Source organism: Lepisma saccharinum, chromosome 26, assembly GCF_977018435.1.
Source record: "Lepisma saccharinum chromosome 26, izLepSacc3.1, whole genome shotgun sequence".
Taxonomy (NCBI): Eukaryota; Metazoa; Arthropoda; class Insecta; order Zygentoma; family Lepismatidae; genus Lepisma; species Lepisma saccharinum.
The window spans coordinates 45,165,626-45,309,804 of record NC_139254.1 but is presented as its reverse complement, the minus strand read 5'-3'; the positions used below and the strand labels follow the sequence as shown (position 1 = coordinate 45,309,804).

At 37.3% G+C, this 144,179-nt stretch overlaps 1 protein-coding gene and 1 long non-coding RNA gene across 3 annotated transcripts; one reads left to right on the top strand and one right to left on the bottom strand.

The window, feature by feature from the left end:
* Positions 1–7,625: 7,625 nt before the first annotated feature.
* On the bottom strand, positions 7,626–55,094 carry LOC145979312 (pseudouridine-5'-phosphatase-like). Its single transcript, XM_083112154.1, has 4 exons — positions 54,956–55,094; positions 52,120–52,338; positions 10,504–10,736; positions 7,626–7,910 (listed from the first exon to the last, which is right to left on the bottom strand). The coding sequence occupies exons 1-4, from the start codon at positions 55,071–55,073 to the stop codon at positions 7,734–7,736; spliced, it is 747 nt and encodes a 248-aa protein (XP_082968280.1). The 5' UTR covers positions 55,074–55,094; the 3' UTR covers positions 7,626–7,733.
* A 23,832-nt stretch (positions 55,095–78,926) lies between these two features.
* On the top strand, positions 78,927–143,087 carry LOC145979554 (uncharacterized). Of its 2 annotated transcripts, none has more exons than XR_014440789.1 (4): positions 78,927–79,186; positions 105,380–105,527; positions 127,668–127,878; positions 142,560–143,087. It is a non-coding gene; the product is annotated as an uncharacterized LOC145979554 (long non-coding RNA). The 2 variants fall into 2 exon arrangements; XR_014440788.1 differs by having other exon boundaries at positions 105,377–105,527.
* The last annotated feature ends 1,092 nt before the right edge of the window (positions 143,088–144,179 follow it).

Sequence of the window (144,179 nt, the reverse complement as noted above, 5' to 3'; positions counted from 1 at the left end):
CCATTTTCCTGCATGTGCACTCAATCAACGCCGCAACAACAAGAGATGACAACACATTGACGGGAAACTTTTGTCGCGTCTACCAACTATTGCCATCTAGTATTTCGCACTTCGTGATGCTGTCTGCTGCTGCCATCTGCTGTGAAATTCATGAAATAAGTACACTAACAGGTTATTCTGTGTATGTCGCATGAGCTGTACTGTTTCATTTGCAAAAATAAAAGATATATTTCATAAATATCTGTTAAAAACGAATACGTCCATATTGAAATATAGGCAGTTTTAATGTAAATATCAAATTTGTGAAATTCGAGTCTTGTGCAAAAACTGTACGTGATGGGGCAAAACAAACATCATTTTCGATGTTTCCACATCGAAGTCATTAAGAAAATGTCAACATTTCCCAAACAGCAAAATCACTGTAGAGCAGTGTAATTTTTACTTTCTCAATCCGAACAAATTCATAAACATTATCATCATTGAATGATTGGTTACGTTGTCCCTCCAGACGAAAGATGGAATGTATACAAGCCTGTGCCTCCTACGTTCATCGTGGCTTGCGAAATGAAATATCTAACCGGAAACTTCCGATGATTTTTTTCTTTAGCACATTCTTCGCTAAGGAGGTCAAATGACAAGTTCCGTAATTCGAGTAACTTGTTGATTTCATTACAAACGAAGAAGGAATGCATGGCACTTAAAATGCTGTAGTATTATTACATCAGATCATCTTTTATCTTGCTCGCGTCGATTAATCTCCTTACGTTCTTTTTCTCCTCGTCGTTTTCGTCCAGAATCGCGTCCATCTCTCCCGTTATCACAATCGCGACTTCTAGATTATCAATTCTTCTCCCTGTAATTTTATAAATGTAGTTTTTTTCATGATCATCTAGAGAACACAGGAAAAATTTCAGCAATATTGATTACTCAATGGATATCATCATCTTCGTCCAATACAATTCTTGAAAATTTTATATAGTACTTCCAGGAGAAGGTCGGTTAAAAAAACGCGAGCCCGAAGATTCCACTTTTATCTTGTTCTGTCTTGTTTAACCGATTTTGAATTTGAGATTTTTTATTTTTATTTTGCCTTTCACAACACGTTCGACTATTCGTGACAATACGTTTCAACCTTTCTGTATAAACGTTTCAACGTTCCGGTAAACGTTTCAACGTTCCGGTAAATGTTTCAACGTTCCAGTAAGTGCATCCATGGACAATACCGTACTGTGGCTGTTGCCCCCCCCCCCCCCATATGTAATGTTTTTTTCCCCTTGTTGGCTGAACGCGAAGATGATCGAGACTGCTTTCAAAATTGTTTTCAGCCTCGCATCACGATACAGCCGTATGCATGTAAAACTATTTCATCACACACAGGCAAAGGGGTAAAAGGTAATATTTCTCTCCTTCCCTCGCTTTTAGCCATCGTCCAGTGTCCTTCTAGATAGCAGGTGAATCGTAACTAGCAAAAGTATTGAAATCGAAATAAGAATTATCCGTTATGGTCTTCCTCCCTTCTTTGCATGCACGCTCGCTGACATTGAAATAAGCGAAAACACACCGCTATGCTTAAAAAAAGAAACATCCATTCATTGCCAGATTGTACAACTGTATAGGTCGAGGTTCATAATCCTCGTCCATCTCATGCCAAGGACTGCATATTTTGTGTACAGTTTATAGTGGCATCATATTCCTTCACCAGATATCAAACTTGAGTGACTTGCAAGACAGCACAAGTTATAACTCATTACTAGATCTGTTTTGTCCATATGACAATGCTTGCTGTCAGTGATGAAATTATTATGCTGTTTAACCTAACAGTATTCGAATCTCTGAGGGGCCGGGAACTGAGCTTTTGCATTCCACATTTACAAACAATAATACCTTTGCTAGAAAGCGCAGTGCAATAAATGTCCTTTTTTATCAATGTTTTAAGTTATGCAATAATTTTGACATTATATTCATGTCCATTTTCAAGACTAGATTTATATTCACAACCAACTCGCTCTTTCTTGCAATATATTATCTGATGCAACATTAAAAAACAGTTGTGAAAGGTTCTCGTATGTTCGCGAAAGAGGAAATACACGTCATAGCTTCCGTGAATTGAACGCAAGGTTACTGGGGCACGCAAAATACCGTAAGCCAAGAAAGAAGAATTATATATTCCAAATGCAGGCATCATTTTTCTTTTTTTCACAAATAGAATAATCAGGCTGAATTTACCGTCTAAAACCACTATGTTCTGGCACCAAGTATCAAAAACCTGTGGTTATTTTATTATATGTTAGGAGATTTTGATAGGAGGTGAGTGAAATAGTTGTTGCAAGTTACCTTTTAAACCCAATACATGTGTAGGAAAAAACTGCGTATAAGCTGTCTCGCTCTCTCTGTCTGTGTGTCTTATTTTCGTCAGGTGGTCGTGTCAATCACTAGTTGTATGTCACAGCTTAACCTGTGAAAAACCGTACTAGGTAATATTTTTACATGAGGTAAGTTAGCATACTCTGCTAGGGTGTTTTGTGTGTATATGTTTCAAGCTTCTAGCTGTAGAGCATTAGCTTTAGCCTATAGAAACAAATATTTGCAAAGTGTAAGTTTGGTAACACTGCTCGTCGAAAGCAGCTCAAACAGTGTTGCTGGCTGTAGTTTAATTTTTCCCGTCATAACATATAAAAACAATTGCAAGAGGTGAGTTGCTTATACCCTATCTGGAAGGCTTGGTATATGTGTCCATGGCTTATGTCGTAGCTTAATTTAGTTTGCAATACATCTTGTGTGTTGGCAACCGTCATCTTTTACAAGTGAAATAGCAGCCTTACTCTGTAAGGCATAGTGTGTGTGTGTGTGTGTGTGTGTGTGTGTGTGTGTGAGTGGGTGAGGTTAGTTTAGTTCACGATAGAACGACCTGTCACGACCAATCAAAGCTATGCACCACTTTCTGCTTTTAAGTCACATCTCCTTTACTCTGTAAGGCTATATGTGGGTGAGTGAGGTTAGTTTAGTTCACGATAGATCACACTTTGAATTTGCTCACTTTTGGACAGTAAAATTAATCAGAAATATTAACTGTACTTCAAAAAGTAAAATTGTGTGTATCGCATGTCGAACTAGAAATAAAGAAGTCAAACATTAAGCATGCATGCAGATGAATTAAGCTGTATGGTTAAAATTGGCCAACCTCTCCCTACCCCCCTTAATCGCATTACATACATGTATACATGTATGCATGTTTCCGTCCGTGGCATTACAAGAGAAGAGCCTGCTTGAAGGTTTTTTGGTTAGCATGCAATAGATCAAAGACAAAAAAAAAGGAAGGGGGGTAACAAGAGCATCAACACTGCACCACCACCACTATTGCCAGTTAGCATTTGTTATATCGTAGTCATTTATCACCAACTCTCCATCTTACTACATACTTATCATCTTAGAAGGATACAAAATATTACAGCATAGATCGTAGTCAGCGCTGTCAACTCCTATTTGTAGGTTAGCCTCGCCTGTGAAATATCATATGGCAAAATTAAAAAACAAAAAGTTTGTGAAGCGACTAGTCAGTGTTGCCAACTCCTATTTGTAGGTTAGCTTCGCCTGTAAAATATCACATGGTGAAATTTTCTTGGGTGGGTTGGCAACACTGCGAGCCCACTGAGCCCAAAAAGAGGGCGCAGAAGCGGTAAACTATACTACTTCTGTAAATATATGTTTCTATGCCCCCAAACTTCTGATATAGTCTTAACAACAGTTAATCTTTCCATGGGGAATTTTTCTTGGAAATTCGAGGGAGTACGTAATTTAGTACACTCGGCCTGCAATTAATACAACTTAAAACATAGTGTCAAATTTTCCTTTAAAATTTTTATCATCAGTTCACGTACTGTATAAATCATGCGTACCATTCCCCCCTATATATAACATATGGTAGTGGTGCCTAATTAAAGTATTTTATAGTACCGTAATTTCATTTACTGGTTGCAACAGGACAACGATGTGCGGCATCGTTATTTTACATTTTGATGTGACGTGGGTGGAATGTTGGCATACATTTCCCAGGTGTATCAAAATATATTTTGCAGTAGTATTTTATTTCGCGATTGCTAAGCTTAAGGAATGTTGCAAACATATCAGCTCTAGTTCTTACAAAGTACGTGGAACAATGTAATTAACAATAAGAAGGAAAATGGCACGAAATATTTAATTCTTTAGGTACATCGTAGCAACAATTCACAATACATACGTATTTCACTCTCCCCCAGATTTGTTCCAATTGCCCTTAATGTTCATACCCAATAATATTAATAACATACTAACATGACGTACTTACTCGAAATACGACTGAAACGAAGTGGGCTTGCAATTCTTCTTTCTTCAAAACCTTCCTCCGCAACAGCTGATAGTGTCCATCTTGAAAATCTGCAGCCGTGAACGAACTCGGTAGGTGCCTGGCTTGTGAGTGGGTTCCACTCGTTTTCTGTTAGCGCGTCCGTAACCGCATTCGTTAACGAAGAGTGGAGACTACACTAAATGGCATTCGTTAACCTTTCTTGACAAAAACGTCACGAAGTCGTTAGACCTTAACGTGTGGACAGTTCAAGACTAAGGCCCCTGGACCTCCAGTTCAAAGTGGGATCCGAATAATTATGTGCCCCCACTGGGTACGCGGCACTTTTTTAAAAAAAGCACGTAAGTTAACTGCAAGTTAAATCGAATGTCGATTGAACTTGCAGTTAACTTACGTACTATCTGGGAGAGTTTGATTTATTGTTGACAATAATAACTGCTGCATAACATAAAAAGTACATTGCAAAATCATGTAGCTCTGATTGATTGATTGATTGAGTTGGTGTTTTAAGTCCACTTTATGCACGTAAGGCTAATCGGGATTGGACCTACAATTTAAAGAGGGATCCGAACCACTATGTGACTCCATCGGGTATTGAATCCGGTACCCCTAGATTACAAGCGCAAAATCATGTAGGAATTTAAGCTAAGGGTACTTTTATTTTGATAACATTATGTAGGTATTAAATAAATACATACATACAATAAATGTGCTCTTTAACAGTAACACATATATACAGGGTGACTCATAAGTCTCCATACAAATGGTGGAAACTGTGACTAATGTTTATTTTCCTTTCCAGGCAGGTGAACCAATGAAAAAGAGATGCCACTAACGAAGGAAGAACGGATTGGCATCATTCTGTTGGCTGGGAGTGGTACCACCCGTCATGTAGCACGTACATTCAATGCAACCCACAGAACGCAGATAACCCATGACACTGTGGCACCTGCGTTACCCTCCTTTCATTTGTTGCTGTCCTTGGTCTTCCAGGCCTGCTTTCGTCGGCGACGGAACCTGTCCTTCTGAATTTCTTGCTAAGTTTGGCATGAGTTATTTGCGTTCTGTGGGTTGCACTGAATGTAAGTGCTACATGACGGGTGGTACCACTCCCAGCCAACAGAATGATGCCAATCCGTTCTTCCTTCATTAGTGGCATCTCTTTTTCATTGGTTCACCTGCCTGGAAAGGAAAAATAAACATTAGTCACCGTTTTCACCATTTGTATGGAGACTTATGATTCACCCTGTATATATATTTTTTTTTAAAAAAAAAGTCTATTATTTTTCATCAATAAAATTGTAAATGTATGTAACATGATTATGTGTTCTATATTGGAGGACGGTGCAAAGTATAGGGTGTCAAAAATCCACCTCGACCAGGTGAAAATTTTATTTTCAGCTGCCCATGGTCCAGCCTCGATTAGCCTATCTGTGCATAAAGTGGACCTAAAACAACAAATCAATCAATGAAACAAACACTACTGGAACTAAATCAGTGACACCACATGCGCAGATCCAGATTTTTTTCTGGAAGTGGAATGGGGGCACAGCATGTGCTGTAAGAATAAATATGTATGTGTGTGCACACAACATATTCAAGGAGATGGGGAAGACCCCTTGAGCCCACTCCCTAAATTCACCTTTGTGCACCTTCACTCTGACAATATCCATAATCGGTATAATCTGAGGAAGGAATTTGAATAATTTTCCAAAGGGATCCGGAAGAGGTGATTGCGATCCCAAGTGAATATAGAGAGCTGGTACCAATTTATTTGGAAAAAAATTGACCTATAGTGTGCAGGAGCGATAATGCTGCAACAAAATCTTGAAAAGGGTCGAAAGTCATCACTATTTTTTTAAGTATTATTGTTTTATTGTTGCGGCTACTCTCTAACTCTGTTTTTCTAGTGAAAATAGTTACTACTAAATCGATCTGCATGTAAAAATTCTGACCTGCCACAAATGTGCTTAGCTGCTTATAATTGATTTTGATTTAAGTCTTAAGTCAGGCGGAAATGTATACCCTCCCCCCCACCCTGGTCTGGATCTCTGATTTAGTGAGGGAGACTCATCCCCCTTCCCACCTGTATATATGCCTGCCTGACTTAGTAATTTGAATTATTTGGAATGAATAAATATACAGGGTGTCCTCTTCACAACTTTCCATATGTAATACGGACACCCTGTACTATGTCAGTTCATGGTACTTGTTGTGTAATAAATTGTATCTATCAAAGTTTTAATTAACATTGCAATTGTTTCAGGTGCCCTACTTATGTAGCAGACTGTGTTGTATGAAATGAAAACTGGGTCCGTGTTGGATCAAGATCAAAACGGTCACTCAAAGAGAATTTGTGAATACCTTGCACATTTTTAACAGGCTGGGCTCACATGCATGCAGAGAATTGAATTATGTTAACAGTGGGGGAGCTGTATGTATAATTAGTAAAGCTACATAGTATTAGTCGCCCCCAAAATCAACTTTGCCCCAGACACCCAGAATTTTCTGTGGCCTTGAAGAACAAAAATATTAAACATGAAACAATACTAATGAGATGAAAATCATGTAATGTAATCATTACAAGCCAGAAATCCAGAAATAAATGTTCTTGATTTTTCTTAAACTGGATGGAAAAATCACTCAAGAAGTTACAGGGTTTACAGAATATGATGCAAAGGATGTGAAATGGAGACAGGAAGATCTATAAAAGAAATAACATTTTACAATAGTTTGCCATTGTGTTGACAGAATTACCTAGAACTTCCCTTTTGTATGGCTGTAGAATCAATATTTGTATCCCTCTGTTCATCATTAAATTTAAGCGTAGAATTTTGTGCTGCCAGATTCAATGAAGCCAGAGACTATTTACATTTCATATCAGTGAAGGTATTGCTATTATATTAAAAATATTAATTAATGCAATAAGTGCAGTTTCTTTATAAATAGATTTGATTGGCTATTATAACATTAAAATAATATTGTATATGCTGCTTTTGAATGTAAAATATAGTCAGTTTTCTTACTGAAATTTTCATCTGTTATTCCGTACCAATATGTGTCTTAAACTACAAATACAGAAAGTAATATCTAGAAGTTACGTTAACTTGCAAATATGGAGCCATGCAAACTTCATATACACCTCATATCAGTGTAAAAATGTATTTTTTTCCGAATGGAAAAATTCCTTCAGCTGTCTACGACAATATGAGCTTGGCATGAAACTGACACATTTAGAGACTACTTTAGAATTATAATTAATAGATGAAAGAGAGAAGTTAGCTTACATCCAAAATATTTATTCTCATAATTTAAAGTAACTCTTGTTTTTTGACATGTTTCTAAAGTTCCACACCATGAACATTGCACAAATGATCTCAGCAACTGCAAACTATTTTTCAAATGCTGGCAGTCCAAACTGCTCAGGCTTAAAGTCATTTAAGGATTTCAGCACAACAGTGGCTTCATGCATGGATTCTGGAACATGAGGATCTGGAACCATCACCACCTGCATTCCAGCAGCCCTTGCTGCCTTTACACCATTAGGGGCATCTTCAAAAACAAGACACTGAGGAAAAATATAACTATCTTGAAACACATTGGTAAACATATTTTAAGTATTGATGGACATTTATTTGTAAGTTTCTTCATTTATCAATAAAGTTTTGAAATATTGGAATGGTAATATCCATAGATGTTGACTCTTAAGTAAATCATAACATCTTAAGTATTGATTGATTGGTTGAGTTGGTGTTTTAAGTCCACTTATGTACAGTAAGGCTAATCGGGACTGGACCTACAGTTAAAGTGTGATCCGAACCACTATGCACCTCCACCGGGAATCGAACCCTGGACCCCTTGATTACAAGGCGATGACGGTACCACTGCACCATCGGGAAGGGAGAATTCACAGTGAATGTAGGGGAAACAAAGCATATTACTATTTAATACTGGTGTCTGCATTGCCGGCCCATGTGGCAGAGTGGTTAGCACATCGTGCTATGATGCCAGGACTCCTAGGTTCGAATGCCGGCCTGGGCATGGATGTTTGCGAGTGTCCATTCATAAATGATGTCTGAATTATCTTGTGGTTTGGCAAAGCCACATACTACACATATAAATTTAGCGAAATTTCACCTAAATTAGATGCAAATAAAAAAATGTCATCACATCGACAAGGATGGTTCAAGATTGACTGATAATTTTATTTACAGGAAAAAATTAAATTCCCACAAGCTCTAAACTAGATCAGTTTTTCAAAGTATTGTTCCTGAGCGTTCAGACAATGCTGCCATCATTGTGGCGGTTTCTTGATTCCTTTGGCATAGAAGGAAGTTGGCTGCTGTTGTACCCACGTCAGGGTATCTTGCCTGTAGTGCTGCATTTGTGTAGAATTTCTTCCCTCCTAGTAGCCCAAACATGTGGTAATCCTTAAAAGCTAAGTCCAGACTGTAAGGGGTATGAGGCAAAACCTCCCATTTCAATTGTTGGTCAGAGTGATTAATGTCAATGGTCCAGTGCGGGCATTGTCATACAGAAGAATATCATGTTTGGACAATATTCCAGGTCTTTCGTTGCGAATGGCATTTTAGACAGCACCTTTGAGCAATGTGGAATAATACTGGACATTAATCATGACGTCTTGCTCCATAATGTATTCAGGGATAACTTGCTCAACATCCACGATATTTATTTGTGTCACTGCAGTTGGACAAATGTGTCCATTTGCATGGGTGTATTGAGGGCTAACTTTGAGGGGAGGGGTGCAAAATCGTACTTGGCGCTTAACTTGGGGGGGGGGGATCAAAAAGTGTTACATCTCAAAATAATAGCATCCAGGATCATTTGCAAAATGACAATATTGCTCTTTATTACTTGCTTCCCAAGTCCCAGTCAACAAAAGTACATTTAACTTGTAAATTTCATTTAACCTTAAAATTTGGGGGAGGGGAACAAGCCCCCCTTGCCTCTGCCAAGTTACGCCTAGTATGTCCACATGGTTCATTTGTCACTAACTCTGGCCTTTCGCCAATCATTTGTTCCCCATAATGTGCTTGTATCGTTTTCTAAAAATTAAAAAATGTACAAATGCTAATTCTTACAATACAATTGGTGAAATAATTATACTATGATATCTATATACACTATATAGCCAAAAGTCACTGGACACCCAAGTGAAGTGATAGTGTCATGGTCTTGTGGTGTTTTTCCTGGTTTGGACTCGGGCCAATAATTTTGGTCAATGGCAACATGAACAGTGGTGTTTATGATGACATTTTAGACAATAGCTTGCTGTTCACACTGTGGCAACAGTTTGGAATAGGCCATTTTCTCTATCAGCACGGCCCCTGTCTATAAAGCAGGGTTCATTGCATTTTGCTTTGAGGACCATCAGGTGGATGTGATTTGCTAGCCTGCTCAAAGTCTCTACTGGAACTCCATAGAACATCTTTGGGATGAACTGGAGCGTCGGTTGCATGCCAGACCCACTTGACCAAAAACCACCCACAAACTATTCACGAGGTTACAGGACGAATGAAAAAAAAACAACAGCAATATACCAGAACTTAGTGAAAAGCCTGCCCCGAAGAGTAAATGTTGTAATAATAGCAAAGGGAGATCCGACATCTTATTAGTTATCTGGCTGTTGCCTTTTGAATGAACAGCACTGGGTGTTGGGTGACTTTTGGCTATATAGTGTATTTTACAATACATGGCATTGATATTACAATCCTATTTTTACATAATGACTTCTTGAGCCTGAATTTATGCACACACACACAAACGCGCATGTGAGCGCGAACGAACACCATTAAATTGTTTGAAGGTTAGCTTTATTGTAGCACTTATAATGTGTTCTCTTAAATGCATTGTACAAAATATAGACTCAGTTACACGTAGATTATGTGTACTATTTATCTAATGTTAACCAGTAATCACAGGTTAAATGGGTAAAATGTTTGGTTACTTTCTCGAAAGATAATTGTGTCTTAGTCTGTGTAATCCTGAGTTTAACATGGATCAATCTACCTATCTATAGTAAGTATCAAAGCACTTTACAGTACAAAAGTGTATTTTAATTTGTGTTGTTCTAATATAATCAATAGTAAATACTATTTTTTTGTGAGTATTTCACAATTTAATTGATATTGCATGCTCACCTTTGTATTATCAGGCTTATCTGGAAAGCGTGAGGCACATATAAGGTATATACAAGGATCAGGTTTTCCTTTCTTCACTTCAGGATCAGAGCTGCCCATCACAACGTGATGGAACAAGGAAAACAACTCCTTGTACTTGGCTGTCTTCAATTCAAAGTTTCCCTTGCTACTACTTGTAGCTATGGCAATTGGAATTCCATTCTTGTGCAAATGACGAACTAGCCTCTCAGCTCCTATTTTGTTTTTAGAAAAACATATGAAAAGGAGAAACTGAAAATATATTTTCCATTTTATAGTGAAATCTTATGTTGTCTTCCTACACAAGTACTATTATAAAAAAAAACTTTTTCGAACAAAACCATTATTTCCCATTAAACTGAATACTTTCAATCTAAATACTTGCATATCGTATCATTCTAAAGAATGATGGGATCTGAACCAGTCATTGTGCAATTAATTGCTGGGTGTTGTAAGTTACTCATCATTCATCCTCTGATGAGAGCACTCGTCATTGGCATGACGAGTTAACGCTTGGCAATGCGAAAGGTACAAAATCACACTAAGGAACTAAACTGCAGAAAAGACAATGGTCACTCGTTGGGTTTTGTGAACTTTTGACCCTGAATCATGGCTGGGTGTTAGGATAATTACCTGTCTATCTGATGAATTAGGCTGAATAGAATAAACGAAGTCCTCTGTTGGCTTCTCAATTTATCGACCAGAGCGTCGTCTCACTTCTGACCCACTGCTCTCCTAACCACTTCTCCCTTCTCAACTCCAATCCAAAAGTCAGTCTCCTCTCAGCTTGTCTCACCTCTATATCACTAGGCCATCGAGCTCTTCCTCTATGCCGAATCGTGTTTTTTAATTGCCACTATGCAAACCGCCGACTCCATAGGCAGAAGAAACTACCTGTTTCCTGGATGGCTCAGGAAGTTTGCATAGCACAACACAGTGCATTGTTTACATGCCTCAAAGGCTGAGCCAACTGAGAAAAACAAGTGAATGCCCTGGTCAACGTGAAGCATTCAGAGAGACTTTATAAAATAAACATATAATCTTAGGGATTTATACGTTCTACCGCCGTGGAGAAAATTTTCCATGTTGAAAATTTAAAAGTCAAATCGCAAAGCTTGACATGACCCAGGTTCGCCAATTCCATGTATTTTCTTAGAAAAACCAAGATAAAAAATATAAAACCAACAAAACATAGTTTTCTCTTGTTTTCCTAACCCCGAAAAGAAAAACAAATATTCCCTTCCCTAAAACATTACAATCGATAATAACAAGTATTCACGTCGATATGATATAAAAAACAATATTATGTATCATTATATGACTAGTAATTACAAACGTTCATGTCATTAAATGATATAACTTGTGATGTAACACAATTGTGTGTACGTAAGTGTTTTGATGTAGAATTGCTCATTCCTACGGGTCATGAGCGCACGGTCGTTAGTCTGTTGTCCATCGTCAGACAAATGGCCGAAGTGTTTTCACAAGGGCCGCGTCCGAATCGGCAGCAGATGTCACCTAGAGCACCGTTCCATCCGGGGACTCAGCCAAACTCCGTTGTCCGAATTCGCGACAGACGTGGAGTCGGAGGGAAGAGCAGAGAGGCGCGACAGATGCACGCTTGAACTCGCTGTGACGCTGCGCTTGGCAGCCATATTCTAACTTTCACTTTGTACAGGCAACATATACTGATTAGAGGATGTAAAACTCAGTTATACTTTAACATTTTATCAATAATACTAAATGTAGAAAAATTGTAAATGATGAAATAGCGTGTTACATTTTTAATATGAGTAGTAAATAGGTGGAAATCATTGTCATGTTTGTTTGGCGTCTGCCTTCTGCTTCCGTGCGATGCGCCTGCGCGCCAGAGCGCGGTGGGTGAAGTTCGGACTGACACCTAGCGGGAAAAGTGACAACCGTACTACAAGGGGACATGTAGATTCGGACGACTTGGACGTCACTTCGACGGCACGCGAGAGCAACGGGAGAGAACGGGAGGGAGCGCTTGCCAATCCGGACACGGCCAAGGAAAACCATAGTTCTCAATGTTTCCGTGGAATTGAGCCCGATGTGGACCCTTCAAATACATTTTTAAAAGGAAACAAAGTTTATAAGTAAGTACACGAAAGCGTGGATTGTCACATATGTAAGTAAAATCGTAAATAAGCATGTAGAAAAGCCTGGGTACATACGTTGTGCTTAACTTATAGCCACTTCACTTATGACCAAACGAAAGGAAAATATTGGTATGCACTGTTTATATCAAATCTTCCTTTTTCTGCAAGCCAAATAAGCTTCTTCAAATATATGAACTTTCAATGTCTATCTTGCTTATTTCTATGTATGAGTATGAAATATTCGATGTACATAATTATTTACACTGAATAACTGTCGCAGGCAAAAAACCTAAATATAATGTTCGATTGCCTTGCCTATGTTATTATGTACACTGTAGTGTAGCCTTGTAAATACTGATGTATAACTGCACAAAAAGAAAAAAAATATCTTGCAAGTGTCCACCAACTGTCTGCTCTGATTGTAAACATCAGAAAAATGTCCGGTATACAAATGTGTTGTTTACTATGTTCCATGTTGGTGAAACAAAAAATAACTGCTTGGAATAAACATTGGCATACTAAAGCATACTTCCTGAAATGTTCGAAAGTGCTCTAGTTATGCTTTGTTATTGCTTGCATGTTCGGTTGGTTATCCATTGTGAAAATTTCTTCTTAAAAAAAATATACACTAGTTGTTGCTAGCGCTGGTTAATTAACAAAACTGGCGCTTGTCGCCTCCTTGTAGTATGGTGTGAACTATAATGCATGTTAAAATCTGGCTAGCAAGCATGGTACGGAACTGAACATGTGAAGAAGGGCTATGGAAAAGTATTCTTTCCCATAATGCATGGTAAATATCCACATAAATACACATGGTATGAGCTTGCATGTATATGTGTGGGAAAACACTGTAGCACAATTTGAACAACAACTCCGTAATTATTGTTGTAACCAAAAAACTGCTGCTTGTGGGATATACGTTCTCTTTGCTTCTTTTCTTCTTTGTATTGCTTGTCTTCTTGACTTAGTGTGGGGCAATGTAAAAGGTGTAATAAATTACCCGTAGAACTGGGAGGTGGGGGAAAATGTTGTCCCAACTGCAAACAGTGTGGAGGGAAATGTTATCTGGTTCCTTCACTAGGTGTCGTTGATAGTCTGTAATCCACTGAACTGGGAAATTCATGGTTGAATACAGTCTTCCCGGTAAAAATTTAGTCCTCTTGTAGTGGAAAATGTCTGCATGCCTCCTTCAAGTTGTTGGTGACGAGTCTCTACGTATGGTAGTTGCCTGCTTCTGCGGAGGTCCTTCATAAAAAAACTGCCCATGATTGGTGTAGGCATTGCTCGTTCACGTGGTTTCGTATAGACAGGTTAGGTTAAATAAGAGGAAAATTAGAATAATGGAAGGAAACTGCTTAGGATAGGTGTTTTTAATTCACGGTATGCACACAAGACCAAACTCATTCCATTGCCTTTTCTTAAAATTAAATTAAATTAAATTGCCTCATCAAGATAAAATAAAATTAAAATAAATTGATTAAATATCTGCCATAACTCTTTGAAAATAAATAAGGAAAATTTAAATAAAATATACAACCGTAATTAAAATATTAATGTCCATGATTAATGTGTTGCCTTAAATTATAAATTATTACTGTGCTGCTCTGAATGAACCTGTCTTGCAAGTTGACGGTGCTTATAAAAATAATACCCAAATGCTGTGGTTAGTAATAAATTCCAAATAATAAAAACTAATATAGACATGGGCAAAGGGTTTAAAACTAATTCCTGAAATGAAATGCCCTTACTAATAGATTGATTAAGTTGCTTTAAGGCAAGTTCAAGCGGAGTCCATTGGGGAATAGTGAAATCAGATACATTCTTGGGAATATTAAGTGGTAATTCAACTTCCTTCATTTTTATCTGTTCAAAAGCTAAAATTCTTGTATGTAAAATTTGTTGATCCACAATAATCTGAGATAAATCCTGATTGCCCCTCGTTAATCTGAATTGATCTGTGGGTGTTCAAATTATTATTCAAATTCTGAATGACAATAAATTGACCTGAGCCTGATATTAAAATACCATTACGTGTTCTGATAAACTGAAATAATTTATTGTCAGTAATAGATTTCACCTCAGAATTACAAAATTTAAAATTATTAAACAAAAGTAAGTGTTGCAAGCATGTTCTGAATTCTATTTAAATTTTAAAAAAAAATATTATGTGAACCCTTTAAATAAATATATAAAATTTGCGTTGCGCAAAGCAAGCTATTAGTGGCCTAGGAGGTTGCTTTGGCAAGCCTCTAATGGCCTCCTAATAAACGATAGGCCGGTACAATTTGCCGTGGTTCATTAATATGCAATGCAAAACAAAAAATTCAGTAAATGCTACTTCGGACTTTTCGTTGAAACTCAAGGCGGTAACAAATATAGCATCAGGGAATCAAAAGAGTGAAATTCAAATTTTAAACACAATAAGGATAATTAAAAACTTTCTCAATTCCACATTTTCTTTAAACAAAAGAAATTTAACCACTCAAAACTTCTCTAGTCCGCCGTATACTTCAAATCACTTGGTCTTATAAACAAACCCGCCGCGGAAAAGATATACTTAACTCATATAAGAATGGTGTGTCAATCCCTTAGGTTTGTCCAAACAAAATAGATCGAGAATAGTTATGCAATATATTAAAATATAAATAGTTATTACCTACTGTACTAAAATTAACACGAAGTTAATCAGTAAAAAGTAATGAATATATTGCTGTATCGTCGAATAAGGTGCAAATTGGGTAAGTGAACTAAATTTCCTAATAATAAATATTAATAATAATAATAAATTCTCAAATTATAACATTTGTGGTAAACCACACTGTTAAAATTTGGAAAGGCTAACGGTGCCGTGGCGGCTTTTGCTGCACATGCCTGAGCTAATCACCGAGGCTTAGCCCGGGCATGTTGCTGAAAACTTTTGATTAATCTATGTGCATAAAATGCTAAAATTGCCCTTTTATAAAAATTTCCCTGATTTCTATCGAAATTTCGTTTGACTTTATCCTGATTCTAATCAAATGCAAGTCGATTTCCCAAAAAATGGACTAATTATAAATATCTTTATAAAAACGGGAAAACTAAAAAAAATCGTCTTTTTGTTCCTTTTTTAAAATTATTGGTCGTGATTAATCTGAAGTGCATAAATGCGACGTTCTATGGCAAAATTTATCTATGTAAAACAAAATATCACTAACATTGTTGATATGAAATTCAATCGTGAAAATCAAATTCTGATGGTTATATCCTTAACTAAACTGGTCCCATGAAAATTTAATGAGCGAACGTCACTGGTTCGAAAAAAATATGCAGAGTCTAAAGTTTTCGTTGTAGTTTCCATGCTAATTCTTTCTGAGCTACTAGCGTGCTCTGGAAGGCGTCAACGCGGAGAAAAGAATTAGCTGATATCAGATATTCAAAGTTTTTGCAAAGTTGCATTTTGTGGTTGCTGGACTTAACTGAGCTTTCTCTACAGCGACAGCGAGAAAGCTTGCAGGTTCGCTGCCGTGTTCCGGCGACTTCGGGTTCCGTCGGGATAGCGGACGAAAGAATCTCATCGAACCACGATGTTTGGACGTTAACCTTGCAACGGACGGAGGAAGAAAAAGTAGCGCTATGATTCACTGACTCGCTGAGTTACGCGTGAATGTTGACAAAACTTTAAATTATTACGAACAAGGTTTAGTAAGAGCTGCGAGAATCTAAACGAAGTCAAAGATCTTTTGAAATGACGTCATAGGCGGGATGGAGAGAGAAAATTGTCGCGCAGTGTCAGCTTACTACAAAACTCGAACACTTCCGTGATCATACAATAACAAAACTTGGGAAGGTGTTAGCAAAATAAAAGACTAATAAACCTTGCATAAAGTACAATCAGACCTAAAAAATGGATTATAACTTAAAATTTAAAACGTAATGAATATAATAAAAATTCTAGGCAAACGTATAATCGTAAAAAATAGGATCGGTAAAAGATACAACAGGTTCGGAAACCTGAGAATTTGGCTTACTTTCTGCTTTTTGAGTGAAACTTGGAACTTTCTCGACTTTTGCTGTCGACTGATTTACAAATAAATCTTTAACTTTTACAATTGGCTGGACACAGGGTGAAATAATCAATTCACTCTCAATTTTGCGGCTGTTTTGAACAAAGCTTGGGCCCTTGCTTACAGCAAACTTCTGAACTCTATCTTTAACAGATACAATATTCTTAGGCAAATCTAAAACGTCGTCATTGGTGACTAATATATTTCGGGATAAGTCTTGAACTTCTTCTTGTATACTGGGCTGAATAATAACGGATTGGGGCAGTGGAGGCGGCATTGGCGGGTGTATTGTTTTCAATGGTACCACTTCAACCATTGATGCAACGTCATCGTAAAGCTGGTCCATGGATGGTAAATCATTATTAAGTTCACTTAACGCTAATTCGTTGGTACATTCATGGTCATAAGTAATAGATTTCTTGCGTTGACATTTACAGTAACAAATTATGAAAATTATAAAAATACTAATAATAAATGCTGCTAATAATAAACTTGTAATAATATGCTCAGGATGTCAAAGGACTTTTTTAACAGATAAATAAAATTTGAAGCTTTTACGTATGGAAGAAATGCGTTTAAAATAACTAAAATCGCAATGATTTTCATGTTGCTTAGGCAAGAAAACAACCAGTTCTTCAAAACTAACACGTACCTTAAGCCTGCCTAGTTTAAATTAGTAGGTATTTTAACTCAACTTAATTATTTCTGAATCTAGGCTCAATTTATCTGCTTAATTTATTTATTTGATATAATTTATTTATTCTCTAAATTTTTAGCACTGTTTAACTTATCTTATTTAATTTCAGGTGTTATCTCTATTTTTAAATACTTAAAATCGAACCGTACTGAGGTACAAGGTAATGGAAAATTGAGACTGATTTACTCCTGACTACCTGAAATAAAATAATTATTATTATTTATGCAATCTTTAAATGCATTAAAATACTAACATCACTAAAACTTGAAGAATCTTTAATTCCTCAACTCATTCTAAAATATGCTTAGCATATTATTGTGGCAAAGTTAGAAACTAAAACCGTTGTGGTTTAATCATTATCATTCTGCGATGGCAGAATGGATTTCCAGGATTTTGGTTGCAATCCAATATCCGAAGGAAAATACTTGTTATTGGGGCGCAAAAAATCTTGACGTCGACGTCTACATATTCATATAAAATAAATATTCTCATTACTGGCGCTTAAAATAAACTTTGCTAATATAATTATATACCTTCTTCTGAAGAGTAACTATAAAATTCTAGTGATGTACTCGCTGAGCTAGTATTTTTAAATACTGCAAAAATCTTTTGTGCCTAAGGAACATTATTAAATAATAAATCTGCTTTTAACCTTTAATATTATTAGTGCCATTTTATTACAAATTATTATTGTCACGCAAGTGAAATTAAAATTATTAAACCTGTTACTTATGTGAATTTTCATTTTTAGTGACCATTATTCCTGCGTGAGTCCGCGTTGTCCTCCTGATGACCTTCATCTTCATCTTGACCTGCCAAGTTCTCTTCGCCTTCACCGTCATCTGGCGCATAATATTTTTTGAGTCTCTGGACGGCAATAGAGTCCACTATTGTCTTTCCACGCTTGTTTTGCAATTCCACCAGGTATGTGTTAGGATTCTCTTCTCGGATAACTGTGGCTGGGCCTTTATAAATACCCGAAAAGCACCGTGCGGTTCCAATTTTCTGGGTGCTGTCAAAAATTAATACTTTATCACCTGGTTGAAATTTGATCTGTTTCCTCTTCCGATCATATTTATTTACTTCAACGTGTCGCTTCGCCAAGTTATCCGTAGCATTGGTTCTTGCTTTTTCCAATACTCGGAACCGTACATCATTCTCCACATTTTCACAACTTGGTGTGTGTAATGCAAGCTCCCAGGGCAAAGTAGGTTGAAATCCATGTACTAAAAAGAATGGGCTATACCGCAAATTCTGATTCCTTGTAGTGTTATAACTGAACTTACTTGGTTGTAAATATTGGACCCAATCAGTGTGTTTTAAATTAACATAGCACTTCATTATACTCTGTAGTACGCCGTGGTTACGTTCGGAAAGCCCTATAGAATTATGTAAACCTACTGGCGAAAACTTGTTGGTTATTCCCAATTTATTGCCAAGTTCCTGAAAAAGCTTAGATTTGAATACTGATCCACGATCGGTATAAATTTCATGTGGCGTCCCAAAGCGTAACACTATTTCCTCATACACAAATTCAGCTGCTGTACTGGCCGTACAATCCGCAACTGGTTTGGCTATTAAATACCGCATCCCAAAATCTGTTGCGGCACTAATGTATCGGTGACGAAGATTGGACAAAGGAGGATATGGACCTGAAATGTCTAGGCAAATCCGCTGGAATGGCTTCTGTGCGGGAAATGTACACAGTTCCCCTACTGGTGGACCTGGACGGCGTTTATTCTGCTGGCATGTAATACCTTCCCTAATTTTCCTTTGTATAAATAATTTCATATTTGGAAAATAAATTCGTGATAATGCAACATTGTAACACTTGGTAAATCCAAGATGAGAGCCTCCTATGGGTGAAGCGTGGAGTGTCTCAATCATAGAATCACGTAACTTCATTGGAATGCATAACAATTTCCTGGTAGTGGCTCCTAATTTCTCCTGTCTATATAATAAACCATCTTCCAACACATGATGATAAACCTGCCTCTGGATGGATAAAGGTAGTGTTCCATCGTCCCTGTCTGGGTCCTGCAAAATTTTAATAATTGGGCCAAAAAAGGAATCCTGTCTCTGATGTTCCGCGACATCTGTGGTTGCATCAAATAATGTAAGTGTCCTGGGTTCTGGAATGTCCTCTTCAATGTTGCCATCCTCTATATTTTCTCCACATTCTCTGCTGAGGGGATCGGCGATGTTCTCCGTAGTTTTGACATGTATAGGAGTGAATGAAAAATCCTCCAAAAGGTTACTCCATCGAAGAAGCTTTGAGCTTAAATTACGGGATGTCCTAATATACGTAATTGCTTTATTGTCCGTATATAAATCGAAATGGCGCCCCACAAGAAAAAATCTAAATGATTTGAGAGCATATAAAATTGCTGTTAGTTCTTGTTCAATGACACTCAATCTTTTTTCAGTGTCCGTCAACGTTCTACTACAGTGTGCACATTTCAAGTACTCTCTCTCTGCATTGGGCTGCGTCAATACGCCACTGACAGCATGAGATGAAGCATCGGTAAAAACCTTGGTGTTCTTCGCTGGATCGTAACGTAACAAAACAGGTGCAGTAATTAGTGCTTCTTTTAACCCTAGGACGCATACCCAAAAATATTTACTACTTTACATAGGTCGGGTCTGGTAGACCCCATCAAAATATATCAGTAAAACTAATTACAAATACATATTTTATCCACAACAAGATAAGGAAATCACATATTAATGTCGTTTTGAGATATCCACACGTATTTTATCACAACTTTTACAAAGTAACTAACTCTCTGGCATCACAAAACCTGAAGGTTTATCGCCGAAGCAACATAAAACCTCCACCTCTCTCTGTCTTGCGCACTCCTAATCCAGTTATTACTATCCACACCAAGTTCTAACAGATCTATTCAAACATTTACCTTTCATCCTTTTACAAACAAACAACAAGATTTGTGAAATATAATATTTCATCACATATTTCTTCCGTAATGAAATACTCCCATCGGTCCTTTGGCGTGGTAGTTATAGTTCCTGGTGCAGGTCCAGGGGCATTGTGAAGCACATTGTGTTGGCGAGTTTGTGCAATAGGTTTAGGAAGAGTAGACCACATTGTACCACCTCTTCTGGTCAAAATAGTTGAAGCAGCAGCTTCCGAATCCGAAGAAAATGTTTCAATCTCACCACTGTCTAATTCACTTTCAGCTAAACTCGATGTTTCGGAGCACATGTCCTGGGTGTTTTCGAAGCATCCTTCTGCATCACTCTCCTGAATACTTTCTTCAGAGGATAAAACTCCATCTTCAGCAAGCTACTCAGAGACAAATTCACTACAATTACCATTTTCTGGTTTCATAGAAGGCTCATTCTTCCTTTCTTTAGAACTCATTCTCACTGGTTGAAACAAATACCTTGAAAAAAGCTCCAAATCTCTAAATCACACTCATAGGATGCAACACTAACACAAACCTACCATGATTCAAGTATCCTATGCATCATAAATTATTTTTCAGCAAGAAAGGTGACAAGTTGTAAATAATATTGGTGATGCACAGCAAAAGTGCTACCGGAAGAAACATGACAAATAGTATGTATTTCTTCTTCTTACAATAATGCGGCCAAATAGGAGTATAGCTTTATAGACGAATATTATGAACTAGATGTGAAGCTGATTCATTAGCGCATCTATGAAGTAACTGTTAAAGCACGATGCTAGAGTTGAACGAGAGCAAAATGCATTGCTATACCAGAACTAGTGCCTAACATTACAAAAATTGTATTATTTCTTGTTGGGGTCTGACCGACCCCACGTATGGAAACATGGGATAATGATACAAAATAACAAAATTCACAAAAATTGTTATTGGTACGGGGCTATAATTTCATACGTTATAAGAACACATTCAGATGTACTGAACTGATGCGCATTTATTGTATCAGAAGGTGCCTTAATATACTACGTGGGGTCTAAGAGACCCCACATATGCGTTCTAGGGTTAATTTTTCAAATCCTGATTGTTGTTCTGGACCCCATGTAAATTTCTTGCCTTTACGGATTAAACCTTGTAATGGTGATGGAATGTCAGAAAAAATTTTGACGTACTTCCTCACATAGCTGCAAAGACCTAAAAACATTTTAACCTTTTTTGTGGTGGTAGGAATTTTATATTTCTTAATGGATGACAGTATTCTATCGCTGATACGATATCCATATCTGCCCACATTGTGGTCTAAGGCAATTGTCTCGTAGTATCCAAATGAACATTTAGGTACAGCCAATTTTAATCCCGCAGATCGTAAACATTGGAACATTTTTTTCTAAATTCACCAACATATCCTTAAATGTGTTAGCAAATATAAACATGTCATCAATATAAAAGGCAAAATTATTATCATTCATACCCGCTGTAGCGAGCTGGACACACCGGGTCATCGCCGCGGGAGATGTCACATGTCCCATAGGTGTAAAATTCATAGCAAATTGTCCCCTGGCTGGTATAGTAAAGGCAGTGTACTTCTTCGATTCTTCCGCTAAAGGAATCTGAAAGAATCCTTGTTTTAGGTAAGCACTACAGTAGTAGCTCTTACCGGCCATATTATGCAATATTTCTGAAATGTTTCCTATTGAAACTGCATCGAAAACAGACCTGGCATTAAGTAAACGAAAATCCTGCACCATGCGATAAGCTCCTGATTTCTTCTTAACAAGAAAAACTGGGGAATTGTAGGGTGATGTTGTAGGACTGATGACCCCTACTTCTAGCAAGTTGATTAATTTCCGAACGCAAGTGTACAGGTATAGGTTAGGCTGGGACGTGAAATTCAGAATCGTCTTTTAACTTTATACGATGCGTATAATTAGTGGCACAACCTATGTCCTGCTCAGACCAAGAAAACACATCTACATACCTCTCTAATAATTGTGTAAGTTGCAACTTCTGATCGGGTTCTAATGCTGGATTAATGTCGAATTTAGTAATGTCGTGCACTGTTTTTGTCATGGTGCCAGTTTCCTTGGTCACCATAACGTTAGGTCCTTCGTCATCCGCAATATGACGCGAAGCTGGTACTGGATTTTGCCATGCCTCTGCGGTACCTAAGCGTGCCCCTTTCCTAATTTTAATTTTGTAAGAATTTGGGTTAGTAATCCAAATTAAAAATGACTCCGGATTTACAATGGCTCGAGGCACCATTAAGCCTGTGTCCATTTGAAACTGTAAATCTAATTCTAAATAAGTTAAATTCTGATTACTAGAATTTATCAATTTGATAGGAATACACAAATGAGACCTAGGTTTAATTCTAATTTGTCTGGAAGTTACAAATTCTGGCACATATAAATCCCTGATCAGACTAGCAACTTTTATGGATAAGTCAAAGGTTTTTCTGTGTTCCGTCCTTAACTGGTTCCGCGGAGGAGTACCAAATCTCCTCAACGTGAGTCGATTTTGTTCAAAATCCAAATTTGCTTTATGAGCTCTTAAAAAATCATTACCCAAGATTGTCCGATGTTCAAAATTTGGAATCATCCGAAAAGGGTGGGTAAAATTGCGGCCGTTTATTGCAAATGTTAACAAGACAATCTCTTTAATTTCAATTTGTTCCTTTGCTACTCCCCTTATGGCCGTATGAATTTTAAAACGTTTGGCGGTTGAAGGAATACATCGATCACTAGTAACTGATACTTGGCTCCCGGAATCCACAAGAAACCTCTTACGTTGTCCCCCTATCACTCTGTTAATGTAAATTAATTCCTCATAGGGGAAAGTAGAGACTGAAATTTGCTTTACTACAAAATCTGCTCATACGTCTCTTCTATGGGCAGTTACCGCTCGTTTAAAGCCTCCTTGTTTTGAAAGCAAGTGGCTGCCGAGTGATTGGGGTAGTTACAAATAGAGCAGCGTGGTCTTCCCCGTTGCTCTTCCCTATCTTCCTGGCCTCGCCCTGCTGAAGATGAGGAACCCCGCGAGTTCTGTCCGCGGAAGTCTCCACGTCCTCGCCTTTCTTGGGTATTGCCATATCGCCTATTGCGATCTGAATTGTTATTATTATTAGGGCGTGCATTCCTATACCCCCTATTAAACTGTCGTCTATTATTATTACCCCGGTATGAATCTCTATAATTATTTCCTGTCTGATAATTATCTCTATAATAAGGTTTTCTAAATTGTCTCTGACTAGATGAGTCGGTGCCAGGGTGCTGTTTTTGATCCTCCATGCTATCCAGTCTAAAAGTAAGACTAGCTAATCTTGCTTCCAAACCAGTTTCCTGAGCCTGGATTTGAGCATTGTTACTTTGAGGAGTATTAGCTAATTTTAATTGTTCGACCTCCTTCTGCAAGGCATTGAATCTTGCGTCGATCTCTGAAGTAGGTCGCGATTGTGCAGACTCAGCAGTAGCCAGATTGTTATTCTGCAATAAAATCTGCTGCTGTTGAGAAAGTGTTGGTGCACTGTGCAAAGGAAGGAATAAGCTGTCCCTTTGATCTTCGCACCTCAGCTCTTTCAGCTTGCGCTGTCTCATCAAAAACTGAAGCTTTTCAAAGGATTTTAAATCCTTAAGCAACCCATGCACTGACTCGTATTCTTTATGATGGATATCTTTCATGTAATTAACCTGCAATCCTAATATAATCTGTTTGATCTGCTGTTGAACGTTCATTTTGGGGTCTGCTTTAAGTAAAATTAACTGCTTGTCCCGAACATAATTTGTAACTGGCTCAGTTTCCTTATGTAACCTGTATCGAATTTGTTCCTCGATCTGGAGTTGATCAAAGGACCCTGTAAATTCGTCTTTAATTTTCTGTCGTATATTCTCGTAAGAACTGTCTTGATTTTCTGGAACATCTTTCCAAGCCTGATACCATCGTAACGCTGGCCCGGCCAAAAGGGCTGGGAACAATTCCTGCTTTCTGGCGCTGTTCCAACCATTTAAAATGGCAAGGCTATCTACTTTATCTAAAAATTTCGAAACATCTTCCCCGGCTATCCCCTGAAATGGGATACCCTCTAAAATAGTTGGGGAACAAACTGAGACTGAGCCATAGTTGCAAATTGTGTTGGGCCTAAATCTCTAATATCCTGACCTTGTTGCTCTAATTGCTTTTCATATTCCTGTTTTTCTAATAATTGTCGCTGAAGGCGTCTAGTTAATATGGGGTTACGTTTAAATTTGGGGGTTGAACTTGCAGTTGGACCGCTGACATCTAAATTAAAACTTGTAGTCCCTCGTGCTATATCTAATAACTGGTCTAATGTTTCATCGAGTTCATCAGCAAGGTGAAAGCTCGACATCTATCATGGCATATATAAATTCTTCTCCCCCCATTAATGTTAAAAAGAACCTTTAAGCCATATGTATTTTCGAAATGAAATATGGCAAGGACATACTGAAAAAACTAAACAAGTGAGCAAAATTTTGGGGTGGGTTTAAATTTAAAACTGTTTAACAAACTCTTTTCATTTCTGAACAAAAAATGAAAAGGCCTCAAGCACTCCACCACGTATCATTCTAAAGAATGATGGGATCTGAACCAGTCATTGTGCAATTAATTGCTGGGTGTTGTAAGTTACTCATCATTCATCCTCTGATGAGAGCACTCGTCATTGGCATGACGAGTTAACGCTTGGCAATGCGAAAGGTACAAAATCACACTAAGGAACTAAACTGCAGAAAAGACAATGGTCACTCGTTGGGTTTTGAGAACCTTTGAACCTGAATCATGGCTGGGTGTTAGGATAATTACCTGTCTATCTGATGAATTAGGCTGAATAGAATATACGAAGTCCTCTGTTGGCTTCTCAATTTATCGACCAGAGCGTCGTCTCACTTCTGACCCACTGCTCTCCTAACCACTTCTCCCTTCTCAACTCCAATCCAAAAGTCAGTCTCCTCTCAACTTGTCTCACCTCCATATCACTAGGCCATCGAGCTCTTCCTCTATGCCGAATCGTGTTTTTTAATTGCCACTATGCAAACCGCCGACTCCATAGGCAGAAGAAACTACCTGTTTCCTGGATGGCTCAGGAGGTTTGCATAGCCCAACACAGTGCATTGTTTGCATGCCTCAAAGGCTGAGACAACTGAGAAAAACAAGTGAAAACCCTGGTCAACGTGAAGCATTCAGAGAGACTTTATAAAATAAACATATAATCTTAGGGATTGATACGATATCTATTCTTCTGACGAGCAACATGCAGTGGCGTATTCTCCCATGTTACCTGATTTATCATGGACAAACCAACTTTTTCATGCATGTAGAAATTGCAAGAAGATTTTGAGTTGTCCTATTCTACCACATATATAATGCATAAATGCATAATCCAAGGAGTTCAGAAAAAATATAATGGACGATGTTTTACAATGGTGGTAATTCAAAAAACTTATTTCAAAAGTATACCAAAACTAAGTATGTTCTATGTTGGGAATGACTTGTTTGTGAAGTGTAAGATTATCAAAATTGGTTTTGATTAGTAATACTCTTTATGTTTTAAAATACTAAACAGTTCATATAGAAAATTTCTAGTATGAACATGTCAATTTTTGCACTACCTGCAAAATTGGTTAGCTGTAGAAAACTTTAATTGACAAGTTGCAACCATGGACATTGCAACAAAATAGGCCTTCAACCCGTTGCCAAGGCACGCGAGGCACCATCTCGGTCCCCTCGAAAGACCAAGACCGGCGTCGCTGCCTACCATATCAAGCCCCACGTTGGGCGCCACTTGCAACAAAATAGGCCTTCAACCCGTTGCCAAGGCATGCGATGCTGCCTACAATTTCTCTTTAGTTTAAATGCCTCGACTAATTCTCAGTACCTTCGGGACATGAGATCCCGCATGCCAGAGTTCGGATAAGGGTCTGCTTCTAAACTTGAACTTACATATCTGTGATTGATTGATTGATTGATTTTGTCTTAAGTCCACTTCATGCACAGTAAGGCTAATCGGGACTGGACCTACAGTTTAAAGTGGGATCCGAACCACTATGTGCCTCCACCGGGTATCGAACCCGGGACCCCTTGATTACAAGGCAACGACGCTACCACTGAGCCGTCGGGGAGGCCACATATCTGTGAAATCTAAACTCTATTCTTATGCACGATAACCACTTTGATGCTTGACCATCATGACCGCAACCGCGTTCCACTGACCAGTGAGGTCGCGCATGCGAGTCACAAGGGAAGCAGCACCTTGAGACTGACACACTTGTGGGTCAATAGGGCCTCCACTCCACTGACCAGTGAGGGCGGGACACCCCGTCAAACCAGAAGCTTGCCAGTAAACCATACTTTTCATAGAAACCACACTTTACTGAATTTATTTGCATCTCAATTCCAAAAGTAACCATCACCGAAAATAACACCAAGAAGATTCTTAATTTTTACATTAATTGAAGATTTTACAGGTCTCCAGCATAGTTGGAGTTAAAATGCAAACAAAATTACTTAACAACTTCAGTTATCTGGTAAGAAGCTTGATACTAAATAACCATAAAGCCTAGAGCACTCTCTTTTCTGCTACATATCCTAATCCATCCAAGATTTAATACATCAGTAACCTGGTTTCAACAACTGGGTAATAATTTCACAAAAAAGGTCGAAGTTACAACTGGTATCCAAAATTTTACCAGAACAAAATATATTAATATGTTATTAGTCATAAACTCTATATTCCTGCTTCGATAATCTTTTTACTCTTACATTATCTTCTTTGGAATTCAAGAGGTGTACTACCAACATCAAGGTCTACCTCAAAACATTCATAATACAATAACAGGGGAACCATTCTCTACCCTTTATAAAAGCCACTTCGGTTACATACATTACAAATGTCCACGTGGAATTCTCTTAACATAACATAGGGGAACAAATGTCTACCTTTTATAAACGCCGCCGGCTACTCATATCATAAAAGCAGAACAATAGACCATCACTTAAGGAATTTGAAAAATATATATATTCGGCCTATAACTTAATTTAGCTATTCCAATAATTTCTACAACAACCAACCAATAAATGAAACCATTAACTTTATCCCAATGTCGCAAGTATTCAGACTCTGAACGGATATGTATCCTATATTCACAAAGATTTTAAAGTACACCTTCTGCTCTCGGATTAAAACAACTAAGAATAAAATTTATTAATAGAACCTCCTGACCAGGAGAATTCCGAATGATTTAGAGTATAAAAAAAATATATAGACGAGAAGATTGTATGACTTACATGAACCTAGTGATCCAGTCCCTGTAATAGAGTCCCGTAAAAATTTTAGTTATGATTTGTCTAATCAATGGAACCTAGTAGAATACATGTAGGAGAGTCAGAAAAACTTGGGTAGACATCACCATATTCTGGACCGGGTGTTTTAGACGCCATTTTCCAAAATGGCCGACAGCGACAATATTTTGCTTTTATTTCCGCTCCTGAAACCGTTAAAGTCATAATTTTGGTGTCTAAATATATGTTTTGAAGGGTGAGGAATCGTATAAAATGGTCCCTGAAGTTGTCTGGTTGTTATTTATTTCAGAAAATCTGTTGTTTTTTTCATCTATAAAGGATAATATGAACAAAAACTGACTACAATTATTTGGAAAGTTACATTTACACAACATAAAAGATTTGAAAAATATATATAATAAAATAAAGCACACATCAAAAAAATTATATTCCAATAAAACACACATGATAATTATGAAAACTCTGAACTTAAAAGGTTTTTACAAGTTTTAGCAAAAATCTGCATAATAATATGATAATTTCTTATTTTTCTCCTACACTCACTATCTTTTACATTCTTCGCCGCATTTGCAATACTCAGTGCATGGTAAATATTTCATACGACATTTCCATCTTCTAGTAGCACATGCTTTACAAGTACACTGTATTAGTAGCTCAGAAGGCATTCATGAAGGCAGATATCAGGCTTTAGTACGCCATTTGCATCTTTTCACCATCCATAATCGGTTGGTTGCAGGGTTCCATCAGGAAAGTATCTTCGTGAAAGTTTTAAGCATTTCTGCAGAACAAAAAAACATCTTCTCAAATGTTCATTTCTTATTGAGAAAGATGAGGGTGGTAGCTCAGATATGTGCTTCTGTTTGTGTAATGAATAACGAAGCTCATCAAATGTCTTATACTTTGAGGATGGATGTTAAACTTGAACAAGATATTCCTCTGCTTTATCAAGTGCTTCTTCAGACAGAGTATTTTCTTCTGCAAATCCAATTAGTAATGTTTCTGGTGATGCTTTCAGTGAAGATGGCTTTGTTCCTATCTTGCTTGTAACATCACTACCTGTAACGATGTGTGCCTTAATTAAAGTGATACAAAGCGTAGCTCCCAGTTTTCTCCCCAACGTGTGAGGCACATAACGCAATTTGTCACCCACTCCCACTTTAATCCACATTTCTTCCAATCCTTTCCTGAATAGTTGAAATAGATATCGAAGGACGAGAACAACTACATCAGTGTCATTAGATAATACTATGAGGTATGTTATGCCTGACTCTACAGCATGGAATATATGGAGTATCATTTTGGAATCTACTTCTTCTAGAAAGGTCTGAAGGTCAGAGCAAGTTCGAAGTTCCTTGTTCATAACTATGAAGGCATCTCTGGTATCATTGTCTCCTGTGATGGTTCCACTTATCACTGTAGTGAAGTCTGTAGTTTTTGCATGTTCAATAAAACCGGTAGCAGCGGACAATTGAAGCAGCTGTTTGTTTTTACTTGAAGACCAGAATCTGTCCATCTGTATAGGAATGAATGTGTCCTATTCGATTGTCATCATTTCAATTGGATCAGCAGGTCTCCGTCTTTCTATTTCACCTTCATTTAGTGACTGCTCGATGTAGCTGTCAAATACAAAATCCACTCTTTTAGTTCCGTGGTATCGAGTTGCATTAGTCCAGACTTTATCCAATATACTTTTATAAGTTCCCATACACTTAGTTCTGAGTTGGAGAACTTGTGACATAAAATCAACTACGACAGCAGTATTCATGACTTCACGTTCTTGAAAACAGTAATCAGTTGGATCTAGTTTCTTCCCCAATGTGAAACAGTAGATACTTTACAGGTTTAGTTGTGTAGCCATTATCATCTAATAACATACTAGTTGGCAGTAGATCATATTTCAAAATATCTGTAATTGTTTCTCCTCGTGCTTTAGCTATGTGTATACTTCTATCAGCTGCAGCAATATTATTCTTTTGGGAAGCAAGTGTTGTCTGTTGATTTCGAAGCAGGCCCTACGGTGAAACCATTGTTGGGAGTCTTACCTTCGTGATGACACCAGAAAGTTTTGTAGTTTTCTTAACGAAACGTTCACTTCTGAATAGTTCATAACTCTCCTCTCCATGCTCTCTCACTTTCATCAGGCGGATAGCATCCTCTCTAGGTAGACATTGCTTACTGATAAAATTATGAAGTTGGGTCTGGCTGGATGTTTCATATGGATCGCCTCTACTGTTCATAAATTTAAATACTGCATTCACAAACATTAACATCTTGGAACTCAAGTTTCCTGATAATTCATGACGAAGAGTTACCTCACTGTAACTGGTATCATCAGCACCAAGTATTTCTCGGAAACAGTTGCTTATTCCTAGTACCTCGTGATATACCAACTCCCATTCAGTGACACACATTTGTTGCATTGTTTATCCAATTATTCCTTTAGAACTCTTTCGAGATCGTTGGATAGTTTGCTCCAATTTCATGACTGGTGACACAGCACTATAAATGATCGATTGGTTTGACTCACTACAAAATGGCCTGTTTGAAATTTCTGATACACTTTAGGATGCTGTTCCTCTAACCATCGCATTTTTTCCAGATACCATGATGCATTCCTTAAATAGTTAATACTGTCAAATTCACAGAATATAGGTTGAAGGTTCTGAATAGCTTGAAGGTGGCTATTCCAATCGCCAGCTCTGTCAGACGCTATGAGAAATTTTAACAAGTTTACAAGGTAAAGGAATGTATCCTAGTATCGGCACATTTCGAACTTAGTGGCACAATCATTTAAAAATTTCTGAAAGTCATTGTACAAAACTGCTAAGGTTGCTAAAAGTTCATTAAACTCTTTTGGGCTTGTTATCACATTCTTAGTTGAAATACTTATTTTCATTTTCAATTTCTGGGCTTGTTGAATGGTAATAGCATATTTTTCTTTGGGGTTACATTTCCAAAACTCTGACCATTTCATCTTCAATGTAGCTTCTTCAAGAATCAGTAAGCCCTTGAGTGATCTGACATAATGACTTCCATTCATTACTGATTCTGTAGTTTTAACACCAAACACTTTGCACTCAATAAGTGCATCCTTTGCACCACTGCCACATAGATATTTTCCAATAATGTGCCGGATGACCTTTGCGCTTTGCGCAATGGAAGTTTCCGATCATTGGAATGATGTCAGGAAACTCAGAATAATATCAGCAATGATATGGAATACACAATCATCCGAAAATACTGGTAAGGCTGATTGTTTTAACTGTAAGCAAACATTCTGCAAACTTTTCAATGATAAGAAAACTGTAGCATGTTCTGTAACTGGCCTGGGGATGAATGGAACAAATCCCACATGCATGAGAGGTGGTGTAGCTGTTGATACCAAAGCACGACATCCATCCCATGTTGGAACAATTAGATCATCAGTTGTATCTTCAGGAATTAATTAAAGGGATTGCAAATTCAGTTTCAGCATGTATCTTTTCAGTGCTCTCATTACATAGCAAGTCTTCCTTAACTTTGAAACTTTCATGAAAACATGGTTTACTGTCTGGTCTCTTGTAATGTAGAACCCTTTGACATGGTAATTCCTTTCGTATGTAGTGACTTCGTTGAATAACATTACTCTGAGATATCCTTGATTTGACTGGCAGTTTTGTTGGATCTGGACAAACAAATCGAAAACAAAAGATTTTCTGAAATAAATAACAATCAGACAACTTCAGGAACCATTTTATTCGATTCCTCACCCTTCAAAATATATATTTAGACCAAAATTATAACTTTAACGGTTTCAGGAGCGGAAATAAAAGCAAAATATTGTCGCTGTCGGCCATTTTGGAAAATGGCGTCTAAAACACCCGGTCCAGAATATGGTGATGTCTACCCAAGTTTTTCTAGCTCTCCTTCATGTATTCTACTAGGTCTCATTAGTTAGACAAATCATAACTAAAATTTTTACGGGACTCTATTACAGGAACAGGAGTATAGTTTATTTATCATGATTTAATATCAGAGTCACGCTGACCAGTGCAAACCCCTAGCTAAATTTATGATAGTTATTTATTCTTGATTATGTAGGTTATATATTTATATAAGAATTAATTATATAACTTACAAGCGCGCAAAATCCCCTTTAGAGGCTGTGCTGACAAACACTAGTCTCCAAAGGTAGCTTCCGGAAAACATCGGACATTGAGTAAGGGAGAGCTGACCAGCCACTCCCCACACAATGCCCGTATTCTCCCAGCTCCAGACCCTGAAGCGCGAGGTGACTACCTTAAAAATCGGAAATGTAATAATTAGAGCCCGGAAGTTTGGCAAAATGCCTCTTTTTATCTACTGCATATATTGATAAATTTTTTCCGGATATACGTTTTTTATGTTGTTTCGAATGTTTTAGAAGACTTTTCATTTTGCCTATTTTGCCTATTTGGGACCCCACTGCCTATTTTTAATTATAATGCCTTTCTTGCCTTTTTCAATGAAATTTGACAATTTCCTTAAAAAATGTGTATATAAATTATTTTTCTCCCCAAAAACGTTATTGGCATTTATTTTTCTTTCGTTTATTATGTGAATAATTTTCGCCTTATTTAAGTAATATTGAACTCAGGTATGTTTCAACATTGCTGAAAGAGAAAAGTGTGAGAAAAAGTATTTCATGCTGATTTAGGATATTGCCTTTCGGTTAACATGTGTGCATGATTGACTGACAAGAAACAGCACTAATGCCCAAGGGCCTTTGCATGAATTCCAAAATCAAGTTCTCTATCTTTAGTTTAGTTCTGCACTTTGGAGGGAAAGGATCGTGCAGTTGTCATCATTGCTTATATTTAGCGTGTGTGGTTACTTGCGTGAATTTGGTGAAAGTACATTTTCGACAGACGGTACTATTCTTCTCCGCAAGATATGTGAAAAAAAATATGAACCATGAGAAAAAATACTTTACATCTCAGCATGTGTCAACAGCAAAACATAAATCTGCAGTTGCCAAAAAGGTTGGACAGAAGAAGATATCCCTAATTTCAACAGTGGGCACTTCATCCAACAGGCAATCTCAGTTTTCTCTTGAACTGTGCAAAGCTTTAATGGAAGCAGGAATACCTTTCTGGAAAGTGGAAAACAAGTCACTGAGGAAATTCCTGGAGAAATACACTAAAGAAACCGTGCCGTCGGAATCTATGCTGCGGAAAACATATTTAAGCGACTGCTACGAAGAAGCTCTGCAAAGAATTCGTGCTGAAGTTGGTGGAAAGAAGATCTGGATTTCAATAGATGAAACTACTGACGCTATGGGACGCTACATAGCCAACGTCATCATATGAACTATGGAACCAACATGCGGAGAATCCTCGTCATTTCTTCTCACGTCAGAACAACTAGAGAGAGCCAATGGTTCGTCAATAGCTCAGTTATTCTCAAATTCCCTACTTCTGCTCTGGCCAGATGGTGTACATCATGATGACGTGTTACTTTTTATCAGTGATGCAGTTCCCTATATGAAGAAGGCTGCCATAGAATTGAACATTCTCTTCCCGAACATGCTTCATATCACATGTGTAGCCCACGCAATGCACAGAATCGCCGAAGATGTTAGAGTGTTGCACCCAGAAGTGTACAGGTTGATTTCGAATACAAAGAAGATATTTCTGAAATCTCCCTCTCGAACCCGAAAATTTCAGGAAGTTGCGCCCAAGCTTACCTTACCTCCGCAACCAGTCTTGACGAGATGGCGAACCTGGATATCAGCAGCTATATACTATGCTAACAACCTTGAAAAAATCAGTGAGGTGCTCTTCCAGAAAATGAAGCGGCTTCAATTCGTGAAGTGAAAAAAACTCCTGTGCTATTCAGAACTGAACAATGAACTTTCGTTTATTTTTGCACATCATGGTGCATTGCCAGAGACAATTACAAAGCTAGAAAAAAGAGGTGAGACTCTTAAAGCATCCACGAAAATCTTTGAGGAATCTATGCAGCAGATGATGGAAGTGCCAGGAGAAAATGGGGTCAGCTGTTGCGGAAAAGTGCAAACGGGTAGTGAGTGCAAATGAGGACCTGAAACAATTGAAAACAAATTGTGATATTCTAAAAGGTGAAAATGTTGTTACCGAAATGAGTCCAGCTACATTAGCTTGTTTTATGTATGCTCCAATAACTTCTGTCGAAGTAGAAACATCATTTTCTATTATGAAAAACATTCTCTCTGACAGACGACTATCAATGAATGTTGAGAACTTAAAAAAACATCTTGTAGTGTAGCAATCAAGACGGAGAAAATTGAAATGCTCTTCCCAATGTAGATTTTAACATTTTGCCAGATATTATAGATAAAAGTAAGCGACTTCCAAATGTGCCTTTTTTTCGGTTTATTTTGCCTTTTTTTTCATTTTTAGTGCCTATTTTCCACATTATAAATGCCTTTTTGCCTGCCTATTTTAACGAAAATAAATGCCTGAACTTCTGGGCTCTAGTAATAATGAATCTCTTTGCCAGTGAAACTGCTGGTATTTATACTCGCCGGATTGCGCAATTCTATCCCTTGAACAAAAGATTTAGACATACTGAAAGTTATTTTTAGCCTAAACAATTACCCCGTTGAAAAAGAGCATAACGAGAAACACAATGAAAGCTAAACTTACTTACAAAACCGCGCAGCGCCGAACGAAAAAGAACCCATTGTTGATAAGAAAGAAAAAGAATGCAAGCTTCAACTTGCTTTTCGTTCTTTTTCGCTTGGCAGAAACTGCGTTACAATTTTAACAAGAAACAAAATATGTATATAAAAAGATTTGAACTCCTAAAGAATTTATACGAGGGCTGTCCAAAATAAAAATAAAAATCATGAAAATTTACCAAAATTTCTTGATCGCAACAACATCTGCAGGATTTTTTCCAAGGTGGATAAAGCAGGGTATTTTTCCAGGCTGAGGTAAACAAGGCTTATTTCAACCCATAATAATGTTCCATATTTCAACCCATAATAATAAACATTTCTTCTGGTTGAAGTGATCATAGTACCATGTTCTTGAAATGCTCTTACAATAATGGACATTTCCACTCATTTTTTTTACAACAATTTTAAAAACTACATCCTGGAAAAATGACCCCTGCAAGTTCTCGCGTTTCTCTGCGTCCAGTTTAAGGCAGGAACGAGACTTCCAAAGTTGCGAGGCTAGCGTTGCGCTGAAAACACGCCGCCGCCATGTTACTACGTCACTCTTTAGGAAGAGCTCGTTTGTCGTCTGCTTCGAGCGTGTTGCGGATGGGTAACCCACGGTGAGCGAACACGTGCAGCAGTTTTACAAATCTGTAAAAAGGTAAAGGTAAAGTGCTCCCCTGTGCTTAGCACCACGCCATGAAGGCGTATAGGGGGTGTGGGGGTAACGCCCCACACTTTCTTGATCCGGTCATGAGTGGGGGTGATGTGATCAGCATCATGCCCCTGACCGCCTTTACCCCCCAGGGTTTCCCCCAGGTACCCATGTTATTCGACGCTGGGTTGGCGCCGGGGCCGCTTCCACCGTTAGAAAAGTTCCCGGATTTGAACCGGCCGGGGATCGAACCCGGGACCTTGAGCATGGTAGTCAGACGCGTTACCGACTGAGCCACCGCGGCCTTTTACAAATCTGTACCGATTTAAATAATGGAAGAAGGAGCGATAGGAGAAAGGAAAGCTATGCTTTGTAATGATCATTCTTCTATGAAATATCCGTGCTGCTCACGTTCAAGATAAATGAAAGGGTTCAGCTGCGTGTGTGTTCTCAGGCCATGCGAAAAATATTGCTTATAAAATTGGTTGCTGACCAGACACTCAAAAATATTTTTTAAACTTATATTTATCTATATTTACCGTAACCTATGTAGTGCAAAATAAGAATTTTCACATTCTTCACTTTATTTATAAAGCCTATTTAACTTTCTTTTCCATAAAGCAATTTCAGTTTGTGTTCCATTTCTGTTGCGCAAATTATGATCAAATATTTTTGTGCAGATAAGAGAAAATACACTGAGAAGATTACATTAGTTGCACAGTACATATCTATACTTAGTTTATGTATAATTATTACAAGGAAATAATGTGTATAACCATGGGCGTCTTTAAGGGGGATCCAACGGGTCCAACCCCCTCTTTTTTTGGTTCACTAAAATTACCAGTTTCCTTGTTCTATCCGCTTGTTCATAAAAAATTCCTTCGGACTTATTTCATTCTCTTAAATTAGGGACGTATAGGACGGGATAAGGATGGGAAGGAAATTTCGTAATTCCACACACCAGATGGGACTGCAGACCAATATCTGAAATTTCTTGATAGTGTCGGAATTTCTGCGATAAGAAACTGCATTGAGACTCAAATCAGTTATTTTTTCCCCCTCGAATCATATTAAAGAAATTTGGTTCTTAAAAACGTAGTGACACAAGATGAACAGAAAACTATCAATACTAAGTAGCGTGACTACAAACACACAACTTTGAAGGGTCCAACATCCCCTCCCCCCATGCTCCCCAACAAGCTTCCGGTCAGCAGTGTCCTGGATTTTCACTTACGAAATAAAGCAATCCTAATCATACCAAAAGTTGATCCATCCCTTCCCCCCGTGAACTATATATACGCCCATGTGTATAATAATATCCCATACTGAAATAGTACGATATAATTATTTTGAATTTTGTACTGCGAAAAAAGCCGCCTCATCTCGTTACCCCGAAGGCATTAATTGGTTGGTTCACAACTTTACCACTAAGGATCCTATCGAAACGAGACATAGCAGCCTTGGTCTCGTTCTCATTGAGAGTTGTAAATGTCTGTCTCGTGTTTATTTGTAAATGTCTCATTGACAGTCTCGTCTCAATTTATAAACATCCGTCTCGGTTTGGGAGGGCAATTCTCGTTCTCGTCTCAAGTCTAGAAAAAAATATAGAATTAACAACGTATGCAAAGGCTTATCATTATAAATACAAAAAAAAAACCCTTTCTTAATATTTTTTTTTCTTTTTTTTTTCTCCTAGTTTCGACGGTACAGCCCTCGAAAACTAAATATTATCCTGCTTATATATGCAAGCCAAACTGCAGATTCAGAATTACCAGGAATGAACTGGCGTTGCAAATATTATACACAAAATTCATAATTTATCTGAGGAAGTCGCATGTTCCAGGTTTGACTCTCGACCTGGGTATGACTGTTTCCTTGTGAGTGACATTTCATTGAACTGGAAATTGTTTCATGGGAATATGTTTGCTCGAGACTTAGGGAACAGCTAGGGGGATGCTTCTATTGTTAATGTTAGTGTTGCTCACGAGACGAGGCATGTTCCGTCTCGTCTCATAAAAGGAGATGGGACAAGTGAATGTTTTCGAAATGAGATGGGGCAGAAGAAAAAGTTCGTCTCTTATCAAGGCAAGTTGGGTGATACTTAGATTGTGCAGTTGGTGGTAGTGTGTGTGGGGAAGGGGGTGTACTCCTGCACCCCGACTTCGAATACTGCGTGTAGTTTTTCATCTTTATTGTAGCGATTAGCCAAAACTGGGAAGAAATGTGATGTTAGAGATGATACATGCGTTCGCATCGTTGCGGTTAAACAAAGTGAACGGAAAAGCGACGTAAAAGTAGGCTAAATACAAAAATTTGCAATATATATATTTACTGAAGAAAACTGTCATTTACTGCAGGAAATTTAAAAACTCACCGTACCTTTTTATACCGTATCACCTCTTATATTGCAGAAATTGACGTGTAAACCAGTGTGTTCTAAAAGTATTATCTTAAAATTTGTGAAGAAAATATTATGACGAAAATAATTGTAATTCCAGAAAAGGCATTCCTATAACATTAAGTTCTTTCCAGTCAGAACTAACCTATGTATTCGCAATGAACAAGGCTGTTCACGTGTTCAGTCATTGACTGTTACAAGGTTTGCTTTGTCACCCTAATGGGAAAACCCTCTACCGAGTGGCTGAATTAGAGTAAACTACTATACTGCTAGGGCATAATTCATCTCCAAGAAATGGAGCACAGATGTTTGCACTGGAAGTTGTAAGATACTTGTTTTACACAGTAACAAGTGAATATGCTGTCGCTTCCGCGGTTCATGCTAAGTTAACGGGACGAGCAGAAGCCCCGCCTGCTTGCATTTCTAAGTGATGACGTCAGAGGACCTCCTGTCTGTGGAGAGGACGTTTTCAAATCCGTGACGTAGTAGGTGAATTTCAGCGGTGTTTGAAGGAGTGTTTCTCGAGAACCGAAACAAATATCACCGAGATATTTTGCACATCTCATGTTTGTGTCATTATCTGTAAAATGAATGGATTTAAAACGTTTTTCATGTCAAAGTGGAAATGTCCTTTGATATAATAACTGTGACAAAAATGAAATTATATGTGTGAAATATAAAAATTCAGATTGTCATTCATTTTCCAGGGAGGGGTCCATGGCCATCTGTTGTTCCCTTCTCATTAGGAAATGTAAGTAACAGAAACCAGTTGCGAACTTGTGAACAAAATAATATATACCGTCTACACTTTCACTCTTCACCTCAAAGAAATTAACAGGATTCCCACGTGAATTGAAATGTATTTTCCCAGAGTTTTCCAGAATCTTCAATTCTTTCCAGTCAATAGACAGTGCAATATTGTTTATTATTTTTACAATAGCCTCCATTTCCCCTCATAAACATAACTAGGCCTCGGATATTAAGTTTTAACCTATTTTTTTCCTTTGCAGGTAAATAAGAAATAACAAGTAACGTTTTATTAAAAAATGCAACAACTGATGAAGTTTTGTAGAGTCTAAAATAACTTATTTTGCTTCTTAGAACCTTTGTTAGGTTTATGCACCTAAACCAAGCATTTTTTTAGGTCTTTATAAAGTATTTTCAGGATTTTTGTACGACACAGAGGTATTCGCTTGGCTTAGTACCGAAAAAATTCAATGACTAACATGTTTGAAACATACTTTCTGTAGATTTCCCTCCCTCCAAGTCAATGCGGTTTTTTCGGATCTAAACACAGCAAAATGTCTGGTGCCACTGTTACCTGCATGGTCCAAAGTACATGCAAGCTTCTGATCTGCGTCAGTTCGGTGCTTTGTGACATTCATGGCATGCAAATTAACATCTCCCGGAATTCAAGGAATTCCCGGTGAATAGTCGCCCTGGTATTGTGCAGCAAATTATACATACGTAATTCATTCTTCATATCAAGAAGTAACTTTTGCTATCAGTACAAAGTAGTCTAATTTGTGGTACTACTAGGACGAGAAAGTATGTGCCCCCTTAGACAGATTTGGCTACACTTAAAACTATGCCAAGATGTGCATATGAGATTATTGCTCAAGTGCGCTGCTCTGTCTAATCCAAGACTTTTGTAAAAATGCCCTCGGGAATTTCCCGTGAAAGTATGACCCCCCTCAGATTGATTTGGCTACACTTACAAAAGCTGCATCTGTCAGATTGTTGTCCATAAGATTGTTAAAAATATGCTCCTCTTGGCACTGTATTTGCTACACTTAAAACTAAGCCAAGATGCTTATAAAACCCACACCCACACCCACCCGCACATATTTACTTCCGGTCTACTTCCGGTCCACTTCCGGCCCACTTGTGGCCTACTTCTGGTTTATTTCTATTGCATCATGTTGTGCAACAAATTATTATCCAATATTATGCAATAAATTATTAGGCATGTGTTTTTTCTGATTGGTTGGTTATGACATAATGTGATGATGTGCTATATTCTGATTGGCTTATTGTTTCAGATGTTTTCAATGCGGTCCGTGCTTAGGCTATATAAAGAGATTTTGCATTACATATCTGCTAGTATTGTGAGAGTGGCTGAAGAGTATGGATATGTTGTTGCAGTGCTCCTCATATTTTTTAAAAAACACAAAAATATAGCAGATTTCTATAAATTGAATTATAGGTTTGTTTGATTTAATATACAGAATTTTTTTTATAATTCATATCAAACATATTTCTAATATATTGAACAAAGGGTTTATATCTGTCCCAGTTTGTTATACATGACACATGGTATTAGGTCATTGCCTTTCTAGGACATGCCTGTGTACACATGTATTTGTGGTGGCTTAGTGCTTCTGTAGATTAATACTTATTCTACCTTTGTGCATGTAGGCTATCAGCTTTATACAACCTGTCATAGTTTTATTAAGTATAGAGTTTTGATTTGAACCCCAAGAAATTTTATATAATAAACCAACAACAAAAATACCAAAGCCAAAAATATTAAGACACTAAGTATACACACTAGGTATACAAAGCACACTGCTGAACCCAACTGATATTTTGTATTAAGCATAGAATTTTGATTTGAATCCCAAGAAATCTTATATAATAAACCAACAACAAAAATGCCATATCAAAAATATTGTAATCAATGCAATAAGAATATATCCAGCCCCAATTGGGCTAGGCACCAAAAGAATTGTGATCCAGACAAATGCAGAACTCCCACAAAAATATGTCCAAAATGCCATAGAAAATATAGCATGGAATACTTCACATATAAACATATGGCTACTTGTTCTGCACAGTCATCAACATTGCCCCCACAACCATCTTCATCTGGTCTAAAAAGGAAGCTTGAAACACCTGTTAATGCTAGAGCAGCAAAGCAGCCGCGCAATGCACCTATTCATAGCAGTTTTAATGGCCAACTTAGGGATCACTGTTTTGTATCAGAGCCAAGATGTGATATTAAGAATTTTTTGAACAGTATAAATCCTGATGTGCAGGCAATTCTAAATGCAGAAAATGGCTCTTATAAGCTGTCCCTCAAATTGTTTACACAATATAAGAAACCATATGGCACAAAATTTACACAGCCCCACATAACAGAAACTGTAGCTATATATTCAAATACAAATTTAGACAAAATAATAAACAGTTTGAGAGATCAATTGAATATTAAACATTCTGAATTTGCTGCAAAAGAATCAGGATGGAGTTTATATGGAACTCCACACAAGTTATATATTAATATTTCTGAATTCAGCCCACTACAAGGTTCTACATATCTGCCATTACCTGCCAATATCAGAAACAAAAAAGCCGTGGTTAACATAGAAAATAATGATGAGAAATGTTTTCTGTGGCGTATTTTAGCTGCTTTGTATCCAGTTTTAAGGAATCCTCAGAGAATAACTTATTATAAACAACATGAACATGATTTTGATGATGCTATGAAGGGCTTAGAATATCCAATGTCTGTTCAGAATATTGATAAATTTGAAAAAAAGGCCAGGGATATCAATGGTAAACAATTATCTATTAGTGTATTTATTTGTTCTACTGGCCGTGGCAATTGCTTGATAGAACCTCTCAGAATCAGTACACTTGATGATGATTCTGCTGTCCCGATTGATCTGCTCTTAATTGAAGAGGATGGCACACACCATTACACTCTGATACACAGTCTTGAAGCTTTAGTCAGAAAACAACAAGGCAAATGCAATACAATATTCAAGTTGTGTAGAAGATGTTTAACTGTATTTGATGGTAGAAAAATGGTGAATGGTGTTTGTGAAAAGAATGCAGAAATTGCTAAAAACAAGTTAATTGAACATTTAAAATACTGTGGCAATCATAAACCTGTTCATATGGTGATGCCTAATCCAAGTGAAAATGCCAAATTCAAAAACTTTGAAGCTTTGTTAGAACACCCAGCATATATAGTTTGTGATTTTGAATCAAACCTCAAACCCCTTGCATTTTGCAGTCCAGATCCTGATGAATCTTCAATTACATCATACCAGTTACATGAACCTTCTAGTTTTTGTTATATAATTAATGGTGTTGCTAGTAAACCACACTTATACATGGGACCAGATGCCATCAAAGAATTTGCACATAGAATAGAAAATGAGTGCCATAACATAGCATCTAATATCTTATTAAAATCAAAACCTATGTTGCCTTTAACAGAGGATCAGATTGAAGATTTCAACAATGCAGAAAAATGCCCGGTATGTGATTCTGAATTTTCAGATACAAATATCAAGGTGAAACACCATTCTCATACAGATGGTAAAAACAAAATGGCCCTGTGTAATAGCTGTAATATTAAGATCCAGAGACCAAAATTTGTCCCAATATTTTACCATGGCGCATCTAATTATGATTTTCATCATCTGATCAGGTACGAGGGGTTTGACAAGCAGAATTTAAATATTTTAGCAGAAAATGATGAGAAATATATTGCTATTAGCAAGATAATTAAAGTTAATGTTGTTCCCATTCACTTAAGATTTCTTGATTTCTACAGAATTCTGTCGGCTAGCCTGGCTACACTGGCCAATCAATTATCTGATGATCAATTTAAAATTACTTGTGATGTGTTTCCAAACCAGGACCTGAAATTAATTAGGCGGAAGGGTGTATACCCATATGACTATGTTACAGATTTTTCTAAATTTGATGAGTGTGCTTTGCCACCACAACAAGAGTTCTACAGTAAACTCAGGGCATCCGGAATCACTGATGATGATTATCACCATGCCCAGTTGATGTGGACCAACTTAAAATGCCAGACCTTTGGTGATTATCATAAGGCATATTTAAAACTTGATGTGACTCTCTTAGCTGATATACTTCAGGCATTTAGAAAATCTTCCATGGAAAATTATAAGCTGGATCCAATATATTTCTACAGTGCTCCAGGCCTAGCATGGTCTGCAATGTTTTTAAACACTAAAATGCAATTGGATCTGATCCAAGATCAGGACATGTATCTGTTTATGGAGCAATGTATAAGAGGAGGCATGGTGCAATGTTCTCAAGAGATATGCCAGAGCAAATAACAAGTATATTCCTAATTATGATCCAGCACTGCCATCAAATTATATACTGTATGTAGATGCCAACAGCCTGTATGGTTATGCTATGATGGATAAATTGCCATATGCAGGGCTTGAGATGGTTGAAGATTTCAATATTGAAGATCTTCAGGATTTTGATGACAGTAACTATGGCCTGTTCTTAGAAGTTGATCTGACAATTCCTGATGATTTACACAACACATTTTCTGATCTGCCCCCAATTCCTGAGGTTAAGTGTTCACCTGGCTCTAAACAGAAGAAATTGATGATGACTCTAGAGCCAAAACAGGATTATGTCATATATTACAAAAACCTCCAGTTCCTAATGAATCTTGGTGTTCAAGTGACCAAAGTTGGCAAAGTCTTAAGGTTCAGGCACTCACGATGGTTGAAGCCATATATTGATACAAACACAGAGCTTCGAACATCTGCAATGAGCCAATTTGATAAAACTTGGTTTAAATTGATGGTAAATTCAGTGTATGGCAAAACCATAGAAAATGTCAGAAAACATAGTGATGTTAAATTAATTACTGACCCCAGCCGGAGCAAAAAATTGGTGGCAAAGCCTAATTTCAATTATAGAAGAATTTATGATGGCAATATGGCACTCTTCAAAATGAAAAAACAAAGATTAAGTTTGATAAGCCTATTTATGTAGGGGCTGTGATATTGGAATTGGCCAAATTACACATGTTAAAGCTCTATTATGATGTGCTCAAGCCTTTTTATGATGATTGTGTAAAACTGATGTACATGGACACAGATAGCTTTATTCTTGATATTCAGACAGAAGATGTTTATCAAGATATGTCCCAGCCTGCATTGCTTGAATATTTTGATACTAGTGAACATACAAAGATTCAACCCCACAACAAAAAGGTGCCTGGCAAGTTAAAAGATGAGACACTTGGTGATGTTATTGTGGCATTTGCTGGGTTAAGAGCCAAGATGTACAGTTTTGAAACATGTAGTGGTGTTGTTGCAAAAAAAAAGCCAAGGGCATTGGTAGAGAAACTGTGGACAAAGTGCTCCAATTTAAAGATTATGAAGATTGCCTCAAATCACAGAGTTTAATTAGAACATCAGAATGCAGAATTCAGAGTGTGGATCACTTGTTGACCACAAATATTGTAAGAAAAGTGGCTCTGGACCCACATGATGATAAGAGATGTATTTTGTCATGTGGCATACATACTCTACCATGCGGGCATTGTGATTTGAAAAGTGGTAATCAATGCCCAATTACAGAGCATGATTTGAAATAAATAAACATGCCGATGAACTTATTTGGGTTCAAAAAACAGGCTATTATGGACCTGCCAACACCAGCACCCTCTTCTGATATACAATCTATGATATCTAAACTTAGTGGTTTGTTAATTATTCATCTGAACAGCATACTTACAGATGTTGATGATAAAACAGGTAAAACATTGTACATATTTAATAATAATTTAAATCATTACCAATTACCTGTAGGTGGTCAATTACAATTTATTACAACTCCCGAGGGTAATGTCAAGGTTTCAAAAGGGAGAAATATTTATAGAATTAAGCACTCAAACATCATTTCTGGCACTGTATGTACTGTTTCTGCTGGTGATTATTTATATATTGAGGTCCCAGGATCCTCTGACAAGCTTATACATTTTTTATAGAATTAAGAATTAGATATTTTATAATAAATAACCACTAAAACAAAATGCCTAATGATATATTTGGCCATACAAGACATGAAGATCACAGTGATGAGATTCTGATGCTTGATGTCAGAGTCAAAAAATTAAGAAGTTATTTACAAGCTTTACAAACCACACTCAATGCCAGTCTTCAACTAGAAATTACAAATTTACAATCACAATGCATGGACCCTCTTCTTAAAATTGACTCAGAACTCAAATTGCTGCTTCAAAAATATACTGACTTGGCCACATTAGATAATTTTCAAAATTTAGAGGAAGCTGTAGCAGCTCTTCAAGCCAAATTTAAGAACCAGGCTACCAACTCTGAGCAATTGAAACAACAATTTGAAGAACAGATTAATAATGTCCAGACACAGCTCCAAACAATTGTCAAAAGCATAAAGTCACAAGAAGATTTTGATCTAGTAATTTCCACTCTAAAGGAACAGATTCAATCACTACAGATACCTAATCTGGACCCCTTGAACAATGCCATAGCCGAGGTTAAAGAAAAAATTGAGACACTTGAAAATTTTATGAACAACCTACCATCTTCTGATGCTCTGAGTGCTATAACTCGTAGTGTTGCCAACATCAAACTGCAACTTGAAACATATGAAGATTTTGGAAAAATTCAAAGTACCATAACCCACCTTGAAGGCACCATAGCAGCAGTGCAAAGTGATCTGACAAATGTACAAGAAACTCTAGAATCTCGCCTGCCTGGTATTGTAGACACCCTTGTCAGTGTCCAGGAACAGATCACAAAACTTGAAAACCTCAACACTGAATCTGAGCTATCTCATTTTCATCATTTGATTGATGATATCCAAACAAAACTTGAAATTTTACAGCAATCAACACCTACTCAGGCAGACATAGCTCTGCTTCAAGATGCTATGCGTAGTGTGGCTGATGCTTCTGAATTAAATGATGTGAAATTGGCACTTGAAACTTTGCAAAATACTGTAGCAAATCTGCCTACATCACAGGAACTTAAAAATATTAAGAGAGCTGTGAATCGCATATTGATATCAGAAGATATCAAGAATATCCAGACAGAGATCAAACAACTTACTCAGACAGTGGCCACTCTACCAACCAATCAACATATTAATGAACTTTATGCTTTGTTTGAGGATATCAGAAGACAGGTCCATGATCTTACTGCTCAAAATTCAAAATTGGCAGTTGTTGAAAATTTACAGCAAATTGTAGCCAGCATCAAGCAACAGCTAGGGACCATGGAATCCAACCAAGCAAATGCTCTGTCTGCTTTTGCCACCCAGCTACAAGAGATTGTGCAACAATACAAAAAACTTGTTGTGGACATAAAAATCAAGCCAGGCCACGATGATGTTGTTAGGACTATCAATGAGCATCTTGAATCTGTAACAAGTAGATTGCTCACAGCAGAAAAAGAAATAACTGGCCTAATCGAGAATCCTAAACTTACAGTAATTATTGAATTGTACAGTATCCCCAACAAAGAATATGATTCACCATTTACACCAGGTGGCAAAATATATATGCTGTCCCCTGCACAATTTTATTACCAGTTTTTTGTTGGGGGCACACTTAGACCAATCAAGATCAAATATTGGCTACAACCACGGGCACACCAGTACCCTACTTTATCAATAACAAATGCTGACAACAAACCAAAGGTCACCAATGTAGAGTTAGAGGATTTTACAGACCCCAATACATTAGAAACATCTTATGCTGAAGATGATGGTTCTCTTGAATTTAATATACAAATAGGAGACAAATTATATTTAGAAAATCCTGTAGTATCAGCTGCTGAACACCCTATAGTTGCAATATTCTTGTTTACATACTGTCTAGACAAATTATTGTTGATGAATTACACAAACAAGCCAGACATAATTATAAGAGACTGCCAGTGGTTACAAAAGGCATAGATGATTTGTGGCAGTGTGACTTGGTTGAGATGGCAAGTGGACAGCTGAAAAACTTAGACAAGATCAACAAGGGCTACAAGTATCTACTCACTGTCATAGACACATTTTCAAAATATGCCTGGGCTGTGCCACTCAAATCCAAGACTGGAGCATGGGTTACAGAAGCCTTCAGGACAATCATCAATCAGAGTGGAAGACCACTGCGCTATCTACAAACAGATAATGGCAAAGAATTCTATAATTTGGTGTTCCAACAATTTATTAAAAGCCAGTCAATACAACATTACTCGAGTTTCAGTGATGTCAAGGCCTCTATTGTAGAAAGATTCAACAAAACCCTAAAAAATCATATGTATAAACAATTTACCCTTCAAGGTAATTATAAATGGCTCAGTATCCTACCAGAACTTTTAGATAGATATAACAACATTCCACAATCAACATGAAACCCTCTGAGGTAACTTCATCTGATGAGCAAGAATTGATCAGTACTGTTTATTATCCTAGATACCAGCCAACAACAAGAAAAGCCAAATACAAGATAGATGATCAAGTAAGAATCAGCAAATATAAGCACATATTCAAAGAGGCTTTACAAGAAACTGGAGCACTGAATTATTTACAGTGGTTCAAGTTAAACCTGGGACCCGTAACACATATATAATAAAAGATCACCAAGGAGAAATTCTCAAAGGCAGGTTCTATGAAGAAGAATTCAGCAAAACTAAACAGCCTGACACATATCTCATAGAAAAAATCATCCGCAGAAAAGGCAATAAAATACTGGTCAAATGGCTAGGTCTCCCAGAACACAGCTGGATCGAGGCAGACAAAGTGATACTATGAACACCTGGAATGTTATAAAGAGACTACCAGATCCTGAACAGCAGAATAAGAGAAATGGCAAGCTGCTGCCTGATAATATTAGATGTCTTATTGTTGAGCCATCTACTTGTGGTAAAACTACACTAATAATTGATAATATTTTTGTTGGCACCCAACTGGTTAGACTGGGAAAACAGGCACTTGTATGTTTTCTCTAAGAGCTTGGAACAACTAAAATATCAGCAGCTGGTGAAGCTATATGATGGACTGGATATTGCCACTTTTGAATCAGATGTTAAGCCACTCCATGAATGTCTTGATAACTCTGTTGTTGTGTTTGATGACATTATACTGGATAATCAAAACAAGGTTAGAAATTTCTTTACACAGGGCCGACACAAAAACATAGATTGCTTCTACCTGACACAGACTTTTTCTAAAATACCGAAGCAGCTGATCCGAGACAACAGCAATTTTATATGTGTGTTTCATCAAGATCATACCAACCTCAAACACATACATGATGAATATGTAGGTGGGGACTTGAGCTACAATGATTTTTCTAAGTTTTGCTGTAGGTGCTGGAATCAGGACAGCTATGGGTTTGTCACAATTGATATGACAAGGAAACCCAATAGTGGTAAATACAGAAATAAAATCAAAAATTTTCTAGACATTGAAACATATATAAATAACCATGAAAAGGCCAATTATTGATGATCTTAAATTAAGAGATTATCTTGTAAAAAGATTTAAGGGATGGAAATCAGAGAACCGAGGAATCTATGAACAACACAAGCAAACAGAACAGCCTATTATTGATGCTATTAGTGAACTGGGTAAAAATATCAAAACTGTTACAGAGCAGAATCAAAATTTGATCACAGAGCTTGTGCCGGTAGCTGCTCGGAACATATTAGATTATCCAATCACCCCACTTTCTAGTATTCATACACCCAGTCCTGTTGCTCTTCGAAGAATTGAAGCTACTCAGGATCCTATTGAATTGGGTCTTCTTGCTCAAAAATATTTAAGCACACCTAAAGACAACAAAGATGAGGTTTTTGGCTTATATGATGACACAGAGCGTGATGGTAGCATCATACATAGAATTGGCAATTTAGAGTAACATTTATGGGAGATGATCTAATTGTATATTCAGAATCTCATCTTGTCGAAAGAGGTGGTTTTGTTAAGTATCCTGGAACACCTGGATTGTGGGAACTGATGACTCGGAAAGGGCCTGGCAGCTATACAGATCAAGATTATGAGCACTACAAAGAAATATTAATAAAATCAGATGCTCTGTACCAGAACAATGATCCCACACAAAAAAGAGTCAAGTCTAGCAGTGGAGCAAAATACAACAACTTAATCAAGCCCATATGGTCACAGATCAAGACTGGTAGTGGAATCAAACATTACAACACCCTGCCTAAAGAATTTGTCTTTTTTGATGATGTCAGGAAACTTGTAGATAGGTTGCTGGTGATAGCTGGGGAAGAAAATGCTGGTAACCATAATTTTTACAATGAAAAGGTTGGAATTATGGACATGATAAGCACCAAATTGTCTAATTTTATAGTGAATGACACTAAGGGGATTGGATATCTTATAAAAATTATTAATACTCTACCACCTAAATTTTGGAATATCTCTGAGGGTCGGGGGCTGGTTAATGACATCATAAACAAGCTGCCATTTGAACTACACATACCAGGCTATCAGTATTGTGGTCCCGGTACAAAATTGGACCATAGATTAAACAGAGGTGATCCTGGTGTTAATCCCCTAGATGCTGCTTGTAGAGACCATGACATAGCATACAACACACATGATAATCTTGACAAGCGACATGTGGCAGACAAGAAATTAGAAGAGGCTGCATTTGGTAGATTTGTAAGCAAAGATGCTTCTTTAAGTGAAAGAATAGCAGCATTGGGGACCACCATAGCTATGAACACCAAACAAAAACTGGGGTGGGGGCTGTGAATATGTATATAATAAACCTACAATGAAGGCCAAGGGTGTTATGTATCAAATAACTTATGCGGGTCTTAAATCTCTTAAAACTATTGATAGTCTTTTAACCAAAAAGCAGCGCAAGAAAAAAAGCTCTTGTATTGCCAAGGGCCATGGTATGAAATTGTTGCTTAGTACCCCACAATTAAAAAAATTACAACAATCCAGGAAAAAATCACATGATAAGCCTGCCGCTGGTACTTATTATGAGTTTCATGCTACAAATTCATTCTCCAGTATACAATATGACATGCCGGATTTTGTGGTGGTACTGTTTCAGACTGGAAGACACAATAATCAGGAAAAAAATTCAAGTAGATTTGATAACTGCAACATCAAGAACATATATCTTAAAAATGGCAGAAATGAGGTATTCCCTAGAGAAAATTATAATTTAGACATGTCCAAGGATGATTTCCTTAAATTATATGAAGCATTTACAGCATACAAAAGGGTCACTACTGGCAATACTGACATGTATTACACACCAGATGAATTCAAAGCACAGAGACCCATGTTTGTCATCAACACTTCAAAAAGAAAACAAGTTGTGGTTAATGACAGGACAAACATTAAAATTATCTGTGAATTCCACGATACACTCCCTGATGACACTATATGTAGTGTTATTCTCATAGGTGAAAAATCATATGTTTATGATGTAAGAAATGAGAGAGTCACAGAGCAATTCTAGAAGAATTACATTGTTTTAGTACTAGATATGCAAGTTGAGCCTGGTGCCCAATTGAAATTAAACCGGAAGTAAATATGTGTGTGTGGGTGGGGGTGTGTGTGTGTGTGTGTGTGTGTGTTTGTGTGTGTGTGTGTGTGTGTGTGTGTTAATACGTTTGGCCTAGTTTTAAGTGTAGCCAAAAAAAATATCAAGAGGGGCATATTTTTAACAAATTTATGGACAACAATCTCACAGAAGTGCCTTTTATAAGTGTAGGCAAATCAATCTGAGGGGGGTCATACTTTCACGGGAAATTCCCGAGGGCATTTTTACAAAAATCTTGCATTAGACAGGGTTCCACACTTGAGCAAAAAGCTCATATGGGCATGTTGAGCTTGTTTTAAGTGTAGACAAATCTGCCTGAGGGGGGTTCATACTTTCTCGCGCCAGTAGTATAGCCAATTACACTACTCAACTTCCCCCCCTGAGAGTCTGCTTTGCCCCCCCCTGTGAAAAATACCGAACACATTCTTGCCTGGAATTCTCACTAATCTTTACAATTATATCATGTGTTACTCTAGCAACATAACAGACACTTATTGATTTTGTGATTTATTAGGGTGTATGGGATCCGTATAATGTCGTATCATGATTGGGGTGGAAAATTCCCTTCCAGATTCAGACTTCGGGAAATGATTTCGCAATTTTCAGTATCTAGAACAGTTGTGACATTTTGAGTAGTCTTGTATTAAAGGTGCCTAATGTGTTCGGATGTTTTTCTTGGATGTGTTGCTATGAACTTGGAACTGCTTAATTTTTTGTTTCCGAAGTCTACCTTTTGGTAATAGTGATTCATGTGGTAGAGAGAGGTAGTGGATATTTGATTTCCGTTACTTTGCGTTGCTTCTCTGCCACTTCTAGCTAATTACAACAATGAAATTGATGAAGAGACACTCATAAACAGTGTTACAACCACAGGGTGCAGAGGGCATCCCCTCCCCCGACCTTGGGTGGAAGTCCATTCTAGGGGAAGCAAACATTAAAGTAAAAAAATAAAACTAGGAGAATCTAAGAATAGCAGGACAATTGGATACTCATGTTGGAATTAGCTTTTACGTGTTCCTTGCATTTTACTTGCCAAGGGCACTTACAAAGGGGCAATTCCCCCCCTCGATTTCAAATTTTATACAAATAAAGAAACAATTCGTAAAATTTTCTTGCTCGCTTCGCTCGCAATCTTTCCTATTCTTATAGTCCAAGTTCAGAGCCATAGCTATGGGACGGCAGGAGTCGGCACTGGGAGTCAAACGATCTAAATGAAAAAAAAATGTTAAACAGAATGCAATGGCGCCCCGTAAAATTATTTGTGCCCTATTAAAACAATTTATTTCTATGAAACTTAATATGAAATGTTAATGATGACACCAGGGGCGCCGACTTGTCAAAATTATTGGGGGGGGGGCTCTGATCACTGAAATAAATTAATGAATGACTCACTCACTCCCTTTTTTAAGTTTTGGCCTCACTGTTGGGAATCTCGTAAAAGCCCATGAATTCCTCAAAAATATTAACATTTTCATTTACAGTTCGAATGCAAAATGTCAATTGTTCACGGATGGATATGTCACAAGTTTCGTCAACCATAATAGCAAAATATTAATATCTACTACCACGGAGCGCACAACAGATCTCCCTAATATATCAATGATCTCGTTCTGAATGTCATGTGAGAGCCATTTGTAGCCCGTACGTCCCATACACTACCCTAGTTCATGCACATCGTCTTTTGAAACTCTTTTTACTAAAAATGTTAACAATACTCATAATTATATACTTAGTATATAGTAATAAGTCATATGTTTTGCTGCCTCTGGTCATAGCCCCCCTTTCCGAAAGTTGATGGTTTAGTGGTCTCAGCCCCCCCCCCCCCAAAGTTGATGGTCTAGAACATTTCAAATGTGTATTTAAAGTTAAGTTCATGTGGCACAATTCAGAGTAAACTTTACAAGAGAAGCAAAATAATACATTAGATCCTCTTAAGCAAAATTATTTGGGGGTTTCTGCCCCACATCGTTAAGCTGTTGGTACATATTAACATTATCGACCTGTAAATATCAAGTAGATTCAGTCCCTATTAGCCTACTTATGTTAAACTTTATATTCTTTGGCAATCCGGAAAGGTCATTATCGAAATATTGTTATTTGATGTTGCTCGAAGATTTTTTTTTGTTCATTGTTCGTTCAAAATATCATCCCTTTCTGTTACTTACCTCTTTGAGGGGGGGGGGGGGGGCAAGTGCCTTTGTGTACCCTGCTATATCTGCCAATGCGACACAATATATAAAAAATTTACCCCCTCTAGAAGTGACTTTGCCCTCCCCCCTACAAGGAATTCCTAGCTACGGGCCTGTTGAAGGAACTTAATATGCATCAACTGGTTGCATTGAATTCCAAGGTAAATAATCGGTGCCTCTGTCTCTGTCTCTCACACACAAACACACACACACATAAATACATATATACATAATATGAAACTCACCTGGCATTAGTAGTGCATTAGGAAAAAATTTCTTATACAGTTCCACAGATTTTTCATTAAATTCTTCTGGTGTCATTGGTAGCTGTAAATCATTCACAATACGTTTTGCTGTGTCCATTGTGGTGGTTCCCATTACAATTACTTTTAAATCCCAAGTGTATTTTTTTCCAAAAGGATCACAAATCATTTGTGTTGCTTTTGTGTATAAGGTTTCTGTATCTGGAAGCAACATATATATTCAAAATAAATTAAAATATCATTGCAGAATTACCATACCATTCATAAATTTTAAATATCACTAGTTCAAAAGCAAGAAATTGATTTTCAAATTATTTTTACCCATACAACTGAAGTTTGTTTTAGGTTCATCCATCGTAATAATATATGTGATAGTACAGATAAAACATTTAATTGCAATATTTAAAACATAAGGCCTTCTAACTGAGTGGTGGTTTATCTTGTTTAAATTCTCCATTTATGTAACCTGTTTGTGCTAACAAGTTAGACTAAGGGAACTTTTGGAACAGAGCTAAAATAGGTTCATTTTGATCATCATGTCATATGTAAATATACATTTGTTTATGCTATAGATGAAGTAAAGTGAAAGTAGATTACATTTGTTTATGTTCTGCAGTGTTGGAAAGGGTTTAATTAGATTATCTTTTTATGTCAGCATTCATCTAACTTAGATGTAAATAAGTTTTATTAATTTTTGTTAATTCAGGCAGAGCTTAAATCCACAGTTTGTATTGTTTTCTTAGTAATTGTTTCTCAGTGTGCATTCTATAATCAGTACTTCATTTACCCGTATTTGGTTTTCCCCAAGTTTCTTCACTCTATTGTCTATACTCAGTGCCATAGGCTTAATTTGGCGGGGGCAAGGGGGGCACTTGCCCCCCAAAATTTTCAGGTTTATTAAAATTTACAAGTTAGGGGACCTAAGGAGCAAAGTAATAAAGAGTAATATTTGTGATTTCGCAAATGTCACAGTTATTTAGCAAATAATTCTGGATGCTCTTTTTATTGGATGGAAAACTTTTCGAACCTTTTCCCCCAAACTTAACCCCCAGGTTTGATTCTAACCCCTCTAAATTAGGTCCCAAGTCTGATTCTGCCCCCTCAAAATTAGGCCCAGTTTGATTCTACCCTTCAAAATTAGGCCCAGTTTGATTCTGCCCTTCAAAATTAAGCCCAAGTTGAATTCTGCCCCCTCAAAATTAGGCCCAAGTTTAATTCGGCCCCCTCAAAATCAGGCCCAAGTTTAATTCTTCCCTCTCAAAATTAGGCCCAGTTTGATTCTGCCCCCTCAAAGTTAGGCCCAAGATACGTCCATGCTCAGTGCCAAAGTTCGCATATACATTCCAGAAGTGTGCTGATCTAATGTAATGTCTGATAGCCTTGTGTTCTGGAAGATGGCAAAATGAGACCAATGAGAATCTGAGGAAAGTTATTCTTGTTTGTTTTCTGGTGATGTAGATGCACATGGGTGTGGAAAGAGAAAGAGAAGGGTGAAAGAACTCAAAATACAATGTAACTTTATAGTGAAAGAGGAATAAGTTTAGGTCTTTATACATATACCTAGTGTAGGCACATAGTGGTTCGGATTCCACTTTAAAAAGTATGTCCATTCCGGATTAGCCTATCTGTGCATAAAGTGCACTTAAAATAAAAACTGAACTTAAATTCCTTTTGCGTGCTTACGTAAAAGACAAAGTGTTAATCCCACTGCTGCCATGTGATATTAACAACTCATCAATGACGAGTTAAAAAAGGGCATCACTGCAACAGTAAGCACTATGGACAGGCCCATGTTGGAAAGAGTGTAGCATGAACTGGAATATTGTATCAGCATCTGTTGTCTGCACATATATTAAACATTTGTAGGCATGAATATAAACTGTTTGAGTTACTGTTTCGATTTGTGCTTTTTTCATTACAGTAAGTGCAATACTCTTCTTGAATGGACGTCCGAAAGGAGGGGCAAGGCAGGGCACCCCACCCCTCATGGAAAATGAAAGTCAATCAAAAATTATATATTTCACACATCATTATATCCTAATGCATATATTATGGCAGATCCACTATCTGTATATGCAATAAAAATTTATTAGAATTTCTGTTATAATTTGTAAAAGTGCATGTCTGTTATATGACCACTGATAATTTATTTCAATGCCTTGATGGTTTTTTGGCGCAGTGGTAGCGTCATTGCCTTGTAATCAAGGGGTCCCGGGTTCGATACCCGGTGGAGGCACAAGTGGTTCGGATCCCACTTTAAACTGTAGGTCCAGTCCCGATTAGCCTTACTGTGCATAAAGTGGACTTAAAACAGCAACTCAAACCAAACCTTGATGGTTTAATTGTCTGCAACAGACAGAGCATTGATCGATTGATTGATTATAAGATAAGGTTTATTATCCATAAATCACATGTGTGCATTTACATGATGTGATATCACACATTTTGTTAACCCATCGACTGAGCTTCACTATGAGACAATATAATAAATAGTTTTCGCATTAAAAGCGATTATTTTTGTATACCTCTAGCCTTGACACCCTGTATAAGAAATAGGACATACAGATTATTAAAATTTAAAATTACCAGGAACAGTTTTCTGTAAATTAGATTTTAACATAACAGATATTCTTATTAATTGTCAATATCTATTTTATTCAATTATTGCATATTTTCACAAAATCTTCACCTTGACTTGAGAGCTTACAAATCTAAAGTTGGTGTTATTCAATTAGATATATTTGCAAGTCAAGAAATATACTAACTAGAATACTTTAAAATATTTTAAAACCTTATAAATTTAAAGCTTTTTAATTACCAAGAAGCAATCCATCGTTATCGAATATAACATGTGTAACTGGTGTGTAGCTAGCCATATTTCTCTTTGTGATTAAATTATTCCATGGGCACAAAACCGACCTTACTGATGACAACATCAGCTAGATCACAGATTAAACAATCCTCCAAAAAAAAAACGAATGGATTATCACCACGGTTGAATATACAGGTGGGTCCATCGGGTACCTTTTTCTGGTCAGGAAATTCCACATGATGTAGGTGGGAGGCCTTTACAAATTAGCACAAAGGACAATTTTGAACTGTCTTCCTCTAATTAAGGAATTCCAGGAAAGTTCAATGTCGATTAAGGCATGTATGGGAAATTAATTGCATATATTTCTTTTATAAAATAGTGTGGTATTATTATTATCATTATTATTGCAACAGCTTACGCTGAACATCGCTCGTTAAATAAAGATATTATTATTATTATTATTATTATAGCTACAATCAAGTTCTTTCATTTGATGTTGTGTAACGTTCATTGAATATTGTCGAATCAGACACGTATCGAATGGTGAGACTCAGGGGGCTCTAGCCCTCTCCGAAATTTTGCTGTTTACACTAGATAAAATGAGACGGAGACGAACTAGTGGGAATATTAATTAATATCTAATCTAACGATTCGTCCGACTCGTGTCTCTACCTTCGACAGTGCTTTGTAGTTCAGCTTCCAAATGATGACAAATCTTTAAACAATGCTCACGCTTGCTATGACAACAACACCAAAAGCTCAATAAATGTTTACTAATATAATAATAATAATTATTATTATTATTATTGTAATTATAATAATAATAAATTTGGAATAAAATTTATATATTTTATTAGTTTATTAGTTATTATTGTAAAATAATTTTAACGATGGTAATAATTATTATTATTGTTGATATTTCTACTAATAAATTTGAATTTGAATTTGAAATTTTGTGTGCACCCATCTCGTTATATGGGATTTAGCTTCTTACCATAGCAAATAACATAACTGTATCGCATGACTAAAATCTTAAAATATTATGACCTAGGTTAAAAGCTGAGGCTGTAATGGGGCACTCAGCACACATAAGGACAAAAACCAGGACAACACAGAATTATACGAATTATACTGGCCATAGAACCAGTCGCCAGAGCCTCGTTAGTCTGCAAAGAGCAGTCCAGGGTGTACTACGTGGAAGTGAGGTTGACAATTGGGTGTACTATGTGGAAGGGCACCCCTATAAACCCTCTACTAATGAAGTTTTGCCAATGACCTGAACCCCCCCCCATATAAATATTTCTGGCGATGTACATGGGCACTCTCACCGGTTATCTAGATAATCCATTTCTGTGGTCAATCCGAGCTGCTGCTTCGTAGGGCTTTGTTACAGTCAGTGATGTGCGTCTACGCGGAAGCAACGATAGTCTACATTCTACACGTAGACTATTTTATACACGTAGATTATGTAATCTATGTAAACAACATGGCGAAAGGTGATAACTTATCAAAGGGCGCCGTGGAATTAAAAGAGAATTATACTACGTATCAGTTGCTGATGTTTGACGAGATGTTTTCATACTCTTCCTTCCAAATTCGAACAATTTCTCACCTAGGAGGAAACCTAATATACGAAATATTCTAGTGTTTTATGGGGAAAAGACCACTTTGGCTTCACGACTGCCATCTGTTGTTGTTTTTTGCATACTATTTATCTTCTGTTCATAATAGAAGAGAAGAGACATTTTGTTGCAAATAGAATTCTTTTCATTTCGTTAGGCACCAATATAGTTGAAAATGTCACTTCCCTTTCATGGAATCCTTGAAAATTATTTTTAATGCACTTTAGATTGTCTACGTAGTCTATGTAAACTACAACCCCATGTAATCTACGCGTAGATTACGTGTAGACAATGCATGTAGACGTAAACTTATAGTCTACGGCACATCACTGGTTACAGTACCGTATTCTGAAAATTTTACCTAGTTTACCGCAAAAACTCTTATTTGTTGCATTTATTATGCACACCATCTAGATTAATTAGATGTTATAGAGATAAAACACCATTGCAGACATGCAAGTAACACAAAAACATAAGTCCGGCAGCTTCAAGTTTTCTGGCAATTTCTATACTTTTCATAAAATCCCCCTTTTTACCTAAAATTGGGCCTAGATTTCCCTGCACCAAGTGAAATTCCCCTTCGTGTAGCAACACTGCCTCTGCCAAACGCGGCACAAAAGGCAGAAAGGAACAAGCAGGGTTGTTCTGCCAACGGTGGTACTGATACCGGGTGGGCAGGTTGTTCTATTCGGCTCCCTCGCCCTCCCTGCGTACAATCGGGGAGTAAATCCGATCTTCAGAAGAGTGCGATGGACAACGATCAGTGTCGAACCAATCTCTAAGTTCTTTAAATAATTTAATTAAATTCTAGTTTAGAAGCTTGTTTTAATAGTTCGCATAATATGTAATGAGCAATTACCCATGCATTGAAGATAAATGTGTAAAAATATGTTTAAAAAGTTGGTTTACCCGCGGTAAACGCTGCAACATGGAGAATAGACCACTACTTTGTTAAGATTGAGTGCGACAACGCCCTAAAGGATCATATCCAGACCTGCCTGCAGGATAAACAACGTATCACTTCACATTTTTAAACGACGATAACTATTCAACCGAGAGGAATATCGCTTCGTATTAAATGGTTTTAGGTAGAGAAGAATGGTGCTGATAAAATACATACTTTACAACGTTTACTATACACGTATGGAAGAATATTTTAGCTTTTTCAATTGTAAACATGCCTTTCGTGCTGTATGCACCCGGAAACCACAGACAAAAAACGCTGCTTTGCGAACTCACAGATTACACTGGTCAACAGCCAAAATGCCACATGAGTGATATACAATTTCTAATCAATATTGGTCTCCTAAATACGAAACTGTAGATAAAAATCGCAATTGACTAATTATAATTGAGTTACAGGGCATTGTTGATTTAGAGAAGTTCCCTATATATATGGTATTGCATAGCTGTAAAATGTAAATGTTGAGTTTTTCTTTTCTTATCTTATTTTTTTTATTTGTTGTAAGGAAAGGGGGAACTGTTCAAGACCAGCCACAAAAGCTCTTTATTCATTGTTTTGTGAGATGTTAATTTGTGCAGACGTGATTGTGGCTTTATAAAACTAGGTTGATTGTGTGAATTTATCGAAGATCATGTTTGCGTATTACATGGTCCGTTTCTGGTAAGGTTGACATTTATTTTCTGGACAGCGGAGAAATATTACCCCTGCTGTAAGAACAGCCTACAATCTATATTTCGGTAAATACTGCAAATTCGGAGATGAAGATAAGACTTGGGCTCCACATTTCCGTTGTAAGACCTGCTACACGAATCTGCTGGACTGGATGAATCACAGAAGACCATTGATGCCATTTGCTATTCCCATGATTCGGCTGGAGCCCACTAATCATACAGACGATTGTTTATTTTTTGTATGGTCCCATCAATACAACGTATGTCCAATACTAAAAAGAAGACAATTGTATTTCCAAATATTCGTTCTGCTTCTCGTCCTGTGGCGCATAGTAATGAACTACCTGTTCCAACACCCCCTGAATCTTATTCCGTAGACTCACAAGACGAACCGTACGATCCACAACCTTCCACATCTACAGATCCGGACTTTACAGGTGATGTTAAACTTACAGAACAGCACAAGGTTAGCCAAGGGTGAGCTATTAGCCTCCAGAGTTCAACAATGGAATTTTCTGGCTAATAATGTGAAGGTGTCATTTTATCGTGACGGTCAAAAAATGTTGGAAGAATTCCTTTCTACCGAAGGAGATCTGATATACTGCAGTGATATTGATGGTTTATTGGGGGCTATGGGCATTAAGCACATCTGCGAAGAGTGGCGGTTGTTCATAGATGCATCGGTATAAAGTCTAAAAGCTGTACTGCTTCATAACAGCACTCAATTGACGTCAATCCTTATTGGTTATTCTGTGTAAAAGAAAGAATCGTATGATAGCCTAAAATTCCTCCTTCAATCAATTAAATACAACAATTAGGAACATACCTATGGAAAATATATGCAGATTTTGTAACGCTTGTGTAGGGCGGTGCTAACTGACCCGAATTAGTTTAATAATAATGTAATGGAAGCGCGTGGTAAAGTTACCCCTGTCAGCACCCACACCTAAACAAGAGATACAAAACACAAACTAACGTGACGTTCCTGCTACGTGATTGTTCCCAAACACTAATCAGACAACAGAAAGGTCGCGTTAGGTTCCATTATTCACTTGAATCCAAGAGAACGGGCGTAATCCTAAAGATTCCGTTCTTTTTGCCTCTTCTTAAACAAATAGGGGAAAAGGTAGTGGCTATATGCATAGATGTCAATTATATTATAATAGGGCACTTGTCCTAATGCATCAAAAGGCCGTTAAAGTTTGTAAACACAAAGGTACACTTTGCATAATTAGATATATAACATAAACCAAACAACTGTTGCGTGTCAATCTCCTCAAGGCGTCGCAAAGAAAAAAAGACTAATCGCGACGTTTCAACATTTACCGTTGATTAATTTGACACAATCCAGAAGGGAAGGGGAACAATTGTTAATATGAGGCACCATTCTCTTTACCTATGTAACTGTCTAATCGAGTACGTTCAAAAATGGCTATTCAAACAGGGAAAATTTTAATCATACAAGAACAAACCGATTTCTTTATATCTTTAACAATTTCTGTTTGATTTATTTCTCAACAACAAATATAAAAAAAAATCCTTCTGGATTTAACATTAACAGTCATGTCACTCAAAGAGGACAAAATTCAGAACACGTGCAATATAGCACGTCACGCTATTTGCGTGAAAACTTACAGTTCTAACAATTTACAGTTATTATTTCGTAATGGTATGATTTCTCACGCATGGGTATTGATGCTACTATATTGGTATTTAGGTAAGTTTTAATTCAGGTTGGTAATGCGAGGGTTGCGACGTTCGAATAAAAAAAAGGGAATATAATAAGCGCAAGATTCTGACAAGCTCCCCAACGATTCGTAAGCAGCACTCTAAATATGAAGAGGACCTTTCATCATATGATAGCTAGCATAGTCAAAAGGAGTCGCGTTTGAGTATCCCATATTACAGTCATTATTCCACGTGGGTAACGTTCGTATGTCCGACACTTTATGCAGCCTACGTTTAAGTCAATTCCCTTTGGGGACAATTAGGCTTGGTTACTGTTCATGCAATCAACACACGACACTCGCTTATCTCCACAAAAAGGGGGGGAATGGGACGTCAAATGCGAGTTCGCAGATAAAAGTTCTGAAGCAAGCAAACTACAGGATTTCAAGATAGTAGTGTCCGATTTACCTTGTTTATGTTCCTTTGGTGTCTCCTTCTAAATCATTCTCTCTCGTCCGTTCCGGATACCCATTACTACAGCCGAGAATTCCCACTTGAGTCCGGAAGCGTAGCTGGTAAGAAATGTCTTCCGTCTCGATATGGTCCTGGTGGCACTCAAAGGAACAGGCACTCTAAGCGAAGGTTTCCTGTGTTGCTGCTTGGAAGTCTGGTTGCGAACTGAAGGTTACCCCGATCGGAATCATCAGGGAGAAAAAAAGGGGGGGGGAGAAGTAGTTTTCATTATCACCGCTTGACGGCGAGAAGGTCCAAACACCGTAGTGCTGCCGTCTATAGGGGTTTGTTTGAGAGCTTATTTAAACAAATAAGGTCTATATCCGTACCATATCGTACGTGTAATATTCGCAAGTGAAAGGTAGAAATTGTGAATATTACAATTTGAAAGTCATTGCTATTTTAACTGAACTCCAACAAGGCTATATACCAAATATTGCTGTTTCCTCTGCGAATGGAATAGCAGAGACAGAGCTTCTTATTTTATTAAAAAGGATTGGCCATTACGTCAAAGTATGAAAACTGGAAATATGAATGTACATAATGAACCTCTCGTTGAATCTGAAAATATTATACTTCCTGCACTTCATATAAAGCTTGGACTGATCAAAAACTTTGTCAAAAAATTGGATCGAAACTCTTTGGTATTCAAATATCTACTTAACAAATTTCCAAAAATCAGTGACCAGAAGATCAAGGAAAGAATTTTTATGGGCCCTCAAATTCGTCAACTTCACCAGGACGAGATCTTCGAACACCTGCTAAGTGATGTTGAGAAAGGTGCATGGAGTTCTTTCGGAGAAGTCTCCAACAATTTTTTGGGAAACAAACGTGCTGAAGACTATGAAAAACTTGTAAATAATTTGGTTTCATCGTATCAAAAAATGGGTTGCAATATGTTCCTTAAATTGCATTTTCTACTCTCATCTCAATTTCTTCCCGAAAAGTTGTGGGGAGGTAAGTGATGAACACTGTGAGCAATTCCGCCAACAAATATCTGTAATGGAGTAAATATACCAAGAGAAATGGAGTAGAGGAATGCTTGCCGACTATTGCTGGACATTAACCAGGGATGATCCTGAACTTCACTACAAGAGGGAAGCAAAGAGGAAGCGGATTTAATCCCACGTAAGTAGTAAAGAACACACCATACAGTAGTATAGTAGAAAATATTTATTTTGTGATTAATGTAAAAACTTTGATTCATGAATTTACTTGGAAAGGCAAATGGAAATGTACCCACGTTTTGTACTGTTCGCATAATACAGTTCAAGCGTAAAAGTCACATGCACACCAAGCATACGTCATTCCACTACGTTAGAACATTGGGAAACCCGACTTTTCGATAATACCTCGTATAATTCTTAAACCGGAAGTCGAGTGGCATTTTCATTGTCAGTTTCGTGTTCAGCATCATGGATTGATAAAGAAAAGTGAATTTTCATCCATGTCGCAAAAAAAATAATTAAAATTTGTTGACCAGTGTTATCTTTCACATGGCCAAACTTTGCTCTGATTGGCTGTTCCAGAGAATCTAGTCGAAGAAAGTCAGTAGCAATTAGAACATATCCTATTCCTCAAAACAAGTCAAGCAGTCAGCCAGGCGGCCATGATTTCTACCTAGAAAGTCAGTTCATCCAACTAGATATCCAGTTTCGTGTGATAGGGGCTTTACTAAAGTGAAGTTATCCAAAACGAAGTGATAGAAACTTCTGTTGAGCTGATTTTTTAAAACTTTTTAAAACAATGAGTCAATATTTTACCATATTAGGAGACGAAACTTCAGATATGTCTGAAAGGGAACAGTTTTCACTAGGGGTGTGCGGGACAGAATTTTTTGGGTCGGGACGGGAATTTTTTTAAATCCCGACATTCGGGACGGGAAAGATTCGCAATTTCCCGACAAAGTCGAGAAATTTTCGGGACGGGAAATATTCAAAATTTCCCGGAGCCTGGAAATCTCGAATTCTACACGTCATTTTCACTTTAAGTGATTGTTTTTGCATTTCTGGTACAAAAACTAACAATTTTCGATAAGTTCCAGACATTTACAATGCAGAAAACATCGAGAACTAACGACTTTTTAAAATGACCATTCGGTATTTCCCGACTGCTCGGGATCACGAAAAGTCGGGAATTCATTTCCCGAAGTCGGGATAATGACAGAATTTTTTTTCCCCCGATCCCAGTCCCGACTTTTCGGGATCCCACACACCCCTAGTTTTCACTGTGCATTAGATTTGTTTTGCGATGCATGTTCTAAAAGACTTTTTTTTCGTGCCGACATATGGCATGACCGCTGATGCCGTAACAGAGAAAATTTTTGCCCACTTGTGACTGTTTAAGCCGAAATATGAACAATTTCGTGGGTCTCGGCTGCAAACATAGGGACAGGTTTTCGAGCTCAAATCATAGAGAAGTAGTATCCGACAGCTGGCTACGCCCACTGCGCCGCCCATCGTTTGAATCTGACGTTGTCGAGTGAAGTGTCCATACCATGGGTTCGTAACAGCTTCGGACAGTGGCATTCCCAGAATTTTCGACAGGGAAGAGTTACAAAAACATTTTTAGTAGTCATTTTCCCATCTTTTTCTGCCTTTTACGTTCATGTTTTACGAACACTGGGCGAAAGGGGGGTTATGACCACCACCAACACCCCTTGGGCACACCACTGACTTCGGAATAATGAGGGACGCTTGTTCCTTGTTTCAAAAGAACGCCAAAGCTGTAAAAATATTCAAATACACCATAGGAGTTTTGATACCTGAAGAGGAGAAACGACACCTAATGCCTTTTAGACCTAGATACTGAAGGCTGAACCCAGGCACGTAGCCAGGGGGAGGGCTAAGGGGACTGAAGCCCCCCGAAATATTACAAATATGTAATTTAAATATTATTTTTAATGTTAATAACAGAAGTAAAGTTATAACCACAGTAAAAACTGCATTACATCGAAAAACGTTTAGTTTATAATCGAGGAACCAGGTTATAGTTTTTATTCTACCATTTAATCCAAATAATAAATGGATCCACAGCTTCCAAAACTTATAGTTTTCTTTGTTAGAGGTCACGGAATATAAACTTTATGAGTAAAATTTACCACTAAGTGTTAATTCCTTTTTTTGAAATATTGTGTAAAAGTTAAGGATAAAATACAATAACTATGATTTTCAGCAGACTAACTGTACAAAATATAGAAATAATAATGGACAACAATTGTGTTAGATATTCACTGATACGGTGGATCGAGTAGCACGTCTCTCCATTTATGTATTAATAACAATAAATTTGGATTGAAATTGGTATATTTTTAATAACTTATAATAGTTATTATTGTAAAATAACAATAACTATTATTGTCATTATTATTTGTACTAATCAAGTTTTTTCTATGGCGGCCTAACCCTCTCTACAAATATAATATTTCTGGCGACGCCCGTGCTGATAGAGGATGAGCCCCCCGCACCCAAATTAAATTCTGGCTACGGGCCTGCCTGAACCAATCTCAAAGTTTCAATCCTTCTGTGTTTGTTACGTACAGTGGTATGTACAAGTATTACTCGACAAATTGTCCATGACTTTTTTCCAATAATTCTTCTCTTTCATCATATGTGATTTTAAGAAGTAGATTTCTCTGCTAGTGGAGATGCTGTTTGGGGTTTTGTTTCAATTCTTGAAGTTCTCATTCCATACAACGAAGAGAATAAACTATATTGTGATGGACAAGTTGCATGGTAATACTTCTGCATCCCACTGTACCCTGTGAGTAAAAGAAGAGGAAAGTTTGCAGAAGCTAAAGATAGATGGCAGCACGAAGACAAAGAAGTTGAAACAGTGGCGGCGATTAGGGGGGCGAAGGGGGTAGATACTCACCCACTTTTGCTGCCGCACTATGCTAAACCTTATGTATCAAGGGAGAGTATACTGTTCCCCCCCCCCCAACCCAGTTTTGGCAACTTGCACGCCAGTTTTGGAACCCAATCGCCGCCACTGAGTTGAAGAATTGTTAGTATACTTACTACATCCCAAATTCTCATAAATAGTAAGTAAACAAATTATAAGAAGGGGTCGGAAGAGATATATTTCGGTGTCTATTAACAGATCTCAATCTGTCTTACTTAACATTCATTCCATTTGAGGAATTTTTGCTTAACACGAGTGATGGCGCGTTTCAACCGACGCCCTCGAATAGTGGGGAAAATATAGCTCAGGCTGTAGATGCCCCAAGGAAGGGAATAGGAGACAACAATTTAGCGAAAAGGCGTCGTTAGAGTAATTAACGAATCGTCCAGTTGTTGCCAAGGCGACGAGTTGTTAAACTGCTGATCTTCAAATTATGTGCTGCGTTGCTGAGCTACAGAGTTGTGGGTCTTCCTCTCCGCACAAGAGTTTCACTACCTTGTGTTCTGACGTCAGACGAGGATTGCCTATGAGGTTAGGTTAGGCCTGTTAGGTTAGGTTTCACTAGAATAAATACAATGACAAATTAATATTTAGGCTAAGAGAACTAAACCTAGCTAGCCTACCTAACATCGTAGGCATTTATCCTAAAATTAAAAAAGCTGTTTTCCGTGACGTCAGAACACCAAGGTTGCTCAAGTGTTGTGCGATAAGTGAGACGACCCCCCCAGAGTTGTTGCTGATCTGATGAGACGCCGAGTTGCTGCAGAAACAACGAGACACTGAGTTATTGCTGATCGACGAATTGCTTACGAGATGCCAAGTCATTGTTGAGACGACGAGTTTTCTAATCTGGTGGAAGTGAAATGATTGGAAGATATACGTTTATATAAATACGTACCCATATGATATATATTTTCACATAATCATATGTATGTACAATAAGAAGGTCTAAAAACTAAGAATAACATAAACTTTCAAAGTAGGGGTAGGAAGGGTAAAGTGGCCAGTGCGGGCAAAGTGGCCATGTGAGTTTTCTTCGCTGTATAGCGCTTCCGCCACGCGGGAGCCGGGCGAAACAGTCGCCACAGATGCTGTCAGTGTTGTCTGTGACTTTGAAGCGGGAGGATGCACTTTTCTAGATGTGAACTCATTTTTTTTTTTTTTTTTGCAAGTCTGATTTTAGCTAAGTGGTACAAATTGTTGATTATAGCTAAATAATAGTAAGTATTATAATTATCAGTGGCGTAGCATGGACATTTCGGGTGGGAACGCCAAGTCCGAAGGAAGAGTCGGCCCTTTCTAGCTTAATAATTTACTTATGGTATTAGTCGCCACGGGTATTATTTGCCTGAAGTAAGCTGGGTTTTCAATAAAACATCATCATTGCATGTTTTAGCTAGAAAATTAGATGCCTCACTATGCCACAGATGTTTTGAACTCTGGTGTTCTATACCTTTTTTTATATCTTTCTGCATGACGCAAGTCATTAAAAACCTACCTGAATCACAAGCGCCTCTGCACAACAGTAGACGTCATTGTTGTGGGCGATCCAACTACTGATTGATTTGGTTTATTTTACTTCGCTTTTCTACCACTTTTGGTTAATTGCGAATATGAATATGAGTGATGATATTGATGAAGGGACACTGACAAAGAACACCCGTGCTCACGCCGGGATTCGAACCAGGGACCTCTGTCGTCTTGGCGCACTGTGAAAAGCAGAGTGGATGATCCAAATATCGTACACTCTACTGACGTAACAGTGCCGATTAGTAATTCAGACCACTGTTTATTACATCTTGAGAATGCTGATAAACATTTTAAAATAATTTTGTCCAGAGACCATTCGATGTTAAGAGTTTTCAAATGAATGCTAAACATTTCCATTCACACAATGTTAAGTAGTTAGATAATAACGAAAAAATACAATAAGAAAATAATAGTTTTGCGGGTTAAGTGGTAGAGCAGCCACAGGCTGAATTTCTATCACGAGGACTTCACCAACTTATTTGACAAAAACTGTGTTGATCTTTTAGTTTCTAATATACATCGCTGTTCGTGCGATAAATTATACAATGCAGTGGCCATTAAGAAGCAGTATATTTGAGATTGGTACAGTTACGTCAGTCAATATTGCGTATTGTAGCATCACATAGCACGGGTTGCATGAGCGCGAAGAGCGAAGAACCGGGTAGGAATTCTGCCGCTGTGGTCTGCTTCAGAAGGCAGGAAGGGTCACATGTACCAATCACGGTAGACCTCTCGTACGCCGGCGTAAGAGAGCCTATTTACGCGCGTGCTGTAGAAATGGAAGCTTTCCCTCCATAAAGGCAGCAAGGAATATAGGAGTCCTGTACGCCGAACCTGTTCGGCGTCCGGCCGGGAAAGGCATTGAAAAGAGATGCTAGAACGAGTGTTGAGAGTGGAGCGTTGCAAGCGGATCGCAAAAAATAGCCATTATAATGCCATGAAGGTCAAACATATATGAAATTAGTCACGTTTTACTTTATAATCACAGCATTTAAGCATTTTTGAAATTTTAAATCTGGGAACGCCGGGTGTACGGGCGTACTATAACGCTACGCCACTGATAATTATATGCTCTTGTGATGTTTGATCAGCGTGAAATAAACTTTTAAATGATGTGTGTTTGAAAACTCTAAGTCATGTAGGTTAGACGTTAGACCACAGTTTTTGTAATGGCGTCATTCCGGGCAAAGTGGCGAAGAAACAGACAGACTCGAAAGGCAATGAAGGATGGATTAGATGTTTAAAATGTAAGAAGTGGGCACATGAAGAGTGCGCCGGTTGTGACGAAGAAGCTGGTGAGTTTGAGTGTGAATTTTGCAAATAGGCCTACGCGTAATTCTTTATTGATAGAATACTGATTACAAATTACTATTTACTTTATCTTGTAAAGATTTCATACTTAAGATAATACTTAAAAAACATAATACTTATTCTTAATGTGGATTACTTCAGCTTGTGTTGATTAAATACACACTCGGAATCAATGTGATTTGTTCATTTACCTAAGGGGGTAAAATGGGAAGGGGCTGGCCACTTTATCCAACCTAGGCGGGCAAAGTAGCGACTTAGTACTTTTTTAAAAAAAGTAACATGTACATTTCTAAACAACAAGACTTAAAAAGAATAATAGGAATTGGAAGTAAAGTTATTATACGTACTTACTGTTGGTCTACATATGTTTCTATAACTTTGCTGATTAAAAAGGTATGATAAGAATTCATCAAACCTTAGAGTCGCCACTTTACCGTTCTTTCCCCTGCATGTTCCTTCATATCATTGAAACAAGGCTTAATGGTGTTATCATTTGCTTAAATAAATAAAATTGTACTTGCTTATTTCTGTCATTATTTGCCTACGTGGATAGAAGAAGGGAAGGCCATATCTCGCAAATTGCTAAGGCAGTCGCTAGCCGCTCGTTTCCCTGAAACTTAACCTAGCGACACTAGCGCCACTGCTCCTACGCCAGGGTTTCAAATGGGATTGATAGTAGTTGCAACAGTGTAAGTAATACATTTACAATAAATGAATGGTATAGTATTATTATCATTATGTTCAGTAAGAGTCTACATAAGTGAATATCTAGCATAATGATAACATTTTTGTTTATGTCACCTACCGAAAAGTTGCTTGGTAGCCCTTTTCCCTCAATAAGCTGATTCACCTCATAGTTGAGTTATATTCACTCAATACAATAATATCTTCTATGTCTATCTTCATATAGTGTCCCTATGCTATTCCTCTCTCTCCCTGCCGATATATTTCAAGATGTCAATGTGTACCTCACTTTACCGTGGATTATTCTTATCATCTTAAAGTTCCTATGTATTTGATTACATGATTAATGCATATGTAAAATGTAAAAATATAGAACAAATTCTTTATTAATTCAAAACGCACCGAAAGTTATTACGTTGCAAGAAAAATTTATATGTGTAGCCTTGTCGCGATTAGCCAAATGTGGCAGAAATGCGACACAAAATAACAAAAGATCAATACATCTATGTATGAAACCAGCACCAAGTTGGGAGAGGAATTGGGGAGGGATCTATGCAACAGAATTTGCAGGTTTAGTAAAATTTACAAGTTAATGGTACTTTTGTTAACCTCCTCGGAACTGAGAAGCTAAGTAACGAGTAATTTTTACGATTTCGCAAACTTAACAGTTATGTAGCAAAATATTTTTATGGGAGAGAAAACTTTTTGATATTGCCTCCCGAAAGATAAGCCCAAGTTCGATTCTGCCCTTCCCCCACAAAATTAGCTTCCAATTTATACCCGTGCCTGTTATTTACTACAATGTGAGAATCTAAGGCAACCCAGTCAGCACATACGACAGAGCCCCGAATTTAAATCACAGGTCTGGTTGATTGATTGATTTATAGTTTATTTTACTTCGCTTTTCTGCCACTTTTTTATTTATTTGAGAAATCCAAAATACAGATAAAATCCATTTATATGAGGATATGAACAGAGAAAAGAAAAGAAATTAACAAATGAGAAGCACGGGCACCCAAACACACACATTTAAGAAGAACAACAACTAGGGCACAACATATATTAATTGCTCTTCAGCTGTTCGATGCATGCCGTTCTGAAAGTCTGCTTGAATAGATGGAAGCCAGGATTGTTTAGTGAATTGTAGTGTAGAGTAGAGTTTAAAGTGGGATCCGAACCACTGTACCATGCGCCTCCACCGGGTTTTGTAGGCTATACAGAAGTGATCTTTGTTCTAGGGGTAGCCTTGAAACTTTTGTGTAAAATAAGTTGTTGCATTTGCTGTTGGTACGTGGGATGCGTATGTGAAGAAATGGCAAGAGTCCATTAGTGAAATTTTGTCCATTCATAATTCTGTAAAGAAATGTTAAATCTGAAACTTGACGGCGAAGAGAAAGATCGTGAATTTGTAGAGTGGATAGAATTTCGTGTTTGGTAAGGTTTGCAAAGGTTGGACATCTATGTTTGACTATTCTGAGGAAAAAAATTACTACTTTGTCTACTAATAGCAAATATGAGTGAAGATTAATCATTCACAAACACCCATGCCCAAGCCGGGATTCTCTGGAGTTGTAGCGTGCTGTGCTAACCACTCCGTCACGGAGGTCTGTCGTAGGTTCTATCTCCACCACCGGTAGTGTTGCTCACAAGACATGTCCCGTCTCGTCTCATGTCCCGTCTCATTTTCGAGACGAGACACGATACGGGACAAACCTTTTGAAATTCGGGATGGGACGAGACGGAATGCCTGTCTCGTCTCGTTTTCGAGACGAAACACGAGACGGTACGGGACAGCTTTGGAAAAGTCTCGTCTCGTCTCGAATGTCTCGAAAAAAATAAAAGCAAAATATTTAATCAGTTGCAAATACTTGTTTGCTTGGAAAAAAGTATTTCAATTAGAAACGTTGATAAGCGTGTATTAAGTCAAAAGAAGACTATTCTAGAGAGAGTAATGAATGAAAACCTAAACTTATTTTCAATACTCTTTCGAAACACAGCGTTACTCCCCATTTTTTTTCAATTTATTCCAGGTTAATAACTTTATGTTACGATAGTAGTCCAGATACTAATACAATTCTGAATAACATCAAGTAAAAGGGCAGGTAGTGAAGGTGGAAGGAGGAGCCAAAACATTGTGGAGTGTCCGAGTCCGAGATTTGTCATGTAAAAATTGTCTCAGCTCTAGAGGTATGAAAGATAAACTGAGCGACGGATAGGGTTTATTATTATTATTTAATTTTTACATCAAGGGATGTACAGAAGTGAATGTTATTAGGAAGTAGGAAAAACATTGTAGGAAACATGGCAGTACAAATTGATAAGGAGTTGTTGGGAAAGTTATTAGGGAGTCCAAGATATTAGCAAGACTAAGAGAAGGAGATAATTAGGGACAAATAACCTTGCATTATCCCACTACAAACAGCTGAGAGCTAAAGAGGAGTAGAAAATATGGGAAATTTGGAAAGAACTAATTTGGTGATTTTAGTGTTTACAGGGAACCATGACAAGATTTTACCACATGATTATTTGCACGGGTTGCGAAATTATTAGAATGTTATGGAAATTTCGGAAATGTCTTTGTTGAGAAAATTCTTGTTGTTTCCCTCAGGCATTCCACAGGTGGTTGGATATGATTTTTTACGTCCGTTTGAAGATTATTTCAAATGCTTTCATTTTATTTATTTATTTATTATTTAAGGAGAATACTATTCCTTGGATTGTAATAACGAAATACTGAAGCTGATATAGAATAGATTCAAATTATGGAAGCGCACTAAGTTCTGTATAATCGTCGTAGGAGGAAACTTTGTTCTATGAGGGGACTCAAGCGTCGTCGCCTGGTAATCAAGGGGTCCCGGGTTCGATACCCGGTGAAGGCACATAGTGATTTGGATCCCACTTTAAACTGTGGGTCCAGTCCCGATTAGCCTTTCTGTAAATCAGATGAACAAATTTTGTAGCTGTTTTTTTTTCTGTGAATTTAGCCTTCATCAAGTTTTAGAGAAAAATACATGTAATCTACTGTCTACATTTTCACTTGTTACTAAACAAATTTCCCAAAGTAGTTTTATCAAACTTCAGAGAGAAGATGACAGCAATGCCAGGGGGACGGGAGCTCAACCCACCCCATGCCTGGTTACGGCCAGGCTGTATTCCGAGACTATTTTTCGCCGCTTCCCACTAACAGAGGTTTCGCTTTGAACAATGGACACCGTTGCTTCAGGGGGCAAACATCGGGGCGAGGTTTACCTGCAGTAGCGGATAAGTGTCATAACTCCAGACATAGGAATGAAGGTTGATGCAGGGGAGGGGCAATAAAAAATCTGTAATTTGCTTAGCTTGCCGACAGGACGTTTTGGAGGAACAATAATACGAAGGACACTTTTCAGCTGGGAGGGAAAGCTGAAAGAAATGGAGAACGGCATTCTTTGAATGAAAAAGGAACAGTGAACCTCTTATCCCTTGTAAGATAAATAAGCCCTTTGTATTATTCGCCGACATACAAGCTTCCATTTCGAAGCTGAGGCTATCAGCAGCGAAGTCATTAGAGGGTTGGAAGCAGTGACGATGCCAGAGAGGAGGCAGGGGGCGGGACCCCTAACGTTAGACACTTCGCCCCCCGTCCCCCCAACTGAAGTTAATTAAATATAGAATAATAAGAGAGTTCATTTATAAGAGTATGACGATTTTCACCTTTTCAAAGTGGTGTATGTTGCATCGTCGAGATTAACCTAAGTTTTAACCAGTTTTAAGAACTCGGAAAAAGTGTTGAATGTGGATGGTTTTAAAACATCACGAACATTCTGATTTAGTTGGTTGGTTGATTTGGTGTTTAAAGTCCACTTTATGCACAGCAAGGCTAATCGGGACTGGACCTACAGTTTAAAGTGCCTCCACTGGGTATCGAACCCGGGACAAAAGTTGATCGAAGAAAAACCGACACTACATGTCAGTTGTTGAGGATTCATCAAGGTTTCTTACTATTCAGGGACTTGAATTTCGAGTTGATGAGTCTGACGCAAACCTTAACAAAGGGAATTTTTCGATACTATTGAATTTAATTTCGCACTGAGGGGATATTATTCGGAAATGTATTGAACTTGAACCTTACAATGCAAATTACACTTCAAGTTCGATTCAAAACATACCGCGGACAGGTAAATGAACGCTTATTAAGATTTGCCACTCTTCAATCATTAGATGCAGTTTCGCTCTTTCTCGTACGTATCAAAATCAAAGAACTTCTTCCCACGATCTCCATAGGTGCCTGTAATTGTGTAGCTCAGACATACGTTCGAGTGGTAGAGTAAGAGTAAGTAATGCCAGGGTCAGAATATTTCTTGAATTATGAGATAACTGTAACTTTTTTCAGATTTTTCAATCCTGAGATAACATTTCCCTGAAAGGTGAAACACAAATTTTGCCCAAACTCTTCAGCCTTACAAAGATGGCACGGAAGTACTCCACTTAATGGATTTCTTTGAAATCCTAGGAAAATATAAATTTGCATTTAACAAGGTTCACACAATAGTTGTACTCTCTGTAACAATTCCAGTTTCCAATGCAGCGTGTGAATGTGAAATAACCTTTTCGTCCTTAAAATCTTTAAAAAGGATTACTCGAAACAGGATACTAGATGCAAACTGTCCTACAGGAGAATTGCACTACACTAAGTGACTTTCGTTGTTTCTAATACTTAAGAAGATTATTATATTCTAATGTCACGTTTATTTTGCAAGAAAATTAAACTCTTCGAAGCATATTTTTTTTGTCATTTATATTATTATCTTATAACTTAAATATTTATATCAGTAGTTTCATCTCAAGAAAGACAATGAATTATAAAAATATCAATGTCTTCCAATACTGAAATAGGCCACTAGAGACACCGCAACTTACGAATAAGAATGAATTAATGCATTTATTAAACAGAATCATATGGACATAAACTCGTAATCAAGAAGTAAATTTAGGCAGTAAACGTCCACTCTAAATAAAGGACAAACACAAAACGCCATTAATGAATATAATAATAATAATTATTATTAACTACATATATATGTTATATATATGTAGTGTTTTCGGGCGTTTTAATGTGACTGTCCCCAACAATATTTTCTTGTCCCCCCCCCCCTTCCGCCCCTTCTGTCACATTTCCCTGGCGCCGTCACTGGTTGGAAGTAAATTTATGATAACGAGGAAAGTAACATTAGCTGTTGACAGTGTTCCACCAAAGGACGTGATATGTGTTACTGTTTGTATAAATGATAGGAAATTTAAGCATAAATTTATAATTGTCGAGACTTCAGAGTTGTTTCCGCCATTTGATCGTAGGAAAAGGTTTTCTGAGACAGATTGGGATTATTTTACACATAGGGTAACTTCGGTGAATAACGCCACCAATTGGTCATTTCGTTCTAGAACTCATACATTTTTATTGCTAGGAACATGAAACTTACATGTATAGGAGAATGAACTTTCCTCTATTGTGTCATAATAAAATATTTATTGCACTGTTATAATGAAAGCAATAAAATACTAAATTCTGTGTTAATGCAAAATGGCGTTATTTCCAGACCTGTCGGGTAATAACGCCATGTTCTTAATTACAAGTAAAACATCCACGTTACCTTAATTACAAGTAAAACATTCACATTTTCTTTACTAAACTGTACTAGGAAAAATAATTACTGTAGTAAGTAGTACTGTTTTCGAATGGGTTGTTTGTCTTTTCGCGGTACCCAGTCCCTCAAAGTTCTGCGAGGAATTTGGAACAAACGTGCAGCACATGCTATCTTCATCCCTTGTTCGATGGCCGCCATAGCTTGCCTCAAGTCATCTACTGACCATTTGGCCCGTATATTTCTACATTTCCTCGCCATCTGAAAGAGGAACTTAACCGAGAATAAATATCTGTACGCCTCGAAAGTAACTGAGCTAGGATAAACCTATTTTCGAAATCAACATTTCCTTAAATTTGAGTTTAAATTGATTGGCGTTATTCCCCGACGCGATGATGGCGTTATTTTCCGAAACAACAGATTGCAGTGTAACCAACTGTTCTAAACCTACGACACCGATCATGAAAACCGTACACACATCATTCACTTACGTAATAAACGTATTGTGTACGTACAGCATTCTTAACATTTAAAATCTAATCCTACAATAGAAAAACACTCACCTTTGTCGGCGCGATGAAAATGTGGACCCTTTTTCCTCGAAACGCAACTCAAACGTCTACACTGTTCAAACTGTTTCTCTTAAATGAAGGCTCGACAATGACAACCGTTCTTATCAGCAATGCTACCAGGCACTATTGTTTATCGCACAACGGTGAGTCACCCCTTAACTTTACATACGTCCATGCTTTCAGAGTTGAAACTTTGAATTGGCTTTGTTTCCCGCCTGGCGTTATTCACCGAAGTTACCCTACATGAGAAAGGGTGGTTGTTTAAAGATAGATACGTATTTTGCACATTTTTTAAAAGTTCAGATAAAACGAGAATTTAGCCTTATTCTTATGAAAAGAAATAACGCTGTACAGGGAAATAATAACTCTTCACATTTCTCGCACCTGGTGGGATGCAACACACATGCACAAGAGTATTGCATGAAGTCTATGAACGAGGATGAAGAGGGATATGTGAAATTTGACTTAGCTGCGGGTGAATTAGCGGATTCTAATATTCTCAAGGTCGATATTGTTTTTATACAAAGTCCACTTGATTCACAAATAGCCTAAATCTCGAACCAACCTACAGTTTAAAGTGCGATCCGATCCACTTTGTGCCTCCATTGGGTATCGAACGCGACGACCCTTCATTACAAGACCTTGACGTTATTACTACGCCATCGGGGAGGCATCCAAATTACACAAATATGTTGATCCCAATAACACGTTATATGCATAATCTGATAATGATGCACTTTTGATGCATCTAAACATATTTTTTCAACTATAGCATGTCTAAAAGAATCACTGAAATTGGTATTTTTATAACTTCAGGAGGCACGCCTCTGTAAATGTGCGGTATGAAATAAATGCAGGTTTTCCTTCCATACGTGGTGGTTTTGTCACGTTTCTTCGCTTCGAGAAACATACACATTTGCAGGAACGGCTTCTTGTATCCGCCTGGGGCCTTGCTCTAGCTAAAAAAAATAATATTTGTTTAGCATAATCGAGTGTTACTTATTCCTGCCGAACTTACTAGAAAACAAGGATTCTATTGTAATCATACGGTTATGAATGACAGTATCAATGAAGATTTGTGTACACTACTACTTTACAAATGAGCATAAAATATTAATCAAGAATTTTATTTTTCGTTCTTTTTGTTATTCAGAAAATATTCAATTCATCACCTTTTCTGACATTAATTTCCTTGCCAGGACAGCTGTTTTTATGCAAATTTTGGCGATCTTAACTACACGTAAGCTAGATATTTGCTAATATTCGTGTTGTTATATTACTATTCTTGTACCGTCTTTGTAACATTTCATGTAGCCTAATAATAATAATAGAATTAATTAATTTACATATTCAAGTGAATAGACATATGAATTATATTCGTGTATTAATTTAAACATTTTCTTAATTGTTGTCGTTAATGTTATTATTATCATTTCTTCTGAAACACTTGGCTCGGACACCCTTCCCCGACATATATTTCTAGATGCGTCCCTGCCAAAGGATAAAATTTTATCAAGCGGTGGTGGTACCGGACTTAGAGGCTAAAGGAAAAACAAACAAGTACGTGCGTCATAAACTGAACATAAGAAACAGCTCAATATTACAAAGAAACACTTTATGAAACTTATGTCATAGAAGGAGATGTTTAACAATATTAAGAACAATAAATGCTTTCTATTTGTAATATACTAAGTATTACAATTTTCGAAAGTCTTTTGTGTTCGTACTACACATTAAAAAACTTATTTGTTGCTCCCAGCGCCAAGCTTAGAATTTAAAGAAAAATGTAAATTTTCATAGTGCACGGAAGTTCGACATTCAGAAGGGAAGAAGGTCCAGAGAAAAACATTTCAAAACTTCCAAAAGGTATAACAATAAGGAAGCAAGAAAAAACACACTGTAGAATTCATAAAATAACTAGCAATCAGTAACCAAGAAACTGCATTTTTAATATTAATGTCCTCCTGATTAACGAACCTTATATATTGTCACCACACAATGGTAAAATATTTGGAGCTTTATCCCACTTTCCTGAAAAATATTTTGTGTTTCTGCTACTTTTGACTTTTGTTGGCATGATATCCCGCATCAATTTTACGAGACGAGACGAGACAAAACGAGACGAGACGAGACGGGACAGAACCCTACGAGACGGGACACGAGAGGGGACAAATTAATATTTTCGAGACGAGACACAAGTATTTTTCACAACAGTATTTTCACGAGACGGGACGAGACAGACCAAAGTATCGTGTCGTCTCGTCTCTTGGGCAACACTAACCACCGGCAAAGCAAATTTGTTCACTTGAAGACGGGTGATTTCTCGAAACCCAGTTTTAGAATAACTGCAGGTTGAAACACTGGACAATATAATGACCATTTAAAATTGTCTGTTAATCCAGTGTCACAAAAATTCAGAGAATTACTAATCAACTGGCTTTGTAATTAATTTTATTTTATGAATAAAATATATGATTTGTAAACTTAGCTTAACATTTCTGAAAAACTCCATAGTAAAGTAAATTTGCTTTAGGTAATTTCTAGGGGTGTGCGGAATCCCTAAAATTCTGGACCGGGATCGGAAGTAAAATAACATCCCATTCCCGACTTTTCGGGATCACGAACAGTCGGTAAATTCCAAATAACTATTTTTAAACGTGATTAATTCTCAATGTTCTCTGTATTTTAAGTCTATGAAACTTCTCCGAAATTGTTAGATTTTATTCCAGAAATGCAATCTCTTAGGAAATAGCGTGTACAATTCGAGATTTTCACAGTGACAGGAAATTTCGAACATGTCCCATCCCGAACGTCGGGATTAAAAAGATTTTTCGTCCCGACCAAAAAAACTCTCTGTGCCGCACGCACACCCCTAGTAATTTCTTTAAAGTCTTGAAGGAAACCAAGAATTTCGGATGGTAGGCCTGTGTCTGGGTCGACTCGTCTCGATTTTACAGAGGTTAGTATACTCTAAATCTCTTCTCGGTAACATCATTATTTAACATTTTTGCTATTATTATTTGTGGCCTTGTTTGATTGATACAGGAGCATCATGGTCATGTTTACCAAGAAGTATTTTCTGAAAATAGCCAATGTTTTCCAGAAATTCCTTCCGTTATCCTTTTGGTATTTGTGAATTTGCAATAATTGGCATTTGATTGATTGATTAATCGATTGAGTTGGTGCTTTAACTTCACTTTATGCACAGTAAGGCTAATCGGGACTGGACCTACGGTTTAACCCTCGGATGCATGTGTGGGGTCAAAATGACCCCACTGTCTGTTTATTTCCTGGTATTATAATAAAATCTAAATAAAAAAATCTGATTTTCTGTGACATCTTACCATGCTACTTCAGCTATAGGAACATGTATAAATAGATTTCTTATTTTAAATTATATTTTTAACGTTTTTTTAACAATACCCCTCCTTTCCATGTGTGGGGTTATTTTGACCCCAGTCTGATAACAGCATGAAAACATTCATAAAGGGAAATTGATCCTATGTATTATGTTCAATTATGCCCAAACTAAACGCAATCATCTCAAGGTCAACCACCCACCCTGCCATGACTCAATGCAAAGTGCGCATGCACAGATGTATTTGGCGCGGATCGAGGAGAAACAAGCCACCAGTTATTTTGTGCGTCTCGTAGGTCGTCGCATTGTGTTTGTGACCAGGTACTTTCTTAGTGATGTTTTGTACCACTCTAAAAGCGTCTGTGTATTACATTGAAAGTGACACTGACAGTAATGACCACAAGAGGATTAACTCTGAATAAAATTCACGAGCTGCTAGAAGAAGACGATGATGGTGTTGCCAGTTACACGGACAGCTTTGACGAAGAGGATGGTGTTACACCTGCAGAAGACAGACACGCCAATGGCCAATGGCCCTCTTCTATAATGTAATCAAAGTAGGCCTTCTCAACGCATACACATGCTACTTGTCACAGCATTCTGATTACCATTCAGGCGTCAGTCACAGACGCCGTATGTTTCTTATCGAGTTGGCGAATGAGTTGATTCTTCCTTACCTGCGGGGGAGGCGCCAAAGCTTGAACCCGAGACACCAGTAAGCGATGCAATGAAACTTTGCGGCGTAGTGAGGCAGACACAGATACTGGAGGATAGATCTTCAAAGAAAAGAGTAAGATTCCAGGTCTGCACAAGACAAGAGGACATGAAGACGACGGAACGTTGAAGAAGATGTGGGAAACTTGTGTGCAAGGTCCACAGCAGTGTGATTGTGGTGTGCTCAGAATGAGAGTGAGGTATATTTAATTGCCATGAGAGGCAGGAACATTCTTATTTTTATTTCTTTTCTTATTATCTATTTTAGTTTTATTTTTTTTAAATTTATTTGTTCTAGAAAAAAGAATATTTAGTGCTCTAAAATATTGTTTCTCAGGTCAACTGAAGTTCTGATAATTGCGAGCGAAGTGTAACTACCATTAATATGTAGAAGAGTGAATTGTCAATACATTGCTATTTGGGGGGGGGTAAATAATAATAATAATAAAAGGATATTTGTTTCCTATGTTATATTCAGAGAAATTATTGATCAATAAACCATATTAGCTGAAAAATTTACTCTGTCGTACTTATTTCAATGCATAATTGCATTGGGGTCAAATTGACCCCACATATGTAAAGTTGTAAAAACAAAGTGACATGCATCCGAGGGTTAAAGTGGGATCCGAACCACTATGTGCCTCCGTCTTGATTACAAAGCGACGAAGAATTGGCATTTGACAAAGAGGAACAAGTTACTAGTTCCTTGTTGCTTTTTTACAGATAACAATGTTGTTATCAGTCGAAACCTGGCGCTTTGCTTGAAATGCGCAGCTGTTCTAAACAAGAACTACATTGTAACGAACTCCACATTGTCTGCGTAACGTCAAATTGCGTGCACGTTATTTTTGTCCACACTTACAAAGAGTGAAGTATCTTGTCGTGTGATGCAGTGTTCCTATAACAGTGCTTACTGCGCAAAATAGTCTCTTTAGAGCTTTATTTCTGCCAGTTATCACCTACGGAAGCGGTCTTCTTCATGTGGAAGGTCACCAGGCGCTGTTAAAGTTATCAGGAACAATGAGACTCACTTCTTACTGCCCGTTGGTGTTCCTTTTACACTTCACCTAGTTCACCACTGGATCTCTGGTGTAAAACAACAAATCGTAAGAATCGTTTTTATATTTCTTCCGGTTTTTAAAATTAATTTATAGATAATATTAGCCCTAGCTTAAATGTGCCGTACGAGAAACTTAGATTTCTGAGAGGCTCTCAGAGGCCCTCAGAGGCCAACACTTTTTTTAATCACTAAAATTCAAGAAACCATTTTGTTACTGAATCATTGCTTCCTTTGTTGATTATATATGTGCAGTTATTTATTAATTATAATAATTACACAAATTACATTAATAAAAAATAATAACCAATTATTGCATGAGTGTCACACACATACTTTACCATTCTTGATTTGATTTTGATTTGAATTTAAAATTTTGGGAGCGTCAGCACTTAGACTATTTTGCTCCCGTCACATTATACGGGGGCCAGCCCCTTACCACTACAAATAACAACTCTAACGTTGCATAACTAAAAAATTTAAAATTTTCTGACTTCTGTTAAAAGCTGAGGCTGTAAAGGGGCACTCAGCACACATAAGGACAAAAGAACAGGACAATACAAACAAAATTATACTGGCCATGGAGCCAGTCGCCAGAGCCTCGTTAGTCTTCGGTCCAGGGTGTACTAACGTGGAAGTGAGGTTGACATTTGGGTGTACTACGTGGAAGGTCACCCCTTACACCTCATACTTTACCATTCATTAGAATAATAATAATAATAACCATAATAATTTTTCATTACTGCTTTTCTTGTTTATAGAGGTGCAATTGTTTATTAATAATAATAATTACAATAATTGCCACCATAGAATTATACATGAGCCTCTCCGATTGCGCAGTGGTAGCGTCCTCGCCTTGTAATCAAGTGGTCCCGGGTTCGATACCCGGTGGAGGAACATAGTGGTTCGGATCGCACTTTAAACTGTATGTCCAGTCCCGATTAGCCTTACTGTGCATAAAGTGGACTTAAACACCAAGTCAATCCTATCAATCCAATTATACACTTACACTGTCACTGGCATGAGTGTCTCGAATTATGTGCATTCAAATATGGCGGCTAATTGGTCCACCAATTGCATTTTACCTCCTATTTACATTAGCTACATTTATATTTCTACGAACAAAAGTAATACAGAAATATTGGGAACACTGTAGTCAACAATGTAACTTATTTTAAGTTTTTCATAACAATTTTCGCAGTTGAAAAATAGAAATATTAAAGATGGTGGGCCTGACAATCCCCCCTCGGGTAATCTGTGAAAATAACGAGTTACTTGCGATGCAGTTTAGTTTTGTCAAGTAGCGATACAACAAAGTAACGTATAATTTTCTAAATATTTTCATGAAACACAAAATTTTTGATTTGTTTGAATTTTCTCAGCTCCATATGATCATATTTAAGCATAGATGCTTCTATGGATGAACGTGGAAGAAATGTAGAGGGGGGGATGCCTAAGCAAATTATTTTTGCTGCATGCTTTATGAAAATTTTCTTAACTGGGGATAGGATCCCTACGCGTTCCCCCTCAGCTTCCAGCTCTGATTTTTTATGGTAAACAGAGAAAAAATTATATGGCATCACGGGTTCGAATCCCAGCATGGGCATGTGCGTTCTTTGTTCATGTCCCTTCATCAATTTTATCATATCGTCACTCATTGTCATCTTCGCGATTAGCTATAATGTGGCGGAAAAGATAAGTAAAATTAAACTAAATGAATTACTTAATTAATTATAGAACACCCTGCTTTCAGTTAATGTTGTGCACGTTTTGTCTTACATAGATTAAAGTAACTGTGAAAGTACGTTATAGTTACTTTAATACAACAGTAACTGCTGCTATCAAGGTGTCCCGGGTTTGATAGAAGGTGGAAGCTTATAGCGGCTCGGATTCCCAATTTAAACTAAACTTCAAACAAAAGAAATCAATCAATCAAGTAATTGTTTCTGAGTTACTTTTTGAACGAAATACTCCTAACTGTAACTCAGTTAATACTACTAATAGTAGCTGTACAGTCACGGACACTTCTGGATTGTAAATGATATCTTTACAACCCAGACGTGTGACTGTATACACACTCAATCAGCCGGAAATGTTAATAGTAGGAAAGTTGCCCAGCTTTTAGGGAACGGAATTATATTTGTCCTGGCAGAGGATATCCTCTGCTTTCTTTTCAATTTTTAAACCCCAGATGGTGGAAAACAGAATGGTGATGTATAGATATAAATGTAAAGAAGTGGTTCTCAAACTGTGGCACGCGTATTCCCCGGTGTACATGAACTACTTGATGGGGGTACGCGATCAGCTCGAAAGAGGAATGTCGAGAATACCCACACGACAACATTTTTTTGCTGTAGGTGTGTAGAGAAGATTCATTGTTTCAGACGTCATAGCTTTAACACTCAACAGGAAAATAAGGCTGTTTTTGTCACTGACACTCTTCGTTTCATTTTTTTTTTTTTTAATAAACTACTCCTTCAAAACTCTACCCATTTCATTCTTCAACTAAAAAACCCACAAACATTTGTTAAAGTGTAAAAACGTTACGAGTAGGACTGGGAACAGGACCGAAATATATTAAATTTGCAGACGAGTCTCCTCTTGAAAGATTCAAGTGCACCACCAGGGGCGAGTCAAGTATCTGAGCGCTCAGCGAGCAATGTGATCGCTCAGCTACTTGACGGCCAAATAGGCGTTGCTTCGGGAGCGCTGCTCACTTGTTCACTGAGCGAACTTGGGCCGTGTCCGAATCGGCAGCAGATGTCACCTAGAACACCGTTCCATCCGGGGACTCAGCCAACCTCCGTTGTCCGAATTCGCGGCAGACGTGGAGTCGGAGGGGCGAGCAGAGAGGCGCGACAGATACACGCTTGAACTCACTGTGACCCTGCGCTTGGCAGCCATATTCCAACTTTCACTTTGTCCAGACAACATTTTCTGATTAGACGATGCAAAACTCAGTGATAATTTAACATTTTATCGATAATACTAAATGTACAAGAATTGTAAATGATGAAATAGCATGTTACATTTTTAATATTAGTAAATAAGTGGAAATCATTGTGATGTTTGTTTTGGCGTCTGCCTTCTGCATCCGTACGGTGCGCCTGCGCCCCAGAGCGCGGTGGGTGAGGTTCGGGCTGACACCTGGCGGAAATTGACAACCGTACTACAAGGGGGCATGTAGATTCGGACGACTGGGATGTGACTTCGACGGCACGCGAGAGCAACGGGAGAGAACGGAACGGAACGCTTGCCAATCCGGACGCGGCCTCAAACCTTTATTTGAGCCACAGAATATAGCGTTTTTGTGTTTCGATCTCGTGAGGCAAAGGGAAGAAGAGGAAAACTGTATGAGGATGGCGGGGTGGCGACCAATGAGGAAATATTTATGATGAACTGAACGGCTTGCGATATAGCGTAATTAGAGAAGAAGTTCAAGTAACAGAAGGTGATGTAATATTCCAGTTTTTGTAATTGTATTAAAATTAAAACTCGACGCAGCCACATTCATCACAGATTATTCAAAGGCACTGATATTTTGATCAATAAGCAAGCAACGTCAAGTAAATGACCTGGCTGCTCAACGAGCGAAAATCTTGCTCAGATACTTGACGGGCCTCAGACATCAAGAAACTGTCAGGCTATGCAGGCACATCCTTCTCACCAGAAAGGCTGAGGATTTACAATAAAAACTCCAAAATTGTGATTGACAGTTTGTTTAAAAACTTATTTTTGTTATTTACATTTTTCCAGTAAAATTCTTTGTGTACTTCTTAGCATACATGTGTTTCACATTTTTATTTTTGTAACTAATCATAAAGATTGTAAAAGTAGGAACACCCAATAAAATCATAAACGTAGGATTCTAATGTTTATTTATTTACCATCTTTCCACATATAGCCTGAATGCCATTTTGTTCCGTTGCAGATATGCGCCTCCAACATATCAAAAACACCACACCAATGAGGAAGCCGAATAAAAAATTCACAAAACCACAAATCCCTATTCTCCATAACTTTTAGTAATATCTATGACCATGGATAGAGTAAATAACTTAGTCTGTGTCCGAAAGTTACAAAAGGTTAATAATTTCACTCACCCTAAAAAAAAATTATTTCTGTTTTACGGGAGCTGAAATCTGAATCTGTAGGACAGGATCGTATCCATGGGAGGGGCCATGTCCCTCCTCGAACTATGAAATATTATAGTGTAAAAGTACAGGGTGTCCCACGAACGGCGCAACTGGGAATTAAGAGTGGCGTTACTTTGTAACCAAAACATGTATATACATAAGTCATACACCAAATGTTAGCCCTGTCCAAGTAGATATTTTTAAACATAGAAACAACAAACGGGGTGCAGTGTTGTTCATGCAGTGTTGCCAAATGTAAGTGAAAGTGTAAATTTATTTTTCCACAAAGCATGGAAAATTGCATGTCAAACATTCGTACGGAAATTTGGACGTCAATTTCCACCTTGGGTAGGTGGACTATTTCGCCATCTATAGTTCAGAGAAGAAAACCGATCGTTTTCGCGTATAGCCAATCCTGAAATGCCTCGTAAAGGCGTACCGCTCAAAATGGGTGTTTTTAAAAAATTATGAGGTACAGTGGCAACACTGTTGATGTTTGAAGGCAACAAAAGGTGTGTTTAGTGATGGTCTATGACATGGAAATACTGGAAACAGGAAAAAAAGAAAATGAAAATTTAGTGATGGTCTATGACATGGAAATACTGGAAACAGGAAAAAAAGAAAATTTTCACATCTAATAATCCAACAGCATTTCGCACCGTGACGGAGTAACCACAGCGGGCTACGACGCCATGGGTCCCAGGTTCGAATCCCGGGCTGGGCATGGTTTTTCTTTGTGAGTGTTCCTTTATCAATTTCATCATATCATCAGTATTCCTCATCGTCGCGATTTGGCAAAAGTGTCAAAAATCGACGTAAAATAACCTATCTCAATTAATCCAATAGCATTTCGCAAGTTCCCTTTGTTCCACATTTTCGGATCTGCCCCCCACCCCCCCGCAAGAAAATCCTGGGCTTGTTGTTGTAGGCAGTTCGAAGTGCTTTATTGTTAACATATTAAAATCGGGAGTGCAAGAGAAAGAAGAAAATAGAAGACAAAGTGATATTTATTCAAGAAAATATTAAATGAGTAACATTGTCCAAGCAAGTTATCGGGAATTTTTGCGTAAGTGTTTAACATGAGTAATACGACGATCATTTTTATTTCTGTCGGTGGGCCCCATAGGCTTAGACCCCGCCTACCTGTATGTTACGCCCCTGATTTGACGTATTAATTCAAATTATAACATTTACTAGAATTTAAAACGTGATAAAAACAGAATGTTTCAATTTTATTGCCCACAAAAATTAGCCTTTTCAATATTTCTTCTCATTTCTATTTATTACATGTTTTTCTATCAACCCCATGGGACGCGAGGCCCCGGTTGGTCGTCCCCCCTTTGCTACGCCACTGATTACAACCTACAATGAACCGATGTTACAACTTTTATTGAATACTTGAACTAAATTGTGCTTTACAACGTGCTATTATTACTCCTTAATACGTTTTATGTCTTTTGCAGTTACACGCACGCATAGTTTATTTAAATATGTACATATACAAAAGAGAGAGAGAGAGAGAGAGATCGACTTAATTAATGGCGCGAGCAAACAGACACGACACGCCGATGCTCATACAAAAAGTGTAAATCTTTGATAAGAGAGGTGAATGCATATCGCATGGTATACCAATGGTATACATACCAACAGATACATACAATATTTAAGGAATGTCATATATATTAAACTATTGCGAAATGTTGGAACTAAATAGAGGTAAATTGCAAAAGATCCTAATAATGTATTTCAGTTACATCTAATTACAAGATGCATTAAATGCAATCGTTACTGATAATTGTTTTGTAATTATAATGTGAAAACCTAAACAAAAATGATAATTCAAGAGTTGTAGTGTAGTGCTGACATTTGTTGACTTCCTTGGAAAATTATTCTTCATCTGTTCGTGCACTGCTCTTAACCTCATGCCACGAGCTCCGAAATTGACGCAGATTACTGGCGTATGCAGAGGGGGGACTGAAGGTGCTATATCCCCCGACTGTTGCGGTATAATAAAATATCAAATGAAAGCCGTAAAAAATAATAGGGAAAACCAAAGTGATACCCTTAAAATGACCCCTGATGACCATTTCATCTTTGCATAACTTTTGAAACGAAGGTTTAAAATGGTAATTGGAACTCCTATATCTTGAAGAAGAAGAAAAACAACGGAGTATCACCAAAATTGGTATACGGCGATCTAGAGGTTAGATTCATGAAACTGAACATACGTGTACATTCAGTTGTAGATATTGGTACAATATAGATTGAATTTACGTAATCTTTGAGTTAGGCCCCCACTCTATCCACGTGGTAGTCAACTGTTTTTCGAAATACGACATTTTATCGTGAATGTAACAAAATATAACGATTGCTAATTCGTACTTGAAGTCCCAGTTTAAGAATTTGGCGAGGTAGCTAAAGACCGATAAAGTTCACAAATATGTTACGGTGCCTAATGTTATCTTGGTACATTCTAAATAACTATGCACGTACATATGCAGCATATGGACGGAACACCATCTACAAACTTTCACAGCGTGTAGCGGGCATCAAGGTGGCGAAACAACTTTTCTTTGTAACAATTTCTCGTTGCAGCTTCTTGCCAGTCGTCTACCCTTCGGCGACGTAACCAATCACTTGCACTATTCAGCTAATGAAGGTTTTTTCTAATCTGGTAATTCATTTTGTACAGTGATTAAAATTTTCTGTTTGTAGTTATAGGGGCAAAAATATATTGGGTGAATAGTATATATCTAAACCCCGAAAGAAAAACTTTCGTGAACTATCGGTCTTTCTTAATTTATCATTCTTACTGCGCCCTCCCCCCACCCCCCACGCACCGCGGGGTTTGCGGGGGTGCTATTTACGCCAATGCCCTTCACGCTACTTGAAGAAGCAAAGTGCATTGCAAATGAACATATTTCTGAGAAACGTTCAATTTAATCGTTCGCCTGTTCAATTTAGAAGTAGACGCTAATATCGAATAAGTTCAACCTATGAGGTGCTGAAAAATCCTTATCTACATTTGGTTCAACTCTGAAAGATAACAGGATACTGCTGTTCTGTGGCTGTAATACGTTAGGATGCTCGATATTCTTCTGAATGTCATTAACGCCGACAGAGGCATCTCCTGAACGCATGCGGTGCATGCTACGCATGCGTCAATTGTGGGAAAAAGGACAGCTTGCTCTGCGACGACATTAATGAGCATTTCTACATTCTAATTTCTTCATATAGGAGAAGTTTATTTTACACGAGAGCACACAACTAAGTTTATATTACATTTCTTGGATCTGAAGTGACGCATGCGTCAATTGTGGGAAAAGAATTATTACTTTCTTTCACTTCAGATCCAAGAAATGTAATATAAGCTTAGTTGAGCGCTCTCGTGTAAAATAAATACTTCTCCTATATGAAGGAATTAGAATGTAGAAATGCTCATTAATGTCGTCGCAGAGCAAGCTTTTCCCCACAATTGACGCATGCGTTCAAGATACGCCTCTGAACCCCGAGCGTATTGGGAAGTGGGGTTTGCATTTTCAATCAGTTACGCACATGTTCTCCTTTTGCTGCATCAGGGGCAACACCTGTGCTACAAGTGCACGTCTGTATATATAGAGGAAATGATGAAATTTAACATGTTGGCACCAGGTATCTACGAAAAATTCTGAAATGGACTCAGTTAGGCAAAATGACCGTTTTAGAACCGTATTTTACCGTATCATATAATAGTCAATATATTGGCAGTATGGGGGTGATTAGGGGGGCATGAGGAGCAGTTTCCCCTTTCCCCAGACACTTTTTGCACCCACACTATGGTCTCTAAATGCTAAGCCTTGTATACCAGTGGATTTGACCCAGAGTTATTTGCTCAAATTCCATACTATCAATGCGATTCTTTATAATTGTAGTAAGTAGAAAGTAAACTGCCTTTGCCCCTCCCCCTCCCTCGTTAGACATCTAATCGCCGCTACTGCGTGCATACATTTAAAAAAAAAAACATGTAACAAACGCAAGTGAACGAAACACTGCAGAGAAAAAAGTATTACGTTCTCACCAATATCATAAGAAATGGAATATGTAAAATATAGGGAAACACATGAATCTGCATTAAACTACATATCTCCTCAACCCCTGACTCTAAAGGCACGAAACAAAAACCATTCTCTAGAGGAAGCCATGATCTGTGAATTTGGTCCTGTGACTTTAGAACGTAAATTACATTGTTTGTTACATAATTGCTGTTATTTGTGTCGGAAACCAAATTTTACGCTAATTCTAAAACTTGAAGAAATTTGTTGAAGCTTTGTAATTCAATTAAGATTTATGGTAGCTCTATCAAACATAATTTAGCAAAGTTTCTGCTCTTTCATTTTGGTTATCTTCACTTAGTGTGTAAAATATACAACGAGATATTAATTTCTTTACTCTTCAAGGTGCATTTTTGGCGCCATTTTTTTAAGATGGCGGCGAACCTACAGGGCAGAGAGTGGTAGACTCTTCAAAATCGGATTCCTCTCATTTCTGTCGCAATCAGTTCCCCAGATGGCCAAAAACCGTAACTAGAATCATCTGAGGTTGTACTTCTAGTTCGGCCTGGAATGAAACCCTTCTGTTCATTTTTAGTTCTCGAACTAAAAATTGGTACGAAACCGGAGTATATCTACCCGAACTGTAATTGGATGGTCTGAACTTTCACTTCCAGTTTGGTCCGGAATTAAAGTTTTCAGTTCAGTTTCAGTTCTCGAACTTAAACCGTTTCCAGACCCAAATGTTAAGGATCTGAGCGCGTTTTGCTATGTTTGAGATCGAGAAAAATACTGAGTAACTTTTACATTTTCTTAATTTAAGAACTGTATCTCACATTGTACTGACAATTGTACTTTTTTGTAATTATCTGTGAAATGAAAACGAAAAGTTTATATGAATCCGCCGCGTCACTTTTCCCTCAGTTGATTCAGTTCAAAATGGCATCAAACAATGGGATGAAAATTAACTGTGGAAAAAGTTACGTATCTTCATTACAGTAACCAAATTGTAGTTAATCAAACATACATTTCTGAAAGTACCGTATGACATCACAGCACAATAACCAAATTGTAGTTAAACAAATACATTTATGAAAGTAGCGTATGTCATCACAGTACAGCAACAAAATTGTAGTTAATAAAACAGATACAATTCTATGTGAGCTGTGGCTAGCTTCATAAGTGTGTCCATTTTCGCGCAAAACTACATCAATAAGATTAATACACATTAGATTTTCCTATGGTTTGGTTTTCTGAATTCCTGAAAATAGAAAATTAAAATAGTGTATGAACTGTTAATGTATGAAAAACGCAATAAGCATCTATCCTCGATGGATATTTTCACACCTACAAATAACCATGGATTAAAGAAAAAGCACTTAAAAATATGCTTCACAAACTTTGGTTGATTGTAAATGATACATGTCATAATTTTGTAGTACGAGTTCCTCCTCCTCGTATGTAACATAGTATTTGCACTTTAACAGCTATTATTTAAATTTTGAATAAAAAAGGAAATTAGGTCATACATAAATCTTACAATGTTAATCTTTTAAATGTCTTTCCAAACGAGAATTATGAAAAACGACAGCAAACATGTGAGCATGAAAGACAATGACTATTCACCTTCCTCCTCGACGAACTCGTAAACACTACTGGAGCTAATAGAGGAACTGAAAGAATTTCCATCTTGGTTTAAGGCTGGCAAGTGCTGATCAGAACGCTTTTGGAATAAAGCATTCGTCCGCAAGACCATGAGATCATCAAGTGTTGGAGAGGAAAGGTTGTACCTCAAATCTGACATTACAAACTTCACACTTGAGAACAACCGCTCCACGTTTACCTGGGTGGCTGGTGCAGCCAAAACCACCGGTGTCGGGAAAAATGCGCCCGGGAAAAGTGAGCTCTCGCAATAAAAGTGGGAAAAATGCACCCTCCCAAGAGTAACTACAATGAAAAGTGGGGAAAATGCGCATTGCACTTGCCTTCCCCAGTTACCCTTTGAAAGAATATGTATTGTGGTTTAAGCCGACAGTGTGTCGATCAAACTTCTTTCGTGACCGCAGAACCAATGACCACCACTCTTGGACAAGGCCGATATGAGAATTGTTTCTTGAATTGCGCTGCAGCTGTGGTGAAAAACACGATTCCAATGTGGATTTGACTAATATCTTGTATGAACAGGGTTATTTATAGTACCTGGATTTAAACAGTTTGTTGGCATGGCAGGCGGGTAGGAGGCCACGTGATTGGTTGGGAACGGGAATGCAATGCGATGTAAGGCACTGTTGGAAAATACATACTTCCTGTTCCCTTCCTACAGGTGGTGACGCAATAGGAACTGGACCGGACGGACGTAGTGACTAGTGAGTCACCTACTGACTATTTGAATCAACAATGTTATTCGTTTATGTTGTAACAATATTACATTTATTTTGTTATAATTGAAATCTGGGCTATAAAATATGAAAAATGACACCAAACACGACCAAGATATACGAATTACAAACATATTGCCACTCAGAAGTAAAAACTACGTATCCATATTATTATGTAGCGTATTGGAAGCAATGAGTTCGTGTTTTGTGTCATTTTTCACACTTATTTCATACAATTTTTAAGTATATAAAATATTGAGAATTCAGGGGGTACACAGAAATATTTAATTATATCAAGGGGGTCTCACAGGCAAAAAAAAAATTGAGAAACACTGCCTTAATGGCATTTCGGATCTTATCTATTTCCAAATATTCGGATCTGGCAGCCCCCAAAATACAAAATTGTTCACTACGAAGTTTTATTCCGAAACAAAACTTAAACTGAAAGTACAAGGAGGGTTATGGTGCACCAGAATGTAGCGAAACATTTCAGTTCAGGTTCGGGTGCGAACCGAAAGTGTTCACAATGAGGTTTCATTCCGGAACTGAACTGAAACTGAAAGTACACGGAGGGTTATGGTGCACCAGAATGTAGCAAAACATTTCAGTTCAGGTTCGGGTGCGAACCGAAAGTGTTCACAATGAGGTTTCATTCCGGAACTGAACTGAAACTGAAAGTACACGGAGGGTTATGGTGCACCAGAATGTAGCAAAACATTTCACTTCAGGTTCGGTTATCACATTATCTGTGGATTAATCTTGGAATGTAAGTTGAGAGCAAGGTACGTCGAATGGTAGTCTCCCTGCTGAGAAGTTCCTCCATAACTGCACTTTCTACTAACCCCGTGTTTGCAAAGAAGTTGTCCCACGGGCAGCCATGGCATTTAAGAAAGAAACTCATCGGTAAGGGTGACTGTGATTACAGCGCCAGCAGTTGGGAAACAAAGGGATAACGCTTATGGTGTATTAATGTAAAGACTAGATTCTGGAGAATACCTGCTTTTTTACTCATTCCTCGCAAATACGAAGTTAGTGAAGATACATCCTTAAAAAAAATTGTGTACCTTTGTCTGTGGTTTCATGTTTCATTCAAGTTAATGTTATGATTAAGGTATTATTATTATTATTATTATTATTATTATTATTATTATTATTATTATTATTATTATGGCCGTACTGAAGCTGATTTTGCGGTAATATTTAGATAAGATATGGCAGCACCGTTTGTCATGGAAACCGAGGGCCATCTAGCTAGATCTAGATCTCCGTGTAATCAAGGTAGATACATACAGGTTAGTCGATTATGGTACTCGTTGATGGAATATGACGTCACGTTGGTTAGCAGATATTTTTTATTTAAAAAAAGTAAGTATGTGGAGCAACGTAGTTCATTATAATGTGATTTTTAGTTGTATGTTCTTATTGGAGATAGGACCAATTTTCAGCAATGGAAGATAAGTAATAGTCGAAATATTAATATAAAATTCATTCTATTGTATTATGTATTTATTTTAATATTGCGAAAGCAGAAAAGAAAATACAACTGTAGTTAATTCAAACACGAAATGCACAAAGTAAGGGTATTAATTGAAATAATTGAAAACATTTTACAATTACGTTTGAAGCAAATGCTGCATTGATTCACTTTATATGGCAGTACTTGAACACATATTTTACCTCTTATCGGTGACTTTGCCAGATTTTCTTCATAAATTTGCAGAAGTTCATATAAATGATACATCATAAGCAATAAGTAAACTATGATATCCCGTTGTCAAAAAGGGCCTCCCCCATGGCGCGGTGGTAGCGTCATTGCCTTGAAATCATGGGGTCCCGGGTTCGATACCCGGTGGAGGCACAAGTGGTTCGGATTCCACATTAAACTGTAGGTTCAGTCCCGATTAGCCTTACTGTGCATAAAGTGGACTTAAAACACCAACTCAAACCAAACCAACCGTTGTCAAAAGGTGTTAATTATCATAATCTCTGTGTGACTTACACAGTGCTTCTGGTCTCTTCTGATCAGCCCTTGACGTTAGTCCTATGCTGAAATTGAAGAGTACCAGAAGCATTTATCACAAGAACCAATCTTCTTGAGAGCAGTTTTATTCTTTACAAATCGTTTATAAAGCTCCCCGAAAACCTTGCCCCACATATCAGACACACATCACGAAATTTGCCTGGTGAGTTTATGTCGAGACGCAGGATTGTAAATTCTTTTTGCACTTCCGTATTGAAACTGCGTGTACGCTTCTTGGACAAGCCGTATCATACCCCTAGGTATGGGAGATCATATTGAGAATGTAGCTCACAAATCATCATTCATCCTAGACGGTAGAGCAACTTACTGCTCATAGTGAGCTCGGTGGTAATGAACAAAAGGTACTAAAGTAAAAAGTACACTAAATAAACAAATTGAAATAACTAGAAATGGCAAACAGTTAACACTTCGATTTTAAAACCTTCGAACCTGAATCATACATGGCACGGTAGGCTAATAATTAATTACCTGTCTGATGATCAAGTTGAGATGAAGTTATAGAACGAAGTGTAAGCCTGTACTCAAAGTGTAGTTGGTAGACTAAGTCAGTAACACTGATTTTGTTCGCAGACTTGGTACACGTATCACTTGCAATCTGGAAAGAAATACTGTGATGCACTATAAATGCATCATTTGGCAAGATCAGACAAGATCATTTCAAAGACAACTAAATTTCACTTTCAATTCATCAGTCGACACAGCGAAATGTGTAATTTTGCTTGAAATTTGATAAAAGTGTCCCTTTATGCATTTCTGTGTGTATTTTGACACACCAAAAAGTGCATCATTTGCAGTTCATGCACGTTAATGTATTATTGGAGTCAACATGTATGTGTCACTTGACACGTTTTGGGTTCTGTGTGCAGATGTCCCATTCTTTTGCCTGTGACTGTACATTAAATCAATATTTAATTAAAGAAAATGTTATTGGTTATATTTTTTAAATATTTATTAATAATAAATAAACAGTAACATTTAAATTGTAACTATTATAATTGTACAACACTTTGGTTGCTATTAAGTTGAACCTGACAATTTGGAAATCCAATGCTTGCCAATCATGCAAGAAATATACAATAAAAACTAGCAAAATTAGCAGTTGAAACTTTTTTCCTTTGAATGAGTGAACTCATATTCTCGAACGACAAATCGTCACGCAAAGCTCGTATATTTCTTGACCCGAGTAATTTTCACGTGATAGTAAATGTACTCTGAACGTTTGTTCATTTCGAAAACCCAAGGTTCTTCCTTTCCCTTATCTTACTTTCGTGTCGAAGGGTTGTTTGTCGAGCACCGACTAGACCTTGGAAAGTTGAACATGATTATGAAACGTTTTTAAGCATATATGAAAAGGTCGGTATGGAGTCCATTAGTGGTGACGTCACAAGCAGACGACGAGCTGGAACTGAGTCTTCACAACGAGAGAACGTGTTTTCTTCCCATTCAATTCAATGTTATTTTCCTTCGGAAGGGGTAGTTTTAATTATTGCGACAGCAGTTATGAAACAAAATTATGATACGTATCGTGCATCAGTGTAAAGATGAGATTTCGGAGAATACTACTATATATCACACATACCTTACAGATAATAAGGTAAACAATAACCGGAGTAAGAAAATCATGCATTTTCATAACGTTCCAGTTCCGAGCACTGCCGAAGTCGACCCGAACTAACCCGATCTCAAGTCGGCCACGCTGCCGCTATGGATGATGGGAAACCAGCAGCCTCAGGCGATTGAACCGACGACGCCCATTGGCTGAGATTTCTTTTGGAGCATTCGCTTTACTCGATTTCCTACTCCATTTATTCTTTACATTCTCATCTGTAAGGTATATGTTATATATAAACATATTCTCCGAAATCTCATCTTTACATTGATGTACGATACACATCATAATTTTGTTTCGTAACTGCTGTCTAAATAATTAAAGCTTCCCCTTCCGAAGGAAAATAACATTGAATTGAATAGGAAGAAAACACGTTCTCTCGTTGTGAAGACTCAGATCCAGCTCATCGTCTGCTTGTGACGTCACACTATTGGACTCCATTGCTGCTACAACCATTTTCGTCGTCTAGTTCTTCTTCTTCTAAGAGAACCAAGCCCAACTAGCCTAACCTATAACCATCACAGATTATTTACTACCCCAAAAAGCTACTAGCTAATGGGAATGCTTGAAAACATTGTAACAGCAATCACTACCATATTATGAAAATATGAAAATTTTAGGGTTCAACCCCCACTCCGAAATATATTCGAAATAGTTGTACTGTAGTTTTGAAATACGAGAAGATGAAAAAATAGTTTTCTTTGTCCAGTTCTATTATACCATAATATTTAACCGCTCAAGTTCCCCATTTATTGTCTGCAGATGGAGTAAAAGCGCTGTATGCACCGTGTTGTAATAAAAACTTTTTTAACTTTAAATTCACCAAAATAATTAGAATATAGCTTGATAAACCCAACTGTTCTCTTGAAAAAAATAGAAACTTTGATTTTGCGCTGCAAGCGATACCTAGGTAGCAAAGTGCGAAATCGTGGGGGCACGGGGGGATTTCCCCCACCAACAATCTTGGCCTCAAAAATCCCCGCACCAAAAATTTCCGGGGGGAGAGCTTTTGTTATAACAAACAAAAGATAAGCAATTACTTTTAATTTCAAATATACTTTACTAAGACTAATATCGGAAACACACACAAATTAGTGTAGTTGTGAGTATTGAATGCTTTCTCTCTCAAGAGACATTAACAGATCTACATCAATACGGACAATAACAGTAAAACAAGAATGAAAGAAAATAATAACTTTGAAATCTAATTGATTTAAGTTAACATAAAGCACAAACTAAACAAAAACTTACACATAATGAGACCACTTCAACTATTTCATAATTTATTAACATCTTTAACCAGTCAGTAAAGGAATTAGTTAGTTGCTCTACAATATCTGACATGTACAAAAGTAAAAAAATAATTTCCCTTACTTAAATAATAATAATATTTTCTAATTGAGTAATTTATTTTTACTTTTAATAACATTACAAATATATATATATATATATATATATATATATATATATATCGTATAACTTACACATATGTTTGTGAGGGAGGTTTGTAGATTAAGAAGTTCCTCCCCCCACCAGTTTTCAATGATTTCTGACTCTGCTAGGTAGAAAAAGTGTGTCACATCACTAAGTTTTTCAAATCACTAAATTAACCTCGAATTGTGTAATGTCCAATCCTCACTTATATAGACAGCGGCGAAGTGTTGTCTTAAGAAGAAGGCACTCTATATTTTTATACAATGCATACAGTATATTGTCCCGCACCATGGCAGTGCAGTTAAGACGTCATGCTTTGGGCTTCGGCTATGGGACGCGCGCAGGTTCGAATCTCCTCGGGCAAGCGTAACAACTTTCGGCCTGTGTATGAGACCGTTTAGCCACTCACCATCGTGAGGAAATTGGGGAGCTACGAGTGAGTAGCGTAACCCAGACATGGAAACCTCCAATAACAACTGAGGGTTAGTTATGCTAACCACACGTCACAACGTAAAGGAGGAGGGTAAATTATACAAGTGAATTGCACCCAGTTTTCCCTAAAAAGGGCGGGACGTCGGATTCGCAAATAATAATAATTAGACCCCACCCCAAAGGACATTTTTCTCATTTTAATTTTTTTGTCAGTTTATTGATGTAATAAAATACTTGCTCTAAGTTACAACAACAACACAAAACCAACCTCCATGGTGTAGTGGTCTACAACGCCGGGGGCAGTGGCGCAACCACAGGGGGGCAAACGTTGACGGCAAAGGACACCTGTAGGGGGCACATTTGTGAAAGAGATAATGCCTTGGTGCTCCGTGATATTATTTGCGCCCTATTTGGGGCAAATAGGGGGGCAAACATTAACGGCCAAGGACACCTGTAGGGGGCACATAGGAGCCCCCCTCGATTTCAAATTTTATGCAAATAAAAATACATTTCGTAAAATTGTTCTGCTCCCTTCGCTCGCAATGCCTTAGTCGGTCATGGACTGTCGCCATGTCGCCCCCAGTGAAATTATTTGCGCCATATTAAATCAATATTGTTTCCAGTCTGGAAAAATTGGATCTAGGAATTTTCTTGCTCATTTCGCTCGCAATGTAATTGTTTTTTGTAATGTATTTATATAATATGTGTTGTATATATGTATTGGATAAACTTTGAATACACACACAATTTTGTGTTAGCATGTTGCATATCTATGTTCTTATTTTCTGTCACTCCATGTTGCATATGTGTAAAACATATCTTGTACATGAAAGTGATACATGTTATATGTACAAAAAGAATTACCTTCGGAATGCATTTATCATTCATTTTCTACTATTGAAGAATACAATTTGTGTGCTTGTTTTCCATTATTAGCTAATGTGAAATTGAACGTGTTGAAAAAATATTTCAAATCGTTTGTTCCAAACAAATGCTTTAGTACCGACTTCTACCCCCTTTTAGCGTAATTTATGAGGATAATAATGTTTTTCATAGTACTACTACTACTACCACCACTAGTAGTAGCCTAGTAGTTGTAATAATAATAATAATAATAACAATAATATCATTATTATTTATTTATTAGGTTACTTTGTATGAAAATGAAGAAAAGTTACATGTCACTAAAATATATTGAGTGGTTGGAAATTTCTAATGTAACAACCTTGAGCTTAAGAAGGAAAGATAAAATCAAATTAAAACATCTTGTCAAATAGGACTGATAGTGAATACTTTAGAAATGCAATAGTTTATATAGTTCCAAAATATAAAACAAGAAAAAATGCATTATTATGAGTAAAATTGAAAAATGGTGGTGAATTTATAAAAATATTAATCAATGATTTCGATTATGGCTTCCCTTAAATTATTATATTTAGGTATAGCATGTGATTTGATGTAAAAACCATTATCAGTTAATTCTTTTATATTCCTCATTGTGACATAGTGTTGTATGAGGTTTTTGTAACTGTTTTCAGTACTTTAAATAAACAAACTATTATTATCATCATTATAGGCTAATTGGTACATTTATCCTGGTACTTGTCCCCCACCCAGACAAGAAATCGTGGTTGCGTCTCTGGCCGGAGGTCTCGGATTTTGGACATGGATGTTCTTCTTGAGTGACCCTTCATCAATTTTACCATGTCATGACTCATCCGCATGATATCAATTAGTCAAAAATGGCAGAAAAGCGACGGTAAATAACAAATCAAATCAAACAATAACATAACTAAAAAATATTCATGCTCGATTTCGTAAATTCACAAGCTAAACTAGATACAAAAGCAAATCCAATTTCACCACTACAAAGCACCCAAAAACACTAGTAATAAAAGTAATACAACCTACTTACTTAAATTCGCTTACTTGAGGGTAAAAGAAATGGCTTGAAGATAGATTAAAAATTAAATTACGGAATAATGACCTATAATGCAATTGTTCATTTTCTAGCACTTTCTGACTCTAATATAGGGTCAGCCTAATAATGTCATATGAATAAATTAGTAGTTCGAGTTCGATAGCATGACTTTTTTGCTGTTTGCTGAACCTAGAAGAGACTTATTACTTTGTTCACCTTCAAGTTTTAGCAGAATAACAAATCATCAGTTTATTGAATTTACTTGTGTGACAACTCACTAGAAGTAGGTTCTAGCATGTCAATCATTTGGCGTTGAAATTTAAGATGGAGGAAGTAGGGAATATCCAATATGGAAGTTTCAACTAAGCAGGATTGTTGTCCCCCCTCCCCCCGAAGCCCAGTGACATTTTATGTGCGTCCTCCGATATTTTCTTCTTATGCCAAAACTAACTACCTAACTAACTCTCTAGTCTTCTTAACCCCTAAGGTTTATAGCTGCAGTAACACAAGCCTTCCATCTGTCCCTATCCTGAGCAAGATCTATATACTCTTTTCCATCCCTACCGATTTCCTTTAGGTCCATCTCAACGTTGTCCCTCCATCTTCGTCTTGGCCTTCTTACAGGTCCCTTACCATCAGGTTTCCCAACAAGAATCCTGTAAACTCTTCTTTCCTCTTCCATTCGTGCCACATGGGCTGCCCACCTAAGTCTTCTTGATTTAGTTATCCTAATAATATCTGGACATGAATACAAATTATGTAGTTCTAAATTATGAAACCTTCTCCACTCACCTGTCTCCTCATCCCTTTTAGGTCCAAATATTTTTCTAAGGATATTATTTTTAAATACTCTTAATTTATATTCCTTATGCCATGGTTTGGAATATTTACGTACATTCTACAAATTTTGAAATGAGGAAATAAAGAAAAAGCCATTAAAAATAATAATACATATGTTATGATTAAAGATTAGTAGTTTGCATTTCTGATTTTTAAAAATGTTAGCATATTTAAGAATATTTCAGTTGATTTAGTAAGCACCAAACGAAATATTTAAATTAAGAGTAAAATATTAATAATAAATGTAAACCCAGTACGGGCCTGTTAACAAAATAAATTTTAAAGCTAATTAAATTACTTTTTGCTAAAGGCAAAGGAGCCCCTGCGCATGTGCACACATGCCATGAAGGCATATGGCATGATGTGGAGGTAGAGCTCCACATGTTCTTAATCTCGGCCATAGTTAGGATGATGATCAGCATCACGCCCGGCCGCCTTTACCCCCAGGTATCAATTGATACGATGTTGGGTAGGTCTTAGAGTCTCACAGAAAGAGCAAAATGACTTGAAAATTTCCTGCTCCAGGTTACCTGCCCAGGATTCGAACCTGGGTCTTCCGTGTGGTAGAAAGATGCTATACCAACTGAGTTACCGCTGCCCCAGTTATGATTTAGTGTCCGAATAAAATCTTCAAAAAACGTACTGTTACCACTACTTTGGGAAACAAAAAAATCCGAGCAGAGTGTTATCAGAATATACCTCTGACCACTGCCCCTAGCCTCCGCTCGCTAGCCTGTACCAGCTAACCGTAGACCAGCCGAACAAGAACAAGTCTCTGCGCAAGGAGTGACTCGAGACGGCTCCACCAATGAACAGTGAGAGAAACGAGATTGCGTAATGGACGACTGGAATTACCCGCTTTCCCTGCTTGGATCTGCATCGTTGCCAACTTTTGAAAGCGACAATACCGAACGCACATGGCAAACGGACCGTATTTTTGCTTCCAGGTCCGTACAATTGGTTTAACAGTTTCTTGGGAAATATTAGGGATATAACAGGAAGTGCAAATATTGATAACCCGTACATTTAGCGTAAGGACTAAGGTGTGGACCGTACGTCCATACATGCCATGAAATTTTCGTACATGTACGGTTAGGACCGCACGGTTGTCAACGCTGCACTTTCACCACTCGATTTGCATCCTCCTCCTCTGCTGCTATGAGCAGCCCTGCTCCAGAGATAGCTGGGACAGGGTATAGTGTGGTGTGTTAACCACTCCCCGACGGCTCCATCCTGCTTGAGATTGTTCCTTGGTTTCCTTCTGTCCATTCAGATAATTACTACCATGGAACTTTCAATGAGAGCCAGAGACACTTCCCCCTCTTCTTTCCCCTTCTTTCCATCCTCGAATTCTCCCATCTCCCAGTCCCTCTTAACGAAAAGACTGAACTATTGTTTTAGTATATCCGCGTCCTCGTAATTCCTAAAACACTTACAGGAAACTGGGAAGAGAGCAAGAGAGCCATCTACACACTGGCCTAGAAGCGAAAACACTTTAAATCCGACCCTAGGGCTGTAAGGGGTGACCTTTTGAGAAATGAAGGGGTGCACCCCCGAAAATGCCCTCTTCCACCCGCACACATTCGTAGGTATGCGCTATTGTCCCGGTGCCTTAAATTATACCGGAACGTCAGTTCCGCGAAATATTTACCGGATTCCCCCGCTTATCTTTGTTCTTTATCCTTTAGTAGCTGATTGCCCAGTGTTGCCTGGGTATTTATTTATCCCAATTTTGTATTAGACAGGAAAATAATGAATTCTAACTATAGTGTAAAATGTAACTAATTTTAAATGTCACCAATTAGCTTAGCGACTCCGAAAACTATGGATTCGACACTAATCTAGGTAATTTGTGGCATTTCATTTTTCACCCCCTCTCACCCCCATACCGATTTAATTCGCAACACAGCCTGAATGTTAGACAACCCGAGAAACACTATCGTTGTGCGGAATTGCATAGAGTCACGGGATGTCTCTTTGTGCTGGATTTAATATCGGTGGTTCCCGATTATTTTTACATGTCACCCCTTCCCACCCCACCCCTAGGGGTGCCAGGGGTGTCTTACCCCAAAAATATTCTTGCCAGATTGCAAGTGATACGTGTACCAAGTTTGGTTGAAATTGCTCCAGGCGTCCCAGAGTTATGCCGGAACAAACATATATATACACACACACACATACATACATTTTTATATATATAGATTTGTTATTTCCATTTTCTTTACATGTGATTTAATATCATACCAGATAAGGACCAATGATTATTCGGAGTCCAGAATAATCATTGGTTAATATATAAAAGTCTGAGTAGGGTTAAAATGTTATTGTGTTAGATCAACTTTATTATTAATTTTAAGATATTTTTAAGACGTTTTGAGAAGGTGCCCAAAGTCAGCCTCACTTTCACGTAGTTCACGGTAATTGCAGTCTTGCAGGCCAACGAGGTTCTGGCGTCTGGGCCAACAGCCAATATAATCTTCCGTAGGGTTGTGTGTTGTCCTTGTATGTGCTAAGTGAACCTTTACAGCCTCAGTTGTTAACATGGGTAATGAGATTTTGGCCTCAGAAATACAAGTTGATTTCGATACGGTAAAGGCCTTGACCCCGTGTAATGCCTGAATCACATGAGACTAGATTTCCTGCTGGGTTTTCCAGTTGAACTTGGAACTGGCTCATCTGCTAGTTTTCGCCTCAAACGATATTTGTCGGTAGGCTTGTATTCCAACAAGACATTGAGCATAGTAGACAATCTAAAAAGATGGACGAGTGATTTGAAGAACGTTGTAGGAGAATATTTACTAACTAACTAACTAACTCCCTAGCCTTCTTAAACCCGAAGGTTCATGGCTGCAGCAACACAGGCCTTCCATCTTTCCCTATCCTGAGCAAGTTCTATATACTCTTTTCCATCTCTACCGATTTCCCTTAGGTCCATCTCAACGTTGTCCCTCCATCTTCGTCTTGGCCTTCCTACAGGTCTCTTACCATCAGGTTTCCCAACAAGAATCCTGTAAACTCCTCTTTCCTCTCCCATTCGTGCCACATGGCCTGCCCACCTAAGTCTTCTTGAGAATATTTACTGCTGTTATTAAAAATTTAAATAAAAAATGTATGGGCTAGAAATTGGTTCGAGAGATTGATTGATTTGCTTTATTGTACTTCGCTTCTTGTGCCACTTTTTGGCTAATTTGCGAAGATGAAAATGAGTGATGATATGATGAAATTGATGAATGGACACTCACAAATATCCATGCCCAGGCCATGATTCGAACCCGGGACCCTTGGCGTCGTAGCGCGATGTGATAACCACTCCGTCATGGAGGCCGTATCATGCCTGTTTGTGTTCTTCATCAATTTTTCATTTCTTCATCATTCAACCTCATCGTCACTATTAGCCACAATTATGAGGAAAGCAACACAAAATAAAGCTGATATATTCTCAAAGGAAGCACTTCCTTTCCCAGGTAGGGAACGATAGAAGTGGAGATCCCCTTTCCTTTCAACCGAGCACCGCCAGTGCAAAATTCTTGTGATATGTACAAGGACACATTCAGTGGGAACTCGTGAAACCCGATAACACACGATAACAAAAACAACAACAAAACATTCAAAGCGTTCAACAGGTTTTCGCTGCTAGATAACAACAGGACGCCACTTTTTATCGTCTGTCTTCAGTTGGATATTTGGTGTGAAAGGCTTTCTCTCATAGAACAGTGTCGAACCGAGTTCAAATTAACTGTGCAGTTCCTTACTCATTTATGTATTTACTGCCCTCAACAGAGGTAAAAACCTCCAATTACAGAAGGAAGATAAGCACTCACACAAAAGATAAGTTTATGCACAAAAACCATAAACAAAGCCAATACAATTAACCTCGTACATACAAACATACAGAAACCGATAACAACTAGTCAATTACATAATCACAAGTAATCAAATTAACCAATCGGGATCTTTCACTTGAATTTCACCATACAAGAACAAAGAGTTCTGTAATAAGTACAGTGCAAAAATGTTAAGATAATGAAACTTTATGGAAGGGACTTTAAGGTGGGAAGCATGCAAAGCTGCTAGATAGAATATGGAAGGCTGAAGAAATCCCATCACAATTGGAGGACGGTATCATATATCCCATATATGAGAAAGGAGATAGTCTACAAACAGGAAACTATTGAGTAATTAAGAAACTTAACACTGGATACGTTTTTTTTTTTAATATAGGTGGGTTTCATGTGACGTCAGGATGCGCAAAGCCGCCATGTTTGTGGGCCAATTTTATTTGTCGTTTGCAAGGTCAAACTCCACCAAGTTGAGTTCGTTACATCTGCACCATCTGCACGTTTGTTTTAAATCACGAATGCCTATGTTAGCAGCATATCCCGCCCGCCCGCTTGAATTCCGAATGCTCACAAGAACTGGCCTCAATCATGGCTGCTTGAAGCCACAATTCAACCGTTTGTGACGTAGGTGAAACACACCTATGCTGTTCCGAAGACTTTCCCCATATATGTAAATAAAATAATAGGTGACTACAAGTGTGGCTTTGGAGACGGAAAATCCACCTCAGATCACATACATACGGGGGCTCGTAAAAAGCAATACATAAACGCAGCTACATGGCGCATGCACAGTAGCCAGCAGGAATGTGTAACCGCACTCCACACACAACCGCACTCCATTTGCTTCAACAGTGCGCAAGTAGGAACTGACGAACATATACGATCGTGTTACTTCTCCCGCCAGTTGTGAAGTGCGTGGCGTGATTCGATTCCTTCAAGCAGAAAGAGTCAACGCAGCCGAAATTCATTGTCGATTGTGTCGTGTTCCGTTATTAGCGATAGTGTTGTGGGACACTGGTGCAGGAAATTCAAGACTGGGCGTGCAGATATGCATAATGAGGGAGGTCAAGGAAAATCTTCAATGGTGGTCGATAAACACGAACTCGTCCAACAAATTGAAGAAATTGTTCGAGCAAAATGCCGTCTCACAATTTCACAACTCTCCGAGGAGTTTCCTCAAATTTCAGCGTACAATCAGACAAATATGTGCAAAGACAAAGGAATAAACACATATCACCTTTACATAGACTTTAAATCTGCATATGATACCATAAAAAGGAGAGAGCTAATCGAAGCCATGAGGGAATTTGACATCCCACAGAAGCTAACAAACTTAGTAGAAAAGACCCTAAAAAGTACGTTGTAGAGTACAAATAAGAAACCAGCTGAACGAAGAATTTGAAACCAAATAAGGATTACGTCAAGGGGATGCCCTGTCATGTATGCTATTCGATGTTGCGTTAGGAAAGGCTGTCAGGGAAGCAGGCATAGAAACTAGATGAACCGTAATAATCAAATCAGTGCAAATTATGACATATGCAGATGATATAGCAATAATAGCCAGAACAACAAGAACATTGCGCGAAGCTGTAGCTATCCTTCCCTATGCAGCACAAAATATGGGGTTCACAGTAAATGCAGCTAAAACAAAATATATATATATGGAAATAACTAAAGTGTCTACTAATACTGAAACTTTTGAACTTCTGGACTCTCCATTGAGAGAGTCCAGGAATTTAAATATCTTGGCGCATATATAACGGAAAAGAGAGATTGAACACAGGAGAAGTTTGTCAAGTAGAAGTTATTTTGGACTCAGAAAACATATGAAGTCTCAGTACATCAGAAGGAAAACAAAAGTTAAACTACACAATACGTTAATAAGACCTATTTTAGTGTATGGATGTGAATCATGGACAATAAACCAAGAAGACCGAGTCAGTGATCGGAAGCTTTGAATGGAGATTCTGAGGAGGATATATGGGCCGATATCAGCTTTATCAGGACATAGAAATTGTGAATGAAATCAAACTAACACGATTAAGGTGGTTGGGGCATATATACCGAATGCCAGATAACATGGTGTGTAAAAAGATCACATTTACGAATATGGATGGGAGGAGAAAAGTAGGAAGACTCCTTTGCGATTTGGTAGAAGAGGACCTAAGTTCCCTGGGATGGGAATTAGGAGAAGGAAGGCTGTGAATAGAGATGGACGGTGAAAGATTCTGAAGGAGGCCAGGGTCTGTGATGGACTGTAGTTCCAGCCAGAAAATTAAGAAAGAACAAAAATATTGAAAACTTATTCAAGAAGAAATTGTCAAGTTCATGAGATTTGACACCATCGAACAAACGAATGTCATCCACAAAAATTGACGAAATATCATGTTTCCAAATAATATATCCGTAAAACGTCTCAAAAACAACGTTGTTCGACAGTCAGCATATTGCAACTAGATAAAGAGAGCTTTTTTTGCACAGTCTTGAGCCTTTTTGCAAGTTTCAAGTGTCTTTGTCATCGGATTGAGCCACCTGCCCAGTTCAGGTTGATTCCTGTGCTGTGAGTCTGTATGTGGATCTATCAGTAATTGTTATGGATTATCAATTGATGGGTCTAGCTTAATGATGTATGACACCAGGTTAATCTTCCATGTTGATATAACCTAAATGATTTTCAAAAGATGGTGCTTGGATAAAAGGCACAGCAAATTTTGTGTTTCTGTATGTTATAACCACAGTACACCTCGTAGTTTTCTTGGAGGGGGGAAAATTTCTACAGAATCTTACATTTTCACTTGAAAGTAAAACTCTTTAATTTCACCGAATTGTTTATTTAACTTTTCGCAACTGGTGAGATTTGATTTTGTCACAAAGAATGTTTTATTTCTATAATAGGATTTCTTGTTCCAGTGATCAAAATTCTTCTAGTTCGAAGGTGAAAAGTTATTGTTGCCAATTACTGAATAATGTATATTTGAGACACTGGCGTACGCAGGGGGGAGCTAATTGGGCTTCAGCCCCTACCGATTTTTTAGAAAATCCGAATTTTCAAATGAAAACTGTAAAAGAAAGAACTCTGGAAAAACCAAAGTGGTAAATGCTAATCCCCCTTAAAGTGGCCCGAATTACCATTTTGTAAATTTTAAAATGAAGGTTAAAAATGGTAATTACGAAATATTTAATAATGTGCAGCGCCCACCCCTAAAATGCATCTTACAATTCAACCTCCTCCGAAAAAAAAATCCATGCGTACGCTAGTGATTTGGGAATGCTTTTCTACCATGTACTAATGCACTTAAAACTGTATTCCCACAATAATTGAAAACTAGATTGCGCGTCAAATCTCCTGCATATGGCCTTGAACGGCTGAACAGCGCCAGCGAATCACAGACGTGCGGCGTTGCCTAATTCAGAACCTGTTTCAACCACGCTGTCTCTTTTCAGTGTGAGATTTCGACATGGCACCGCTGCAGTGCGCTCCTATTGGCTATCGCCATATCCAGGAGATTTGACGCGCACTCTAGTGACATCTATGTGTGTAAGTGTGGCCTGACTGATTTGCAATTTCTTATTTTTATCAGCAGAGAAAGACTAAGAGGTTGTCTACAAGGAGTGAAAGAGGAAGAACTACTCTGAGGATAAAAGGAAAGGTGGACTCTATACACAACCATGAGTTTCAACTGTCAATATTTGTTTACACTTTTGTGCTTCATTAATCTTCATGAAAAGGAGGTAAATCCAACACAAGTTTACTAACTATTTAACTGTATCTGTTAAACTAAATATTTAGAGTAATCGCCATCACAAGCGCATACAAGGCTTTGTGAAGCGAGTTTTCCGATAGCCTGATATATTTTCTAATATTTTCGACACGGATTTAAAAAAAAACAACTGTTTCCTCCAAATTTCCATAACGAAATGTTCAACCAGAGAGAGGAAAAACAATACGTGTCTATATAGACCTAATAAATTGTTTCCTAACTCTATGATGTAAGAAGATGGTCGCTCCATATCGAAGTTGAAATTATTCATAACTTCCTGTGAAAAGTTACTAACATCGGCGTAACTTGGCTGGGGCAAAGGAGGGCACTTGCTCTCCCCCTTCCCAATTATCAAGTTTGTTAACATTTACAAGTTAAGGACACTCTTGTAAACTCCTGAGAACTGAGAAGCATAGCAATGAAGAGTAATATTTGTGATTTCGCAAACATAATAATTACTTAGTAAATAATCCTGGACGCTATTTTTATGAGATTGAAAACTCTATCCCGCCACCAACGTTAAGCCCAAAGTTCGATTCTGACCCCCCAACCCCCGAAACAGATACATAGAAATGTGATTGAGAAATACTAACGCAACCCACCTCTATACATACACACACAAGTAATTAAATCAGCTTAAAACATGGAAATAAAGACATGTAGGATATATATATATATATATATATATATATATATATATATATATATATACAGGGTGACCTGTAATTAGATGTATTCCCTGAAAGGGCTTAAAGTAGAGGCAATTTGCAATAAATTTGACTATATGATACCCTGTCCGAAAATTAGTAATTTTCGAGATAATTGAATTTCTATTGTTTTTTTAAAAAAAAATGTTAATTTTCCAAATAAAGAGATGAATTGAGAAAAAACTGCTCATTGTATGGCACATATTTCAGCGTTTTCTGATATCTAACAAATAAGTGGTTCGTTGAAAAAAAAAGTTTTTCCCAAATAACAATCACATGTAATTAACGGGTGGGTCTAAACTTACGAGTGGTGATAAAAAAAAATACACTCTTAGTTTACTAGGCAACGTATTAATAACAAAAATGGTATGACACGAAGCAAATTACTTAAATTACTTCCTTGAGTCATCACCTATCCAACAAGATACAAATGTTGCTAACATTCACATTTGTGCAGTGGCGGTTGGCAGCTAGTATGATGGGTAGTGCCAACGTGATCAAGAAATCGAAAAATGTTCGCTAGCATATGTCATAGAAATCTAATGAAAGAGGTAATTTTAATGGAACTTTGTTTACTAAAATTGCAGACAAAAATTCAGAGTTCCTAAGATTGGCTTATTTTACTTCGCATTTGTACTACTTTTGGCTAATCGCGAAGATAAGGATGAGTGAACACTCACAAAGAACACCGATGCCCAGGCCGAGATTCGAACCTGCAATCCCTGGCGTCGTAACATGTTGTGCGGAGGTCGGCCAGAGTTTCTATGAAATAAATGCGACTATTAAAATTTCGACGCCTGTCACCTTTACCATTTTTTTGATCTTTTTAAATAGAATTAGTAGTGTAATCAGAGGTGTTCAAATCAATACTTGGTACGAGGCCTATTATTTTTATTAATTTAAGCACAATGGAAAACCTATTTTGACGATGTTTTTGTCGATTTTATACTATTGCAAAACTGTGATTTTTCATCTCATACTTCGTACGAGTGTCATAATTTCTTTCGAGTTAAAGTACGTAACGCCTACACCAACGCACACCTACACCCACCTACACTCACCAACACCCACACCCACCTACACCTGTTTATTTCCGGTCCACTTCCGGTCCACTTCCGGTCTACTTGACAGACACCTGTGAGTTTTTCCAGTTTTTTTTTAAGTATTCAAGTACATATATTTTGGGAGTTCAAAGTAATACTTGGTACGAGGCCTATTGTCTTTATTAATTTAACTACAATGAAAAACCTATTTTGATGATGTTGTTGTTGATTTTATACTATTGCAAATCTGTGTTTCTTTTCACCTCATACTTCGTACGAGTGTCATAATTTCTTTCGAGTTAAAGTACGTAACACCCACGCACACCCACACTTACACCTACGCACACCTACACCTACACCCACGTACACCTATACCCACCTACGCAAACCCACGCACACCCACGCACACCCACGTTATGCAACAAGTTATTACGCAATGTTTACGCAACAAGTTATTACGCAGACCCGTATTTAACTTGTTGTTGGTTATGACGTAGTGGGTGTCCTCTGATTGACTTACTCTTTCGGATGTTTTCATCCGCGCTTAGGTTACTTAAAGGGTTTTCGCATTACAGATCAGTCAGTATCGTGAGAGTGTTTTGAAGAGTACGGATGTGTTGTTGCAGTATTAAAAGTTAAGTATTTAATTTAGTTTAAACCTACATACTATTTATTATTTTAAGTTTAAAAAAGTGTATCAAGTGATTTTTTTTCATAGAAATTTCGATCAGCTTGAGTTTTGATGTGATCAGATGTTACTTGTTGTCTCCGGAAATTCTGTATAAATAACATAGCTGAAAATTTTATCGTAATAGCTAAAATTATTTTATTTTGAAGGTGGTTCAAGTCGTTTTTCACACAGATTGAATTTGTATGAATTTGTATTTGTATTGAATTTTGTATTTTTTCCCGAGAAAATTTATATAAAAATACCAGAGCTGAAAAAAAATATTATAATTATAACTATTGTTTTTTTAAGTTACATTCTATCAATTATCGTAAGTTTAGAAGTGTTTTTTTTAGTAAGTAGAATCTTATTGAATTTTGAGTTGATTGTGCGTATTATTGTTATTTACTTAAAACATATTAAAAAAATGTCATCTACAAAGTTCATCGAATGTGTTATTTGTGGGCAATTCATCTCCAAAACTAATATTAGCAAGCATAGGGAAAGATGTAGCGAAACAGGTTCAACAATAAATCGTTTATTACCTACTAAGCCTTGTACTCAATGTGGAAAAATAATTAACATTGCTAATTTAAATAAACACATGAAAATTTGCAAAGCATCAACCGGACATGGAACATTGAAAAGAAAAATTGATCATCCTGAAACTGAAACTGAAGCTTCTACTTCCAAACAAATTAAGATGTCTAATGACCAAAAGCCGATTAGATCTGCATTCAACAACCAACTCCTGGATTTTCTTTTTACTTCGAAACCTGGCTTTGATATTTCTAGTTTCTTAATGAAATTAAAACATCTATCATAAATATTTTGAAAAATAAACTGGAAAACAACTCCATAAAAGTATATGTTGATCTAATCTGTAAATATGAGAAAACCGATGGTACAAGAAATATTTTTTTTCACAAAACGAAGAACCAAGTTCTTTATTTGGCAGACATTGATAATTTGAATGTTTTTTATTCTAATCTTACTAGTGAATTGATTAGGAAACACGATGAATTCGAGACCAAGGGATCAGGTTGGTCTTTATGTAGAAGTCCTCACAGATTAATCGCTTATGTAAACAAATTTACACCTTCTTCTGCTTCAAGCTATGTTCCACTTCCGGTAGAAATTCAGCATAAGAAAGCTATGCTGAACATTTATAACACCGTCAATAAGTGTTTTATGTGGTGCATTTTAGCAGCACTTTGCCCGGTTCATTGTTCAAATCATCCGGAACAGGTTAGTCACTATAAGAAATATATCGATGAGATTGAATATGCTATGACAGGCATTGAATGCCCTGTTGCTATTTCTGACATAACAAAGTTTGAAAACAGGGAAGAAAAACGATTAGCTATAAATGTTTATTCGTATGCTTCAGTTAAGCATTTTGTGCATCCCGTTAGGATAACTAATATTGTTGATGACGAAGCCGTGGAAATCAATCTGCTTCTCATCGCTGACGATGATGTTCAACATTACACGCTAATTCGTTCACTCTCCCGCTTGGTCAGAAGCCAAGCAACCAAGCTTGATGCACACATCGAAGTTTGTCCAAGGTGTTTAACCATATTTGACGATCGTGACCAACGTAATTACCAACGTAATTACCAACATTTCAAAAATCAAGAAATTGCCAAACATAAACTTGCTGAACATAAAGTCTACTGTGGAGTCAACAGACCGGCTCGCATGTTGATGCCCAAAGCAAATGAATTCGAAGAATTTAAAATGCACGAGGCCTTGTTGGAACATCCGGCCATTATCATTGCAGACTTTGAGGCTTTTCTCAAACCATCGTCTTATTGCGATCCGGATCCTGAATTTTCTTCCACAACACCGTACCAGCTTCATGATCCAAATATTTTTGGATATGTTGTTTGGCAGGATAGGATAGATAAACCATATATATATCGCGGACTGTTATGTTATTGAACTCCTTTTTAAAAAGATGGTGGAGGAGGTTGAGAACATTGGCAGCTTCTTATGCCAATCGAAATCAATGCTTCCATTATCCAGTGATGAACTTCAATCTTACAATAACATTGAAACGTGTCCGGTGAGTGATCATCATTTCATGGATGAGAATCGGAAAGTATTTCACCATAATCATTTCACCGGAAATTACATTAGTGGAATCTGTAATACCTGCAACAGTTCTCGATTTGTCGAAACTGTACATGTTCGAATTTCATTATAATATTATGAAACCTTTCTATAATGATAAGCTGTCAATTTTGTACATAGACACCGATAGTTTTATTTATGACATACAAACACCTAACCTCTACGAAGATCTTAAACATCCTTCCATGCTTGGGTATTTCGACACTTCTTCCTATCCTCAACCTAACAGATTTGGAATTCCTTCCCAGAACAAGAAGGTTCTCGGTAAGTTCAAAGATGAATGTAACGGTGATATTATTGTTGAGTTCGCTGGTTTGCGTTCGAAGATGTATACATTCAGAACAGAAAGCAGCGTCACGAAGAAAGCAAAAGGAACGTGCAAAGATACCGTGGAAAACAAACTAACATTCCAGGATAATATTGATTGCCTTTCTTCACAGTCGAGGATACTTTGAGAGGATAATAGAATACAAAGCTCAAACCATGAGATTACAACGAATAAAATAAAAAAAGTAGCCCTTGATCCACATGACGACAAGAGGTGTATTCTCGAGTGTGGAATCCATACTTTGCCTTGGTGACACTTTAGTTTAGAAATTAATAATAATTGCACTCAACACATGTGAATAAAATAAACCTAACATCAAACCAAAATTTTGAAAATAACAAAAAAAATCCTACACGTAGTCTAATTTTTTATACATTATTCTCTCCTATTAAAATTTTTCTATCACTCTTTCATTTTTTACATCTTAAATATATGATTTCTCCAGAAATAAAATTGCACTGCATATTGTATTTTCAGGTAGAGTTTCATGAAATTCACATACTAATTTAATATTAGTTCGATCATTTATAACTGCCAATTTTCTTTTTGACGCATTTATTAAAAACATTGGTCTGTGAATTATGAACTCATCTGGATTATAATACATGTCTATGTTACCTTCAGTTACTCGTTTAAAAGCACTATAAGCTTCATATAACTTCAAAAAATCTTGTTCTGTAATGTTTAAATTGTAATTTTCACGAGGAAATACTTCATTTCCGCCATTCTTCAGATACACATTTTTAACTTTACAATTATCAAACTGGTTGCTATCTCTTTCCTGATTGTCATCTCTCCCTGTTTGAAACAGCACAGCTACAAACTCTGGCATGTCATATTGCAAAGATTGGAACTGATTAGTAAGGTCAAATTCAAACAATTTACCCTCCACTGACCTCTGAATGCATTGGTATGTATAAAACTGTATCGGAATTAGGGGATTTTTCAAAATGTTGGCTTTGTATTTGAGAGCATAATTCGATTCATATTCAACTATAAGCATTCGTAACTCCATAGACTGGATCACACATTTCGCAGCTTCGGGTAAACTAGCCTCATTAGCTGTTCCATCTGCATTCAAAGTTTTGTATCTCATGATGGCATTATGATCATTGGGTGCTCTGCGAAATATGACACTCAAACCACCTTTCCACATAATTTCTTTATAATCAGAGAAAAATCGAAATAGCAATCTCATGGGGAACAGTACTGTGTGACTTTTTGCTTAAATTTTTGTTCCAGCTTCGAACCCACCAACTTTATAATATGCACTCTCTGATTTGTACAGTTTCAATGTCCCCACTGTAGTGGATGTAATTCCAGGGCAATCAATCCTGTCAATTACTGTACCATGCTTCCTGACTTCAATTTGAGAAAATAAGAATGGAACAAAATTATCTATAAGTTTTATATTAGCCCCGGATGGGGGATATTCTTCACCATTACTTTGTTTTACAATATCAAATTTTATACACAGATCAGATCTATGTGGATGAATGGATCCGTCCCCCACCGTGATGTCATACTGTATCTCTTTATTGAGCTGATTCAAATTTGCAAATGTCCTCCTGTTTGGAGGGAAGGACTGTAATTCATAACTCTCGATATCTTCCATCTTGGTATTTATTTATATATTTTAAATATTAATTTCTATTATCGCAGTGCTATTAGAACCGGCAAAATCGATTATTTCATTTTTCAGATTCGTAATTGTTATTTCTATGTAATTAATTTTATCAATACAAAGAGGGAAATAGACTGGTGGGATTGGGGAATGGAAGATAGGTTCCATAAATTCCGAATTCGGTTTAAATGTAGCAATAATGCCTGTCTCCTTGTGGCTGCCAATCGAATTTTCTTCTGCTTTGATAATCATACCTTTGGCAATGTTGCAGTGAATATTCAATGTCTCAATAGCTAAGAATTTTGGTATAAATTTACCTATGTGCCTAACACCTGGTTCTAATTTGCTATTGTTCTCAAATCCTAGAAGTTCTCCCATGGTAGATAAGTCTACTGTTTCATTGGTAGTTACAATCTCTACTCTGTGTGTTACAGAATTTTGATTTGATTTTGATTTTAAAATTTTGGATGCGTCAGCACTAAGGCTATTTTGCACCCGTCACACTATACGGGGTCCAGCCCCTTACCGTTTCACATAACTCTAACGTTGCTTAATTAAAATCATAAAATATTAAAATGTTCTGACTTTCGTTAAAAGCCGAGGTCTCAAAGAACACTCAGCACAAATAAGGACAAAACACAGGACAACACAAACAAAATTATACTGACCATGGGGCCAGTCGCCAGAGCCTCGTTAGTCTTCAGTCCAGGGTGTACTAACGTGGAAGTGAGGTTGACATTTGGGTGTACTATGTGGAAGGTCACCCCTTACACCCCACAGAATTTTGAGAAAGCAAGACAGTGGTTAGAAGTTCAAATTGTAAGTAGATAAGTTATACTGTCCAGAAGGAATAATTATTTTTTTTCATTACCTACTAATATAGTATTGTTGTAGGTAGTTACATTCGGTATCAGATACATGCTCTAGAATGCTCTCAGAGCTATGGATTTTGGATAGATAATATCATCGTGAAGATGTAGTTTCAAAACCGAAGTCTCGCTGGAGAGATGAAAAATTCCCATATTTAATATATAATACAGCTTTTTTAAAATCTTTTAATTTGATGTTTGGTATTTTATTTAAAATTCTGATGCCCGGTTCGCTCAATGCGCGTTAAATTTTAAAGAAGCGTTAAATCAAGTTAACGCTACATTAGCACATTGAGGCATTTCTCCAACCTTCGTTAAGGCTAACAGACCTCTAATGTCGTCGTTAAATCTAAAGGCACTCTTTTGCTTCATTAAAGTGCTTAACAGCGCGTTGTGTTGTGTCGGAAATAAGATGGCAAAATTGCGTATGCCAGCTGTTGTGTTGAAAGGTTATCCCAAACCGATTTGAACACATTATTTTCATACCATCGCAAAACATACACTAGTTCGATTTCTTTCTACAGCAAAATAATTTTCCCATTTCGTATTTCATATTACAAATTCGTACTGCAAATCAGAAATCACATGTAAGTTAAATGAGAAATATTGTATCAATGTACTTTTTAAAGTTTTGTCAATAATGGCATCGTGATCATCACACATTATTCAAATTTTATTAATTTTCATCACACATTATTCAAATTTTATTAATTTTGCCTGTCTAGCCAAAAATATATGCTTATAGTTAATTATACGAACTTGATTTTTTAAAATGCATATTGGTCTTCCACCTTCAATGCACTGTAACCATAAACACAAAATATCGCATGACTTTTTAAAATAATGTAACCTCTTTTTACATATTTCAATTTGTATAAGGTGAAGTTATTCACCAAAATATTCGGTGTCGTCGTCCACGCCGTTTTCCAGTGGATCACATAGAAACTGGAGAAAGTCGTGGTTTCTTGTGTTTATGCTTATGTCTTCTTATAACTACCATTCCAATTTTATGTTGTTTTTTAAACTGAAAAACGTCAGAAAACCTAAGAGATAAAATTAAAATGAAGCAACTCTCCTAGAAATAGGCAATACACGTCCTGTACTCTCATTCAATGTAAAATAAATTTGTGACATTACACAATGTAGCCTGCAATCTTTCAAAGTAGTAGGGAATTGTTCTTTCAAACTTTTCAAATTATTATCCACCTACTCCAATTAACATAATGGAAAAAGACGATTTTGCAGTGACGAGAATGTTCGACACAAATGTTTCTGAATCACAAGCGGCGAGTGACATCTGTAGCAATCTGGAGATGCTAAAAGCACCAAACCTGACCTGCCTAACCTAACCAAGTACAGAAATAAAGAAAACCTGCCTAACCTATTTACTTATTTAGCTCGTAGCTGTACGTAAGTACTGTAGAATAAAACATGTTGTTTAATACAACGTGAGTCTTAATATAATCACAAAATCAAAACAATTATTATGCAGTATATTGAAAATAGGATGACATATAACGGTGCAAATGGAAATTAAATCGTATTCATAACAAACTGAAAGAGCACTTAAAAATTGAAAAAAAAATCAACCGTTACATGTACAAGGTACATTTACGAACGACTACCATCTAATCATGTAATATAGCTTACATATGTTGTTTCATTAAGAAAAAAAGCTTGAAGTCCTAAGCAGTTTCAGGTATATAGTTTCGTGCATGGACATTGTAACATTTTGACATTGTGCAGTGACATAGAACACACTACCATCCATTCGGAAATCATTCCTTGTACATACGTACAAGTGGTAATGATATTGTCTGAGTGCACTTGTTATATTTTTTACCAGTTATGATAAATTAAATGTAAAATATCATATTTATCAACTGTTCCATGTACAAGGTACATTTTCTGAATGACTACAATTTCATCCCATAATGAATAACCAAACATATTGTAAAGAACCGTACTACACATATATGTTTCATTAAGGAAAAAACCTTCAGGTCCTAAGCAGTTTAAAGGTATTGTCGTTTCGTGCATGGAAATTGTAACAGTATACATATTTGTTTGAAAAAAACACTACCATCCATTCGGAAATTTTTCCTTGTACATACATGTACGTACAAGTGACAATGGTACTGTCTAACAGTGCACTTGTTTTTTTTGTTTTTTGACCAGTTATGATAAATCAACTATAACATATCATATTAATCAACCATTCCATGTACAAGGTACATTTTCTGAATGACTACAATTTCATCACATAATGAATAACCAAGCATAATGTAAAGTACCGTACTACACATGTATGTTTCATTAAGAAAAAAGCTTAATCCTAAGCTGTTTCTGGTAATGTAGTTTCGTGCATGGACATTGTAAAAGTATGCATATTTGTTTTGTAAAACACACTACCACGCATTCGGAAATTATTCTTTGCACGGTACGTTCGTACAAGTGGTGAGGATACTGTCTAACAGTGTACTTGGTACTTTTTACCATTTATGATAAATCAAATATAAAATATCGTATTGTATTATATATATTTTTTCTTTGAAAAATATTTGTACGAAACAAAAACACCACCATTCAGAAACGTCCCTTGTACATATGCATGAACGGTAATCATACTGATAAACATTTTACGTGCCTTCTTTTTTTTGTCAGTGATTATTTGGAAACAGTAGATTTTTTGTTTGCAATGCCACATTCACATCAATGCCAATAGAAGTGACTTGCAATATTTACATATTATTTAATTGCCATGGCACAGTAAGTTGCATGGTGTACATTTCGTGAAATGTTCTTTCTTGTTGAGGAAAATTATTATAGCAAACACACGTTCATTTCCACCTTTAGGCCTCTTTTGCAATGCCATTTTAATATAATTAAATTTATCAAACTTCAAACAGATTACCCTAACCTAGAACAGTAGTTTTTATTTATATATTTATGATCTTCTATTGGCAGTCGGTAGGCACTCATTTAAATCTAACTTACGAAATTCCAATGTAACTATTAATCCTAATACATAACATTTTCTGTGTGCGGACGTAAATACCTAACTTTAATTTCTTAACATATATTTAATGTGTTACACATGACTTATTTATTTTCCTGTTCCTGAGCCATTTCATACCAATAGCCAAACCGTTACGCACATCTCTGTCACGGTGCAACAATGAAAACGTTGCAATTCTCGTAACAAGTATGAAGCAACGGCATCAAAGCAAACGTCTCTTACTTTACGCTATAAGTAACGGCTATTAAAAGTTTAACAGGCTGCTAAGATTTTAATGATGCGTTAACTATCAACTCGTTAAGAACGTTTTAAAGATGGTTGAGCGAACCGGGCATGAGCATCGTAATGCAAACATGACCACATATAATTTGATCGAAATCTTGAATACGATCGTCGTTGTAATAAATTTTAACATGTTTCAAGTAACGAATTAATTCTGTACGGGGTACCCCTCCGAAAGAATCGAAAAAAAAAAAGCATTGTCATTTTGTTTATAATAGCATATCCAGTGGGTACCAACGTTTTCGGACTTGTCCAAATTCACCACGCCACGTTCTCGAGAGTAAGGACTACCTTTAGGGAGAGAATCAGACATGAAACCCCCCCTGAAGTGTTTAATTTTAAATATTTTAATTAAAGATTCAATGTCTTGGTTCGTGAGTGCTTCTTCTTTTTTTTAATTTTCTGAGTGCTCTAGACTTCACACCTTTGCCCTTTTTTCTCCATGGCAAGATTATGACGCTTTTGCTCTTCTAGTTCTGCCTTATTTTTTTTTCCCCGAATCAATCACAGTTTTGGCAATAGCAGCACTACCCCCAGCCAAGCTCCCAACTGCCGCCAATGCAGCCAGGATAGCTGGAATGCTGAATATAAATCCTCCACTGTGTGTTTTCTTTCTTGCATTTTGCAATCGTTTTAATTGTGGCGTACTGAGTAATAATTTCATTCCGTTCCCTTTGGCTATACATTGCCTCTTTTTTTTCTTGTTGTTTTTTTAGTTAAAATCGAATTAAGTTTTAAATTTTGAAGATCGTGATATGGTATTTGGCTTACAACTCCTTTTGGTTTCATGTTGTTTTATTATTATTATTATTTTTCAGGGTATTTATATTACAAACCCCACCCTAATTTTTGTTTTGTATTCATAGCAATAGTTGTACCCAACGCTGTTATTTTTTCACCCAATGATGCATCTTTGCTTGTTAATCTTCCAAAAGCTGGCTCTTCCAGTTTTTGATCAGCCACATGACGATCTTTCAGATCTTTGTGTGTGTTGTATGCAATATCATGTTCTTTACAAGCTGCATCCAGAAGATTAATACCTCTGTCCCCTTTTTCTATTCGTTTCTCAACTTTTGTACCAGGACCACAATATTGGTAACCAGGTACGTGTAACTCGAACGGAAGTTTATGAATAATATCATTCACTAAACCTCGACCCTCTGATATATTCCAGAATTTAGGAGGTAAAATATTGATAATTTTAATTAAGTATACTATACCTTTAGGATCGTTTACAATAAAATTAGCTAATTTGTCACTAATTATGTTTACAATACCCATTTTTTCATTATGGAAATTATTGTTCCCAGCATTTTCCTCCCCTGCTATAACGAGCAACCTATCTATAAGTTTTCTCACATCGTTTACCCACACAAATTCCTTAGGTAAAGTATTGTATTGTTTTATACCACTACCGGTTTTTATTGATTCCAAATAGTTTTAATCAGATTTTTGTATTTATCCCCGCTGCTCGATTTCACACGCTTTTGACTGTCATCGTTATTTTGATACAAAGTATCAGAGAGTGTCAAAATTTCAGAGTAACTTTGATAATCATCTTCTGTAAAATGTTTTGGTTGTTTTTTGGTAATAAGCTCCCATAGACCTACGGTACCAGGATATCTGGACCAGCTGTTTCTCCCACCCAAATTAATCTTTATGTTGTCCCCTTCGAATGTAACTTTAGACTTGCCAATTTTCAATACTACGCCTTCATTTCCCTCCATAGTTCGATACAAACCAAATACTTCATCTTTTTCGAATTTTCCTGTACTCAGGTAATCCCTTGCCAGGGAACCCAACTCGATTTTCTCTGATTCTTCTATAGCTGCTTTAGCAGGTGGTTCCTTGAGTATCAGAGGAGTGTGGATACTAGATAATGGCGTAGGAAGGAAATCTGCATAATTTTTAGCAGTAAGAGGTACCAATTCATTGGTGAGGTTTCTATTTTGTTCTGTAACACTCTTAATCTCTTTACCAAGACCACTGATTGCATCGATAATAGGTTGGTCTTGACGCTTGTGTTGTTCGTAAAAAACTCGATTCTCTGATTTCCAACCTTTGAAACGTTTGGACAAGTACTCTCGTAATTTCGAATTATCTTCTATTTTATGTTTTGTCGTATTTTTTTATTAATGGTTATTTTATATCGTTTCAACGTTTAAAAAGTCGTTGATTTTATTTCTAAACTTACCATTGTTAGGTTTCCGAGTCATGTCGATAGTAACAAATCCAAAATCGTCGCTGTTCCAACAGGATGAACAGAATTTTGAAAATTGGTTGTAATTTAAGTCTCCTCCCACATAATCATCGTATACATGTTTCAAATTAGTATCATCTTGACGAAACAAACAGATTAAGTTTGTATTATCTCGTAGTAATTGTTTGGGAATTTTGGAATAAGTTTGAGCTAAATAAAAGCAGTCTATTTCTTTGTGACGACCCTGTGTAAAAAAAAATTCTAATTTCATTCTGATTTTCCAGAATAACATCATCGAATACCACAACAGATTTTTTCAAACATTGGTCGAGAGGTTTTATTGTTCATGCAAATGTATCTATGCACAGTCCCTCGTACAGCTTCATGAGTTGTTGGTATTTCGGTTGTTCTAAACTCTTTGAGAATACATACAAGTGTCTATTTTTCCAATCTAGCCAATTGGGGGCAAGCAAGAAATTATCAACCAGCAAAGTGGTTTTTCCACAACCTGATTGGCCTGCAATGAGGCATCTTATGTTATCAGGTAACAACTCTCCATTTTTTTATTAGTTTCCACTACATCTGGTAAACGCTGTACCACATTCCATGTTGGTGTCAAAGAATCACCTAGTTTGCTTCTATCCAACTTTTGTCTGGCAGACCTAGCCATTTCACATACAATTTATTATTTTTCTTCTTCAATATGTTCTCGATTAGATATGTATCTCGGTATTTTGTTTTACTAAGTTCCTCTTCATAAAATCTCCCTTTCAATATTTTGTTATGATTATCTTTTATTATATATGTATTTCTATTCTCTGGTAAATCTTGAACCACTGAAAATAACTCCGTACTCCAATTTTTAGTGAATCCCTTCTCGAATAACTGTTTATATTTACTGGCCCTTACCTGATCCCCTATTTTAAACTTTGGCTTTTTGGTAGTATATTTATACTTTTTACAATAAACAGTAGAAATCAGATTTGGTTACCTCAGCAGGTTTCATGTGAATAGTACTGTGTACTGTATTGTTGTAATCATAAACTAGCTCGGGTAAAATTTGCACCCACTTATAATTGCCCTGTAGAGTAAATTGTCTCCACATGCGATTTTTTAATGTTCTGTTGAATCGTTCCACTATACTAGCTTTCAGATCACTGTATGTAGAATAATGTTTAATATTATGTTGTTGCATTAACTTAGCAAATGTAGAATTGTAAAATTCTTTCCCTCTATCTGTCTGTAAATATTTTGGTATAGACTTAAAAGCCTCGGTAACACAAGTACCAGTCTTGGATTTTAAGGGAACAGCCCATGCATATTTGCTAAAGGTATCAATAACTGTAAGCATATATTTCATTTATCTTATCCAATTTTTTTAAAGTCCCCCTTGGAGAAGCCATCTCGATCAGATCAGCCTGGAAGAATTCATTTATACCTTTTGTTACTACACTTAACTATATCTTGTCTTGAAATCGAGTTCGAAGTGAGAATATCGCATAAAATGGATTGTCCTCAGGGTATAACCGCTTTATGTCAAATACTAGCTTGTTACCAATTTCAATATCAAAAACTGATAATTGTTCGCCGTCATGTACTTTATATTTATTGGTAGACTCATCCCAGTATGCGATAGGTATTTGAACTGCCTTGTGTATGTCATCTTTTCGCAATATAGTAAACTGAGGAACTTCAATATGTTTTCCATATTTTAGAAAACTAAACTTCAGAAATCGTAAACTACCATCAAGAAAAAATTCATGTACCTGAGTGTATGGATATAATTTGTAAACATTGCCAGCATTGGCGTACGTCTAGTGCCCTCGAGCATTTGGAACACTTTGTAACCTAACAATTTCCATAGAATAAAATTGACGAGTATCTACGTCATCTAGTCTGCTTAATACCGGTTCCAAGTGTTCGTTGATAGTACGAACCAACTCATCGTAGATAGGTTTGATTTTTACATCAACATACAGTTGTTTATATTCCTCTTTGAGATCGTGAAGTTGAGTAGAAAAACCTGATAGAGCAGATTCTTGACTTGCTTCAAGAGTAGTAATTTGTAACGTAATATTAGAAATAATCTCCTGTAAATTTTCTACAAGTTTCAATTTAGAACTCTGGGTAGCAAGATCGTGTACTTGACTTCTGATTTCTGTAAATAATGCATGTAGTTCGTTAATTATTTGATTGTTGGGGAGACTAGCAACAGTTTCTCTGATTTGTGCAATTTCTGCTTGAATGTTTTTGATATCCTCAGATTTTAAAATTCGATGTACTGCTCTCCTCATAGCTCTGATTTCCTGAGAAGTAGGCAAAGCAGCTACAGTATTCTGAAGTGTGGTAACAGTTAATTTTATTGAATCAAGTTCTGTTGCATCAGCTGCATTTTTCAAAATTTCTTGCAGTTGCGTTATGTCATCCTGCGTAGGTGTAGACTGTTGCAGTGTCTCTAATTTACTCTCAATGTCGTCAATAAGATGATGGAAATGCGATAATTCTGATTCAGTATTCAAGCTTTCAAGGTTAGTAACTTCTTCCAATGTCTGTAGTTTCGATTGAACTTCTGTTATAGCTGTATGCAGTTCATCTGTCTGTAATTCAGATTTGATACTTTGCAATGTAGGAACTTCGAAAGATTGAAACCGTTCTTGCAATTTAGCAATACTAGCATTTATCTGCTCATATTCTTCTTGAGTTTTGATATTCTGGATGATGGTTTGCAGTTCGGTACGAATACTATTTGCCTGGTCATTTAATTGCTGTTTCAGCTGTTCGGTATTCGTTCTCTGGATTAGTCTAAATTTATCAAGTTCTTTTTTCAAGTTGGAAATATTCTCTTCCTAGTTCTGAAGATTATCTACTGAAGCTAAATTAGTATATTTCTCAAGCAAAGATTTGAGTTCTCCATCAATTTTTACTATAGGATCAATCAGTTGAGTTCGAAGATTTGTAATCTCTGCTTGAATATTTAGATTTAGCGAATTCTGTAATATGAGTAAATCTGATTTAAGTTTCTTTAGACGTACATCTAAACTAGCAATCTCGCTGGAATTATCTGGAATCTCCTGTCGCCTTCTATTACCAAATATATCCATATTTTTTTTCTTGTTTTTTTTAGGTATTTTATATATTAATAAGAGGATAGATTATTCTTATTTCGATAAACAGAGGAATCAATTTATCATACTCTCCAATTATCTCAGCATACAAAAATTCACCAGCTTCCACATCATAAGACGTATCAGGAAGTAAAGTACTATGTTTAATTCTATACAAATTTCGACTTATGTGCAAAACTGCTGCATTCTAGAATATCAGTAATGCCAGGCAGTTTCGATTCCAGAGTTTCCTGTACACTTGTTAGCTCATTTCTCATAGTTACCATAGTATCTTCTATGTGAGCTATGGTACCTTGTATCTTCCCAAAATCTTCATAAGTCTCCAACTATAATTTGATGCCGGCAACGCTCCGAGCAATAGCATTTAATTCAAAAGATGAAGGTAAATTATTGATAAAATCTTCCAATGTCTGTAGTTTCGATTGAACTTCTGTTATAGCTGTATGCAGTTCATCTGTCTGTAATTCAGATTTCATACTTTGCAATGTAGGAACTTCGAAAGATTGAAACTGTTCTTGCAATTTAGCAATACTAGCATTTATCTGCTCATATTCTTCTTGAGTTTTGATATTCTGGATGATGGTTTGCAGTTCGGTACGAATACTATTTGCCTGGTCATTTAATTGCTGTTTCAGCTGTTCGGTATTCGTTCTCTGGATTTGTCTAAATTTATCAAGTTCTTTTTTCAAGTTGGAAATATTCTCTTCCTAGTTCTGAAGATTATCTACTGAAGCTAAATTAGTATATTTCTCAAGCAAAGATTTGAGTTCTCCATCAATTTTTACTATAGGATCAATCAGTTGAGTTCGAAGATTTGTAATCTCTGCTTGAATATTTAGATTTAGCGAATTCTGTAATATGAGTAAATCTGATTTAAGTTTCTTTAGACGTACATCTAAACTAGCAATCTCGCTGGAATTATCTGGAATCTCCTGTCGCCTTCTATTACCAAATATATCCATGTTTTTTTTTCTTGTTTTTTTTAGGTATTTTATATATTAATAAGAGGATAGATTATTCTTATTTCGATAAACAGAGGAATCAATTTATCATACTCTCCAATTATCTCAGCATACAAAAATTCACCAGCTTCCACATCATATCAGGAAGTAAAGTAGTATGTTTAATTCTATACAAATTTCGACTTATGTGCAAAACTGCTGCATTGGGTGGTGAAATGTTTATTTGAATTTTCCCACTAACAGGTAACTTTGTAACGACCCTGCGAGGTCGCAATATTATATTTTGTTAAGAAGGTATGGATGAAGAATGCATGCTAAATGTTTAAATGTGTTAACGGATCCACCTCTACGGTTATTAGTTTCGCTTATTATTATTTGACCTTGCGCGGTCGCTGTATTCTGTAAATGTTAACGGGTCCACCTCTACGTTTATTAACTTCGCTCATTATTAGACCCTGCGTGGTCGTTGTATTTGGTAAATGTTATCATTTATTGTCATTTACACTGTTCAACTCGCTGTTTAGGATTGCAGAGTCCTGCGAGGCTCATTATTAATTGTATTGTCTGAATGCACACAGTTTTAGTTTATATTTCACCCGTGCATCTAGTGATTTTCCCACTAGTGTTTTCTTAATGTCACTTCTTGGATGTTTCTCAGTACGAAGGTTGCAATATGTAAAAAAAAAAATGAGTTAGCAACGCGTACTTGTACTTACTATTTTCACCACCCATGCGCCACCGCGAGTATAAAGCCAGCGCAGCGAGGCCCGGAGGGCAGTTGGCTTTCAGGTCGGCTCACGATAGAATCTCTCTTACCAACGGACCTGGAAGAAGGATAACTCCGCTCTTGCGAGAGTCCAAGCATCCTAAGGAAGGAAGGAAGGAAGTTGCACTCCGCTCTTGCGAGAGACCAAGCACCCAAGAGAAGTTGTCCTCCGCCTGCGGGCGAGAGAAGCCGCACTCCGCCTTCCAGCGAGAGAGGTTGAACTCTGCCTTTGGCAAGAGAACCCACTCCACTTTCGAGTGAGAGATACCCCACTCCGCTTATTGGCGAGAGAGAACAACTCCACTTTAGAGTGAGAGGACCCGCTCCGCTTGCTGCGAGAGGTTTCCTTCCCCTATCAACTTGCGGCACCCCGCCAGGGTAGTGTGGCGTTGGGTTTCCAGACAACCTACTCTCTCTTTCAGGGGAACCCGTGACGACTGAGGCGACCTGGCCCTAAATAAAATTAGGTCCCCATACTCCCCATTGGCGCCTCACTGCGAGGGATGAATTGAATGTTCCCTGTTTCCCCCTTTTTGTTTTGAGTATAAAGATGGTACAGGTAAAAGCACGTAAGGGATACAGGTAAAAACTCGTGTGCTAACGGACATCTTTGTGTTCAGATTATAATGAACTTTATATATATATATATATATATACCTGGTTTAATCTTTCTTTACACCCAGCAAGCCCTGAGATATTTCTGAGTCTTTGTACTACGACTGAATCAGTTAGCACATATGGGTAAATTTTTGCCGACGACCCAACTGCAGTGTTTAGCGTGTTGAACGCAGCCAGTACCAGTACTCCTGCGCCGTGGTGCTGAGCACTGCGTGGGTGGACGTTGCAACTTATATGATGATAAGTTATTATTAAATACAAATAAGTGCTTTCCAGTATCCTCGTCAACATGAGACCAAATACTATTCAAGTGAACAAGAAGTAACCCTTTCAATTGATGATAAATTTCTCTAAATACATCCATGTTTACTGGAATTCTCTCCACAGGCTGATTATGTTGTTGCTTTTTAAACCCAAAAATATTCATGACGTTTTATTTTATATTAGCTATTTTTATTATATATAAAATATATATTTGTACTAAGTATAAAAAAATTAATAAATATACCAAAACTTAATCTGATCAAAATTACTATGAAAAAATCACTTGATACACTTTTTATAAACTTAAAAATAATAAATAGTATGTAGCTTTAAAATAAATTAAATACTTAACTTTTAATACTGCAACAACACATCCGTACTCTTCAAAACACTCTCACGATACTGACTGATCTGAAATGCCAAAACCCTTTAAGTAACCTAAGCGCGGATGAAAACATCCGAAACAGTAAATCAATCAAAAGACACCCATTACGCCATAACCAACAACACGCTAGATACGGGTTTGCGTAATAACTTGTTGCATAAACATTGCGTAATAACTTGTTGCATAACGTGGGTGTGCGTGGGTGTGCGTGGGTGGGTGTGGGTTTGCGTAGGTGGGTATAGGTGTACGTGGGTGTAGGTGTAGGTGTGCGTAGATGTAAGTGTGGGTATGCGTGGGTGTGTGTGGGTGTTACGTACTCTAATTCGATAGAAATTATGACACTCGTACGAAGTATGAGGTGAAAAGAAACACAGATTTGCAATAGTATAAAATCAACAAAAACATCGTCAAAATAGGTTTTCCATTGTGCTTAAATTAATAAAAATAATAGGCCTCGTACCAAGTATTGATTTGAACACCTCTGATTACACTACTAGAATTGATGTTTAAATCTGGCGTGGGACAGCCAAGTTGTTTAACTTTTAATTTAATATCGTATAGTACTTTGGAAACGGTGTACGTCATAATACTCTAATCTGACTCATCTTTACTAACTATCCTTCCTTTCACACACCATCGGACACTTTCACTTCACTAAAAAAAGAAACACCGAACAATTAGAGACACCGAGTCGATCACGGTATTCCCGCCTTGCTTTGTTTATAATTTGCAACCCCAGCACGGCAGACGGTACATCAACGATCGGTGTTACTAACAACTGAAATATGATTATCTGCTAAATGAACTGTAGATCTACAATTTTTAGAATTCAATGCAAGAAATTGAATTATATCTCCAAGTGAAATTCTTACACTGATAGATTTTCCGTGTGATTTTTTACAAATATTAAAGTAAAAAATCCCTTGTTGATGTGAATTCCCTTTGATATTTAGGCAATTCTTTTGTACAGTAAATGTCTTCAATGTTGTCAACGTCAGTTGCAACACATGTGTCTGTGTGCGTGAGAGCAAGGTGTAAGGAAGAAATCGATAACAAAAAAGTCTGGATGGCTCTTTAGACGCATCTATCTAAATGGTTATATAAATTTGGGGAAGATATTACGTTCGTTCTTGCCAAGTATTCAGGAAAGTATCTTTCTCGCGAATTACATCTCCAACGAGTATTACAAATCGGTCAGGATTAGTCACTTCTCTGTAAAGTTTGCAACTATGTCAACACAATGCGAAAGCTCTCGCGTCGTGCCACGACGCGAGCTGGCATGGCTCATTGCCTAATGGCTGCCACTGGTCTAACACCCCACCTCGCTCGTTGACTGCGGAGACTTTTTCATGCCTCCGCGCAGGCCTCTGCGCTCAGGCCAGATTATGCTGGCCCAGAGCAAGTGAGAGAACAGCTGGGGATGCGGCGCAGGAATTGAGGCGACAGTAAGCTCGAACGCTTTCGAGATTCGAATCTCCTCGTTCGTAAATGTATTAATTTAACTATATTTTGACAAAGCAAGTGGTATTTCTTTTTCTGAGGGTAGAGCCATGGCACGGCGGTTTTTACGGACATTTGGTCTCGTAACTCGTGATGTGATGATGTCCTTGATGTGTTGACCAGCTGTTAAGATCCTCTCCCTGAGCTCTTCTTGCGAGGTTACCGGTGTGTTGTAAATTAAGTCTTTCATGTGGCCCCAAATTAAGAAGTCGCAAGGCCTCAAATCGGGGGATCGAGCCGGCTAGGGAATCGGGCCTCCTCGGCCAATCCATTTCTTTGGGTAATTTTTATCCAGCCACTGTCGCACGCCCAGGCAGAATTATGGATGGGCGTCATAAACAACCATTTTATCGAGACATTTTTCCTGCCCCAAATCTTAAATGGCATCACTTATGAACATTGTTTGACGAACGGGATGGCAATGTTGTTGGAGGATGTGCCTCTAGCTACAAGACGTGACATGATTTACCAACATGATGGCTGCCCAGCTCGATCCCCCGATCGACTTGACACCTTGCGACTTTTACATTTGGAGCCACATGAAAGACTTAGTTTACAAGACACCGGTAAACTCGCAAGAAGAGCTCAGGAAGAGGATCTTAACAGCTGGTCAACGCATCAAGGACACCATCACATCACGAGTTACGAGACCAAATGTCCGTAATTAAAAACCTGCGTGCCTGCATTCGTAACGGAGGTGTCCACTTTGAGCAAGACGTGTAATGTTCTTTAATTGTAATATTCATTGATTCCATTCACATGAAAATGAATCGAGTGTTATTTCTTGTACACAAATGTGAATGTTAGCAACAATTGTACCTTGTTGGATAGCTGATGACTGAAGGAAGTAATTTAAGTAATTTGTACGCTTCGTGTCATACTATTTTTGTTATTAATACGTTGATTAGTAAACTAAGAGTGAATTTTTATCACCACTTGTAAGTTTGGACCTACCCGTTACTTACATGTGATTGTTATTTGGGAAAAACCTTATTTTTCAACGAACAACTTATTTGTTATATATCAGAAAACGCTGAAATATGTGCCATACAATGAGCAGTTTTTTCTCAATTCATCTTTTTATGTGGAAAATTGTCATTTTTTAAAAAAAACAATAGAAATTCGATTATCTCAAAAACTACTAATTTTCGGACAGGGTATCATATAGTCAAATTTATTGTAAATTGCCTCTACTTTATCCCCTTTCAGGGAATACATCAACTTACAGGTCACCCTGTATGTGTATATATATATATATATATATATATATATATATATATATATATATATATATATTATTTTTATAAGAAATTATATCTTCTCCCCTTATTGAACTATGGATAGAATCCTGCGTTAATCAGAACCCTAATTTGGATTGGAATCGTATACTGGCAACATTTACCACATTAGAAAACCAATAATATTATAATAGTATTTATATTGCTGTTGATTTGATTGTTATTTAGGGTCACATTTATGCCACTTTGGCTAATCGCGACGATGAGTATGAGCGATGATATGTAAAAATTGATGAAGGGGCACACCCATGCCCATGCTTTGATTCAAGCCCGAGACCTTATATGGCTGCTATTAAAATATGTTTCTTTTTTATTTAGGTTCAGCCCCTCACGGTTGTGGGAATTCAGAGAAACTACGACTGTAGAGGGAAGGTCGGGTATGTTCCACACGACCTTTGTGACCTTTACCTGGACTGCTTGGGAGGAGTGGCCTTTGTGAGGTCATGTGGAAATGGATATCTGTTCAGCAAGTGGTCACTATCCTGCGTGGACTACAAATCATCTGGGTGCAGTTCCAGGGTGTCCTCTAGTAAGAGTGCTATGTTTATTGGTAGTGATTGTTGCTACAACCTTTTCAAGCATTCTCAATGGCTGGTAACTTTTTGGAGTAGTAAATATTCTGTGGTGGTTAGGTTAGGCCAATGATCAAAAAGTTCCCAGAATACCAGAGTAAAGTAGTTTTCACGTTCAGAAGACACAACGGCGCTTATGGAGAAACCGCACAGTGTTGCTAATACAACGCTAGTTTATGTCGCCGGTAAATGATGAGATTCCTTCACAATGAAGGTGTTACATATATTGTATATGTAATGATAATTATATGTAATTATTAATATTAATATTATACTGTGAACGTTACAGTTACCCCTTTTCCTACGATCCATTGCGAACACTACACGCGCGAGTGTAATGCACGAAATAAAGACACGTTGTCTATAACAATGAGACTTCATTGTCTATAACAATGACACTTCAGAAATCACTTAAAAAAGAAAAATCACCTGAAAACACTTTTTCGAGAGAGGAAAAAAATCTAAACAGACCAAAGCAGATCTCTCACTCAAGTAAGGAGAACCTTGCACATGGGTTAGATTCAAGTTGCAAGTTGCGTTACCCCCACACCCCCTATACGCCTTCATGGCGTGGTGCTAAGCACAGGGGAGCACTTTACCTTTTTTTACCCAAACAAATAAATGAGTTATGGCCCACTTGAACTGATAAGACGTCAATGACTCAAGCAAGGCATGTCATATTTCTATCTTGAAGCCCCATATTTTGTCACGTGTTGGAAAGCCTTTCAAAGGTTAATATGGTGTCTATGAATTTATGTGTACGTTGGAAACTGAAAGTATTAATGTCGACAGTAATGTAAACAAAAACAACGTGTATTTGCGACAGCACTAATGTTGCTCACAACAGCAGCATTGGGAATAATTGTCAATTATTAAATTTAAGTAATTGCAATTCTATTATAACAAACTGCATGAAGTTAATTTTTACTGAATGGAAATAAAATAACAACTCAAAAACTTGGTGGTGATTAGCCGGAATGCTGCGGTGAGTCAGCTCAAGATAGCCAGACAACGTCTCCTTACTTCGCGCTCGGTTCGGGTTAAGAAGAAACTCCAAATGCATGGAAGTAATATTTCTGGGAACCTTTAAGTGGTTATAAAAAATAATTTCATTATTTTCTCCACAACTTTGTCGCTGGAAGTTTTTACTTGGAATTACAGAACAAAAAATGGCCAGCGACGACATTTTCTACTGCACGAATATAAAAAATCTCCACATACTTTATTTGAATATTTTTTAATGCGAATATGCTTTAAAGTATTGATAAATTCTGAGCACCACCATCACCTATGACAATTAGAAAACAGTGTCAATTTTTTTCATAATGAATGCTTCAATTTTACGGCATGATTCAACGTTAGGAATGAAAACAATGTAAAAATTTTGTTTTCACAGAAAATTTGCGTTTTTTAATTTATCTAAAAATATGTAAACAAGTTACCACTCTTTTGTGCTCACCATCGTATTCTCTACAAAAGTTCCTGCAAAACTGCAGGTACCGATTTTACTTAAGCTAAATTTGTAAATCCAGAAATTTCACAACAGCGCGCTCGTATTTTCCCATAAGAAAAGCATTGTCCATAAGAGCCCATTGTGTCTTCTGAACGTGAAAACGACATAATAACTTTGTACTTGATTGGAAAGTTGGCGGTAAACAATAATGTGCTTCTATGCGTAAACAAAACTAAACTACATGTGCAACAGGCGCGGCTTCAAGGATGGGCTGGAAACAGTGGCGGGTCCAGGAATTGTACCTGGTAGGAGCGGCTTTCCAGCGGAAGTTCATTCTAACGAATATTTATATAGTTTTTATATAAACCCAGCGCTAGAATCGAACGCGGGAGGTCCAGGGTGAGTGATCTAAGATCAGAATTTTGTCCGGCCTCGTCTCCGCAAAAAGTGGCTCTGGGGTTCACCCAGTCTCAAATCAATGGGTACCTGGAGGGTAGAGGCGGCTGGAGCGTGGTTCTGATCACATCACCTCCACAATGGCCTAGATCAAGAATGTGTGGGGCCCTACCCCAACATCTCATCGCATGTTGCTGTATGCGCAGAGAACTTTACCTTTGCCTTAATAATAATAATAATAATAATAATAATAATAATTAATAATAATAATAATAATAATTTATTGTCGTTTAGCTTGTAGAGCAATAGACATCGTCAAGAACAAAATACATGTAAAATATACCGGGTGTTCCGTTCAAATCTCCCTAATTTCAATTAATCGTAGAAAAGAAAGTATGAATGATAGAGCAATGAAATTTCAGAGAACTGAAGAAAAACTCATAAATTTTATTTTCCACACACTAATACACCTCCACATGTGCCCCATTGTTAGCACGAACAATATCCAGTCTCATTTCAACTTCTTGCCATGTTCTCTCCAACATGTCCCTTGTTACTGTTGCAATCGTATCGCGTATGCAGGTTCGTAACTCTGGGATGTTATTCACTGGAGTCGCAAACACACGATCCTTGACGTAACTCCAGAGGAAGAAGTCCAGCGGAGTGAGGTCAGGTGAACGTGGCGGCCACCGTATCTGTCCATCGCGTCCAATCCAGCGATTCGGAAATGTCAAATTGAAGGACCTCCGGACATCCAGACTCCAGTGTGAGGGAGCCCCATCTTGCTGGAAGATGATGTCCGGTTCTAAAGCAACTACCTGAGGGTACACACACTGCTCCAACATGTCCAAGTACACAGGGCCTGTTACTGTATCTTCACTGAAAACAAACGGACCGATAATCCTGTCCTTCATTAGACCACACCAAACATTCAATTTTGGGCTATCGCGTTATCTGTACACATGTGGGTTTCCAGATCCCCAGATCCGTACTTTATGTCGGTTGACAATCCCCGACACGTGAAACGTTGCTTCGTCTGAAAACAAGACGTTGTCAAGGAAGTGAGGATTCATGTCGATACGTTGCAGCATTTCCATTCCAAATACTTTGCGAAGGGCTTATCATCTGGCTTCAATTGTTGCACAATCTGCACTTTATACGGATACAACCGAAGCCGCTGGTGCAGAACTCGATGCATTGTTGTTGGAGGCACATTGAATTGCCTAGATGCCTGGCGGATGGATTTACTCCTGCTTCTCTGAAACCCCGCTCGAATTTCTTACACCATTTCCTCCGACACACGACAGAGAGCTCCACCAGATTGTTTTAGGATACTGCCGGTTGTTAGAAACTTACTAAGCCACAGCTAATTGATTTAGCATCAGGTTCAACTCCTCCGTACACTCGTCTGAAATTTCGTTGCGTTGCTATCACAGATTTTATCTCAGCATACGAGGGTCACTATTTATATTTTGAGCCTTGGCAACACTGATTGAAGTTAGGCGCGATTTGACGTTTGCACTGAATCGTCTGGCATTATTAACCATAACGTACTTCAAATGTTTTTTCAATAGCTTCATTTGTGTTGTTTATGTTGCCTTGGAGATTACGCGACAACAATAAAATGGAATTAACTCGTGAACATTTTCGTGCGATGATTTTTTACGATTTTCGACGTGGATTATCAAGACAAGAGTGCATCGATCAACTTACTTCCACATTTGGCGATGAAGCCCCATCCTTTGCCACTGTGAAACGCTGGTATAACGAATTTAATCGTGGCCGCCATTCGCTCACCGCCGAGATTCGCGAAGGTCGTCCAAAATCAGTTGTTGTTCAAGAAAACATTGATGCTGTGCAAAACCTAATACTGCAAGATTGTCATGTGACATACTGTGAGATTGAGGCAACCATAGACATTAGTTCCACCAGCATATATAAAATATTACATGATAATTTAGCTGCTAGAAAGGTATGTTCTCGTTGGATCCCACACAATTTGACAAAAACTCAAAAAGACGCTCGCGTCAATTGGTGCAAACAAATGCTCAATAAATACAATCGTGGTGCTTCAAAAGACGTATATAAGATTGTAACAGGTGACGAATCATGGATATATGCATATGAGCCGGAACGTAAACAGCAGTCGACTGTATGGGTGTTTCAAGATGAACCCAATCCAACAAAAGTTGTTTGCGCTCGAAGCACATCGAAACAAATGGTCGCCTGTTTTTTCGGGAAAACTGGTCATGTGGCAACTGTGCCTTTAGAGGAACGTAGAACGGTCAACTCTGAATGGTACACAACAATTTGTTTGCCAAAGGTCTTCGGTCAAATACGGAAAACAAACAAACGCCGTCGGATCATTCTTCATCAAGACAATGCCAGCTGTCACACATCTCGTCTAACAACAGACTTTATGAACAGTCAAAAAATCGAATTGATGGGTCATCCGCCGTACAGTCCTGATTTGGCACCCAATGACTTCTTCTTGTTCCCGAATGTCAAGAATAAATTGCGTGGACAACGATTTTCGTCGGCGGAAGACGCCGTTGATGCGTTCAAAAACCGTATTATGGAGGTGTCTCAAGAAGATTGGAAAAACTGCTTTGACAAATGGTTCGAACGAATGCAAAAGTGTATTGACCATAAAGGAGAATACTTCGAAAAACAATAAAGCAGTTTTCAATGCCAAATTCCTGTTTTTTCATTGTTAGGCTCAAAATATAAATAGTGACCCTCGTACCACATCACTGCCTGGGCGCGTTGTTGAACAGTCGCCATTTTTATTTATGCGACCGTGGCGCTGCGTAGTGAGCAAACTGACAACTTCAAGTCTTGAAAACAAAACTTGAAGATCTGACCTTTCATTTGCTGTTACAGTTATTTCACAATTCATCGTACTTCGTTCACAGTAATTAATTGAAATTAGGGAGATTTGAACGGAACACTCTGTATTATAAAGTAATATAAAAGTATAACCCGTTTCATGTTAAAGTTGCATTAAAATACAAATACTTTTAATTTCAAGAAACTCTTGAGTAAAGTACAATGGTGTAGCAACTAACCAGGCATACAGTTTATGTTTAAATACATTCATAGGTATATTTGTCACATCAAGAGGTAGCTTATTAAATAGTCTTAATCCTAGAGCTGCATAACTATTCAGTGATTTTGAGAGTCTATGATAGGGTATATTTATACGCCTGCTGTTTCTTATAGTATAGGAATGTACCTGTGGCAAATTTTTCTTTACATACAACAGCACAGTGGAAATATATAGATTTATCACAGTCATAAATTTTAACTTAATGAGCAGTGGCTTACAATGAACTAATTTGTGTGAGTTGATAATTATTCTCACGGCTTTTTTCTGCAGTATTAAAATTTCTTGTACATAACTGCAGTTCCCCCAATGTAAAATTCCATATGAAATAATGTTTTGAAAGAAAGCGAAGTAAGCTGATCTTACGTAATCTTCAGGTACATGACTGTTTCGATTCCTTAACAAACATATAACCCTGGAGAGCTTGGCAGTTATGTATTTAATATGTGGCTCCCATAATAATTTACTCTCTGGTCTATAGCTATTAAAGTGCACAGGGTAAAAATAAGAATACTGAGTTCAAATACAGGATAAATAAAGGATGTTTATTATTTTTTCATCATGATAATATCTTGATATTGCCGTGATAAACCTAACGATATAAAGAAAGGAAGAAAATGGGGAAACGAACAAGGACCTTTCTTTCTAGAATCATGTTTAACATGAAAAAGGTGTCGAGTTATACATGGTTTTACGAATTGAAACAACAGATAGCAGTGTAACAATTTATTCAAAACATTTTATATCCATTGAATTAATTTTATTTAACTATTTTCTGCTTTGATTCTTCGATAATTATGTTGTTCTTTGCGTCTATTCACCTATTACTACAAATTTTTCAAGCTAAATGAACTTTGAAATCTGATATTTAACACAAATGAAGAACAGCATGGCTTCTTGAACCTAGCGATGTAGGAAGAGAAAATCTGGACAGTGTGCTTCATTCTCAGGAACCATGTGATCATGATGGCAGCAGGAATCAATCTACCTGTGAAGATGAACCTAATTTTCTTGACTAACTGTTCATCTGACTGTTGATGGTCATTGCCTTTTCGCCTCCATCTGGTTTTATTCTGTGTATTAGCACGATATTGCTCATTGGACTTCGAAAGGATTCCTGCTATTGTTGCTTCAGACCTGACCGAAAGTGATGGCTCTATGAAGGGCCGGGTTTTGTTGCCCTGTAAAGGGCCAAGTTTGGTGGCCCTGTCAAGGGCGTGCCGGGAAGGACTATTTTGTACTTGAAATTGCTATGACAACTTTATTTATTTTGCTTCAGATGTGAAGTTTTCGGTGTTGGAGAACTGGAACTTTTTAAAATGCTCCATCTGCAATGATGTTCTGGAGGACATCCAATATGATTCGAAGTTTCTGCGTGTTGTCTTCTTCGTGTTGTAGCTTCTGTCTGGCTCTTTTTGCATGGTCCCTTGGTGAGTCCTTGAAAGAGCCATTGGATGGTGTCATCATCTTCGGTGCTTTGTTACGCCCAGATTAGAAGAATAGGTTTCTTGTGTTCCAGCTGCGGAGCTGCTGCATAGGATGTCTGGCCATTCTATGTTGGTTATGTTAGTGTTGCTGCTCTTTCTTGTCTTCACTGTCCGTGGTGGACACACTGGCGACTCGTGGATTTTCTTAGGTGTAGGAAGTTATGATCAACAGACCAAAAGAGAGAGAACAAACAAAAGACTTTGAAAATGTGTTCAATTAAACAGGAACATGTATCACTTGTACTGTCCACTGCAATTAGAATGTTAGCTGCAACCCTGTACCTAAAAGGGCCATGCCCCTCTAACAATAAAATATTTACATGCGATCCTAAAAATACATACGAAAATATAACATCGACAATTTTTCAGATTATGAAAGAATTTCGATTTTTCTCTTGCGTAAACGAATGGAGATAGACAAGCTCCAGAAGTCTACAGTCTGCAATATTTGGGGAGGCTACCAGACGTCCCGATACCAGATTTAAATTCATTACAAGTTTATTGAGTTTATTGAGCAATTTTCACACCGAAAGTACCCCTGAGGGGCATTGGTGCATGTACATTACAAAATACAACATGTTGACAACGCACATAATATATATCTATACATCAATTTGGCAGAATTTTTTATAATATAACATAATATAATAGTTTGGTTTGAGTTGCTGTTTTAAGTCCACTTTATGCACAGTAAGGCTAATCGGGACTGGACCTACAATTTAAAGTGGGATCCGAACCACTTGTGCCTCCACCGGGTATCGAACCCGGGACCCCTCGATTACAAGGCAATGACGCTACCACTGCGCCATGGGGGAGGCCCTAATATAATAGTAAAACATACATTGACAAATTATTTTTTTGAAGTGAACTAGTGCTGTAAAAGTACATATTATATAGTGTATACAATCTACATTTATTTTATAAAGTTATTTATTTCTTAAAATTCTTGAACTGAATATAATGTGTATTCCAATAACAATTTTTTCACTTTACTTTTAAAGATTGTGGATCTTTCAAAATTTTTGTAACTTTTTGGTAATATATTGTATAACTGGATGCCTGAGTAAAAAGGTCCCGTTTGGTATGCAGTTAGCCGCACTTTGGGAATGTGGAAGTTATCTTTTTGTCTGGTATTGTAATCGTGAGTGTCTATGTTCTTTGGATAGTTCGATTTTGTTTCGTGTATGAAAGTAAGTGTTTCAAGTATGTACAAACTTGGAAGTGTTAATATACGGAATTTTTTGAAAAGAGGTTTACATGTATCAGTTTTGTGTGCATTTGCCAAAATACGCAATGCTCTTTTTTGAATTTTAAAAATCCTCTGCGATTGAGCCGAGTTCCCCCAAAATTGGATACCATACCTCAAAATACTTTCGAAGTTTGAGAAATAGATACTTAGCATACACACTGTATTGAAACTATTTTTTAAGGTTCTTAATTGATAACATACGGTGTTTAGCCTCTTGCATAAATGATCTATGTGAACTTTCCAGTTTAGACACTCGTCTATAAATATTCCAAGAAATTTTGTATTGTTAGTAGCTGTTATAACGGCATGCCCTACTGTGAAATTATCTTGCTTAATAGAAGAGTTTTTGGCTCTAGATACACCAAATTTTATTATATTAGTTTTTTCGTTGTTCATAGAAAGTTTGTTTGCTGAAAACCAGCTTTGTAGTTCAGTAAGAGCTTCTTCCGTTTTTTTAATTAAAGTTACATCGTTAACAGAATCTACTAAAGCAGTAGTATCATCAGCGAAAAGAGTAACTTGGGCAGTTTCAACATTTGCTGGAAGATCATTTATGAACAATAAAAACAATAGGGGTCCTAGTATCGATCCTTGGGGGATTCCAATAACCACATCTTTCAATTCGGAGTAATATGTTGTTTGCGTCCCATTATTGGATAAGCTATTTATTGCAACGCTCTGTTTTCTATTCGATAAATAGGATTCTATTAATTTATTTGATAGACCGCGGATTCCGTAGTATTTTAATTTCTCTAATAGTATGTGATGATTCACACAGTCAAACGCTTTTGATAAATCACAAAAAATTCCAACAACAGAATACGTTTTGTTTATAGCGGAAAAGAATATTATCAATTACATCAAAAATGGCATTTTTTGTTGTTTTCGATTTCACAAACCCATTTTGTTGCTTTATAAGTATCCTTTTATCTTCTGCATACTTTATTATCCTATTATAAATTAATTTTTCGAAAATTTTTGAAAAAATTGACAATAAGGAAACTGGTCTATAGTTTTCAATTTTTGTTATATTTCCTTTCTTATACAAGGGTATTACTTTTGATATTTTTAGACAATCTGGAAAGCTACCATTTTCCATACACTCGTTAATTAATTTAGCCAAAGGCTCGTTAATGTACGTGCAAATCTCTTTGATCACGTTAATCGGCATTGAATCTAGTCCTGTTGACTTTTTGTTTTTCATATTTCGAATTATGTTGGAAATTTCTTCGTCATATAAAAAGAATGCGTGAAAGATCTTTTCACGTTATTTAACTTATCTTTGTATGTTTCCGTTACGCTGATGTTACGTTGCAGGTTAAGTGCTACATTTACAAAATAATTATTAAAAGTATTAGCTATTTTTTGCGGATCTGTCTCTATTACATTGCCTGCTTCTACTAATATATCATCTTGATTCGTGGTCGTTTTTTTACCTGTTATATGATTAACTATTTTCCATAGTTCTGCAGTTTTGTTTTCTGAATTATTCAACTTTTTATCAACATACAACTGTTTGCAATGTTTTAATGTTTTCTTGTAATTTTTGTTGAACTGTTTGTAATGATCTTTAAGGGTAGGGCTGTTTGCATATTTACTCTGTTTATGCAATGATCGTTTTAATTTGCTAAGATTTTTAATTTCCTTGGTTATCCATAGGCAATTGGTTTTGTTGTGAACTCGTGCTTTTTTTATGGGAAAACATATATTAAAATTATATTTTACAGTATCAAGAAATTTTTCGAATTTCGCGTTTACGTTTACAGCCATATTGTTTATAAAATCCCATGTTTCTGATTTAAGCGCGTTTCTGAATTTTGAAATGTTCTCATCATTGTTTGTAGGTCTAATAACTCTGAATTTTACGCGTGGTTTATGATTCCGCTTGTCTTCTATTACGTTTACCTTAATAAGCTGAGAATCATGGTCAGAAAAACCTATGCAAGTTTCTACTGAATATTTATTAACGTTTATATTGGTAAAAATATTGTCTATTGTACTTTTTGTTTTGTTGGTGATTCTAGTTGGAGTTGTAATTGTATGAAACAGACCAAAAGAGTTCATTACATCCAGAAAACTATTTTTTTCTGCTGTGTCTTTAGATATATCAATGTTAAAATCTCCACAAACAACAATATTCTTTTTGGAGCTTTTTGTTACGAGATCTAGTAATAATGTTAACTTGTTTAAGAAAACATCCATATTTCCACTAGGCGTTCTATATATTGATATTACACATAAGTTGTAAATAGCTATTTCAATCGCGGCGCATTCAAAGTCTTGATTAACTGACAACTCGACAGCTTGCTTTATTTCAATTACGTTACTTTTAAGTTCATTCTGAGTGAAAATTAAAGACCCGCCTCTTATTATATTTGGCCTACTGTAACTAGATGCAATACTTAAATTATCAATATAATTAAACTTTGTTTCATCTTTTACTAACCAGTGTTCAGTGCAACAAAAAATACTAATTTCATTATTGTTTTCTTTTTGTTCCTCGAAAAATATATCTATCTCTGACGCTTTTGATGTCAACCCTTGAACATTGCTATGAAATATGGTGATAGTTTCTAATGCTAGGTCACTGCTCGACGTATTCTTACCTCCCCTTTGTCCCGATCTCCCACTCCACAGGACTCACTTGTTTCGGTTCCTCAGCTGCATACTGGAATTCACGGAGTTCGATAGCCGGGGGTGACGTGGGGTGGGGGTGGGGGTAGCAGCAGACACTCGTGATTCACGTTCGACGCTGACATTCTCATTTACAGGTGCATTTCTGAGAATTTCCTGCGTTGCCATATTTCTTTGCACGGAACGCGATCTTGCATATTCTTCGCACTGTTGCAAGGAATAACGCACACCGTTAACAACGAGATGATCGTAACGAAGGAACGCACTGTCACCGCACTTCCTGGCTTCTTCGAGATGAGGTTTTAGCTCGTTTCTAATCTGACGCACACGATCAGAGTAATGCTCCGAAACCGCTACACCGCACTGTTTGAAACTTTTAGATTTCATCAGTATTTTCGTCCTGTCTTTGAACGAGAGAAACTTGTCTACAATCGGACGGCAGCCTCTTCTTGAGCCAAAGCGATGGACCCTCTCAAACGAATTTCCTCCTAGCGCGATGCCTGTATTCTTTTCTATCACTTGGCATAGTATTTCCTCAGTCCTCTCCCATGTTTCCCGTTCTTCCTCCTGGACGTTGTAAAAAACGAGGTTGTTCCTTTTAGATTGGGACTCAAGGTAGGATACTTGATCATTTAACCTGGCGTTCTCTTCTTTTAAGAAGTCCATTTCTTGCTTAATGGCCTTCACGTCCTTCTTGAGAGACGACAGTTCTTCCCGAAAACACAGCACGTTCTTATTTATCTCGTTTACTTGGGACGATAACTGTTCCTGACCTTCCTTCAGCAACCTATACAGATTCTCGATAGTCATCTTCTCAGAGTCTGGACCCGGGTTTTGCTCTATTCCTCCGATGATGAGCAGCATGCACAGAACTCCGAAACACAAAACACATTGGGCAAGCCATTGCCCGTTACCAGCCCCGTTTCCCGTGATTTTCTTCCATTTAGAAGCGTTGAAAAGTCCTATACTTCTAATACGTAGGCCTACATCATTTAATTTATAAATATATTATTTTCTAAATATAGAATTATCGTGGCTGTTCAATGATACTGGTAAAAGAAAATTAAAGGAAATTTGAAAATATGACAATTTGCGGAATACAGTACTATTATAATACTTCCGAGACTTGAGTGTAAACAAGAAGCACCAAATTGTACTCTGTGTGGCAGCCTTGGTCTGTAAACGATTGTGTTGCTGCTTGTTTGTCTGGTTGGGAGAGGGGTCCTATGGGGAGTTTTAGTTTTTTCTCAACTCTGCAATGTCCAGCTGCAATACTACAATAGCGTCGTTGTCGCATCTAATACTCCACCAGAATTTCGAACCTTCCCCCACTAAAATAATAAAAAAAATCCTGAGTATGGACCTAGTTAGAATGCAAAAATTCACACACCGCGCCACTTGTTTCGATAACAACCTCGAACTTTTGAATGAACCAAGCTGGTTCGACCACAGATATTATGTATATGCGTCTATCTGTGGTTCGACGTTCCTGAGGTCCTCCTTGCCTGTTGTCGTGTGTATTGAGAACAGCGTTGCCAACCTCCTGATAAGAAGAATTGCTGCTTCAACTCTTAAATTATGCTAAATGCAACTCATTATGTAGTTTTAAGTTCAATTTATGCAGCTATATCGGAGTTGTGGAACTTTGGTTATCCATTACTTACTACAGTTAAGCAACATTGAAAATTTCGTCCATCAAATCAATTACAATCTATAGCGTGCTTGAAAAAGTTGGAGAAAATTCGACGATTGGGAACGGCTGCCTATGGTTTCTTTGTGACCTCCAACTTTCTACAGATTTCCTTTCATAAAGTGTTCATTTCCTAATCAGGGACTATAAAGAAAAGATTAAAACAAAAGGATGGACCGGGATTTGATTGTAAAACCTTGTCCTTTAGTCGGCATACTTTCTCTTGTTTGGAACAAGCCCGCCAGAGAAGTACAAATGAGATATAAAATATCTTTCCTCAAAGTATCTTCCTTTGAATCCAATTTATGTCTCCCAAAGATGCGCGTTTAGAGCACTTTGCCAAAAACAGGGTGCCTGTGCGAGCGAAGTTCAAATTATGCTAGGTTTAGAACAATAATCCAGGGTTGACATCACTGAATATAGGAAGCCCTCGATCCTTCCTCGCTGGTCATTTAACCGTGCAACCCCGTCCCTCTCCCTTCCACACCCCTCGCCCATCCCGCTGTAGGTGGAAGATCGAGGTTCCTCAGCAGCACGAACAACTGTCGTCTTTGGGCGGCAGATGGAGCAAGCCATGAGCAAGCTAGTGACAGCGAACAGTAGCAAGCCTAGTAAAATGTATGCATATTGCGCTCATAATTTAATAACGTGCATTAAACTCCTAAAAAAGTAGAAAACTGGAAATAAGTAAATGAACTGTAGGAAGTTCCTCACTTCCCACATGTAGGAATTGCCCTTGGATGGACATGCCATTTGTTGGTGGTTTGCTGCTGCGGCATACACGATAGTTGGCGAGTTGTTCCCATAGTTGCAGCACTTGGCAAGGAGGTTCCGATCAGGGTTGCTGCACATGGATGTTAACTGGCTTTCAGCACACTTAACACATCTTGGTGAGACCTTGCATAGCCTTCGAGAGTGCTCGATCCTCGGGCATCTATGGCACTGGATGGCCCCTTGTGCCTTCAATTGTGAGTCTGTGCTGCATGGTTTCATGTATTCAGGAAAAATTTTGTTTTCTTCAGAGTGTTCATAGGGACCCAATGAGGCATAAAATTGAAAAACTTGCTTGAGAAAGGTTGATTGCCTTAATCAGGGGCTTGTCTAGAAATGTAAATCCGGGGGGAGGGTTCAGCAACACACTTATACAATGGAAAGTAGAAAAGCCCTTGTTTCTAATTATGGAATATAGGGTAATGCTCGAAAATGGATCTTGTTGATGTTGACAGAATAGATTCCATTGATATGGAAATTCACACATCCAAACATTCAGTATCTATGTGGGGCTATTGGAATTACCTATCTCCTTTTATAACAGGATATGCCTGATGGACCAGACCTTGGTGGAGATTTAACGAAGTAAAATTACGACAAACCCTAAAAGAGACAAAGATTAATGATAATAATAAACTCATATTTATTAGAGTAGGTGTGTTTCAGCCTCAAGGGCTTCTCTTACGACAGAACTTTGTCTGGGTGATTATTGAAATGTAAAAAATGTACATAAGAATATATGTTGATTACATATAATCTTAATGGATATGGACTGAATATAAAAATATAAACTGAATAAAAAGAAGAAAAAGGAAAAAAAAGTATTACACATATAAACTAATGAGCATAGATATCTAATGTTCATCGCTTTCATATTCAGTACATGTATGACAGTCAGCTGAATGAAAAAATAAGAGCAATAATAATAATAATAAATTGAAAAATATATAAAATTATGAAGTTTGGAATGTTTATAGAGCTATAAGAAGTTACATGGACACACTTACTAGTTATTACAATGAACAGGGGTGCCCACAGAGGGGATTCATTTTTGGGGGGTTAAGATTTTACACCAATTCTATATATCATCAAACGAAAGTGGAGGGGGGTGGTTGTTTCTCAACTTCTTGTCGATTTTTAATTATGGTTATTATGTAAAGTTTTTCTACCTATTGTGGCAATGAGATTGAAATGAAACATCACCTCTTATGCATTTAGAAACGGTTTGGAAGGGAGGGGGCATGCTGTTTGCATTAATACAAGGTTAGTCAAGCAGAGAACTATCAAGAATAAGGTTCAGTACACCAACAATGGCAGTGAGCCTGAGCAGTTTTCTACGCTTTATGTTAGCAAACATGAAAGTGAGCCTTAAGTACCTAAAGTAAGCATATATTGCTGAAATATGTGTGTATTATATTGTTCCGCAAATTTTGTCTGACCAAGATAATTTGAGTAAATAATTCGGCATAAAGGGGGCGGGCAAGGGGAATGTTCTACTTTTGGGGGGTAAAGTGCATCATAGGCCTTGGGGGGGGGGGCACCCCTGATAATGAATATATGTATTTATAACTAAAAGTCCCTCATGATTAAGTGCTTACCTGCCTCACTAGTAGATGATTTTTATGTTTCTTTCTAAATTGTTTACACCACAGGATGGATGTTAGAGGTGTTGGAGGGGAATTCCAGTCTTTGGTAGCAGTTACAGTATATGATTTTCAGTAGGTGGCTGTATTATGTACTGGGACAGACAATAAGTTTTTTCGTCACATTGTTTGTAAGTCAAGTGGACACTTGAAAACACAATGTACAGAAATAATTTAAACATTTATGACTACTGCTTCTTTCCTTACAGATTGGAAGACAGAATAGGAGTTGCACAAAGAGCAAGTTGTTTCAAGTTATGCCACCAATTTTGTAGCAGCCCCATGATGTAGTACTCTCAGCTGTTGCAACATCAAATACAATTTTCTAGATTCTTGAGTGATCATAAACTCCCTTACATTCCAACAACCATGTTTTCTATTGTTGTACCATTTCAATCTGCAAGTTTCAAATCTCAGGTTATGACTCAACTACAGAGGTTTAGAGATGACTTGTATAGAAAAATTAAACTTTTGCATTTTCATTGTCCATTTTATGTAAAAATAATTATTATTTTCCATTTAGAAAGAGACTTGATTACAAGAAGCAAAAACAAAATGTAAATGCTCTCTCTTCTTCAAGTAATTTTTATATCTTGCATTGCATGTTAGTGTGTTAATTGCAAGTATTTCAGAGTTAATTTTTACTAAGAAATACAAAAAATTAATGTGAAAAACTATTGCTTAACGAGGATATGAATTCATTTTAAATACCGATCAAGTCTCATTTTTCATTCAAAATATCTTCCATTTAAATATGTATGTACTAAATGTAATGTCAAATTAAATTTCATGTTAATAAATGGTAGTGATTTTGTAATAATCAGATAAAAATATATTATTATGTTAATATTAACAGAATTGTTTATCAGGTTGTGGTTGGTTCCTTTTGTTTTAATTGACACATCAATCAATCATTGGTCGGATTCAGTGCTCCAAGTGGAAACTGTTAGCTGGGGGATGCCCTGAGATGAAAATCTCAATTGGTCCAATTTTTTTAGGCAAAGCAAGTAACCCCCCTCCCCTACCTCCCCGCAGTTGGGTGCCAAAGGACCTAAAAAACACTCCACACGAAGTTTGGAATCCAAATGATAACAAGGATAAGCCTAGAATGTAGGCAGAGGTACTCACCAAACATGCTGTATATCCCTCAAAGGGCCTGATCACTTTATTTTTTTAATACTTGAGCTCAAATGTGGGCAGTAGGTTAGTAAAGAGTCACATAATATATATTTATTGCAGAAAGAGATTTGAAAGCAGTGGCTAAGTCGGTCGAAATTTTGCGTTCTAACGAGTCAGGCTCAGGTATGTCTCCTACATTGACTGTCTTCATTTTCATGACGTCCTGATGGAAAAGATCATCCACTGCTATCGCGAATGTCCCCTCTCTCTCTCCAGTTGTTCCATGTTTCTTCTCTTCTCATGCTTGGTGCAGACCCTTGACAGCCTTAATGGCAAGTGGTTCTGCTTAATATTTACTCTGCTAATACACTGTCAACTTCTCTGGCGTGGCAAATGCAGTTTCTATCAGATTCAGTAACATAAGTGCAGTTTTCTGTGCCCATGCAAGTAAAATATCGGGGGTCCTCTAGTGAAAAAAATCTAGAATATTATAACTAGAGCCCGGAAGTTTGGCAAAATGCCTCTTTTTATCTACTGCATATATTGATAAAGATTTTCCGGATATACGTTTTTTATGTTGTTTCGAATGTTTTAGAAGGCTTTTCATTTTGCCTATTTTGCCTATTTGGGACCCCACTGCCTATTTTTAATTATAATGCCTTTTTTTTGCCTTTTTCAATGAAATTTGACCATTTTTTAAAAAAAATATG

What these genes read in the sequence shown, in the direction of transcription:
- LOC145979312 (XM_083112154.1), bottom strand. Translation starts at nt 55,073, where the DNA reads ATGTTGTCATCAGTAAGGTCGGTTTTGTGCCCATGGAATAATTTAATC. An exon ending in TAATGCACTACTAATGCCAG is followed by an intron (nt 10,737 to 52,119) that starts GTGAGTTTCATA and finishes AAAACAAAATAG; the next exon opens with GAGCTGAGAGGCTAGTTCGT. An exon ending in ATAAGCCTGATAATACAAAG is followed by an intron (nt 7,911 to 10,503) that starts GTGAGCATGCAA and finishes ATTTTTCCTCAG; the next exon opens with TGTCTTGTTTTTGAAGATGC.